This window comes from Dermacentor albipictus, chromosome 3 (genome assembly GCF_038994185.2).
Source record: "Dermacentor albipictus isolate Rhodes 1998 colony chromosome 3, USDA_Dalb.pri_finalv2, whole genome shotgun sequence".
Taxonomy (NCBI): domain Eukaryota; kingdom Metazoa; phylum Arthropoda; class Arachnida; order Ixodida; family Ixodidae; genus Dermacentor; species Dermacentor albipictus.
Window position 1 is genome coordinate 175,283,510 of NC_091823.1, and position 123,556 is coordinate 175,407,065.

At 46.9% G+C, this 123,556-nt stretch overlaps 1 protein-coding gene across 2 annotated transcripts; it reads right to left on the reverse strand.

The window, feature by feature from the left end:
- Nucleotides 1-17,595: 17,595 nt before the first annotated feature.
- Nucleotides 17,596-98,672, reverse strand: LOC135902107 (cytochrome P450 4c3-like). Of its 2 annotated transcripts, XM_065432016.1 has the most exons (11): nt 98,280-98,672; nt 97,844-97,956; nt 97,678-97,763; nt 91,439-91,629; nt 73,422-73,491; nt 73,171-73,297; nt 70,185-70,391; nt 62,911-63,084; nt 28,573-28,639; nt 19,778-19,957; nt 17,596-17,958 (listed from the first exon to the last, which is right to left on the reverse strand). In XM_065432016.1, exons 1-11 carry the CDS (start codon nt 98,536-98,538, stop codon nt 17,783-17,785), a joined length of 1,650 nt encoding a protein of 549 aa, XP_065288088.1. In that variant the 5' UTR covers nt 98,539-98,672; the 3' UTR covers nt 17,596-17,782. The 2 variants fall into 2 exon arrangements, with proteins under 2 accessions (XP_065288088.1, XP_065288089.1); XM_065432017.1 differs by lacking the exon at nt 62,911-63,084.
- Nucleotides 98,673-123,556: the final 24,884 nt, after the last annotated feature.

Consider the following 123,556-nt stretch of genomic DNA (forward strand, 5'->3'; position numbering starts at 1 on the left):
GTTGGTTCAGGAAGTCCATGCCGAGAATGACGTCTCGTGAACACTGTTGCAGGATAACGAAGGTGGCAGGGTAAGTCCGGTCATGAATGGTAATTCTTGCCGTGCAGATTCCAGTCGGCGTAATGAGGTGCCCTCCAGCGGTCCGAATTTGGGGGCTCTCCCATGCAGTCTTAACCTTCTTCAACTGGGCGGCGATGCGTCCACTCATTACGGAGTAATCGGCCCCTGTGTCGACTAAGGCAGTGACTGCGTGGCCGTCGAGAAGTACGTCAAGGTCGGTGGTTCTTTGTCTGGAGTTGCAGTTAGGTCGTGGCGTCGGATCACGGCTGCGTCGTGTTGAACTGAAGCTGGAACGTCGCTTCGTCAAGTCGTCTTTCGTCGGTGTAGTCTTGGCTTCCTGACTTCGTCGGGACGGCGGCGTGTCGTCATTAGGTCGTCGAGACGGTTTCTTCGTCGTCTTCGTCGGCGGCGGAGGATCTTCGTCAATTCGACGAACAGCAACCGCACCTCCATCGGTTGCTGCTTTTAGTTTTCCGGATATGGGCTCGCAGAGCGGCCCCGGGCTGGGCCGGTGTATGGTCGGTGCTGCGGCGACAGGTAGCGGCCTGGTGACGGCGAACGGGACGGTCGTCGAGGGCTCCACTGAGTAGCGGCGAGGTAATCGGCGATGTCACGAGGGCGTTCACCTTCCCTCGGGCGCTGTGCGTTCACGGCGAAGCCTCGCAATCCCAGGTCGCGGTATGGGCATCGGCGGTACACGTGCCCGGCTTCGCCGCAGTGGTAGCAGAGCGGGCGGTGGTCGGGGGCGCGCCAAATGTCCGTCTTCCTCGCGTAGGCGCGCTGGGCGACGGGTGGGCGTGCTGGCGGCGGCGGCGATGGACGACGGAATTGCGGCGTTACAGGGACCTGGCGTTGTCGCGGAGGGGGAGCTTGACGGCGTGCGATGGCGGCGTAAGTCATCGCTTCTGGCTGGGGCTGCGGTAATTGTGGTTGCACCTCAGGAACTCCTAGCGATCGGTGCACCTCTTTATTTATTTATTTACAAATACTGCTGTCTCAGTTTCTGAGACATAGCAGGAGTGAGTACAGAGTAACAATAAAAAAAATACAATTTCAGGTACGTTTAACAAAATTCACCAGAATACTAGAAAACATTACCAGAATGCATAATTACGCAATTCTTTTTCAAAATCCTCAGTACCGAGTCTGCGCATATATATCTGCGCATATATATCTTCTTTCACGACGTCGGCGATCGAGGCCACTTGAGGCTGCGATGATGGCAAGACCTTGCGCAGTTCTTCGCGCACGATGGCCCTGATGGTCTCGCATAAATCGTCCGTGGCCAGTGATTGAATTCCGGAGTAGCTTGTTGGCTTGGTGCGTCGGTCAAATTGCCGGTTCCGCAATTCCAGAGTCTTCTCGATGCTCGTCGCCTCACGAAGAAACTCGTCGACGGTCTTCGGTGGACTTCTTACCATACCGGCGAAAAGTTCCTCCTTTACGCCACGCATCAGTAGACGTACTTTCTTCTCCTCGGACATTTCTGGGTTGGCGTGGCGGAACAGACGGCTCATTTCCTCAGTGAAAATCGCGATCGTCTCATTCGGCAGCTGCGCTCTTGTCTCCAGTACAGCTTGGGCTCGTTGTTTTCGCACGACGCTTTGAAATGTTTTCAGGAAGCCGCTTCGGAAGAGGTCCCACGTCGTCAAGGTGGCTTCTCGATTCTCGAACCACGTCTTGGCGGCGTCCTCCAATGCGAAATAGACATGTCGTAGCTTGTCGTCGCTTGCCCAGTTGTTAAACGTAGCGACCCTCTCATACGTTTCCAGGCAGGTTTCCGGGTCCTCAAATGTGGAACGCGGAACGTCGGTGGTTCCCTGGGCTGCTGCAGGACGATGGGGGACGCTGGGGCTGCCATTGCGGTTGCCTTGGCCACAATCTTCTTGGTCTTCTCAGGTAGAAGTCCGTGCTCCGGGGGCAGCTGTTGAAGACGGCGGCTTGCTCGGTGGTCCGGGATTACGTTGGTGTTCTGTTCGCGGTCTGGGCTGGGATCACGGCTTGTCGGGGGCGTCCTGTACATGGACGAAAAGCACCTCCACCAGATGTCACGTGGTAGTGACGGTGAAGAAAGAAGCAATAACACAGTAGCAATACTGTGAACGAGAAAACTAACTTTTATTGGGCGAACCTGTGCCCACAAAAACAGGCTACACTTATAGCACAACGATAGCGGCGAACACGGTCGGCGATCGTCGGAAAAACTGATCAGCGGGTCAAGCGCGTCGGCTTTTATAGATCAGTCGTCGAATGTTCCAGATTACCTGATGGGACCCGCGTGTCTTCCACAAAGTTCTACACCATTCACCTCCACCAGATGTCACGTGGTAGTGACGGTGAAGAAAGAAGCAATAACACAGTAGCAATACTGTGAACGAGAAAACTAACTTTTATTGGGCGAACCTGTGCCCACAATATATATATATATATATATATATATATATATATATATATATATATATATATATATATATATATATATATATATATTGTGGGCACAGGTTCGCCCAATAATATATATATATATATATACATATATATATATTGACGCGTTAGTTCTATACAGAAGACGACAACAACGACGCACTCCGTCTAGTGGGTGGCTGATATTGGGCGATGACGAAGAAGACGTGCCTCTGTTCCGTTTGTTTTTGAGCAGGTTGTCCTGTTGTTCTTGAAGAACGTCTCTCTGTCCGCGTTGTACCGCGACAGTGATGGACGCGCTGGGTACTGAGCTCGCCTGATGCTCCGGAGTCGTTCTGGTAGTCGTTCATCTAGCCCGAACGCATGGTCACCAGTTACGACAACCACGTAGTGCTTTAGTCGTCGACTGCTAGGTCTTGGCCTGGAATTCTCCCCTCTTCATCCACCTCTCTCCGGGATCTGCACACATCTCGCAATGGCCGAAACTAGCCCAGCGCAAGCACCCCAAAGTAGGCGGTTTCCCAGTCCACAACAGGTAACCGTTCTGCATCAGCTGGTGCCCGATCGCTATCGCGGTGCAGTCTTCGAAGACATTGAAGACTGGCTTGACAAGTATGAACGCGTCGCACAGATTAACCAGTGGTCTGAGCAACAAAACTCTCCCACGTCTATTTCGCTTTTGACGACAGTGGCGGTACTTGGTACAAGTACCGTGAAGCTAGCCTAACGACATGGAATGACTTTCGGCAGAAGATCACGGATGCATTTGCAAGTGCCAACCGACGCGACCGCGCCCAGCAGATGATGGAGCTACGGGTGCAGTAACCTAATGGGTCGGTCACAATGTTCGCCGAGGACATGGCCCACCTCTTTCGTAAAGCCGACCCGAACATGACCGAATATAGCAAGTTACGCTATCTCATGCGAGGTATAAAAGAGCAGTTGTTCACGGGGTTTCTGCGGAATCCACCAGTCACCGTCCCTGATTTTATCAAAGAGGCTACGGCTATTGAGCGGGCCCTTCATGAACGGTGCAGGCAGTACGATCGACTGTCCACCAGCAGTACAATCCATGCCGCCGCAGAGACTGCCGAATATCAGAATTCCTTGCGTGAATTGGCCAGAGAGCTTGTCAGAGAGGAAGTGCAAAAGACTCTGACGCCGACATTCGATAGACCGGTAGCATCAATCGCCGAAGAAGTGCGCGACGAAATCTGGCAGGCGTTTTAGGCAGCCGATCTTCAAGATCGCCAGCGTCCCATGACTTACGCCGCCGCTGTCCGATCTCCACCACCCGTCACAACCACACCGCTGTACCACCAGCCTGCGACAGCAGCTCCTTGGTCACCGCCGCGAGAGGAGGCTTCGAGGCAGGCACCCGTTATGCCACTGCAATCACACCACCAGCCGTTGTTCGCCGCGTCTTGGTCAAAGCCGCAAAACGACGCTATGGGACGGCCGCAATTTCGGAGAACCGACGTATGGCGCACCGTCGATAGGCGACCAGTTTGTTTTCACTGCGGAGGCGCCGGTCATATTTCGCGTAGTGGCTGCCATCGCGACACATCATTTCGACCTCATCATCCGTGGTCCTATAGTCGACTTGCAAATAACCATTGTATGGTACGCAGCGACGACGTTGCTTTTCGGGACCTCCAATAGCGCACCCGAATGACGAGTCCATGCCCAATGATAGGTATTTCAGCGGTCGGTCGCGCTCTCCAACCCCTCCACGTCAGATGGCTCTACCTACTGGACGTACTTTTGCTCACCTCCGAGGACGAATGTCACTCAGCCCACGCCGGAGAACCTGAAGGCGGCGACCTCTGGGGGTAAGGTTGCAGGACCGCCGCAAGACAATAAAAAGCCCCCAACACTGCCGCTGCAGAACGCTGTGAAACCGAAAAACACCGAAGAAATTGTGAGCGTCGAAATTGATGTTTTCGTGGACCGGCAGCCGGTGACAACGTTAGTCTATACTGGTGCCGACTTCTCTATGATGAGTCAGGAACTCGTCCGCCGCCTGAAGAAAGCAAAGACGCCACTGACGGGACATCACATAAGGACGGCAGGCACCCAATTTCTGATGCCTCCTGGAAGATGCACTTATAGAAATAATATCGCGGATTCTTCTTTCATGGCCGCTTTCATCGTTCTTCCCGTGTGCTGTAAAAATTTGATTATTGGAATGGGTTTTGTGAAAGAATATGGCGCCGTAATTAACATCCCGGATCGCATGGTGACCTTGTATAAGCGTTCTTGTTTAGTCCATTGCTTATCGCCGCAACACCACTTCTTTCATCAAACAGAAGACGACGTTGCCATCCCACCTCAATCTTGTACCCTTCTTTCGGTAACATGTGACGTACCGTTTCATTGCGAAGGCTTTGCCGACCAAATAACCACGTTGTTTTTCACTCATGGTATTTTGGTTGCACGAGGAATCGTAAATGTCACCGAAGGGCGCACGAACCTGTTGCTGACAAATTTTAACACAGAGTGACGGCACCTTCTAAAGGGCAGGCTGTGGCTTATTTTGATGATGTTGCGGATGTCCGCGACTGCTGTTCACTACTCGAAGAAGCGCCTACGCAAGTCCCAGCTCCTGTACTTGACGTCAGCACTGCTTTGTCGCCGCAAGAAAGAGAGCGGCTTCTTACGCTACTGGCCAAATTCAGCAACTACTTTGCGTCGACGTCCAGCTTCTGTCGGACACCTCTAACAAAGCACCAAATAATTACATAGGATACGGGAAGACCAACTCACCAAAACCCTTATCCTGTTGCTCCCAGAGAACGTGAAGCCATACAACAAGTGGCAAACATGCTTGAAGACGACGTGACCTAACCATCAATGAGTCCCTGGGCATCTCCTGTAGTTATAATCAACGAAAAAGACCGCAGCTTGCGTTTCTGTGAGGACTACCGAAAACTAAATCAGGTGACAAAGTCGTGTAGCCGCTTCCTCGTAAAGACGATCCACTCGACAGGCTTTGACACGCACGTTGCTTCTCTTCAATGGATTTAAAAAGCGGATATTGGCAAATCGAGGTAGACCCGAGAGACCGTGAAAAAACTGCTTTTGTGACACCAGACGGCCTATATGTAATTAAGGTCTTGCCTTTCGGCTTGTGTTCTGCCCTTGCTACGTTCCGACGCCTTATGGACACTGTGCTTTCAGATCTGAAGTGAAAAACCTACTTAGTGTACCTCGACGACGTCATCGCGTTCTCCGCGACATTTGAAGAACACCTTGAACGGCTTGAAGCGGTTCTGCAGTCCATCCGGTCCACCGGCCTTGCCTTGAAACCGGAGAAGTGCCACTTTGGCATTGAGGAACTACATTTTCTTGGTCGCAGTCGTCAGCCATGCAGGTGCCCCCTGGATCCTGAAAAAATTGCCGCCGTCGCACAGTTTCCCATACCATCCGATAAAAAAGGCAGTTAGGCGCGTCCTCCGCCTCTGTGCCTATTAGTGGCGGTTTATTGCAGACTTTGCTCACATTGCGTCGCCGTTAACTCGCCTCAGACGTGTCGTTGCTTTTGCATGGGGCGGCGAAGAGCAAGGTGCATACAACGACTTCTGGCAACGTCTCCAGCCACCTCAAGTGCTTACTCACGTTAATGAGACCGCTCCTACATTGCTCCACACTGATGCCAGCAATGTTGGCTTAGGAGCTGTTCTTGTGCAGCGGCGGGACGACACAGAAAGAGTGCTTGCATATGAAAGCAAAACACTCTCACGCACAGAGCTTATTACTCCACAACCGAGAAAGAATGACTCGCCGGAGTATGGGGGGTTATAAAATTTCGCCCATATTTGTATGGTCGGCTCTTCACTGTTTACAGGGACCACCATTGACTATGTGGTTGACAAACCTTAAAGGGACACTAGAAGTTACTATGAAGTCAAGTTAAAGTGATAAATCAATCCTCCGGAACGTCTAAGGCGTCAATATAATCGAGAACAGAACTTTAGTAACCGAGAAATTGACGAAAATGCATGACACAATTTGAGACTCCCCAGCGATATTCCGGCCCGATGACGAAGCCACTGCTCATCATAATTTATGCCACTAGTACTCAACTACTCGTATTAAAAAGACAATTTCATTAGATTATAAGACGGAAGAAAATGCTGCTTGTCTACTTCGATTCTAAGAAAAACTAGAATTTTTTACGTTACCCTTGAGTAGTATGGGTGGCCGAAAGGTTTCGTTTTCGCTCGACTCTGCGCCGCGTGCGCTTTGTAGTTTCAGTTGTTTCGTTATCGCGTCGTGCTGCGCTGGTTCTGTTGGCTCGTGAAACTTGCATCTGGAAGAAGCAGTGAGAATGCCACGTCCGTGTGATGTTGGGATGCACGAAAGGTCCGCGGAACGTGGCCAATGGCATTTGCAGCGGCGAATCCAACGTTACTTATCACTGTGTGCCCACGAGTGAACCTCTCCGTTCGAAGTGGTGAAGCGCCGTACCTCTGCCATAGCTCGTTGGCAAAGAGCCGAAAAATCGCATAGTGTTCTCACTGCACTTTCGTCCAGAGGATTACGAGTTCAACGCCGACTTACTGAAGTCGTGTGGAGTGCCTTTCACTTTCCCGTAGCGCAGTTCCGCCGGTCTTGCCTGCATCCTCCGAAGCGCAAGAACAATTGCAGCTCGAAGACGGGGTGGTGAGTGCGGCATTTGGTTTTCCCGAAGGAAAAGCTGCAAATATGCAAATATGTACAGCCATGACATACAGTTGCCGTCGTGGTACGCAACGACGCCGGCAGCGCGAGCCCTCAGTAGCAGGTCACGTTGCTTGAATCGCTGAAGTCGAGCCCAGCATCGCGAGCCAATGTATCGTTGTCAGGGTCGTCCATTGCAACGAGCGTCGAAGTTGGCGTCATAAAATAAAGAACCAGCTTATCGTCGTGCGCTTTCCCTTTCGCGCTGCGGTCGGCTGTGTCTCTGCATACGCGTTTGCGTTTTGCGCAGTAAAGCCGTAGCGCCGTCTGCGGGCGCCGTTTTACTCACCGACGGCGCAACGTCGCTATGAGACCATGGCGTCACCACTCATAAATCGGAGGGCGAACGATTTTAACTGCGCTAGAGGTACGCGGACGCTTTAGAACGCATTTTCTCCTAATATAAGTCTCTTCTTCGCACGAAACAAGCGTTTCGAGGTTTTTGGGATGGTATTTCAACAGTACACGTTGACTTAATATTAACCGTTAGTGTCCCTTTAATTATCCTTCTGGGCGACTGGCGCGTTGGAGCCTAAGGCTGCAAGCGTTTGACATGACTGTCATGTAGAAGTCGGGGAAACGGCATACGGATGCTGACTGCCTATCTTGATCGCCGATAGACTCACCTGCTCCACCCAAAGAAAAATACTTGGCATTTCTTTGCCTTCTGGACACATCCGCCATCGCGCAATAACAACGGGACGACCCTAAGTTGCTTGAACTCATCAATTACTTAGAGGGTAGATCTGCCAAACCCCCTGGAGTTTTCACAAGAGCACTGGTGCTATTTTGTTTGCGAGCCGAAGTCTTTTACAAAAGAAAGTTTTATTCGACTGGGTCCCCCTATCTGCTTGTCATTCCTACAGCTCTTCGCACGGAAGTACTTCAAGCCTGTCCAAATGAGGTGACTTCTGGTCACTTAGGCTACACAAGAACGTTGGCCAGAGCGCAGCAAAGGTAGTACTGGCCGAGACGTACCACCACGGTGAAATATAACGCTCCCACTTGCCTCGACTGTCAGAGGCGCAGGTCACCTCCGTCGAAACCAGCCGGCCTCCTACAGCCCGTCCAGGCTCCTCGAAGACGATTTGATCAAATCGGAATGGATATTTTGGGCCCACTTCCTACTTCTACTGCAGGCAATCGCATTGTTATCATCGCACCCGCTATATCACACGTTACTCTGAAACAAAGGAATCCAGAGAAGCACAGCAGCCGAGGTGGCCCGCTTTTTCATTGAGCATGTCGTGTTGCGACACGGCGCACCAACCGTCGTCATAACAGGCCGAGGAACCGCATTCACGGCTGCACTTTTAGATCACGTCTTGCTGCTAAGTGCAACGGCTCATCGGAAGTCAACCGCCTACCATCCACAAACCAATGGATTAAGAGAGCACCTAAGCAATTGAAGACATGCTTTCAATGTACGTGGATGTCGAGCGAAAAAATTGGGATGACATCTTACCTTATACCACCTTTGCGTTTAACACGGCTAAACAAGAGGCGACGTGCATGACTCCGTTCACCATTGTTCACGGACGGGATGTACGAACGATGTTGGACGCGATGCTTCCACACGACTTTGACGACACTGACCCGGACGCCGATGGGTTTACCTAACGCGTAGAAGAAGCTCGGCAACTCGTGCGCTTGCAGGTCTGCCAGCAGCAAGACTACGACCCGGGCCCATGATATTTATTGTAGAATAGTAAGCTATAAAGTCGGCGACAGAGTGTGTTTTTGGACACTCATACGAAAACGAGGCCTCTCCGAGCAACTGTTAAGAGGATATTAACGCGATAGCGTTAAGGAGCTCGTGTCGCAGAAAAGCCGGTGTCGTCGGCGTCGGGTGTCGGCGGCCGCGGCGTTGACCGTGAGCGATAAATAACGGCAGGTACTTCATAAATAAAAAGCAACTTCCAAGATGGGCTGGGTGGGAATCGAACCAGGGTCTCCGGAGTGTGAGACGGAGACGCTACCACTCAGCCACGAATTTGATGCTTCCAAGCGGTACAAACGCGCCTGTAGTGAATGCGGTGTTGCCTTCGAAACGAGCCGTGGAAAGTTATACTGCAGTGTATACAGGTAATTATGAACATGTAACTTACAGAAGTCGCAATTACAAGAGTAGCGAAGTGCGTTTCCGCTGCATTTCTTCTGCGCTTTCCGCACACGTAGAGCCATCTTGCGGCAAACACAGAAGACCCCCTCCTCTCCATGTAGGGCGCTGCCTCGACAGATGGCGCGCCACGCCCGCATTGGAGCTGTGGAAGGACCGGTGCGAGGGAGGTCGTTGCCCGGACTCTCTCTCCCCTGACAACGCTTCGCCTTGCTCCCTCGGCAGAATCCAGCGTCCTTCCTTTCTTTAGATCGCTATCTGTCTATCTCTCTGCCCGTGCCGATCACGACGTTTGGCTGGCGTGCATCATTCATTTCCCCCTACGAGATACCGAGTTCTTCGGTTCGTTCCGCTTGCTCAGGCGCACGTTTCGTTGCTGCGCCGAACGCCGCGTTGCTCGACCATATGGCTCGACGCTCACCGCGTCCGATGCGGGGCGCCTTGTAAGTGATGGCTGTCCTGTAGCCCATTGTCTTACACCCCTTGGCGGGTCGACGGGAACGCTGTCGCGTTCCACTCTTGAAGGCGAAGCTTAAGCGTCCTCCAATTTTTTTGTACCTTATCGAGTACTGAGCGGGCTTGGCGGCACCGTTCGGCGCACGATGTTAAACTTCGTGCTCTTCTTTGTCAAGGTGCTCGTGTATGTACGCTGGCCAAGCAATGGCACCTTGCAGTTGCTCTTGGATTACCACAGTTCGACAAGCAGCTATCAACCGGTGATGCCTCACCCGATAGTCAACCTGATGCCTCTACGGACACCATCGCATCACGAGGAAGCGCTGCAGATAACTTCCCGACTGGACCCGCCCTTTGGATTACCAGCGGCATCGATAACATCGTGGGAAACGCTTAAAAACCTAGAACAGTGGCACGGACAGGCCAGTGGGCTTGGCGGCACCGTTCGGCGCACGATGTTAAACTTCATGCTCTTCTTTGTCCAGGTTAGTGACTAATGGTATTTCTCCAATTGCATAAAAAGCAACTGCGTACGCATTATTGTGCCCACAGTGCCTGCTATCTTATTGCTACGAGTCGTTCTGTGCTGTCCAATTGCTTTTACAACTTAGAGGTGATGTCGAGAAGAATCCTGGTCCAGATAAGCTGGACCAAATTCTTGCCATGGTCACTTCAATTAAGACTTCACAGGCTACTCTAGAAAGTTGACTCGAGAGTGTACGTCAAAGGTTAACGCAAGTAGAAACTGCATTGTCTACATTAAGACAATACCACGAAAAAGTCGATGAGTGCGTAGCAACAGTCAAAGCGATGCGCGCAGATGTGAACCAAATTAACAACAAAATCTGTGATTTAGAAAATCACAGTCGAAGAAATAAAATCGTGGTATACGGCTTGAAAGAAACCGTACGGGAAGATTACGCAACACTTGAACAAAAAGTTGTGAAGGGCATTATCAGGGATATATTGGGCGTTGAGGTACGTTCACTGGAGCGTATTCACAGACTTGGCTCTAATAAACAAAATCGAGCGCGTCCTGTAATCTTGCGCTTTTACGATTTCAAAGAAAAACTTTCAATCTTGCGCAATGCTTTCAAGCTGAAAGGTAGTTCGCTATCATTATCGGAAGATTACTCTGCCGATGTTCGCGAGAGGCGTAGAAAGCTATGGCAGTCAGCCAAAGCTAATCGTGCAAATGGTCATAAAGTTACGCTTGTATTTGACAAACTTAAGGTAAGCGACGAGCTATACGTGTGGAATGATCGCGAAAGTAAGCGAGTCCAAGTTGGGCGGGCAAATCCAGACATTGACACGGGGCGTAGTGGTACGACCGCCTGACGGAATGAAAATCATGCCTCGTTTTCGTTGCTTTGTTTCAATACCCGTAGTATCGTTAATAAAGTTGATAAATGTGAAGAATTATTACTACTGTACTGTCCAGACGTTATCATCATCACAGAAAACTGGCTCCGTCCTGAAATTCATGATTCAGAAGTAGTCCCCTCCTCGTATACATTGTTACGCACAGATCGTGACGGGCGAGGAGGCGTGGAGGTGGAGTGGCTATTGCAATAAAAAAGTACCTACCCTTCCAAAGAGAAATAGGCATAGCAAATCAGGAGAGTACATGGTGTAGGGTTAAACTTAATGAAAACTCGCTCTTAATAGGCGCTATTTATAGATGTCCAGGCGCGCCAGATGAATATCTAGCACAAGTGCATGACTACCTACAGAGCGTGACAAACTCACGAACTAAGATAATGCTAACAGGGGATTTCAACTTACCGGACATAAATTGAGAAGACCTAATGGTGGGCACGAAAGGAAAGCAGAGTTCTGAGCAACTTTTGGATATAATGTTCAGTTTTTGTTTATCTCAAATTGTCAAAGAACCCACACGTGTGCAGGGAGACACGTCGTCACTGCTAGACTTGGCTCTCGTGTCAGGATCATTATCAACAAGTATTAGCATAGCTGATGGTATCTCGGATCATAAGATTTTAGTGTCGACAGTAAGCAACACAAATATGGGCCCAAACGGTTATACTAACCCCTGGCGTATTGAAATTAAAGACTACAACCAGACTGCCGATGAAAGCGTAATAGATTACTTAGAGCAGGCACTAGATAATTTTTCAGTTGAGTCTTTCGGCACTGTTAATGAGCTGTGGGTGAAATTAAATGAAGCTATCGTGCACTGTGAAAAAAACCCTCATACCTACAAAACTAAAGAGAATAGGGAATAGGTCTCCTTGGATAACACGCCACATAATCAACCTTAAACGGAAATTAAAAACAAGGAATAAGAGGAATACCTACGCAGACATACGTGAACTTTCGCAGACGCTACAATCGGAGATCAGAACTGCGAGAAATAAATTCTTTTCAAATACCCTAGTGAACTTCATGCAGAACCAACCACAAAAGTTCTGGAGGTATCTATCGAAGCCAGAGGATCGTGCTAGTAACTTGGAAATCAATGGCTCTCTTGTAACAAATGAAAGCACTGTAGCAAATACATTTAATAATTATTTTAAATCGGTATTCACTCGTTCACATGTAATAAGCACATCCTTGGCTAAACCTGCCGTCGTTATGCCAGAGCTTCTGATAAGAGAGTCAGTCGTGTTGAACTTGCTTTCACAAATTGATACCAAGAAAGCGCCCGGTCCTGATGACATATCTAACACGTTTCCGAGACGATATGCACAACAGTTAACACCCTTCTTACACACCATATTCACCGAGTCGACTGGTACAGCCACGTTACCTGCGGACTGGTTATGCGCGAAGGTTGCTCCTATTCACAAAGAAGAAAAAAAAACACTGGTAGAAAAATATTGGCGGATATCACTTACAAGTTACTGTTACAAATTACTCGAGCATATAGATAACAAAGTAATCATAACACACTTAGAACAAAATAATTTATTATGCCCAATGCAACATGGTTTTAGAAAAAGGTTATCTACAGTAACACAACTTTTAGAGATTACAAAAAACTTCGCTTCAGCAGTTAATGATAGGTCACAAATCGATGCTATATTCATTGATTTTTCAAAAGCATTTGATCGCGTTATACATCCTAAATTAATTGAGAAACTTAGGTGTGTTGGAATAGAACCAAAAGTATTAGTCTGGATCATTGCGTATCTGTCGAATCGTACACAATATGTGACCATTAATAATAGTAAGTCTGATTTACTTGAGGTATACTCCGGAGTACCAGAGGGATCAGTGTTAGGGCCACTATTATTTCTTATTTATATCAATGGCGTTGCTAATTGTGTTGAAGCAGGCGTGAAAGTTCGGTTATTAGCTGATGACCTGTGTGCGTGATGCTGAGGAACAGAAGCTCCTAAATGCCTCAGATAAAATTACTCAATGGTGTGTAGCCTGGGGCATGGAAATTAACGTCAGAAAAACTTTTTGCTTTATCAAGATTGCATAAAAATAGATAAACACGTCCACTTGAAGCCACTACATCGTCATTCCTGTAGCAAGTGCCATGATAAACATATCAGGCAATACGTCACACGCTGCAACACGTTCAAATTTTCATTTTTTTCCTGCTACCATTGAAATATGGAACGCTTTGCCCCGGGAAATTACCGGTATGAATAGCGTAGGGAAATTTGTGGAAAGGGTAGAAGGATACCTTCTTATGCTATAACATGGACGTGTTATACTTGGTTATATTATGTCTACTTATGTTTTATGCTTACTTATGAGGCTTACGATTTGTTTGTTATCGGTTGTATCGGATTTTGTATCGATTGCGGTTGTATCGGTTATGATTACTGATGTATAGTTGATAAATTGTACTCCTACGTGTACCGACCCGTCCACTCCCTGTAATGGCCTGTATAAGGCTGACAGTAATTTTCAAATAAATAAATAAATAAATAAATAAATAAATAAATAAATAAATAAATAAATAAATAAATAAATAGCATTGCGGCGACTCAGTGATGCCACGTAGGAGGTCGTTCCCGACAGTCTCAATTGTACGCAGCGCCGCACACACTGTTCTGAACTCCTGCACGTTGTCCGCATGAAGCCGTATGTGCGCGAATAACTATGCCAGAGACCCTTACTTCCACCAGCGACATTTCTGGTTTAGCATCGGGGCGATGCTCTTTTAGGGGGGGGGACAGATGACGCGTGTATTCTATGCAGAAGACAACGACGATGGGGGCATTAACTGACTCCGTCTAGTGGGTGGCTGAGATTGGGCGAGGACGGAGAAGACGTGCCTCTGTTCTGTTTGTTTTTGAATAGGTTCTCCTGTTGTTCTTGAGCAGCGTCTCCCTGGCTCCTGTCCGCGTTGTACCGCGACAATATATATATATATATATATATATATATATATATATATATATATATATATATATATATATATATATATATATATATATATATATATATATATATCTTTGTAGCGAAGAAGAGGAACACTATACAAGGCGCTCTCCAGCGCTGTTCCCAGTAAACGCCGCGCGTGCTGACTGTCCGTGCCCTGCTCTAATGGTCGGTCCCAAACACGTGACTAATAAACGCCTTTACAGGTGGTGGAGGTTGCTTCGGCCGACAACTTCAACTTTGAATTTAGATCCCGCACCCTACGCTCAAGAGTGCCTCAAGACGCATCCCAGCAAATGCTTTGGAAAGCACCCATGGCAGACGCCGTTCGGGCGAAGACAGCTTTTGCCACCCCCGACGGCTCATACGATTTTAACTTAATACCTTTTTGGGTTTTGTAATGCACCCTCGAAATTTGAGCGCATGATGGACACACGTCTGCGCGACTTCAAGTGGCACACGGGCTTGTGCTATCTTGACGGCGTTGCTGTTTTTTGCTCCACACTTCACCACGAATCTCCAGCGGCTCCGGTCTGTTTTAACATGTTTCACAAACGCAGGGCTACAACTGAACCTCAAGAAGGGTCGATTTCTTGCTAGGCAGCTGCTAATTCTAGGTTACGTCGTATCCAAGAATGGAATTCTCCCCGATCCAGCGAAACTACGGGTCGTCGCCGAATTCCTTAAGCCAACGTCCGTCAAAGAAATGCGCTCTTTCATCAGTCTGTGTTCCTACTTCTGACGCTTCATTCGTAATTTCACTGCCATCGCATCGCCGCTGATGAACCTACATAGGAGCAACATGGAAAGCCTCGTCTGACTTCGTGTGATGAGGCTATTACAAAGCTCCATCGTTTGATAATGTCTTCGCCAATTTTGCGCCATTACGACCCGATAGCCCCTACCGAGATCCATACAGATACCAAGCGGTGTTGGCCTTGGCGCTGTTCTTGGGCAGCGCTAAGAGGCGTTTCTTGAATATATCGTGGCTTATGCAAGTCGTACGCTTACGAAATCTGAGACCAATTACACTATGACGGAAAATGAATGCTTGGCCTTCTTCTGGACTGTCATTAAGTTCAGGCTTTATTTTTATGGCCGCCCATTTAATGTGGTCACGGACCGCTATGCATTATTTTGGCGTCGTCCTTGAAGATCCCTCAGGCCATTTTGCCCGATGGACACCTTGCCTGCAGGATTACGATATCTGCGTGCTGTGCCGCCGCGGGAGCGAGCATTCTGACGCCGACGTCCTCTCCCGCTCTCCCTTGCCTGACAATAATGCGTGCTGCTCACTACCCCACTTTACAGTTTCTTCGCTCGACCGTACCAACATCGTGCCTGAGTAGCACAAGGACCATTGGATTACATCATTTATAGACTTGCTTTCTTGTTCATCAGCACCACCAAACAGTCGCACGCTGCGTCGTCCAGCTCACCACTTCGTATTCGCGACAAGGTGCATCACCGACGCAATTATAAGCCCAACGGGCACCACTGGTTATTAGTCGTACCTCGCGTCCACCGTTCCGACATATGCGCAGGTTGCCACACCAAACCACAGTGCGCAAACTCGGAAGATTTCGAAACTTATCAGCGCCTTCGACAGTGGCGAGGGATGTACAGCTACATTCAGAAAATCGTTCGCCCTTACCCCGATTGTCAGCGCCCAGAAGTCTCCACCCCTCCTCTCACTAGGCGGTCTGCAATCTCTACCTTACCCTACTCGGCCGTTGGGGCGCGTCGACATTGATGTGTATGGACCCCTTCCCCTGACATCTGCTGGAAACCGCTGGGTCGTTGGGGTGGTTGATCACCTCACGGGATACTAAAAAATTGCTGCCCACCCGGAAGCGCGATGTTGCCTCCTTCCTGCTTCATCGATTCATCCTGCGTCATGAACCATCCGAGGAACTGCTCAGTGATCGCGGACGTGTCTTTCTATCTGAAGTACTGGAAGCCATTCTTAAAAAGTGTCACGTTTTCAAGCACAACAGCGGCGTGCCATCCTCAAACCAATGGCCTTACAAAACGCAACAACCGTCCGCTCGGCAACATGCTTGCAATGGATGTCGCCTCCGACCATACAAATCAGGACGTCATTCTTCCCTTGGTAGCCTATGCGTACAACATCGCTTCTCAGAGCGCAACCGGCTTTTCACCCCTTTTCTTACTGTACGATAGGCACCCGTCGCACACCATCGGCACAATTCTACCATACCGACCAGACGCATATGAATGTACGCTCATTTCGGCCACGGCAAGACGTGCTGCAGTGCGTCGCGATCTCACGTGGGAATGTACCTCCAACGACGAAGAGCACCAGAAGTGCACTCGCGGAGACAGCACCTCTGCACCCACCTTCCTTCCTGGAGCGCTTCTGTGGCCTCTATCTATCTTTATTAGTTAGAAGTGCCATCGAAAGGTTCCCGCTCTGAGGCGACAGTATTGTGCCGCCTGTGGCTCAGGTTGGCATTTACCAAGGCCTACTCGTTCCGCATTGGAATGGGGAACACACCCATGTGCGACTCTTGTGCAACTATAGAAACGATTGAACATATCTTATGTCTCTGTCCTCAGTCCTACGTCGAGCGTGAAGCTCACAGCACAGCAATGAACCAGCTGGACTCTAGACCATTTACAGAAATGAAAATCCTTGGACCATGACCGCACGCGTCGATGGCTAAGAAAGACATGAAAGCGTTGTTGAAGTACATCAAGTCGACAGGTCTTCGCAACCATGTGTAGTCTTTTGCGAACCTTCGAATGTGTGCAGTGTGCTCTCTCTATCTCCTCTTCCTCTCTTTCCATCCCTATACTCGTTTCCCAGTGCAGGGCAGCAAACCGGACATGCGTCTGGTTAACCTCCCTGCCTTCCCTCCCTATTATTTCGCTCTCGCTCTTCCCCTGAAAAGGAATACAAGATGGCTACCCACGCATCATTATGGCACTGGCTGCTCGGCGCGGCCGAGGAGAATGGATTTCTCTGCGTATAATAAACAAGTTTGCGTAGCAGTATGACGCTATCGAGACCTTTCGGCACGTATCCGGCATCGCTCTGCCCCCTCTTGTTCACGGAGGATCTGTTTTAGCTACATCTTTACCGTTCCCTTGCGCGATGCCGCGACTTTCGACCGGCCACCGCGGACTTAGCAAAGGGAAGCGGACCAATCGCAGACGCCTGCACGACCCTCATAAGCCGGTTATCTACCTTCACTGCACTAGCTCTGACGCATCGAAATCCTCTCCACTTCTGCGTAGTCCTCGGCTCTTGTCAGCCAAATAGACAAGACAAACCTGTCTAGGGAGACACTGCTAATTGCACTCAAAACAAACAAAGGTGACCTCTTATAAACAAGGAAAGCGTTTGATTGGGCTGTTCAAACAACACAGCGGGTCATCATCTGATGCTTGCGCAGACGGTTAGTAAGTTTGATGTGAGGAGACTGGAATAAAATCAGAATGCAATAGTTTTATTTTATACTGCCTTTGAGCTTATTATTTATAGAAATGACAGAAATCTGCAGATATAAGCGAGGTGACCGTCGCTGTCATATGTTTCATTTATTCAGTCCGTTTGCAGACGTGCTTTAGTCAACGCGTGAAAGCTTCGGAGGAAAGAATTGTCGCTGAATGCTTTCATTTCAATTTTGTAGGCTCCCTCGGGATAAATTTCACATGCAGACCACTCTTGGGTCTCAAAACGAGCTCCGCCATGACACGGATCTTGTCTCGATGATGCAGTGAAACCAGCTTGTAGTTTCGAAGGATGTTGGCAATGACGACTTTTTCTTCCATCATGGCAAAACGTTGACCTAAAGGAAAGTAGTACACAACCATTGTAAGGCAAACGCTTCGAATCGATGCTGTAAGCATCGATATGGTTGCAATAAGAGGAGAAAAAGAAGTCCAATAAGAAGACGCGGCAATCCACGGCCGTCCCCATAACATGCTTTCTCGTGCAAGATTGCAGGCACTTATTGATTTGCTTGGGAGGCATTACCGGAATTCATTGGTTTCACACACAAACGTCCTAGACACTTCGGGTAAATCCTTAAATGTTAGTGCAAGCTACACCGGCAGCCGCAATGCAATGTTGTTCACAGCCACATCGCGGAAGTCTGAGTATTTTTTACATTATGTATTTTACTCATCCTTGTGAGCCCGTGCCAGCGTCAGCCTACATTCCAGTCAACATTCTGTTCGGTGAACTTGCGGTACACCATTCCTGGAAATTATGCACAATATAGCCTGATTAAGCATGTATTCAATTTTAGACCCATGGCAGCATGGCCCTTATTACCTAGCAGGAGAAATGCAATACATTCAAACTTTGTGGCGTTCACAAAATTGAAACTGAGGGCGTTTATGTCAGTATACCCGTTCCTTCAATCGAATGTTATCAACTACAGCTATTTTTACAAAGCTAATGCCACAATATCATTTGAAACAGCAAAATGTAGTAGCTACAGGGACGAACATTTTGGGAGAACAAACAAGAAGGTGTGCAATACCGTAGAAAACTTCATTTATGACTCCCGCTGACTGAAATGTTGATGTTTCTGTTCTTTCTTTATATAATCATATATAAATTATATAGCCTGCGTCTGACTCTTCAATAGCATTGCATATTTTCTGCCCTGGCAAGTACGCTGTTTTTGGGCACAGCAATAAACAAATCAAATCTTCGTTTCATTTATATTCCTTTTAAACAAATCGACAATTAGAGCATTTTTGCCCGCGCTACTCGATTCTTCGCCTATCCCCCTTGGTTGCTGTGCGCCATGGTTTTAGATTATCGTAATCGTCATCGTCCTCATCGTCACAATGCGGATGAAAAGAACTGTTAATCAATCGATGTTGTATTCAATAGATTGTGCAAGCACGAAGTGCTCGTTTCTTTAGCACACCATGTGGGTACGTTGTTTATTTCATCACGCTCTCCTACATGATGTGCCCAACAACATTGTGCATCATTGACTTGGCTCAGGATTGTGGTACAATGGCGCATCTAATCAATGGGGTTGTCCTTAAGGTGAATTTGTCACTGAAGAGCAAAATTGCAGAAAAGCTCACATTTTGCATTGACACCTCCCCAATGGTGTCGTTATACTTATCTGTTAGTTTCTTTGCCTTTCCTTACCTGCATGTCAGTCATCAGGCCAAAATTAAATGACTTTGGCCTCCCACTCGGGTTCTTCTCTCTCTCGTTTCGCTACAGCGAATCAAGGTTCTATGAAACGACACACCCTTCAGTTGTAACCATGCGTTCTTCACTAGCGAAGGACCTTTATATTTATTTATGTAACGACGCACGTAAATAGTTCATGCGATTATTTCATTTTTATCACTCGGTATATGTTCAAGCCAGTACGCGCGGTAAATCATATTTCGGTGCTCAAACGTTTAAAAAAATGACCCAGCCAGGCAAAATTTAAAGTATAGTTCCCCTCCTTCCAGTACAGTAGCACAATTTAATTTCATCTGCATCTACACCTTCACCTACAGCACGCTCGGTACGTCATATTTAAGTGCTTAAATGTAAAAAAAATTCAAATGCACAAAAGTTAAAAATGTTCTAGTGCAGTAGCAAGATTGAATTCAATCGAAGCACATAATAAAGTACGGACTCACCAATGCAGTTTCTTGGGCCAGCAGAGAAAGGAACGAAAGCAAAAGGGTGTCTCCCTTTCACGTTTTCAGGAAGAAACCTGTCTGGAATGAATTCTTCGGGCTTGGGGAATACTTCTGGGTCACGATGCAGGTTGTAAATGCCAACTTGGATGTCCGCGCCTTTCGGTACCTTTCGGCCAGCTGGCAAAGAAGGTGGGACTACGTCAGGCAGCGAATTCTTGTCATATAACTTCATGCAAAATTATTAAAATGATCCGACGTCAATGGCTATGATGTTGCGCTGCTCAGTTCGAGGTGACGGGTTCTATCCAGGCCACGGCGGCTACATTTCAAGGGGAGAGGAACGCAATGACAGTTCCTTAACGTACACGTTAAGGAACCACAGGTGCTCAAACTTAATCCGAAGTCTCCCGCTATGCGGCGCGTCTGATAATCAGATCGTGGTTTTCGCACGTAAAAATCCATAATTATATTATTTATTGAAATGTGTCAGCATCGCGTTATCCGTCCCCCACAGTTACATGAGCGCACATGCAGCTTCCGCTGCACATTATTATTATTATTATTATTATTATTATTATTATTATTATTATTATTAAGTTTGCATACATAGGACAATTACAGAGAGGAGAAAGAGAGCTAGCTGGCCACAGCCATGAGGAGGGGCACAACACCTGCCAGCTGTAAAAGCGAAAAGGCAGACAGAAAAAGAACAGTGAGTGAATACGAGGGAGTAAGCCGTAGGCGCGTGGAAAGTGAAGAAAAAAGGAAGATAAACAAGGTTGGATACAAACATAAGAATAAAACATGCTTATTTGTCACCCACTCATCGGGCGGCGCGTGGCTTCTTCTAAATGGTCCACAATTTAGCACAAAATTAGCCCAATATTTCAAGCTATTATTAGAACTATAGATTTTTCCCCTTCAAGGTCGATGGAAGAGCTCTGTGTGCTTGGTCACGTTCGGATGCGACGAGCGTAAAATGTCATGTCATTGATTGTAGCACCCGTTAAGCCAAGTCGATGGTAGTCTCTTTAATGGGCAGCCTGCTGCGTAGTATAGGAGAGAGAGATCAATACTAAATGACCAAGTGTTTCTGTTGCACCTCAGGAAGCAGAGGATGCACGAGTGTCAGCCCAATTGTTGGTGCAATCCCTCAGCCACAATGACATCTCATAATCGAAACTCCAGTAACATACCTCCAAGGCGGCGAGGTAAACCACGCAACGAACGCGTGGAGGGAATGGTCACCCCTATGAAAATGGTTGTTGCCTTTATGTTTCCTTTATGTTTCCTTCTTGTGCCCTATGTGACCTTTATGATTCCTTGTCCTTTGTGTGACCTCCGGGACGCCAACTTTGTGTGTACCACATGTTTACTCATCCTAACATCTACCTCGAGGAAGTGACCTTTATTATGCCTCTAGGATGTGTCCTTTATGTTTACGGCAGGATGTTAACTGGGTGTGTACTATGTGTTACCTGAGTGTACACTTGAGTGCACATGTAGGTGACATAGAGTGCACATAAGAACTGTCTGTACATTTAATACAGGCAGATATATCTGTACTGTGTGACAGCCATTGATACACTCTGCAGAGTCATTGTTAGTACTAAATCTTGCCTTATCCTTTCCTTTGCCTGAAGAAAACAACCCTTATTATAATTATTGTAGGATGTGCCCTTTGTGTTTACGGCGGGATGTTACCTAGGTGTGCACTTCAGTGCGCACGTAGGTAACATAGAGCATCAATCTATATATGGTGCATGCACTCTTTATATGTTACCTGCATGTGCACTCAAGTGCACATGTAGGTAACACACACACACATATATATGAGCACTATGTTACCTGTGTGGGCACTCTATGTTACCTGGCTGTGTACTCCCTCGAGTGCACATCCAGGTAACATAGAGTGCGCCCAGTGATTATCTTTTTACACATGCTACAGATAGGTCGTCTGCCTGAAATGTGTACTAACTTTAACTACTGGCGTATCAAAGTAAAAAAAAAAAACATGGGGGGGGGGTGCGCCTGCCTCCCACTCCCTATATATCTTGGCCGTATTGATCACCACGTGCCATCAACAGTACATACGTACATCAAAGCCTCATGCAGCGAATAATCCCTCACGAGAAATAACAATTGCGCGGCGCCTAGAGACGCGGTGGCACGACGCGCTGTGTTCGATGGCTACATGAACCGCAAAAGAGGCGGATGCTTCCGCGGCCAATCCGCCGCTTTGCTGTGAGCGTATATGATTATACAACCATTTAAGTAGCTGTTCGCGGTGTTATATTGGTTTCATGATAGCCTCATTACACATAAATATCTAATACGTACATTACGATTGTCTCCATATTACGCTCGTAAGATTTGTTTGCAGCCATCAGCGGGAAATGCAAGCGCTGCCACCTCCAAAGCTCTACTGGAGCTGCCGCTAACTTTCAGAACGCCTAGTTCGAAAGAACGTAGTGAAATTGAATATCTATAACGTTTCTGATGCTCTAAGCTGAAAAAAAAAGCTCGAACATTGGGAGACGCTGCCACTGCTCCACCTCAAACCGTGGTCTTCGAAGCACTTTTTGACATGTTGCTTTTTCTACGCTATCTTTTTTTCAGCCCTCGGCCTTGTGATGATGCCTTTTCTCTACTACTCACACAGATTATACACAAAAGTTCGGTCACTAACCAATGCAGAACCGGCGGTTGATGCTAAAAGTGCCTTTCTTTTCAAAACTGCGTGTGATTGCTGTAGCGAGATAGCAAAGTGGGCGAGTTGGTTACGATTCATCGTACCTTTAGCAACAGCGCAAAGCAACGCGTAAACAAGGAACGAACACTCCGAAGAAACAGCGCCGTGTTGTTGTGTTTCTTCCTTTTGTCCGTGTCGCTTTCGCGCTGACCACAGGTACGAGTAACTGCTGTAACGATATTAGCACGCGTAGGAGTAGGGCAGCGCGGATCCCGTAAATGCTTGCTTGGGCGTATAACTGAACAATTTATAATTGTGAGTTGGCTGAGTATGAAAGTTGTGTGCGGAGTATGGCCGTATTTGATTACGCGAGCATGCAAGCAGTACGCCTGTTTCACTTTGGCCGAAGTTCCGCTGCCGCTGCAAGCCAGCCATCGCCACCCCAAGCGATGGAACTGCACATGATGCGCGCTCATTGGCTCGTGTCCGCCGGCAAAAGATTGCGCATAGTTCCTCTAAAATATCTCCATATACTTTAAAAAAACAAGGCAGCGCACCAAGACACTTAGTAATTTGTGTTTAAATACCAGCGTTCCTTCCAGCAACGACTTTTTTAAATCTCGAAGGCCGTGCTTTTCCATGATGCACGCCCTAAAAGGAAATGTAGATCTCGGAGGCTAAATTCACTTTTTAACCGCAGCGCGGCACTGCCGTAGTGTGGCGGTTGACGGTGAGCTGGGCCACGTTGCGTACGTATGAGCGCTGAGAGTGCTCGTTGCAGTTACACGGTAATTGAATCATATTTTCGAAGTGCCTAAACGAACTGTGATCAGTATCGTGTGCATTAACCATCAGGAAACCTCCAGATTTGTGTAACGCCATTAGTTCGCCTTATGTTTCCTGTGATACACCAGTGTCTTGTGTACTACAGCGCCCGTCCGAGCTTCCTTTGTTCTCGTCTGTCCGCGTTCGCCCGTGGAATACCTGATACTGTGGCTTCGAATTGTGGTGCGTGGAAGAATGTGTTGAAAGTTGTGCTTTCGTGCGCTGGTGTTCATCGGCAATTCGACAGTGTTCGCGCCGGAAAGAGCGTCGTCGCGTGGCGCCTGCGAGACGAAGAAGCCGTTTGCTGACCACATTGAAGGTAAGCAGGTCTGACGCTTGCGCGCATTCTCGCAGCTTTTGGTTCATGTAGTAAGCTTTGTGGAACGACAACAAAACACTTTCTGAGCGTACGTTGACCATGTTGCTGTGCACATTTAGCCAAGCGTTTCACGAGGGGAGTTTCCGTGAAATGTATTATTTCTTACCACTTACTTGCTTTATGGAGTGATGTGCTACCACCCCTGATTGTTGGGACTTAATGGGCAAATATTTACGTAAACGCTGAAAGTTACTGTTTTCTCCGTAGTTTCCCGGCAGGAAATTCTTCCGTAGATATGAATTTCCGCAAGTTACGTGTGTAATGCATGTCGATGTGTCACGGGCATCGCGAGTTGGCACGCGACTGCGATGTTTGACACTTGAACAGATATTAGCTTGTGTGAAGATTACTTTATTGATAGTGTTCAGATTGAAGTCCAGCTTCGCGAGAACTTGTCTGCATTGTTTGTGTTCTTCGACGTGCTCGTGTATTTGTCTTTTATATTGTAGGGCAAATATAGACCGACATTACAACAGCGAAATTTCTTTTTAATCGAGGCATGTCAATCAGACGCTCGTTTTCATTAATATTTTCAACCGAAGAACAGGATGTGAGTTCCTGCGATTGTTAAAGACAGTGGCTTGTAGCACTGCCTTATAAGGGATGCGATTTTCTTGCGATGCTTTGCGCTCGATGTTTGCCACTGTTATAACCCACCTTCCACGGCTGGCTGTTATAGTTAATAACGATAGCGGAATGTCGGTCAGATCAATGAGCAAAAGGAGTAGCATCGAAAAAGGGATCGCTACAAAATCGCGGTCTAGGTTTTAGACCCTTCGTAATCGATTGTTCATTTGATTTACTAGATATTTAAGTTTTGGTGATAATTTCCCAGGTAGTCTGATGTTTGCGGCTGGTTTTATTCCCGCCTGAATTTTACCATATAACAGTGTAACGACTTGAGATATAACTACGAGACATCTGTACAAGCAGGCACACAAAGATTTGTTGGCCAGTTGCCTACTCCTATAGGTCATGTACTACTTAGCAGCTGCTGCAGAAATGTTTAAAAGAATTTGTGAGCAATTTAATACCTGAGTGGACTGGCAGCTCAGTCTCTTTCAAACAACAATTAGTTAAAAGCTTCTGTGTTGCCCTGATGTTATTATGATCTGTTTTTGACTGCTCCACATTTCTTAGCTGTGTGCATACAGGCCAGGCTGTTCTTGCTTATATGAATATTTTTGAATAAGTGAAAAAGATTGGCTTTTGTTTTGTTTTTCAGGTGCCTTGTGAGCTCTCACCCAAGCACCACATTCCAGAGGTCTGCTGTGAGCAGACCTGGCAAATTGAAGTAACATCCAGATAGTCCAATAAACTGTTCGTAGTTTCAGACAAACCTTTGCAAAATATAGTCAAAACTTTCTTTTAAAGGTGCAAGCACTGATCCAAACATTACATTTTATATTAATCACAAAGACATAACTACAACAGCAGCACTGCAGTGAGGAATGTACAGTGGTACTCCAAGTATTATACTAAAATAATCTATGAAGTCTAATTAGTTTGTAATTTTAGAACAAATTGGCGTAAATTTCTGTGCCATAGCAGAGTTTCAATCCGTGCGCTGCATCATGTAGGGAACAGTAACCTGACAATGAAAACCAATGCAAAACTTTTTAACTCAGGAAAAATTTATAAATATAAGATGTGTACACGGAACTCTTCATCTATGCATGTCTACGTAAAATACAGGATTATTCACTGCGGCCACATAAAGGATGCATAAAGGTAGGATACACGAAGGAAACATAAAAGCAGTGGCCAAATTTCAACATGGAGGAAACCTAAAGTACGGTAACATAAGGGATACATAAAGGGAGGACACACGAAGGAAACATAAAAGCAGTGGCCAAATTTCAACATGGAGGAAACATAAAGGACATTTCCTCATGTGAACTGCGGGAAACATACAGTAAACATAAAGGACATAACCATTTTCATAAGGGCATGCTGAAGCCCGCTCATTAAGGCAAGTGGTGCCGGATCCACATGCACCATGACATCTCATAATCTAAGCTCCAGTATACCATAGCTGCAAGGCGGCGAGGTAAACCACGCCAACGAACACGTAGAGGAAATGATCATGCTGAAGCCCCCTTATTAAGGCAGGTGGTGGCGGATCAGCCAATACGTTTGTACTCGAGACCCCGCATTCAGGGGCGGCATCGCGCCTCGCAAGTATGCTAAGCTCTCTATTGCCACACCAGTTAATGGACAATAGAGGCGAGATGACACCGTCAGTGACGCCACTGCCGTGATATCCCGGGTGTGACAGCGCATGCGCGGACAGGGTGGCCCAGGACACCGAGTGCGCTTGGCCAACGTCACGTAGATTAATGGAGGTGTACTTTTAGCTGCTGTTGTTCGGGCCCGCGCGGCCGACAGTACACGCGCCCAGTACCAACCGTGCGTTGCAGGTCACGTGATCTGCTGCCAGTGCCGGGGCCCCATTTCCGCCGCTTAACCTTGCTCTGCATCTGTCAGCCCCCCCCCCTTCCCTCCGGCAAGCTCAGTTGGCAGAGGGAACGAGAAGGAAAGCGCTTAGTCAAGGGTTAAATCCGCGGACCTGGGTGCTGCCGCTCGCCAGGACACGAGGCTTTCTTGCTGAGAGACCAGTGTCCTAGCTTTATTCTACCCTCTGGCAGATGACAACTTGAGTTCTCATGACACTTTCTTCACTTTTCGGCATTCCACATTACTGGTTGGCCATGTCAAATAAGTGTACTTGCTCAAGATTAGCTTTAAAACACAGTGCAAGCATTGTAGATAGAAACGTCCTGAACAACGTTTATGGAACCTTGGTTTTACAAACGTTGAAACAGACGCCGACAAATAGCATGTGCCTCAAAGAATGGTAATTGTACTTGTGTATTTCTGGACATACGGCCCTCAGCGTGCTTCCGCACTTGAAATTTACTGTTTTTGTTCAGTAATAATGCTTCTTTGTACTTCTTTGTGCTTCTTTGTATATATACGATAGTACTGTATTACTAAAGCTTGCTGCTACACTCTCAAAGAAGCTTGCACCCTTTGGGGGTTATCCTGTCCCACAACCATAATCGCCATCTGTCTTGCCCGCAGTTTTTATTTTGAACGCTTCGAGCCCTGTACTTCCAAATGACGAACCGCTTGCGCGTTATCAGCGTGACACAGCATTCTCGATAGGAAAGAGAGTGCCGAGCTTCCAAGAAAAAAAAAAAACGCAAGTGAGGCAGTCGACGATTATTGTTGTGGGTGAAATATACACCCCATCGGGTACAACCGTTTTAAGAGTGTAGCACTTACATCTATTTTACAGTGAAAGCGCGCGATGAGTAGCCGAAGCTATCTGATACTGACATTCCTGTAATATATTAAAGAAAGAACATAGTCTGATAGGCTACTTTAGCAAAAGTACGCTGCAGCAAAGATTTAAAAAACTGCTAGAATGCAGTGACTGATTTCCCTTTCACTGTTAGTGCAAACAAACGAACAGCGGGTGAGAAAGGGAAACTGCCAGCGAGAGTCATAGTTTCAAAAAGGAGACCTGTTTTCGTCATGACCACTGGCGAAATCGCCAATATCTCCTAAATATCAAGTGTTAAAAAAGAAAACATCTATCTTCCTGTGAACCCTTTCAGATACATTTTCAAAATCCCGCGTGATCTTGAAAAACGAAAAAGATCGAGCACTCCGGTAAACACTGACATGACTTTATTGTCACCTGAAGAACTTCTGACAACTCCTGAAAAACACTAAGAGGCTCCCTCCCAATCTGAAGAACCACATAGTGCTTGCAAGCAGCAGCAGGCAGATGCGTCCTGTCCTCTGCGACGTTCATTTCCATGTAGGACATGCAAGACACCCGCCGTAAGCAAGTCCTCCGCGAGGTGCCCTTTCGTCAGTTTGCCTTTGCAAGCTGAGGAAAGGGCTCTTGAAATACTTTTCAAGTGGATACGTCTTGCAAGCTCATCGGCTACAATTCGTAAATTGCAATATGTGCCATAGAGTAATTAACTAAGCAGTTAATCAGTGATTTTTAATTAGTCGAATATGTGTTGTGATTTCTTGGGCTAGTAATGTCCGTCTCTACGAATAATCCAGCTCTATGACAATAATTAAGCCCTATCTGCACCAGGCGATCTTTCAAAATTCCATAAAATTTAAACTTGATAACCCTGTCTAATTCACATGTATTGAAACGTAGCGCTACATCAGTATAAAAGCTCAGGTATTTGAACGAAGAGTTGCCTAGTATATACTACAAACATTTCCTGATTATAACTCGAATATGTCTTTTTTTACACTCGACGAAGTGAGCAAAGGCTTTCGAGGTTGCATGGACAACCATAGCGCAGCACGCAGGGGCTGATGCAGCAACGACAAAGTTATGCCTAGATTTACTTCGCTCTTTTAAAACATTAAGTCGTCATTTGGTGTGTGTTCTGATTTTCATGAGGGAAGAGGCGTCACGGCCACTCATTGCTTCATGTCACGTCATCTTATGTAGGGTTGTGTCTTATGTTATTTTTGTGCTTTCCTCATCCCTTTATTTACCAATCTGTAAATTCTTTTCCCTGAAGTAAACTGGCTTCGTTGACATTGATATCTTTAATGACTGTATGTTTGATGGAACATAAATGTAACTTTCTTGTTCGTTTCAGCAAGAGAACGGTTGGATTTCTATTTGCGACATTAGCTGTATATTTATTGTTTTTCACAATGCTCATCGCAATGCCGGTGCTTCCTACAAGGCCAGCCTGGCCTCTACACTAACAGAGCACTCACTCACACTCGCACGCTTAAATTCTATCCTTAAGAAAAGGCACATCATAGCATAGTTCTATGGGCACACAGTGACCTGCAATGGGCGTCTAAAAATTCTGCTTTGAGAAAAATAGGGAAAAACTTTACCGATCATGACGTCTTGCTCGCACGTTCTGGTGATGAATGGAACTGATGGATACAATCGTTGGGACTCCTGTAAGTGAAAACAAAACACTTGCAAAACAAAGTGCGCATAGCTTTATACACATAAAATTTCATATCAATTGACCCGATCGAACATAGGCCAACATCGGAAGCGAAGCAAAGTATAAAGCATTTGCAGACACTCAAACTGTCTGTAATGATGCAAATATTATCCAAATGTAAAAATTAAAAAATACGCGAATGTACACGTTCTGGACGTGTTGCACCAATGCGCAGCCATACTTTCTTTTCGGCTGATAAGACTGGCTTTACTCTTTATGTTTTGCCCCTTTACTGAACCCCCGTAGACTCAAGGCTGCAGGCGAGAGCGAATGACCGCTCCCTCCGTTCCGTCCCTGTAAGTGGGACAGCGACGTCACTTAGACGTGTCAAGTGATGTGTTTCAGACCACCAAGAAGACATCGGATTCTGGAATCTCAGGACGAAACACGCGAAATGGCCAGTGTCTCCCCGCTGCGCCTAGAGACAACACCACTTTTTGGCTGGGTGAAGCACTGAACGTTTTGAGTGGTAACTTTCTTTTAATCTACTCAGTGCAATCGTTGTTCGTTTTAAATGTTCAGTTGCGCTCGACCTTTATCTAGTAGTATAAGGAACGCTTAAATCCCGTCAAATGCGAAGGCTAGGCCAGCATTGTAAAGAAACGTCGAGGCGGCGATTTCAAACGTGATGTAAAGGTTGGAGCTACCAGGGAAGCACCGTCTCTCAGCAAGCGGGAGTTTAAAGATAGTGCTGGCTTTCTTTTTTATTTTAGCACCTGAAGCTTGACCTAAATAACTTTATTCGTTTATTAGACAGTCAAGGGGCTGAACTGATGCACTGTGCGCGTAGTCTGTGAATATATTCTGCTTCAAATAACTCACGCGCGCCCAATTTTATTTCTGCTGGTGATTTCCAATTTTCATATGCAATAAAGAACTAAATTCTGTTAGGTGAAGCATCAGCTCCTCATAGCGAATAGTTGTGCACAAGCGCAATGCACATTTTGTCATTGTGAAACATCGTTCCAGAACACAATTGAACTCGGACGAGAAGAGAAGGACAACACGAACGCCGGACTTCAGCTGAATTTTATTCACGCAGAACAGGGCTTTATGAACACTGGGGGAGGGGGAGAGGAGGGGGGGGCGCCGTTAGTGCACCGGACCACCCAAAAATATTTTCTTGGTACAGGCGATAATCATCAGAGGCGTCGAAACTGTTACGACTTTGAGGTGGTCCCGTAGCGCTCGTCACACGTTTCGTCACAGAGCGTTGGTAGCGAAGACTCCGAGTCAGGCGTTGGTGAGAATAACGAAAGGGAATTTATACACTATATACAGGTCATTATACAGGACAAGATCGGATCGGCACGGGGGCCGAGAGCTCACAGCAAACGCGACTGTTCCCGCACGGCGACGTCCGGCGAGACTGCAACGCGTGACACATCTCACTCCATTCGAGAGCGGCACTGGGCTCACGGTGGATCGGTGGATCCGGTTCTCCCGGCGGCGGCGTCAGGGCTTATAAACCCCGAGAAACGATTGTCACTCAAACGGCCCAATACAAAGCCAGCACTCGACGGTCGTCCGAGTGGTCCAACCAGCGACCGCGCTGGCCACCCGGTTCAAAGTTGCCGCGCGCGGTGATCTCCAGGCAAAAGGAAATACGGCGCCAGGCTGTCTAGCACTTTGTTGCACGTTTGGACATGTCGCTTGCCGATGCTTCTCCTCAGGACGCCGCTGCCTGACGGCTCAGCATCTTGACTTGTCAAGGGAGAATTAGGGCGCTGTGCCTTTCGGCGCAGCCCCGGGTTTGTCCAAAGGGCGTTGCAGGATAAATTCTGCATCTTGTAGATTCGGAATCCCGGCTGGTGGTAATGGCACAACAGCATCCCCGCCATCAGATAAGGCGCCGGGAAGTAGAGCTGCCTCCACGTGGCTCGGATGCCAGGCGCGCACGTTCGTCAGGCTCGTCCAAGTTCACGTCCAGTGTCTGGACGCGAGGTAACTTCACGTGCCCAGGTTCCGCTCGCCAGGACAGGAGCTCTGCTCACCGCGTTGTCGCCAAGGCACCTCGACCAGCTCCGCTCAGGTCGTTCCGAAGCTCTTGCTTCTCGCCACTGGTCCCGGTTGGTCGTTCTGCAGCTTGCAAAACCGACCGGCAAAAGGCAACACCCAACACGAACAAGTGCCCTCTGTCTCCTGTCGAACACCAGACAAGGCCGTAATCCAAATCAACCTAACTAAATTGCTATCCCCCTTTTTGCTCCCGCTGCAACAAGAGGCATGTGTACGATCTGGTACGCAAAGCTCAAACAACCATTTTTCAAAGTAACAACACACCAAAATATCAGGAACAACTAATAATCCACAATAATAATGACAAATATAATGGTCCCCTTGAAATCACTTGGACCAAAAACATACTACTGAGGAAGCAAGTGAGGTCATTCATTTTTTTCGGTGATATTTTCGAGGAGTGAGAAGCTGCTTATATTTGCGACCCTGCTTATCCGTGTAGCGGCGGTACAATAAGGCAGATTCCTCGTAAAATGGGACCCTCTTTTTTTCACTCCCCGTTTGACGCTCTTCCTCAGATCGGCTATTGAACAGTCTTCATGTTGCTCGTGAATCAGAGTTTCCCTTTCAACTGCAGCCTGGTCCTGCCAGCTGGCGGAAACCGGAGCGAGTGTGGAGCCCGCGTCGCCTAACTGCGGTGTCGCGTCGCTATAGCGGCTAGCCCTGCACGTGTCACTCCCACTCATTTCCAGGACACGCTCGCCCAGGCCAGCCTCCGAGCTCTGCCTCTCCCGCGCCTGCTCGCCGCTCAAGTTACCTTGATCGGTCCGTGTGCCGCACCGCTGTTCGCTCACCGACGCAAAGTCAAGTTCCCTCGACAGCGGGCGCGCTTTGGATCGCGTGAGGGCCATGTAGGCCACGTCGGCAAAGAATGATTTGCTCTGCTCCTTCAGCAGCTGCTCCGAGCTATTTGAGAAGAGGTAGGGAAAGTGCTCCGGGAGGGCGGCAGACACAGCGGCTTCTGTGTTAAGTTTCCCAAACTCTCCTTCAATGATAACCGTTGCGATCGGTAAACAGACACTCTCAACCTCGGCCACTTGCCGTATCCTAGTGCACTCTCCCGTAAAATCACTCGAGGAGACGAAAGACGGGCGTTTAACGTCCATAGTTGCTGCAGAGTCCCGAAGTGCTCGGCACTTCTTACCGTTTACCTTAATTTCCTGCATATACGGCTCCAATAGTCGTATGTTTTTGTGAGTTTCCTGTATTGTTGCAAAAGCAATTTTCTCTTGGCAGCTCGCAGCGATGTGCCCTTGCTTTTTGCAATTGTAGCAGGTTAACGGTTTCCATTTTTCAAAAGAACGCGTCGTATCGTCTCGCTGTTTTGTTGCAAAAGCAATTTTCTCTGGGCAGTTCGCAGCGATGTGCCCTTGCTTTTTGCAATTGCAGCAAGTTAATGGCTTCCGTTTTTCGGGCTTCCCGGAAAACCCATCTCTCCTTCTGCTTTTTCTACGCACACTGCCTTGCTGTGCAAGCTGCGGCGTGTGTAATACTCTTTCGCTAACTCTGCTGCCTTGTGTAGCTTAACCTCCTTTAGCCTATCTTGCAGCCAGAGCCTGACATCCTCATCGATGCAACGGTAGAGCTGCTCCAACGCGATGCATTTGACGATTTTGTCGGGGTCGTCGTAAACCTCTTCGCCCTTCAGCCATTCCACCAGGTCGGCTTTTAGACGAAACGCGAAGTCAACATTCGACTCCCTGCCCTTTTTTGCATACCGGAACCTCTGCGGGAAAGCTTCGGGCGACAATTTGTACTTCCGCAGTAGCGCTTCCTTCACATCCCTGTAGCTCTCAAACGCCTCTTTCGATAAGCAAGTTATTACGTCTGATGCCTCCCCAGGAAGCAAGGCTAACAGATTCTGTGCCCAGAGGGATCGCTCAATGCTATTCCGTTCGCACACGTGCTCAAATTTCACGAGGTATTTGGCCATATCCTCTCCGATGACAAAGGGTGGAAGTTGATCGCGTATTATTGGAACGTTAGAAGTGAGACTAGGCGCCGGCGCGCTATTTCGGGTCTCCAACTCTTTCATTTTCAGCTCGTGCTCACGACTCTCCTTCTCTCTCCTTTCCTCGCGACGTTCCTTTTCTCTCCTTTCCTCCTTTTCCTCCTCGCGACGTTCCTTTTCTGCCTGCCACTAACGACGTTCCTTTTCTGCCTGCCGCTCCCGATGTACATTGACATCCGCCCAGGCCTCTTCGGCTTCCTCAGCCGTTACGTCCCCAGTCCTCATGACCTCAAGGATCGCATTCATTCTTTTGGTTGAGCCCAACTCAATGCCCAACTCCTCACAAATTTGGAGAAATTCCTTGACCTTGTACTTCTCCATCGTTCACACTGTCCTCCTGCTGTTTACCCTTTCTGAATATAGCTTCCATACGCTACTATAACGCTACTAGTAAGACATCCGCAAGTATTTCACACACTGCCCTGTTTACCCCCTCAGCATCCCCTGGTTTTCAAAACACTCTCACTAGGCTTGAAACACACAAGGTTAACACAATGCAACATCAAATCCTTCCCTAAGCTACTATAACCTGTGTCAGAGAAAGTCTGGTGTTTGAGGTAAACTTCAGGCACTCACCACGCCGAGGTAGCCGATGCCGGTCAATCCCGTAGCTGCCATCCACTGTTACAGCTTTGAGGTGGTCCCGTAGCGCTCGTCACCCGTTTCGTGACAGAGCGTTGGTAGCGAAGACTCCGAGTCAGGCGTCAGTGAGAATAACGAAAGGGAATTTATACACTATATACAGGTCTTTATACCGGACAAGATCGGATCGGCACGGGGGCCGAGAGCGACAGCAAACGCGACTGTTCCCGCACGGCGACGTCCGGCGAGACTGCAACGTGTGACACGTCTCACTCCACTCGAGAGCGGCACTGGGCTCCCGGTGGATCGGTGGATCCGGTTCTCCCGGCGGCGGCGTCGGGGCTCATAAAGCCCCGAGAAACGATTGTCACTCAAACGGCCCCATACAAAGCCAGCACTCGACGGTCGTCCGAGAGGTCCAACCAGCGACTGCGCTGGCCACCCGGTTCAGTGATGCCGCGCGCGGGGATCGCCAGGCAAAAGGAAATACGGCGCCGGGCTGTCTAGCACTGTGTGGCACGTTTGGACATGTCGCTTGCCGATGCTTATCCTCAGGACGCCGCTGCCTGACGGCTCAGCATCTTGACTTGTCAAGGGAGAATTAGGGCGCTGTGCCTTTCGGCGCAGCCCCGGGTTTGTCCAAAGGGCGTTGCAGGATAAATTCTGCATCTTGTAGATTCGGAATCCGGGCTGGTGGTAATGGCACAACAAAACCAAAAGAAAAAATGAAAAGAATAAAAAATGAAAGTAAGAAAGTGAAAAAGCAACTCTTTTCCACATCACACAAGTACAATCTTGCTCATCTCCCGCCCTACCTAGCTGATTCGACACAGACGTTTGCCCTGAGATAATCAAGTTTTTTTCCCCGAGCACAACAGGAGCACTGACGCAGTATTCGTTTTCATTAGAGATACAAATGGCTTCAAAAATTTTCCGGCTTTCTGAGTGCTAAATTCGCGCAGCACACGTGTTCGTTCAAAAAACGCCTTGCATGCTGGCTTGTGCGAGTAATGGCAAATGTCGTCGGCTAAATGACAGGCGCCACCTAGTGACGTATCATTCCTGCGATGCTCTAGCAGGCGTTCATTCAGACAGCGCCCGGTTTAGCCAATATACCCTTTCCCACCGGCGAGGGGAATACTATACACAACACCAACTTCACATTTAAGAAAAGCTTTGATGTGCTTTATTTTGCAGGCTGGCTTCTTGTTGGATTAGTTCACTAGGCGACACATTCGTCCCAGCTTTTCCGGTGCTGAGAACACTACACGTACCCCGCACCTGTCTCCAACCTTCTTGAGGCGGTGAGAAACCTGCTGCCAATAGGGCAATAGACAGGGCGCTGTGGCGGGCGTGCGTCTTTTTTCAGCCTGCGCCTCCCACCAACCTTTACCTCAAGAATCTGGCTCTCTACAACCAAGGCCATGATTTAGACGCCTTAAGGCTGTTTCACATGCTGCGACTGCAACGACTAAAATCGGTGCTGTCGCACGCGTCGCAATGAGATTTTTAGAGGGTTCATTTGACATGATTGCGATTTCAACAATGCGACTGGTGCGACGCCCAGGGTTGCTTACTGCCAGGTTTCGTGGCACACGCTGCATAATTCTTTTATTGTAATGAATAAAATGTTTACACTATAATATTACTGACTTCTCTAGATTAGAAGCAAATAATATGTACGTTTACTAATTTAAAAACGTTAGTCTTGGAGTGCGCGACGGCGGTTTCTGTAGTTCAGTGCGACATCGCGCACGTAAACAGCTGTTCGCAGGTGGTTCAGCGGTTCTTTATTCTACGGTTCAGCGCTGTGTGTTGTCTTATTTACCTTATATGACCGTTTCGTTCTGCCTGCGCTACAACAATCTACAAGACGACCTATCGACAAGTTCATATAGCTACCCTCACCATATATGCAGCATTCGGAATTCGGCTGCCACGAAGTCGCGTCAGCCCAACAAGATCCTCGCGCTACCCGTGCTTGGCGTCAGCTTCTGGAGAAATGATGCGTGTATATTGCCTGTGATTGCGCATATGTGGTGCCTGCTCCTAGCCACATTCTTGCGCCAAACTCAACAAGGAGCACCAACCCGAACGCCCGCGTGTGCCCCTGAACGAAGCCTCAAATGATCTGTGTGATTACGACGTGGAATGAAAATCGTGTGGTGAAATTCAACCTTAGCGCTAGCCTGGTTCGTCCATCGCCGTGCTTGCGCTGCGAATATATATATCGGAGCCCTCTCTAAATATTTCTAAAGGCGCAAAAGCCGACGCATCAAATGTTTCGAGCAGTTACCGTCACTTTTGTAGAAACATGTACGCTGTAACACAGCATTCTAAAAGACACGCTTCTCATCCACTTTGTTGTCCTGTGTCTTGCGCTGGTAGTATACTCGGAACTTCTAACAAGAAGACCACGTCACTACGCGCTGTCCATAAAGCAGGATCGTGGGCCCACGGTACGCGCACTTGCCGTAGGGTTTTTCAGCTTTCTGTTCAGCCTCGCACGCCTCTCACGGTTAGCCTGTTTTGTGGAAATAATAATTATTATTATATTAATAATGTTATTAGATAATATAGTTTCTTCTCTGTAATTTATAGCAATCATCCAGATTTCTTAAGCTAGTCATGCATATAACCTGTATTAGATCAACATTGTTACGACATGCTTATGCGAGTCATTTCAAACTAGATTGCTCAGCCAGAGAAAGTACAAATGAAAGTCTTAAGTTTTATTCCAATTTGTTATTCCTAAACAGATTATATTGGCAGAATTTTTTGCCTGCTTGCATTTTCTGCAATTCAAAGTTCAGAGCTGGAAAAACTGATTCCTTTTCTTGCTATCGAAAGGCTGCTTCAATGTCATTGCAAGCTATAATTATTCATTTCGAAAGTGTTAAGCAATGACTATATGTCTAAGCTTATCAATGCGTTTTTGTTCCACGAACCAATTAAGTTTTTCTCTCCATCTCATTGACAGCCATGGAATGAAACCGTTCACTTTCATAAGTATCAGGATGCAAACATTCTGGAGTTTGTCCTGAGCATTTGTCTGCATCCTATATGTGCATGTTTAAGTTCTGGTGTACAATCGCAGGGATCTACACATATTGTTATATTGCAACGAACAAATTTATTAAACTTTGTTTTCAAATCTATAATGTGGCCAAGCAGTAACGACTACATTATTAAGCAAAAAAAAACTGCAGATTCAGTGTACGTATTGGAATATATGTGAAGTGAAGTTTTTGTCAAGTGGTCAAATAAATGCTGTTAAAGTAACTGCGATGTATACAATTTGTCTTATTTTCAACAATCCAATATGTCATCTTTTCCAAGGTTTGCTTATGCACCGCATAGATCGCAACCTTAATGTCATGTAACCTTTATGCATTACACTGTTTACAAACCATACTGAAAGGTAAACGGCAGTTAATGTAGATGCACGCTGCGAGACATCAGCACAGTGACGTTGAGCAAGGAATGGTGCGAGGTGTATGCAGATGAATGAATGACGTGCTTATATACTTATTTATTTATATACCTCGCAGGCTGCAAGGTTGAAGTATTATTGAAGGGGGAATAAAAAAGTTGTTACAAAAGGAAGAAGGGCACAACGTTAAGAAAAAAAAATCAAGCAAGAAAAGCAGTACCAATACATTGCACCAACTAGCCCAACATGTTTTACTGGCACAACATTATGCAATACTTAACAAATAACAAAAAATTACTCCCCATGCACCTTGTACAGACGGTAAACCAGCGAAGCTGTAATGTGCGTTATGAAACATCGTTCCAGCGCACAATTGAACACGGACGAGGAGAGAAAGACAACACGAACGCCGGACTTCAACTAGTTGAAGTCTGGCGTTCGTGTTGTCTTTCTCTCCTCGTCCGTGTTCAATTGTGCGCTGGAACGATGTTTCATAATGCTAATCATAACCAACTAGCCCAGCTGTCCATACTTATTGAAATGTGCGGCCCTGGTGTTTATCACTGGGTTAATTGCAATGGTTTATTCAGGTCTTTCTATATTATTGGTTATGTCTGTGTTTCTTAATGAGGTTATGCACATGTTTGGCTTGGGTTTATGAGATTGTTTATTTGGAATGCCACACATCGCACTCTGCAAGATTGCCATCATGGAAAGTGCAATGAGTGATTCATTGTGTTAATCCAGCGGGTCCATCAAAGTCTTTCTGAATTATGTTACGCATTTGTGTTTTGTAATGCGTTAATCACAATGGTTATGGCTCAGTTATGCACTGTAGTTACCAAGTGACACACCGGGGCTGCACATTTCTTTTAATTAAATACAGGGACACATTTTTGAACTTATTGGGAAGTCGGAGAGAGACTGCTACATGCGTGCTCTGCTGCTAGAGAGAAACGATGTCACTATCGGTCTAGCCAATGGCCCACCACACCTTTGCTGCCCGATAAGAATGACATCATGACCTTGTCTTAACCCCGTTCCCCTCTGTGTCCCTTCCCTGCAATAATACGTAGATAAATGTATGTTTCAAATACACAAGCATTTCTATGTCTACCCAACAAGAAATTTATCTGTCCATCATGCAAGACGAATGCAATCGCTCACACCCCCTTAAACAATGGCTCATGCCCCTGCATTAGGGTTTTTGGGATCGGACCATGAGCGTTTTGCCTAGGCATATACAGCTTCACTGTAAAAAGAATGAACACCTTTCTGCTAGGGACCAAGGCGTACTAACAAGTGAAAGTTTATTGAACATGCCGAGTAAATGCTGGTTGAAAAGCAATAAACTGAAGTTACACAAAAAGCAGAAGCAAAAACTGATTTGTGTTCATACAGATCCCAACAGGAAAGGCATCTATCTCGGAAAGTGTATGAAAGTGTAACAGAGGCCATGCTGACAAGATTCTCCTAGGGTATTTGCATCTACAGCGCCCATAATTTCTCTAGGCAGCCGATCTCCACAGAATGCTAGTTTCTTCCTCTACAATGCACCCTCGACATCTGAGCGTGCATTGTAGAGGAAGAAGCTAGCATTCTGTGCAGATCGGCTGCCTAGAGAAATTATGGAAGCTGTAGATCTAAAAATGCTGGGAGAATCTTGTCAGCACGGTCTCCGTTAGAAATGGATGCATTTCCTGCCAGGAAACGCACATGAATTTTTGCTTCTTCTTTTTGTGTATGTTCGGTCTATTGCTTGTCAGCAAGCGTTTACTCGGTGTGTACATTAAACTGTTGGTTGTTAGATCATCTCGGTTTTCTTGTTCGTCCTATGTGTTCTCTGGTGCCACTTGCAGCCAGATTATTCATTATTTTTTTAGGCTGCAACAAGTCACTTTAATAGCCTTGTGATGCTTCTATGTACCTTATAAAACCTTTTCTTGGCCAATGTAGCAAGGATGTATAGTGTGAAGTAGTAAGAATAGGATACGCTAACTTCTAATTAAATGTTTTATTGTGAAGATGCAGTGATCTATAAAGGTTACCAGAAAGTAGTACAGCAATAAAACCTGATAAAACTCGTGCTTGATGAAACCAAATATAAAAGCTGGAAAGGGAGAAAATACATGTAGATATACAAGTCCAGGAAAAAAAAAACTGTGATCACCAAGTGTGCATATGGCTACATTCCAGGAAACTCATTTTTTTTCCAATGGCATGGAACTGGAAGAATGTGCTTGCATAAGCAAGCTGTCAGTCTGTCTACTGGAATAACAACAGTTGTTCTTGAAAGGTGGTGGCATGAAGAATTGGCAATTGTAATGATTGTTTTCCTGCACTTGGAATTTTTCTGTATTTTCTTTCTGTAGCATTTTTATTTATGTTTGGCAGCATCAAGCACCAATTTTTATCTATCCTTCAAAGAGGTCTTTCTTTTTCTGGGGAAAACACGGGGAAGGCGGAAGATGGAAATTCAAGACGATGAGCAACACGAGAACAAGGTGAAAGTAGGAGCCAACGTATCCGCAAGTGGATCTTGAAGAAGACAAGTCCACTTGTCGAAACGTTGGCTCCTGCTTGCACCTTGTTCTCGTTTTGCTAATAATCTATTTTTTTCTGGTAATTTGTATAACTCGCCACATTTTTAGAATGAACCTCAGTTGAAAGTTAGTCCTCATCCTGTCGATACTGGTTCATGCTATGCACTCTTGCAACATTTGTGTGTGCGTGTGCGTGCGTGCGTGCGTGCGTGCGTGTGTGTGTGTGTGTGTGTGTGTGTGTGTGTGTGTGTGTGTGCACGCGTGGATTTGGATGTGAGATCGGGCCCTTGGGCAGAGGTATCATTCTTCTCCTTTGCAGCCTTATGAATTCATTAACTACAGTGCAACAGAAATGCGATGGACAAGAACAAAGTGAACACACAGAGCGCTTCCTTCTTGTCCGTTGTCTATCTGTTGTACTTTGGTTAATAATGAATACACACAAACTCATCCAGTTTTCAGTTATTATGTCGGGCTTATAAGCCCGCTTGTGTCCTGGAATATCCGCATGGCTATGTATCCTGTAATTTAATTTCTGGCCATTTGCTTACAAGTCGCGTGTCGATCTCCTGATTTTCCTGACAATCTTGTGATGCGCAGCCCCAGACAGTTTCTGGTGAATCCATGCAGGATGTTGTGCAGGGTGCTGCTTTGATTGCTTTCAGTTCATCTTTTCTAGCTGTAGGGTGACCTGGAATGGTACTCACTTATATGGGGTTTAGTTTTATGTAGTGTCATACTACTGTTAAACTGCTATTGCCGCATCAGTGTGCTATTGCCGTGTGTGTGATGTTTGCTTGCATATTCATGATTAGCAACCTCCTCTCTGTGTCTGGCAGTTGCATATAGTCTGCTGGCCTAACTGTTTGCCCCATATTTCGCGGTATGGGCCTGTTGTGTTTCAAGTTCAGGTGCTCCCGACGTTGTTTCTAAAGGGAGGGGTAGTCATCCTTGCATCTCATATGCTAGCTGGCACAGTATCTTGGGACCAGGTTCTGAGCTCTTGAGGCGAAGAATTTGTGCTGCAGGCTGCAACTCTACTCTGTCTAGGTGCTTGTTCGTTTGCTCTTTCTCATAGAGGTCTTCAAGCATGGTAAAGCCTGAAATACCTGATACCCGATGCCTGTATTCGATGAGTTGTCTTTTTTGTGTGCTGCTGGTAATTCATACCGTACCATACCTTGGACACAAGCACAGCATCTGCGATTTTCCACAGTATCCACTCGTCCAGTCCCCACGATTTCAAGATTCTTTTCACCAGGTGTAGAATTTGCATCCACGCACGGCATAATTGTTTCACCCACATGCTGGGTCTGCTGTCATGGTCTTACACTAGCTGAGGATTTGTGGATGTTGACTTGCAGGTACGTTTCTCCAGCTATTGGGAGCACAATGTGCATTCTGGAGCAGTTCTTGATTCTAGTCTTTTTTCCGACGTCGATGTAAGCCGACTTATCAGAAAGCGAGAGGCCAGACTGGCCAAGAAAGATTGCAATGTTGTCGAGGGCTTGTTGCATCATTCTCGATTTCTGTATAAGATAGCTTTCCCATAGACTGTATTACACCATAGTCTGTAGTGTTTCTTGTAGTATGCCTGTGTTGTTGGTGTGGGTTGGCCAAGTGTACCTCCAACTCTCACCTGGAATTTTCTGTTGTTAGAAAGTAACTGTTTAAGTGCTCTACCAGAATTGTTTTTTCTCATCGTACCTCTTATTAGAGTAGCATGAGGTACTGCTGTTAAAAGCCTCTTCACTCTCTTCATTCTTTCATAAGCGGGATTACACAATGTCCTCCAATAATGTTTCTGCTGCTTATGGCCCGCTCATATCTGCCAGAAGGGACAACTCTTGAAAAAGGTTTTCTTTGTGCTATGTGTGTGATGTAGTATGAGCATTCATGCCTTGTCATTTATACATCTGTAGAACCAGCTTCCTGACAGAGTACTTGCTATACCTGATTATGCTTATTTGTGCAGTGCTGTTGAACAATACATTTTGATGCAATGAATATTTATTCACTCGCATTATCACGAAAGATGGTTGTTTTACAATTCTGCCCTTTGCTTTCTATTGATGTTAGATTTGGCATAAGCATGCCCCCTATGCAATAGTATGTTGAAATTTAAGGGTTCAATAAAAGGTGATGAACTAAATCGAAGTGCAAGAGCTTTTTTTACCTATGACTCCCATCGAAACGCGACTTCCATGGGTGGCAAATCAGCCCCTCTCCTTGTGTTAGCAGCAGAATGCTATAGCCACAGTGGCAAGTGAATAAAGTGAAGAACAATATGTTTGTCTATAAATTTTTTTTCTTGCCTGCATGTAAGTAAAATTTGGAATAAGTTTGTCATTGCAAAAGAGCCCAGTTCGTGGTCCTTTATTGAATAAAACACATATTGTGTATAGTTGAAATGCAGAAACTTGTTCTAAAATCTTCGGGTGACATGTTCTTGCAAGTAGCATGGTATTTCATTCCTTATAAAGAGTAATCACAGCAGATATCGTTGTATGGGTTTACACACTAATATATGTGATCACGAACTTATTAGAAACATGTAAGGCATAAATGCTTCTGCATACTTGATCAGCTGTGAACGTGCAAGAACTGCTTGTACTGGCTGACTTCACCGCACAGTTTTGATTTCCTTTTCTTCAGCGAATCGTTTTATACTGTTTTATATCCACAAGAACAGGCCGTTTGCCTGCTTTTCGCATTGTCGCACAAGTTTTACATGACGGTGCAGGAGGGTACGTTGTCACGGTGCCACTATAGCAAGCAAGTAATTTACTTAATCTACTAGCTGTAGAGTTAATTACCTTTCAAAGCAAGTGTTATTACAGATGCAGTAAGGATACAAAGTCTGCAACATAGTTAATGTTTATTGGTTTCTGTGCAAGAAAAGAAAATAAGAGGTGCAACTTAACATGCATGTAATATTTATTCAAGCCACGGATTTAATGCTATTGTAGCAAATTCATTACCATAGCCTACACTTTTGCTCTGTCAAATTTAATAATAAATAGGCTTTCAAGATGCATCGGGAAATTCACGGTTGAAAACCGACAAGAAAATGCAGCTGAATGGTACCGCATTCAGCACAACGTTGAAACTTCGGGTACTTTGCTGTCTTATCATTCGCCCTTATCGAGGTTGAAATAATTCAAGCTGCTCCGTAAGCGCGATTTTCGCATGCTACTGAACAAAAGAAAATTGTGACGATCTCGTCGTCTGGTGGGGATCGAACACCTCCTAGTACTGACAACTCGCAAAGGCGTACGAAGCAAACGTGAAAATGCACTTCATTTGCTGCGTAGCGTGTCAACAAACGCATAGAAACGGGAGAATGGAATCTGCAGGACCAGTTTTTTATTCTCCCTTCCCCTACGTACCGAATTCGGCAATCCACGTCTCCGGCAGTGCGCTTGTGCGAGACGCCATTTTTCAAAGCAAACCGACGAAATAGCTCCGCGATGGCTCTCCGCGCAATTTCGACGGAAAATCGCAGCGATCGCTGCGACGGTGCGGCTGTGCGACTAACCGGTTGGTCGCAGCCGAAAATCAGCGGGTCGGCACTGCGACTGCGATTTTCATCGCAAATGACGGAAATCGCACTTCCGGTGCGACGAAAATCGCATCATGTGAAACAGGCATCAGCTGGGCGTCGACGCTCTCACGAACTTGATGTTCGCAGGACTTCTCTAGAGCAGAGCGGATGCAGTTTTTTGCTATAGCTCTTTTTACGAGCTTGGAGTGGGCCGATTGATAATTAGGAATTTGTTTTTTCGACCGTGGCTTGTACTGACAGCACACGCGCGCTCCTTGAAAAATGTGACACACATCGAGGTGCTGGATGCGACCATCCTGCGGCAGTTCGTGCGTGAACTTGATTCCAAAAGCATTGCTGGCAAAACTATCGAGAATGTTGATTATACTATAGCCTCTATCCTGAGCACCAGTTCCCTTCATTAGCACGAGGTAATCGTCGACATATCTAAAAACCTTCAGCACGCCTGTGTTGTAAAGGGACGCTTGAATGCGCTTGTCAATACTGGATAAGAAAATATCGCTTAAAAGTGGTGCTAGACAAGAGCCGATGCACACTCCTTCTTTTTGGATAATACAGCTATCATTAAAAGTGATAATGGTGGATGAGAGATAAAAGAATATTAGCTCTAAAGAATTGTAGGTTGATAACCCAGTCGTGTTTTGGAAGGCCACTGGTCTCGTGTCTTCAGCGCGACTTCTAACCACGCGGAAAATGTCAGGATGAGGCAATGAGTAGAACAAGTCTTCTACATCGATAGAAAAAGCGAACCTCGTTTGACACGAGGTTTCACAGCCAGAAAAATATTCCATAACCTCGGTAGAATTTTTAACCAGAAAACGGTCTTCTAACGGAATGGTACTAAGGTGTTTCTGCAGATACCTTGACAAGATGCCCTGCCAGGAGCGCTTCTCAGTGACCATAGCCATGTACAGAACATATTCCCTGTGGGTTTTTACAGTAAAGAAAGCACTCGAATACACTACCTCGGCTGCGTTGATGATCTTTCTTATTTTTTATAGGTCAACTCTTCACACAAAACAATAGCTTTCTTCTACACCTTAGCTAACGACACATTCACAGGGGCAAAGTTTTTGTGATAGCCTCATTTACTTTCTGTAGGAACAGAGCTTTTGGCATCACAACAAAGCCGCCCTCTTTGTCCCCAACTAATAAGGCAAGATCCTTGCTCTTCAAGTAGATAACAGTGAATCTGACGGGTAATTTTTGAGCAAAAGGCGCACCTCTAAGTTGCAAGGACTCTACGCCTTCAGCTATACATCGCTCGTGTTTATCTGAACTGGCTGCCGCTGTCACATTTCTGACTATCGACAGCATTCGTACCGGTTCTTCTTTAGGCTCGATACAAAACTTAGGATCACGGCTTAGCACTGCTACAACCCTTTCAGGCAAGTGACACTCACCGATGCGGGTAACTTGGTTTGGTGCAACTTGCTGTCGCACTTGCGCTTTCTTCAACGCACACAGATTTGTAAGATACATGCTCCACGAAAGTTCGAAAGTTTTTGTAGCCTTACGGGTCAGCGTTCGGAAAAGTTGGTCACCATTCTGTCCATAGGCACTAACGAAGGGGAGTATGTGCGCAAGTAGTTCTGCACGTGTCTGATCTGTCGCCACAGTTCGGAGCGCATATTCCTAATTATCCTTCTTGAATGTCGGACAGGCGGGTAGCACGGCGCTAACAGGGCATGAACACCAGGTAGATCAAGGCGGTGATCGAGAGAAAATGTGAGTTCTCTTGCACAGCATGAGGTCACTGCTAAAAGGTTCACATATTTTTTCCTAGCTAGACATGATTATATACATATGTTGTGAGACAAAGTTCAGGCAGCCAGTCTCTTGTTTATTCTCCCGAGTGGGAGCCCCACCACCAGACCCCAAAAAGAAAGCGGCGTCTATGGTGAATGTCGGCGAACGGCTGTAAACTAGGTATAAGGGTGAGTACCCCGTAGTTCGTTGGATAGCTGTGTTGTGAGCAAAGGTCACAGAAGGTAAACCTTTGTCCCAGTTGTCATCGCTTGGCCCAATATCCATTGATATCATATCTGTTAGTGTGCGAAGAAATCGCTCTGTTAAGCCACTTGTTTGAGAGTGATATCCGGATGTCGTCTTACGAACTGCACCGCAAGCTCTGAGTACTTCGTCGATCATTGTTGACATGAATGTCTTGCCGCGGTCACTTGATAGTACACGAGGTGCACCATAACGCAGCGCAATGGCATCTAGAAAGAAGGTTGCAACATTGGAGGCCGAACTAGAGCCTAGAGGAGCGGTCTCTGTGTAATGTGGGAGCTGGTCAACAGCTGTCACGATCCATCGATGACCTGCCGGCGTTATGGGCAGAGGGCCGACTAGATCTATCCCAACGATGTCAAATGGTGTTTGGGACATGGGATGGGCTGTAAAAGCCCAGCAGGAGGCCAAGTCGGTCGTTTCCGCCGTTGACACTAGACGCAAGAAGCGACGTACTTGGCCACAAAGGCAGACAAGCCAGGCCAAACGAAACGGCTCCTAACCCGGTGGTATGTTTTGTGGAAACCCAAATGGCCAGCAGATGGGTCGTCGCGGAAGGCTTCAAGGACTTGTGCGCACAGCCAACGTGGAAGAACAGGTACCCAGCATTGTCCGGCGGAGTTGTAAATGTAGTGGTGCAGTACATCGTTGTCGAGCTTAAATAAGACTGCGAGTCGGCCTAGTTGGAACAAATTCATCTTGAAACTTATTGTGCGCAACAAACAGGGACGAAGAAGAGAAGAAACACAAGGACGAGCGCTTTCTAACAACTGGTTTTACTTTTGAAGAACCACCTGCTTATATACCCACAGATCTGCGCGATCTAGTCAAACAGAGCACACCTATAGCGCATATAATACACACAGATCTGCGCGATCAAGTCAAGAGAGCACATTTACAGTGCATATACCACTTGTGATAAAAAACAAAGACGTGGACCAAAGCCACCCGGTCAACATATGTTGCCACCCGGACATATATGTTGACCGGGTGGCTTTGGTCCACGTCTTTGTTTTTTATCACAAGTGATATATGCACTGTAAATGTGCTCTCTTGACTTGATCGCGCAGATCTGTGTGTATTATATGCGCTATAGGTGTGCTCTGTTTGACTAGATCGCGCAGATCTGTGGGTATATAAGCAGGTGGTTCTTCAAAAATAAAACCAGTTGTTAGAAAGCGCTCGTCCTTGTGTTTCTTCTCTTCTTCGTCCCTGTTTGTTGCGCACAATAAGTTTCAAGATGAGCTTAAATAGTCGCAGTTGTCGACGTAATCTGGCATTTGGTGCTGAAGTAGTTCCGCACAGGCGTTGGATAATGCTGTTGCAGTAGGGGCCACAACGTTGACACGAGGCGAGCTGAGCGACGCGATTGGAAGATAACGTGCCAATAAGCACTAGAGCTAATAACGGGAGTGGGGACTTAGCGTCATCATCAAGTGGCGAGCAATGGAGAGATTTACTCAAAGACAATAGTGGCACCGGGCAGCGAGAAAGAGCGTCCGCATCTTGATGTTTTTTCCCTGACTTGTAGACAACGTCAAAATTGTACTCTTGTAAGCGCACCACCCAGTGACCAAGGTGCCCAGACAACCAGCATAAAGCATGGTGGTCGTTACAACCGTGAAGTGGCGTCCATAAAGATATGGTCGAAATTTTTGTATCATCCAAACTACTGCGGGACATGCCTGCTCTGTGATCGAGTAGTTCTTTTCGGCAGCCTTTAATGCCTGGGTGGGATATGCAACAACTCTCTCTCGTGATGTGGTATCACGGTGTAGAAGGGCAGCACTGATCCCATGGCCACTAGCGTCGGTGTGCAAACACGTTGGCGCGTTCTCATCGAAGTGACAGAGGACAGAGTCGGTGGTTAATGCTTGCTTGAGGGCTTGGAAAAAAAGTTCGCAGTCGTTTGTCCAAGGGAAAACAGTGCCCGACGTGAGCAACTTGTGCAGCGCTGACGCCATGGCAGCAAATCGACTGATGAAGCGGCGGAAGTAGGATGCCAGGCCCAAGAAACTTTTAGCTGTTTTTTATTTTTAGGGCGAGGGAAGCGAAGCACGGCACTAACCTTGTCGGGATCTGGTTGAACGTCATGTTTGATGATAAGGTAGCCCGACACTTTGATGTTCTTTCTGGCAAAATGACATTTCTTTGTGTTGAGTTGGAGTGCAGTGTTGGAAATGCATGTGACAACTTCGTCCGAATGCTCAAGGTTCTGGCGAAAAGTTGTGGAAAAAATAACGATGCCATCTAAATAGCACAGACAGGCCTTCCACTTAAGCCCACGTAAAACTGTGTCGATTCGATCATGCGTTGAAATATTGCAGGAGCATTACATAAACCGAAGGGCATGACGTTGAACTCGTAAAGTCCGTCTGGTGTTGCAAAGGCTGTCTTGTCCTTGTCCGCTTCGTGCATGGGGATTTGCCAGTACCCAAATCGGAGGCCGAGACTTGAGAAATATTCTGCACCCCGGAAGAAGTAAATGGCATCGTCGATCTTGGCATCGGATATACGTGTTTGCGCGTCGTCTTATTAAGGGCCCGATAATCGACGCAAAATCGTACAGAGCCGTCTTTCTTGTGAACTAACACAACAGGAGACGACGAAGAACTGGTCGATGGCCGAATGGTGTCTCTTGTTTGAGCATATAATCAACGCTATCCGCAATGATTTTCCGTTCTGCGGAAGATACGCGATATGGGCGGCGGCGTACAATCGAACTGCCTTCGGTTTCGATGCTATGTACTGCGACGAAAGTGCGCCCCAGAAGCTTAAAGTGAATGTCGAATAAGGTGCTGTGTTTTTGCAGTAGTACCAGAAGGTCTTCTTCCTGTGCAGCAGTCAGATCGGGATTTATCGCGGCCGTTAAAGCAGCGGCAGCAGTATGACCATCAGTTGTGATAGACAAAGGCGGTGGTTCGGTGTGAAGCGGTACCAGCGAAAGAGGTTCGGTGTCAGTAAAGCAAGTGACAGTAGTGCCCTAGGAGAGCCCAACTGGCGAAGAAGTAAGGTTACGAGCAGCGACGAACGCTCCACCGTCCTGAAACCACACCAGGCTAGGAGTAAGGCCAAGCCCGCCAGAAATGCGGTGACTGCTCGGTGCAAGGAACAACAGAAAGCTGAGTTAGTTGGTAAGGATTAATTATGCACTGGCGCCAAGTTACGTTCTACCAGGAGTGTTTAAAGGTCCGCTGCGAGGCCCTGGGAGACGGTCGTCGTTGGAACCGCCTTTACGCCGATTGGAACAGGTTAACCGAGCAACGCGCGGACTTCCTGTAGAGGATGAAACTTCCTGCGCATCAACAAAGTAAGAGTAAACACCTTTCTAATAATTCACCGTCAAATATCGTACTGGTTCTTCGAGACGCTGTCGTAAGTGCTACCCATAGGAAAACTCTTGCTGTAGATCCCAATCACTGTTTTAAGCTTAACATAAAACTAGTTGACGTTTTAAGATACCGCGCTGCATAACCAGGTTCGTCCCGGAAGAACGCTCACGTTATATTTCAGATTGCACTGCAAGCATTAAACAGACAAATTCTCATTTTAAGACGTCTGACCCAGTCCCACCGTTAGTTAATTACCTTGTGGAGCATAAACTTAGATAAGTCATATCTGACAAGGAAGGTTATTTCGTAATTATGCAAGATGACGTTTTGAGAAAAAGCGATTTCAGCCACAGAAAAGAATTTACAGGCAGCAAAACTCAACCCTCGGCAGTTAAGCAACTTGCGGTTCACCTCCTGTCAAGAGATAATCTTGATAGGGTTGCCTCTAATGTTAAGAAAGCAAAATTCCTCGCCTTAGAACTGTTTTTATGGGCGAAGACCCATAAGCAAAAAACTCCTTTTTGTGCTATAGTGTCAGAGAAAGGAAGGTGGCAGGTCTGTGTCTCTAATTACCTACATAACTGCTTAGCTTCACTAGTTTTTTCAGACCCCTTTTGCTTGCGTAATTCTCAGGCACTAGTTCAGTATTTGAGAGAGGAAAATTCTGGTCATTTTACAGCTTTTAGTATGAATATCGAAAACCTGTATTACTCCTTGCCGCATGACGAGTTGCTAAATTCCGTAAATGAGTTCATTAAAGAACAAGTGCAAGAGTCGGTTTTTATTGACAGGTGCAGTGTTTCCACAGGAGCTTTTCTACAAATTCTTTCAATGTACTTAATGTCGACGCTGACTGGGTGGAGAGATGGTGTGTTTCTGCAGAAATCAGGCATTTGTATTGGCTCCAATGTGGCACCGATTCTTAGCGATATTTACCTAAGGTTGACAGCTGCTTAGAGACAGCCTTAGGCGATTGCGTTATCAATATATTTCGTTACGTTGATGATTACCTGATTTTCTGCAATAGGGAAGAATTAAATTCCGCTGTTACCTTAGTAAGTGCACAATTTAAACTTTATGGAGGAGGATTAAAGTTTACGAAGGACTTTCCTCAGCGACGCGTAATTCAGTTTCTTGACATCTTCTTGGTCTTTGAACAAGATCACGTTTGTTGGCAGTACTCCTCAAGACATTCGAAGCCATTGCTAAACTTTCAATCCAACCATTCCAAAGTAGTAAAAAACGGAGTTGCCATGTCGTGTCTTAAGTCTTCTCTCACCAGATCCAGCAAGCACAAAATGAGTGCCAGTTTTAATGCACAGGTCCGCCGCCTATTAGAAGCAGATTATCCTAGCGTAACAGTGGCCACTGTGGCTGAACCCCTAAAGAAGTCGGTTTCGAGGGGGATGGACGTGATTACAGAAAGCAGTAATAGCAAAAAAAAGTGTAGTGGCTATTCCGTACATTCATTCTGTACCGCACAGGCTTAAAAAAGTGGCAAGTAGATATGATGGTAATGTTGCTTTCACTGCTCCCAATAAGTTAGGTAGGATATGCGCTGCCGTGCAGAGGAAAAAGGAGCTGATAAAAGGTAGAAAAAGAACAGATATTGGTCCAGTGAAGCACAATAAGAACAACAGTTTTACTGATTGTCGTATGGGTGTGGTTTATAAAATTCCCTTTAGCTTTGGCCAGTTGTGCGTAGGGCAACGGGGTGGTTTATCAATCAGAGGCTAATGGAACATAAAAGGTTGTTAACCGGTAGATCACCTAATCTTTCCCTACATTGCCAAGATTGTAACTGCACGTCAGGGTTAGATGAATGCGTGATATTAATAATAATATATGGGGTTTTACGTGCCAAAACCACTTTCTGATTATGAGGCATGCCGTAGTGGGGGACTCCGGAAATTTCGACCACCTGGGGTTTTTTAACGTGCACCTAAATCTAAGTACACGGGTGTTTTCGCATTTCGCCTCCATCGAAATGCGGCCGCCGTGGCCGGGATTCGATCCCGCGACCTCGTGCTCAGCAGCCTAACACCATAGCCACTGAGAATGCGTGATATTGTACAGGGACAAGAATGAAGATACGCGTCTTATGATAGAGGCATGGCACATCTATAAGGGTGGAATTGCGTGCGTGAGTCCACCTTCGATTACATTACATAAGGAAGAGACGAAGTGCCTTAACAGCTATCCCTAACGTAAACCGGCACATGTACCCGACTGACACGTGGTGATACCATTACTGAGCTTGCGCAAATGGGTTTTGTGTCTTCTTTCTTTTTTCGCCTCAGTGCTCCCTTCAGTTGATAGTCGTGGTTCGTGTTGTCCACTTCTCTTGTGTCCTGTCTGCACGCCTCACCTTTTTTGCTTAATGCAAGGAACAAATCAGCATTAACAATAGTGTCGGAAGTCAGTGGAAGAATATGCTCATTGCCCTCGAGAATGAAACAGTCGGTAGACGTAGACGTATGAATAGTTCGCTGACGGCAAGAGATGAAAGCTGAAGCAGAGGACAGGAAGTCCCATCACAAAATCATCGCGTAGGTACATGAGGACAGCACGACAAACTGAATGTGGTGCTGGATGCCCTCAATGGAAACACGCGCAGTGCAAACACCGGAGGGATAAAAATAACTGCATTAGCACAACGAATGGGAGGACCATTATGCGGTGTCTTCAGTTTTCTCAAACTTGAACACAAGTCAGCACCAATAACGGAATGCGATGCACCTGTATCAATAAAGGCTTCCGTTCGGACACCTTCAACACATATCAAAAGTACATTTGAGGGGCGCTCCCGAGGAGTTTTACATTGTCCACAGGATGCAGCTATTCCTCCTGAAGCTGCAACATTTAGTTTTCCGGTCGGTGATCGAAAGACGAAGTAGCCGGTCGAAGAGGGGAAGATGAGCGCCGCAGCGGTGATGGAGAGAGACGACGCGGGATACGCAATGAACCGGCAGCGTTGAAGTCCTGTGGAGATGGAGAACATCGTGAATAATAATCGTAGTACGAACGCCGATGTTGTGGTACAGGGCCAGGAAACTCATCCCTTTCAAACCCGTCATAGCCACCTCTTTAAACGTGCTTACGACGTCGGCAAAGCCTTGCAATGTGGACACGGATCCCGCACTAGTAGCAAACCGGTCGAGGTGGGCTCCATGCATTGTAAGACGGAAGAGGTGGTGCTCTTGTAGTGATAGGATCCAGGGACACGTGCGGTGCAGCTACCTGTTGTGGTGGCTGCTGGGAGGGTGGCACTATAGAAGCAACCTGAGCGTAAGTTGGCGCAGGGAAAGGGTGTGGGCTCGGGATTTGTGGGCAGGTCGTTGCAGCTATCTCTTCCCTCACGATATGGCGTAGGGCGCCACCAGGAGGCGTCATATGGACCTCAGGAGGGCTTGACGAAGCTTGGGCATGCAGTTCCTCACGGATGATGGAGCGAATCAAGGCACGTAGCTCACTGTTGTTGGATGCCTTAAAATCAGATGTGTCAAGGTGTAAGGGGAGCATATGAAGCTCATCGAGACGCTGACACGTACTGATGATGTCTGCGACGGTAGTGCAGTTCAGCACTACAAGAGAATTGAATGCCACAGTCCCAATACCCTTGAGCAGGTGGCGCACACGGTAACTCTCTGCCATCGAGGTGTTCACGCGGCGGCAGAGGGCGAGCACGTCTTCTATGTACGAAGTGTAAGACTCGCCCTAGTGCTGAACACGCTCAGCAAGCTTCTTCTTGGCGATATCGGAGCGCGAAGACGAGTTCGCGAAAATCTGGCGTAGTTGGTGTTTCAAGGTGCTCCAGTTGACGAAGTGCAGCTCATGCTTGTAAAACCAAGTTTACACTACGCCGGTTAGGTAGAAGGCGACGTTAGCAAGTTTTGCTGATTCGTTCCAGTGGTTAAAGTCACTTACGCGCTCGTGTAGCTCCAACCAGTCTTCAAAGTCGTCACCTGGAATTCCAGAAAACACCGGTGGGTCCTTCTGAGGGGTGGTGACCGTCCAAGAAGGGGTTCCCGCAGGAATAGGCATGGTGGATGTCGTGGTATTGGTCTGCTGGTCTTGAAACATGGTCGAATGCAGTTGGTAGAGGCGGTGACGCGAGCGGAGCTCCAGGGATGTAGCGTATGTGAAGCTGGAGAGAGACCGGAAGCGAGAGGACGAAGAAACCAGATAGCACACTTCCCCACTTGTGAGACAAGTTTTAGGCATCCATCATCATCATCATCATCATCATCATCATCAGCCTGGTTACGCCCACTGCAGGGCAAAGGCCTCTCCCATATTTCTCCAACAACCCCGGTCATGTACTAATTGTGGCCATGCCGTCCCTGCAAACTTCTTAATCTCATCCGCCCACCTAACTTTCTGCCGCCCCCTGCTACGCTTCCCTTCCCTTGGAATCCAGTCCGTAACCCTTAATGACCATCGGTTATCTTCCCTCCTCATTACATGTCCTGCCCATGCCCATTTCTTTTTCTTGATTTCAACTAAGATGTCATTAACTCGCGTTTGTTCCCTCACCCAATCTGCTCTTTTCTTATCCCTTAACGTTACACCTATCATTCTTCTTTCCATAGCTCGTTGCGTCGTCCTCAATTTCAGTAGAACCCTTTTCGTAAGCCTCCAGGTTTCTGCCCCGTAGGTGAGTACTGGTAAGACACAGCTATTATACACTTTTCTCTTGAGGGATAATGACAACCTGCTGTTCATGATCTGAGAATGCCTGCCAAACGCACCCCAGCCCATTCTTATTCTTCTGGTTATTTCCGTCTCATGATCCGGATCCGCAGTCACTACCTGCCCTAAGTAGATGTATTCCCTTACGACTTCCAGTGCCTCGCTGCCTATTGTAAATTGCTGTTCTCTTCCGAGGCTGTTAAACATTACTTTAGTTTTCTGCAGATTAATTTTTAGACCCACTCTTCCGCTTTGTTTCTCGAGGTCAGTGAGCATGCATTGCAGTTGGTCCCCTGAATTACTAAGCAAGGCAATATCATCAGCGAATCGCAAGTTACTAAGGTATTCTCCATTAACTTTTATCCCCATTTCTTCCCAATCCAGGTCTCTGAATACCTACTGTAAACACGCTGTGAATAGCATTGGAGAGATCATATCTCCCTGCCTGACGCCTTTCTTTATTGGGATTTTGTTGCTTTCTTTATGGAGGACTACAGTGGCTGTGGAGCCGCTATAGATATCTTTCAGTATTTTTACATACGGCTCGTCTACACCCTGATTCCGTAATGCCTGCATGACTGCTGAGGTTTCGACAGAATCAAATGCTTTCTCGTAATCAATGAAAGCTATATATAAGGGTTGGTTATATTCCGCACATTTCTCTATAACCTGATTGATAGTGTGAATATGGTCTATTGTTGAGTAGCCTTTACGGAATCCTGCCTGGTCCTTTGGTTGACAGAAGTCTAAGGTGTTCCTGATTCTATTTGCGATTACCTTAGTAAATACTTTGTAGGCAACAGACAGCAAGCTTATCGGTCTATAATTTTTCAAGTCTTTGGCGTCCCCTTTCTTATGGATTAGGATTATGTTAGCGTTTTTCCAAGATTCCGGTACACTCGACGTTATGAGGCATTGTGTATACAGGGTGGCCAGTTTCTGTAGAACAATCTGCCCACCATCCTTCAACAAATCTGCTGTTACCTGATCCTCCCCAGCTGCCTTCCCCCTTTGCATATCTCCCAAGGCTTTCTTTACTTCTTCTGGCGTTACCTGTGGGATTTCGAATTCGTCTAGACTATTCTCTCTTCCACGATCGTCGTGGGTGCCACTGGTACTGTATAAATCTCTATAGAACTCCTCAGCCACTTGAACTATCTCATCCATATTAGTAATGATATTGCCGGCTTTGTCTCTTAACGCATACATCTGATTCTTGCCAATTCCCAGTTTCTTCTTCACTGTTTTTAGGCTTCCTCCGTTCCTGAGAGCATGTTCAATTCTATCCATATTATACTTCCTTATGTCAGCTGTCTTACGCTTGTTGATTAACTTCGAAAGTTCTGCCAGTTCTATTCTAGCTGTAGGGTTAGAGGCTTTCATACATTGGCGTTTCTTGATCAGATCTTTCGTCTCCTGCGATAGTTTACTGGTATCCTGCCTAACGGAGCTACCACCGACTTCCATTGCACACTCCTTAATGATGCCCACAAGATTGTCGTTCATTGCTTCAACACTACGGTCCTCTTCTTGAGTTAAAGCCGAATACCTGTTCTGTAGCTTGATCTGGAATTTCTCTATTTTCCCTCTTACCGCTAACTCATTGATCGGCTTCTTATGTACCAGTTTCTTCCGTTCCCTTCTCAGGTCTAGGCTAATTCGAGTTCATCCAGCCTCTTCTTTATTCTCCCGAGTGAGAGCCCTACCACCAGACCCCAAAACGGTGATGATGAGTATGTACAGGTGAGAATATGAAGCATATGAATAATGCTCACAATATATATATATATATATATATATATATATATATATATATATATATATATATATATATATATATATATATATATATATATATATATATATATATATACACTACGTTCTTTCCCAGTAATGGTGTAAGTTAAGCTCTGCCACGCCTCTACGCGTTACAGGAAAAAATAATTTTAATTATGGGGTTGTATTGTACATGCTCAAACCACAATCTGAGTATGAAACTTCCGTAGTGGGGGACTCAAGAAATCCGGACCACCTGGGATGCACACCAATCTAAATACACGGGTATTCTCGCATTTTGCCCTTGTTGAAATGCGGCGGCCATGGCCAGGATGCAATCCCGCGACCTCATGCTCAGCCGCCCAACAGCATAGCCAGTAAGCAGCCACGGCGGATTCAGTAAAAATGTAACCAATTACAAGTGTAATTAGTTGACGTAATAACGTACGCAATGCTGCTAAGCCCGAGGGCACGGGATCAAAACTCGAACGCGGCGGTTGCATTTCCATGGGACGAAATGCAAGAACACACACTTATCACGAATCGGGTGGGCGTTAAAGAACCACGGGTGGTCAAAATTATTCCGGTGGCCCCCACTACAGCATGCATCATAATCATATTGTCGTTCTGGCGCGTAAAACCTCGATATGTAATAGTTAATTACAAAACTACCCATAAATCTAATTGATTACACTTACATGTAATTCGGTACGTACAAGTCTGGCGCTTTGGTGCCGCTGTTGCCTCAATAACCACCAATTTCGTTCTTTGTGTATGCTTGTGCTGTTTTCCTTTCTTCAAAGTGAATAAGGACGCAAAATTTTGTGGCTGGTCGCGCTACCATGCACCGAGAAAGCGAACTCAGGCCGATATCAGCACCGGCAAAAGAAACGCACTTATCAAGCGTCCCTACTACGGTCAACAACTTGCGCACTCCTACGCCACCTTGTTGGCACGAGATCGCTATTTCAGCCAAGCAGCAGCAGCCAACCGTTGCTTGCGAGGTACATACATAGATACGCACAGAACACTCCAGCGCGATGCCGCGCTCTGCGGAGCGCCAGTGCAGATTCGTGTCGTCTACTGCGTTGCTCGGTTGCATCAAAGCTGCATGCGCTGAATCCAACTGCACTCGCAGTAGTGTTGCACTTGCACGAGCAGACTCGCAGCGACGAAACCAGCCTTGTGTTTGCGACCCGCAAGCAAACGGCTCGCTGTATCCCTCGGAAGCAAATGAACCGCATTGCCTTCAAGAAAATTGTTCTCTCTTGAGAGAAATGCATTTTTTTTTAGAATTACTGCCAGCCTTCACACAAGGCCTTCAGCAGGAGTGGGACGTACATAGCAAATAAGCAGAAATGCATAACAGGAAAAAGAACGAGCTTAGCAATATGTGAATCAAGTAAAAGAATACGCAATCTAACAAGACGTGAATATAAAAAAAATCAGACCATCAGCCCGCTCGATGAGCTGGCCTGTGGCGAAAAAAGTTGGTCGAATGTACTGCACATCGGTACACTGTTCGTACAGTAGATGTGAGAAAAAGTAAAGAAAAATAAATTTCGTTCCTTTCTTGAACAGCTGGAGCTAGCAAGAGGAACAAATTGCTTTTCCGCGATCAAAAACTTTAATGGCGTCTGTTTACTCTATTAAGGCCCAATCTGGTGAAACCGCCGGCCTTTTATATGCTGCACACAAACACAAGGCTGAGTTCTCCGTGACAGCGACGCACTACTGAAGCGACATACTTTTGATTGCAACACTGGTTTGCCGAACACTAACAGACGATCCAAGGCCACGTTATCCAGCGTCAATGTGCATGCGCAGGCTTGATTCGATGCGTGGCCACGGTGGTTACAATGTCACTTCATGGAGCTTGGCCGCCTGGCCGCGCGCCCACGTGTTCGCCCGAACTCTTCTCATCGCTGTACATACGAGGCGAAGGGCCTCGATGCCAGTGCCGAAGCGGAAAAAGCTCATGTGCTCTGCGCAGCAGGGAACGGACCTTTACTTATCAGCGATGGCTGCATTTTCATTTAGCAAATGTTTTAATACCGAGAACTGCACCCTCGAGCTCAAAAACAAAAATTTTTTAGAACATTTCACCTTTAAAAGCAGAATGTGTTTCTAAAGCGACCATAAATAAGTAACGTCACCAAGAACCTTGCAACACAAGTGACAAGGTTCCACTGGCCATCTTAGTTACCGAGTGTTTCTTTTCATTTTATAGACTATACATCTTTTTTTACAGATCCCCTGTGGCAGATAGCGCAATTATAGTTTTTGAGCTTGATTACTCGAAGAGGTGGTTAGAAAAAACAAAACAAGCCTGTTGTTCTTGATGCCCACAACATCAGTTGTTTTTACAACGTAGGATGTCCAGATGACTCTCTTTTCTTGTTCTTTGACTCAGTGCGTACCTCCATATGTGCGCGAAACTGTGCTCTCTCTCTCTCTCTTTTTGTCCCTATACCCCCTTCTCCCAGGGCACGGTAGCAAACCGGACGTGCGTCTGGTTAACCTCGCTGTCCTCCCGTACTTCTCTCTCTCTCTCGCATATTTTTTTCTCGTGCCCTTAACCCAAAGCGGAATCACAGAAAATGATCCTATTCTGCCACCAGACCTCTTCATCTCTCTTCTTAACATTAGGTCCAAACACTAAGTCCTCCCGCTATCATAGACGAGTTTGCATTACAGGCAATAACGGCAGTCTTATTGTTAAATCCTACCTTCAGTGCTTTCACTTTCGTGGAATGAACTTGAACAGATTCGTGAACTAAGCCACTTAAGTGGACAGTAGTATAGATAATTCAAGCCTCCCAGGATGCTGTACTTTCAGCATCACTGCGGTGCTTTTCAATTCAAGGCTGCATCGACCGTTGCCTGCACAACCCTGCGTGGAATGCATCTATTTATTGTCGTTTAGTTTGATCTTGTGGAAACCCTGAAAGCTTGCAATCAAGGTCAATTAATCGAAGTCTCAGCCTACATTTCTTAAATGATTCACTGAACCAGGCCGTGGACGCATACGTACAGCATACGTCTTCGACGGACCACGGCACTGAGGAGCGCTGCATTCTGGGCAGCAGAATGACTGCTTGTCATGCACTATCAATCATACGCAAGCCATGTCGAGCATGCACTGATAATTGAACGTATGATATTGTTACGGTGAAGTGAAGGAAGACGTTGAGTTGGACTAGAGAAAGACGAAGTCTGGCGGTTGCCTGAACGCCATATCCATCATTTGTAAATATAAGTTATTTTACACTCGTGGGCCTGCTTTCTTCCCGCAACATTTTGGTGGAGGTGCGGGGTACCACCACGGAACTTCGCAGCGGACGTCATCTACGTGCTGCCACAATGGCAAATCAACCGACACAAGCGACAACGCCTCGGCAGCCCGTGCCCACGGTCATCCTCACTCACCCACGGGACCCGGGAACATTTTGTGGCACGGACAACGTCGACGTCGAGGACTGGCTTACGATGTACGAGCGAGTGTGCGACAACAACAGGTGGGATCCTACAATGATGCTTGCAAACGTAATATTTTATCTGAAGGGAACTGCGAAGCAATGGTATGACACACATGAAGCTGACCTAACGAGCTGGGATGTTTGCAAAGAAAAAATGCGAGACCTGTTCGGCAGACCTGTCGGTCGTCAGCTGGCAGCTAAAAAAGAACTTGCGTGCCGCGCTCAGACGTCCACAGAATCCTATGTCGTGTACATACAGGATGTGCTGGCCCTCTGTCGCAAGGCTGATGACAACATGACCGAGGCAGACAAGATTGGCCATATATTGAAAGGTATTGCAGACGATGCCTTCAATCTCTTGATGTGTAAGGATTGTGCCACTGTGGATGCAATTCTTAAGGAGTGCCGGCGCTTCGAACAAGCGAAGGGCCGCCGCGTCACTCAAACTTTCGACCGGTTGCCCAATACCGCCGCGACATCTTCTTGCGAAGACCCGCCGAGGTTCGTTCAGCCCGCAGGACCGGAAGAAATAACGCGCATCGTTCGCCGTGAGCTTGAGGCCATGGCCCCGGCTCCCGTTCGTTCAGACTGTCGGGAAAGCGTACCCGCTATCTCCCTTATACAAGCGGTCGTTCGGGAGGAAATAGCAAGTTTGGGCATTCCATCTCTCTGCTCAGTCCGCCATACCAACACCTACCAAATTTCTCCGACCGCTCGCTCCCGGACGCAAAGCTTTCCACCACTCCGTCGCAACCCAGCTGAATGGCGCACAGCGGATGATAAACCCATCTGTTTTAATTGTTCCGGTATTGGACACATCGCCCGTCATTGCCGCAACCACTGGTCGTCGCCTCCTCGGTGGTCGTCTCCGAGTCACTACAGCCAAGTACCCGACAATCGCACTTTCTCGCCCTATACGCCGACTAGGAACATCAACGCCGACAGTGCTCCACCAAGATCCAGCCGATCCCCGTCTCCGCAAGGTCGTAGGTCCCGTTCGCCTCTCGTTCACCGCTCTTCGTCCCCTTCTGCAACCGGTCGCTTCGCTTCGGGAAACTAGGCGGTGCAGCTCCCGGAGGTGAAGCTGCAACTCCGACCCGGCCCACAAATCCTCTATTGACCCTGCCTACATGTGGAAACCTGCTGGACATTGAAGTCGATGGCGTTCCTGTTAGATCTCTCGTTGATACAGGAGCGCAGCTTTCAGTTATGAGCGCTGCTCTCCGCCGCCGGCTCAAAAAGGTTCTGACCCCCGCCGTACCGTGCACCGTGCGAGTCGCCGATGGGAGTACGTCACCTGTCCTTGGAATGTGCACAGCACGTGTGACCATTGGGGGCCATTATACCGTTGTTCTATTTATCGTCCTTGAACACTGCCCACACGACCTAATTCTCGGCCTCGACTTCCTTTCGAAACACTCTGCCCAAATTGACTGCTCCGCAGGTGTTGTACAGTTGGACCTGCCGCTTCCTGCCGACGCAACCACTTGTGCTCCACACCGCTTATGTGCTGCTGAATTTGCAAGGCTGTCTCCACAGGCTGCTACAAATGTCCTGCTGACGCCCTGTCCTCCCGTACCTGATGGCGAGTACGTCCTGTCGCCGCTTACTGACGTGGTTTTGTCGCGTAATATTGCCCTACCGAGCACCTTAATTCGGATCCGCGAAAACTGCGCTCGCGTGCCCATCCTCAATTTTGGGTTCTCGTCACATGTTTTGCCACACGGTATCGCCATAGGGCATATCACTCCTTTGGAAGAATTTCAGATTTCTTTTTTGACCTCTGAATCCTTCCTCAGCACGAACGGACCTTTGTCATCCACTCCTTCGTACTCGACGCCTGCGGACGATGTTTCTAAGATGATCGCCCCCGACCTTCCTTCCGAGCAAACAACAGCTCTTCGTCATCTCCTGTCATCTTATCGGGACATCTTTGATTTGGACGACCGTCCACTTGGCCAGACATCTGTTGTCACGCATCGCATCAACACCGGTGACGCCAGCCCCATTCATAGGCGGCCATATCGTGTCTCGGCAACAGAAAGGGCCATCATACAGAAAGAAGTAGACAGGATGATGGACAAGGACATCATTGAACCCTCCAGTAGCCCGTGGGCATCACCGGTTGTCTTAGTAAAGAAAAAAGATAACTCGTGGCGCTTCTGCGTTGACTACCGTCACCTCAACCGGATAACAAAGAAGGATGTTTATCCCTTGCCTCGCATTGATGACGCTCTTGACTGCCTTCACGGATCCCAATACTTTTCATCAATTGACCTCCGCTCCGGCTATTGGCAGATTAGCGTCGATGAGATGGACCGCGAGAAAACCGCCTTTGTCACACCGGACGGTCTGTACCAATTTAAAGTCATGCCCTTTGGATTATGCAATGCGCCAGCTACATTCGAGCGCATGATGGACTCTCTCTTGCGCGGCTTGAAGTGGTCTACATGCCTGTGTTACCTCGACGATGTGATTGTGTTTTCGCCGAACTTTGAGAGCCACCTGCGGCGCCTCACAACCATACTCTCCGTGTTTCGCAGGGCTGGCCTTCAGCTAAACTCCTCCAAGTGCCATTTCGGTCGCCGTGAAATTAACATGCTTGGTCATCTCGTCAACGCCGCCGGAATCCAACCTGATCCACAGAAAGTTCACGCCGTGCGAAATTTTCCTGTACCTTGTTCAACGAACGATGTCCGTAGTTTTCTGGGCTTATGCTCTTATTTTCGGCGATTTGTGAAAAATTTTGCGGACATCGCTCACCCTCTCACTGACCTTCTTAAGAAAGACGCCTCTTTCTCTTGGGGACCGCTACAGGAGAAAGCCTTCTCTACCCTGATTGAGCGGCTTACCACTTCCCCGATTCTCTCCCACTTTGATCCTTCTGCGCCCACTGAAGTACGAACTGACGCGAGTGGTCATGGCATCGGCGCTGTCCTCGCTCAGCGTCAACAGGGCCAAGACCGTGTCATCGCTTACGCTAGCCGCCGCCTTTCCACGCCCGAGCGAAATTACTCCATTACTGAGAGAGAATGTCTCGCGCTCGTATGGGCGGTCGCGAAATTTCGCCCGTACCTTTTCGGTCGGAGCTTCTGCGTTGTCACCGACCATCACGCCCTCTGCTGGCTCTCCTCTTTGAAGGACCCAACTGGACGACTTGCACGTTGGGCATTGCGCCTACAAGAATATACATTTTCTATTATATATAAGTCAGGACGCCTGCATAAAGACGCTGACTGCCTGTCCCGCAATCCCGTGGATCAACCGGACGATACCGATGCAGACTCGGACATCAGTATTCTGTCCCTCTCCGGCTTCCTCCACATTGGCAACGAGCAGCGCAAGGATCCTGTTCTTCGAACACTTATGGACCGCCTAAGCTCCTCGCCCAATGACCCGTCCCTTCGGATGTTCACCTTGCGCGATGGAACTTTATACCGTCGTAGCGTTCGTCCTGACGGCCCGGAGCTCCTCCTAGTCGTCCCCAAGCACCTTCGACTCACCGTGCTCCAGCAACTTCATGACGCTCCTACTGCTGGACATCTGGGCGTCACTCGTACTTACGACCACTTGCGGCGCCGCTTCTTCTGGCCTGGCATTTATCGCTCTGTGCGCCGTTATGTCGCTTCTTGCGACCTGTGTCAGCGCCGGAAGACGCCTGCTATGCCTCCCGCTGGTTTGCTTCAACCCATTGATATACCTACAGAGCCCTTCTTCCGTGTGGGCCTCGACCTCCTTGGTCCGTTTCCAATTTCCATCAAAGGAAACAAATGGATTGCTGTAGCAACCGATTATGCCACTAGATATGCCATCGCACGAGCCCTGCCAACCAGCTGCGCTACAGATGTCGCCGACTTCTTACTAAAAGACGTCATCCTGCACCACGGCGCCCCTCGCCAGTTGCTGACGGATCGCGGCCGCTACTTTCTATCGAAGGTCGTTGATGATCTGCTCCGCTCCTGTTCTACAGAACATCGGATTGCTACCGCGTACCACCCTCAAACGAACGGCCTCACAGAGCGACTCAACCGCACACTCACTGAAATGCTCGCCATGTACGTCTCCAACGATCACCGCGACTGGGACGTCGCTTTACCATACGTCACTTTCGCATACAACTCGTCCCGTCACGACACTGCCGGATTTTCACCATTTTTCCTTTTGTACGGCCGCGACCCCACCTTGCCTTTTGACACGTTGCTACCTTCCGCAGTACAGTCACCCAGCACTGCTTACGCTCGCGAGGCTATTGACTTAGCCGCCCAGGCCCGAGATGTCGCCCGTCATCGCCTCACAGTCTCGCAAGCTTCTCAAAAGCGACGCTACGACCTTCGGCACCGAGACCACCATTTTTCACCTGGTTCCCTTGTCCTTCTCTGGACGCCTTCACGTCGTGTCGGCTTGTCGGAAAAATTACTGTCCCGTTTTTCTGGTCCGTACCAGATCTTACGCCAACTGTCCGACGTGACCTACGAGATCGCCCCACTCGGTCAGCCTTCCGTGCCTCCCAACTTAACCAGTGATGTTGTTCACGTCACCAGGCTCAAGCCCTATGTCCCCCCAATAAGTGAGGCTGTTTAACTTGCACCGGGACGGAGCTCCCCCACCGGGAGGGTGATGTTACGGTGAAGTGAAGGAAGACGTTGAGTTGGACTAGAGAAAGACGAAGTCTGGCGGTTGCCTGAACGCCATATCCATCATTTGTAAATATAAGTTATTTTACACTCGTGGGCCTGCTTTCTTCCCGCAACAATATTTTCACAACGCTCCTCACCTTTAGGCAGCATTCCATGTATTTCATTTGCTTCAAGTCTTCCGAAGTGATAGGTCGGGTCTGGTTGTCGCCAAATATGGTGTCCAGTTCTTGGTGCATGAGTTCCTGGTGCTCGGAGTACAAACCAATAAGATACAGAGCCCAGCTCATTCCCATGGCTGTCGTGTCATGACCCTTTAAATTCGTTGTACACAACATTTTGCATAACACAAACAAAAGATAACACAGCGCTGTAGCAAATATTACAAGTGGTATCAAAGGGTTTGTTTAATTAGAGAACTGCTTTTTCATCTCCACAGAACATAAAGCGGCGACATTAATTTCTCTTGGCAATCCCAGAAACAGTCGACGAATGACACAAGCCACCATACAGAGCTGAATTTCTTTTGTTACATCCTAAGCTACTCACCTTTGAGCGTCTTCCACCTCCCCCCCCCCCCCATCATTGTAGAGCATGTCAACTTTCCGCTCAGCTTCGTCAAGAGGAAGATATAGCTAGCGGCCAACTCCGTTCCTTCAAGTCAACGACATGCTAAAGCGCAGAAATGCTCTCATGCGATCAACGATGGAACGATTTCAATTAATTTTGTTGTATATGAGATAGGTGGAGTCTACCAAGTATATGTAACATAATTTTGATTTAGAATTTATTACATGATATCTCTTTTCTGAAACATTGCCGCAAATAAATGAGTTTCAAAATAAATGAACCATGAAATTTACAAATCCGTAACTCTGCACCAAACACAGATATCGTAGTTCTCTCAAGTGCATCTGTTAGAGCACCTAAAGTGGGCAGGTTGGACGTACGAGCTTAGAGCTTACGTGATGTTATTAGTAATATGTGCAAACGTTTCGAAAAAGTCCTTCTACCAAATTAGTCATATATTTGGGAGCGGTGTATGATGCATCAATTCCATTCTCTTTATATGTCCCAATTGGTACAGTTTACGAAATTGTGATATATTCATGTATCGCTGAGTTTCATAGTTAAAAATAAAGCGCTTGGGTATTGCTCACATATCACAATTTTGAAAAATGTTTTAAATAGGTAATTTAGATAACAAATCTGCTTGTTACAGTAAGTAGATTGCAATTTTTCTTTTAAATGCAAGAAACCTAATTTAATTTGGTGGAATTGTTGCCGAGGAAAACGCTTTCTTCGTTCCCATGTATTCAGACAGAAGACCCCGAGATAAAGCTTCCCCTTAATTGCTTGTTCATAGAAAAACATGACTAGCAGGAGTCGAGGCCAAATTAACGGTGTCGCTCATAACAGCGCACTCACGCTTTTTCCAACCCACCCCAAAAAGAGAAAAAAAAATTTCCAGGCCAAAGCTTCAATGTCCAGCCAAAATAAAATGACAGCAAAAGTTGTAAAATCAGCGCCACACTCTCCGCGCAATATGATGGCACAAGCTTGACTACATATTTCAGGACAACATTCATTTAGGCTAGATGGTGCAACGGTGCCAGCTAAGACGATCACAAGTGGGGAGAACGACACAGGACAAGCGCCAACTTCATCTATCTTTATTCACCGAAAAATCAGCAAATATAAGGAAAATTACAGAGATGCGCACAATGACCATAATGCATCATCTGCCAAACCGTTCTACATAGGACATTTCGCTTTTGAAGAGGGTCACGGAAGTATCACTAAAACAGTGAGGAAAAAAAAAACTGTGCTAGTGATACTTCCGTGACCCTCTTCAAAAGCGAACTGTCCTATCTAGAACGGTTTGGCAGATGATGCATTATAATCATTGTGCGCATGTCTGTGATTTTCCTTATATTTGCCGATTTTTCGGTGAATAGAGACAGATGAAGTTGGCGCTTGCCCTTTGTCGTTCCCCTTCTTGTGATCGTCTCAGTTGGCGCCGTTCCTTCCTAATTCGACTACATATATCGCCATATTGGACATTTACGTCGATATGGGCTTCTTGGACGCTTTGATACCATGTACAGTGATCTCATGCTTGTACACGATGCCGTGAACAAAGAACTCTCATGTTTGTGCTTCTGCACAAACATGAGAGTTCTGGGCTACCGGATGCGAGGGACGGCAATAATTTGCTCGCGGCACTCCTTTCTTACCGCCGCAAGTTGTCTTATCAAGGTCAAAGATAACCTTTGCTGCTGCTGCCGCACGGATTTTCAAGCCACTCAGAAGAGTGCAGAATGGTGCTGCAACCAAACAAAAGTATAAAATAACAGTTGACCTTCGGTATGCTTGTTCAAGGCAAAAAATCTATGGGCTCTTAGCTGAGCTAAACTGCGATATTCGAAAGCCTATCTATGAGTGCCTCTTAGGCACGTACCCAGGATTTCTTTCTGCGGGGGGGGGACAACCCAAGATAACTTGTCTATGCAAATGAGGGCGGTATCTTTACTAGCACAAATATCAATAATGCCTACCATTCGCCTTAAAATCGCGTAAACCCGCAAAAGAGAAATGAAATAAGGTGTATCTTACAGGTACGCCTGTGCGGTACATCTCTCCTTTACTTGGCAAACAAAGAACTACGTCAAATGGACTAGCGCAGGGAAGAAGCACAGGAAGAACACTGCCAAGAACAAGTAAAGAAGCGAAAGTGTAAAACAAAGATTGCTTTAGTAGAATAGAACTAAAAAAAACAGCAGTTGGCAACAAAGGCACAGAGACCGCGTCGAGTTCTGTTACTACGCCAGGCAATCGCATAAGCACACAAAATCGTCGTCATGCGGCCTTTTCAAAATGGCGTTGTACTTGATACCTCCGGATCATCTGCTATTCTTAAAGAGTCTTTTCATCGGCGAAAGCAAGGATGTGTGCAACAGACATGGCCAAAATCTATGGAGTCTAAGCATTTTACTCTTCAAAAGTCTGCGGTGAAGTTCACTTCACTGGTGAACTCCTTTTACTCATGAAACATCACTGCCAACTGAAGAGAAACTTCCCTAGAAATAGTTGTAGCGAAGCGAGCATGTTTTTTCGGTTCAGTAAAGAATTAGGCATTCGCCATTCCACTATAATAGGCGAGAGGAAAGGCATGAAATTACGTGCTAATAATTTTATTTTTGTAGTTAGCCCCTTATTTGGGTAACAGAAAAAGTTTGAAGTACGAATTGTTTGCACCGTCGCGGAGGAACAGTCCCTCGCGGTTATGAGGGCGTGGGCGGGGCTTCATTGCAGTCTTAAGTTGTATGGGATTATAGTAGCGTTTTTTAAATTAGCTCTGGAAGAATTATTTTAATTCTGGCTCTTACAAGTTAAGTGCCACAACCGACTCGTATTGTTATTTGAGAAGTTACGTAAAGATGCGTGGACGCCAGTCGCATACAATCGCGTATGGCGCAAGAAGCTACGATTCTACACGTAGTGCGCCCACCGCAGAAGGTTGAAAAAACACCTCGAAGGCGACTCGAATGATAACTGTAGAGGCGTCATTCAGGGGTCGAATCTTCTAACGGTTCGGTTGGGGAACCGTTCATTCGGCCTCACCTGATTGGCCTAAAGTTTGGTTACGTCACAGGTTGTCAGATGCAGCGGGGCGGTATCGCAATTAATAAATACATGACGCATCTGTCAATCATGTTCAAAGCGAACGGGGTGCAAGCGGCGAAGGGGTAGTCCGCTTTGGGTTCCGTTGCTGTAGCTTGGCTGTTGGCTTGCAACCCTGGCCGCGCGCGCCAGTCGCGCGACCACGGAGACACGCGGCGTCGCACGCGCGCGCGTTGGTTGCTTTGGAAGATATATTACATGCTTTCGTTGTCTGCTTGGCGTTGCTCTTTCGGTGTCGACCACGGCTGGAAGTGTGATACGCGTTCGAATAACTCACGGATAATGAGTTGCACCGCCCTTGCCGGCTTTCTAAGTAGACCTTTTGCAGGCTACGCTATCAAATGGAGGAGACTCGGGTGTAAGCGTACCAGTGGTCATTCCGCGCAGAGGAAGGAATATTGCGCGCTGCTGTTCATCGCCACGGCCTGCAGCTCCCAGAGGTCGGTCGGACGCGAAGTATTAATCGAAATGGCCTAGATCTCCGCGGTCGACATTGTCCGCAAAGTCGCTCTCGCAATTACTGTGTTGGCAGGTAGAAGGGCTGGGTCAGCTTTCCCGTGACCTCCGCTTCAAAGTCAATGCCAAGGAGATACTTGCATGATGAGATCGAATTCCCAGTGCTATCGCCAGCGTGAATATCTAGCAGATCGCCGTTCAGCAATCAGAAGGGTTCAACCTAGGCTGGTTCATCGCTTCCTTCGTTCGGCGGATAAAACAATACAGTCAGGATGGGAAGATATTCTGGAGATCTCTTATTTGGCTACCATTTTTTCTTCAGTTCGGGAGCGCCACACTTCGTTCCTGAATTTCACGGCACAGCGAGCACCGTCAACACCGCACTCTTCGATTTTACCTCGCGCAGGAAACGCAGGGCCCGTATATCGTATAGTTCTATTTAAAGTTCCACTGCTTCTATCACGCGACGCGCCGTGGTGCAGATCGCCGGGATAGCGGCAGCGCGGCGGCGAGCGAGTCATGTCCGAGCCGATGACGAAGGGCGAAAAAAGAAGGAAAATTGATATAGTCAGCTAGTAAAGGTGTCGCTAAGAACCAGTTCACGGTTTTGTCGTGCTCGCTACTTAAGAAGTGCTGGCAGTGCGTTCCTGTTGCGTGCATCGTGTGAGCTCCTGGTAGCAGACGACATAGCGCAGCGCTCTGCCAACTCATTTACGCTTGCAATACCACCTGTCGGCTGAGAATGAAAAAGAATGACATTAATAAATTATTTGTGCATTGCGTAAACGCCCGGCACCACACGTTTATACTTCAGAACTAGGCGTATATTATTTAATTTATATTTTACCTTTATTTAGCAAGCAGAAACATTCTGCAATTCCTCGATTAGCTCGTGATATGACGTACACTTCAGAGGTGGCACCATTTCATCTATCGGTCGCGTCCTCCCCTTCTTGCACCACCGGCTTTGGAAGGAAGGAAGGAAATCAACTTTATTCAGGTCCTGCAGGCCACGAGAGTGTTGGGCTCTCATGGAGTGGGCGTCTCCCACGACGGAACCGGGAGGTTGGGAGTGGCACATCTAGTGGCGTAAGCGGCGAAGCAAACGGTTCGTAGTCCGAACCATTATAAGATTCCGCTCCAGAACACACGGAAATTTCCTCCACTTCCGGCGGCGTTTTCTCTACTTCTTTTTTTAAAATAAAAAGATGTTGATCCATAAATATTTTCATAAACAACGGTTAAATGTGTTAATTTTCGGTTTTACATCCTGTTTGGCTGTTGCCTTGTCTCTCTGCCTTAGTAGATCGCTTAATTTCTCGAATCCTTGCGACTCCTGTTTCCAGTTAGCAATTTTGCACGGAAAGAGCTGTACAGTTAGGGAAAAACCGGAGGAGTTAGCGGGTGGCAGTGACATTGCCTATGAGTTTAAGGGTTATTGCAGGGTTTGATGCTGGACGCTGTCTCGCATCATTTTTTTCCCACCTTATCTAACCCTCTTCGCGGGTATATGGTTCCGAGGATCTGTCAGCGTCGCGGCGAGCCGTCACTCGAGGAAATAATTAAACAAAAAGAAGTGTTAAACGCAATTGGCATTTTCTCTGGCCGGAACTCGTTCCACGTGCATACAGACCAGCTCACCACGAATTGAATCGCTTTCCTAGTACATGGATCAGTCCAAACGAAGAAGATTGAAGTAACGAAGCAACAACGATGCGCGTGACCGTTGAATAGACGGTGACAACTGAATGCATCTCGAGTTAATCGCGCGGGCGCCGAATTAATGACGAAACTGGCCTTCACATGCCAGGAGACTCCAATAACTGCCTCCATCCAAAAGGAACGAAAAAGGCAGCAAAATGTTGACCACCGAATAGCTGTCACCTCAACATTGATTTGGCGGCGCTTCAGGAATGTGTGTGAGAATTGGTGGCGTGGGCGAGAAGGGGGGGTATGCGTCTTGATTTCGGGGGGGGGGGGGGGGGCAACCTGTGACCCTCCCTTGTGGACGTGCCAGCTGCCTCTGTTGCTTCTGTCTGAACTGTTCTGCGAACGGACGCCGCCATGGCAGCTTGCATGGGATGCAATCACAGCCATATAGCTGGAAGATTTGTCGCCAATGTGCGCGCACCCCCCCGCACATGTCCGCGCTTTCCCACACGCCCACTCGCACAGCGCTACTTGCATGGCGCCTCCACTTTGCTCCCGTGGCCGGTGGCGCCTCCTCTCCTTGCTCCCCTCGCCAGTGATCACCGCTTTCTTGCGTCCACCACGGACTGCTCCCCGGACACTTATGAGGCACTAAAGGCTTACGCATTAAAACAAAGCCGCACTAAGATGTCAAAAATTATGTAACGCTTACTTGACCGATCATAATTTGCTCCTAACGTCCAGAGGTGAGAACCGTTAGAGTAGAACCCGAGAGCGCCAGACTGACAGCGCTGTCTGCGCCGACTGCTGATAACCAGCATTGCTATCGGTGAGGGCACAGAGTTCTCGGCATTAGGCCTGCTGCCCACAGCACGCGTGAGAACCACGACTTCTATCGTTCACATTACGGACGCAGCCCGCTTGCTCATTTATATATATATATATATATATATATATATATATATATATATATATATATATATATATATATATATATATACATACATTGCGTGCTTGCTTAATTTTGGAGGGGTAACTGCACGTCTGGTGTGCAGGCTACAAAACATATTAAACAAGCTTCCATCTATGTCTTACGCCCGTAATGTAATATCGCGGTTTTGGCATGCGCTGGTATGATCACAGCTCTAAACCCCATCAGCGACAAGTACAGCAGACAGTGCGCAATACTACATTCCTGGACGTGCAGTCCCGTCATGAAAATGCTTTGCGCTCTATGCCTTTATACCAGGGCAGAGAATATAATGCAATTATCCCCCCCCCCCCTCCACCCTATCCTCCCAACCCTCCATAAGAAGGAAAAGAAGCAGCCCTGAACTGGCCACACACCACCCTTCCCTTCAATAAATATGTATTGTAATTTTTTTTCCAGCGCATGATGTCGCCATCGACCGGTGTATATAAATAAGTACAAGCCGCGAATGGTTGTGCAAGCCGTGCATTACGAGCTGCTAGTAAAATGTATCAGCTGTACCGTGCTGCGTTCAGTAATATGGCTAAAATTTTGAAGACCTTTCTGAATGGCACAGAAGATGGCAGCGAGCTCATGATGGTACTAATTCGAAATCGCCTTGCGAATTACGATGTATGAGGATATGTACTGTACCTCAAACATAAAAGTATCCACTTCTTCTCGAACATCTTCTTCGGTAAAATTTTCAGGGTCCTTGATGTGTTCTCGGAGGAGGATGTCGAGGAATGGTTTCCTGGTCTTTCCTTTCACGCCGTAGATGTCACTTTCCAGAGATGTTTCCTCGAGAGACTCTTGTAGCTCGGGACACGACAAAAGCTCTTCCTTTCGCTCACGGATAACCTGCAAAATTACACCGGGCGGATGTGGTACTACAAACTCATTGCATAACTAAAGCCATTCGGATGACAGGCAATAGAAACAGAGGGCTACATAACAAGTAATAAGGACAAATTAAAGTTGGACAAGAAGAATAGTAATAAGGACAAGTTAGTCTATGTTTAAGGTGAAAATGCTGCTTCGCATGCATGCCTTCATGCTCCTTTTTAATAATGATCTTCAACGAGCTCTTTGAAGCTCTCATGAGCAGCAGCTTTCTACGTTATGTCACTACGCGACAAAGGAACAATGGAACGAAGGCCTTTCTACCATCAATTACCACAGTTTCGAACCAGCCGATTGCATCCTATTTCCGTAAAGTTCCTAATCTCATCATACCACCTAATTTCATGTCATCTTCGACTGTATTACCCAACCCATTGGGACGCTTTGCATTGCTATAAAACATCGTAGCTACCAGTAAAGTAGTCAGCCTTTGTGTGCTCTCTTTTGCATTACTTTCTGCTCGATACACTTCGTGCTTTCGCGCAGAATCTTACCTACGAAGACAAGTTACATCTACCAGAAATTAATATTTCTTTGGGAATTGTAAGCTTCATAGCTGCAACACGTTTGTAGCGGTAGACAGTACGTGTTGAGCCTGTGCGCATGAACCTATGATGTGTGTTCTGTTAATGAGCTTGTGTGTGTGTGCAACTAATGTTTAGTAAAAAAAAATGAAGACCCATGAATGAATAAGAAAGCACTCCCATGTCTGATCGTTCATGTAAGTAGGCCAAATTCTCTTATCGCCATGACTTTGTAGCTTTATGTATGGCTGATCACATATCGAATACTTGTGCCGCACGAGTGCAAAGATCACCGCTATAAAGAAGTTGAAATGTTCTATTAGAAATAATAAAATCCCCTCAACTGTCACATTCTCTTTACCGAAGGCTTCCCATATATGAAATACACGCTACTGGTCTGAATTTTGCAGCGCAGATGTTTAATTATTTCGCATATGGCACTTGGCCACTTTTTGGGTATTCAACGCCACCAACTATAATCAGCAATGTGACCACGAAAGAACGGCGCCGCGTTAGACATTGTCAAAAAGCACAGACGCCCGCGGAAGAGATGAAGGAACTGGAGCAGTCGCCTACAATGAAGTGCCGTAATGGGATTTGTGCATTCATTGTGGACTAAGACTTTTTTTATATTTTTAGTGCTTAGTCCCAGTGAAATACTTGGCAGAGGAAGTTGCAGTTTACGCCTCAGCAAGCGATGGCGTATGCAGATGCGCAACGTGAGAGGCCATTCAATATTGAAATGCCGCTACGAGACACCTATGAAGTTTCTTGTGTTGCCACGTGTTGCTTCTTGAGCAGTCCTGTTCCTGGCACGAACACACATCAGGCATTCCTTTTTAAAATTTTTTTGTCAGATAGGGCAGCAAGTAATTACGAAAGAGCGTTGCATAACTTCAGAAGAAAGTCACTTATATTTAATAAGTGAGATTGCGAGCTCCAGCATAGCTGAACTGCAACCGCATGCAAATGTGTATCCACGATAGTGAATTGATATTTACAGTGCGTATTGACAGAAAAGATAGTGCGTGTGGAAACGTAGTAATACCCCCTCTAGGTGGCAATTAATTCGGCCCATTGAAAATTATTGTCAGCCCACTTCTTACACATTCAGAATCACCAAAGCGCGCAACTGCGAAGGGATTAAGCATTTTCAATTCTTCAGTGAGTTTTATCAAGTTTCCGGAATGTGTACCCCATGCGAGGACCTTTGCAGCACTTTCCAATATGAGAGCGTCAACATGTAATTTCAGTATACTTGTTAGTCGCCTACGTAGCTTTTTCGAGAATATGTTTGACTTAAAACCGAACGAAAAACAATGAAAGAAGTGAACCGGTTACACGGATACATACTAACACGGTGAGCAGACGCTAGGCCAAATACCTCACTAGCTTTACTTTGGTCATATTGTTTTAAGTTGTACCGCTTTTAATTATAAATATATTAGGCAATGCTTTCGTTCTTGAAGAACTATCAATTGGCGTGCACAACTGTGCACACAGCACCTGAAGAGGATATGAATGCGCGTTGAACCCCTTATTATTATTATTATTATTATTATTACTATTATTGATTTGAACACGTATATACATATATACAAAGAGGGAAAAAAGGAAAAAAGCTGCCACTGAAAGAGACGGTACTCTTCACGACGGAAGGAAGAGAAACATATAAATTGCAAATAAGAAGGAAAGAGAAAATAATGGAGCAGCACGAGCAACACAGATCATGCAAGGGCACCATACACAGACGCTCGATGAAAACTACGCGCATCCACAACAAAGAACCAGCCTTGCCAGCAGTGGGAAAAAGGAGCCAAAGTTCCAAACGGAAGGCGTGGGCTCTTACGTATTTGCACAGGGCGATCTGCAGTGACCTACCGTCGTCACCGAATGAACGGCGATAATGCGAGCACCTGACCTTTCTCATGCATTGCGACCTCATGGGACAAGTGTACTTGCAGTTGCAGTGAAACGAATGAGAATCACAAATTCAGCCTCGAAATTATCGCGTTCATTTCACCAAGAGTGAAATATTTGGCTTGAATCAATTATGTGCCAGGAAAGTATTCAACGCCTGGCTCTGCGGATATGGCGTTTCATTCGATGAGCAGCGAAGGTGTTAGCAGGACAACAGTCTTAATGGAAACGATGTTACGTCAACACACATTCAAACGCATTAACAAGAGCGACAATATCACGCGGATTGTTACCTTGAGAGTAAATTGATGAAGGTCTCCAATTTTCTGATGGAACAGCCTACCAGGCTTTGAAAGACGGAATATCGCGTCTATCCAGTATAACGGTGACTCTATGCGCCGTGTGAAGCTGTGACCAAGCCTGTGCACGTGAAAGAAATACAGAGCTTTGTAAAGTCCACATGTATTTTTTTTTCGGAAGTTCAGCATGAGAGCGTAACTAAAATGTACACGACACAGTTTGATTAGCGATTCAAAACACTTACACTTGGATGGCTTGAACATAATCCGAATGCTGGTTGCTTTGAGCATTGATCGTGTAGCCCATTATAGTATCTGAAAATGAAAATTTTCATTTTCATAGCCATATAAAAAATGCCTGATGTCATGACTACTGTGAAACGTGAGAGCATGTGGCGTGTATAGATGCACTCATACGCATCAGCCTTGCACCAAAATAACCTTCGCTGTCAATAGGACGCACGACAACAACACTGTGGTATTATCGTGCACTTAATCTAGCACCTCTCGGCGTCAGATAATTAGGTAAGTAATGTGTATATCAGCAAATGCTAATCGTGGCTTTCTACTTGTCGCATTTATGTTAAGTACTGGTCAACTGTACAATTTACTTTCCCGAAAATATTGATGCGGATAAATTCTCCCTGACTCATTTCATTCGTGGGAGCATAGTGCATCGAGTGGCCAGTCGCGCGCCATTTTCCGTGTATTCGTGGTCTTTAGTTCTCGAGTTTAACAACTTCGAATTTAATAATTCTCATTATGTACAAATTAGTGGAACATCGATGGGAACTAAAATAGGCCCTAACATATGCAAACGTCTTCATGGGAATGCTAGAAGACGCGTTCCTAAATAGTGTACGACTAAAACCTATCTACTTTAAACGCTATATCGACGATATATTTTGTATTTGGACGCATAGTGAAACAGAACTCCTAAACTTCATTGCGGGATTCAACCAGGCACACCCCGCTATCAAATTCACACATCATTACTCACCGTCATCTGTAGACTTCCTTGACGTCATGATTACTATTGTCGATGGACGCCTAATCACAAAACTCTACAAAAAGCCAACTGATAATCATCAATTTCTTCATTTTGAAAGCAGCCATGTGCGTCATTGCAAGACAGCGATTCCATATAGCCAGGCACAGCGCTTTAAGCGCAAATGTTCCGAAGAAGACGATTTTAATTCTTGTTGCCAGGAGCTCAAAAAGAAACTTCTCAACCGTAAATATCCAGAGAAGATGATCGATGACGCGATACACCGAGCGGCACGATATGACCGGGTGGACTTTCTTAAAGGCAGAAACAAGCCCAGTGGCTCCCAGTCGGCTAATTTGACACTCACACATTCCGCATCTAACCCTAAGGTCTCAGGAGTACTCCGCAAACACTATAACATTATCACCCAAAGCGACAGGTTAAAAGCCATTTTTCCTGAGCCACCTCGGGTCGTGTATAGACGTTCGAAAAACATAGGTGACATACTAACGTCTTCAAAGATCGCCACTTCTAACCCGACCGGTTGCAGCCGTTGCAATTAATCACGTTGCAAAGTCTGCGCTCAAATAACGCCTACATTGACTGCCACCAGCAGAGCCAGCCAATTTATGTTCACTATTAAAGGCAGTTTCAACTGTGATTCATATAACGTAGTGTACTTGCTCGAGTGCGGCACTTGCCGCATGCAATACATAGGCCAGACTGAAACATCTTTCAGGATCCGTTTTAACAACCACAGGTCGCATGCCAAATCGCAACGAAATCTACCACTCTCTAAACATGTAAACATGCCGGGCCACTCATTTAATCATCTCAAAGTAACAATACTCGAATCTGGATTCCGCACCAACCATGACCGCGAGCTTCGCGAATCTTACCTGATTCACAAATTTAACGCTGTCTCGTCCGGAATAAATGAAAACAAAGGAAAACTAACCTGTCTAACTTTAGACTGAGCACAAATATATACCTCCCACACAGTGCACACACATGATTTCAGCGCTTTTTTCTGTCTTTTTTACATGTGGCTTTTTTGACATATTTCGCTGTTGCTCAAAGTTGTACGCTTAACATCTCAATTTTTAGATAATTCGAGGTTGCATTTAAGATGCCATGTGCTAAACATCATGCCTTTGTATCTGCATGTATAAGTCATTTTGCTTTCACTACACATAATCATGGTAACCGCTGGCACTTACTTTAGAGTCATGTTTGTATGTATTGTATCGTGAACACATCTGCATTTCATTTTTCGTATATTCCAAAATGCGTGTCATTGATAATCATTTATAATGCGCTATGATAATGATTTATGATGCGCAGTGTATGGTCTGGTCAGTGCAGATAGCGCGCCCTCTGCTCGTGATACGGTGCCTTTAAAGCTGTGTGTGTGTTGTACATGCGTTACTGTACTCTGACGAATGTTGGTCCAGCAGCCGAAAACGGTAAGTAAAAGAAGTCTTCCAAGAAGTTCGTCGTCTCTTTCCTGCGTATGTTACGTCGGGTCCTGCGTGCTGAACTTGGAAGAAAACCCCTATATATATATATATATATATATATATATATATATATATATATATATATATATATATATATATATATATATATATACCAGAAAAATAGCAGTTCTGGGTCCGGGTAAATATTCACAGTGAAGTAGACGCGCGTATGAAGCGGTTTATTGACGTTTCGGCCGGGGTCCGGCCTTCATCAGAATGATGGAATTTCAGAATGAATCAGAATGAATGAATTTCATTCATTCTCAGTCTGATGAATGAATTTCATTCATTCTCAGTCATTCTCAGTCTGATTCTCAGTCTGATTCTCAGTCTGATTCTGATGAATGAAATTCATTCATCAGAATGAATGAATTTCGGCCGGGGTCCGGCCTTCTGATGAAGGCCGGACCCCGGCCGAAACGTCAATAAACCGCTTCATACGCGCGTCTACTTCACTGTATATATATATATATATATATATATATATATATATATATATATACATATATATATATATATATATATATATATATATATATATATATATATATATATATATATATATATATATATATATATATATATATATATATATGACATGCGCATGCAAGTGACGCTGTTTCCATTTCTAGTGAATGTACATTATTAGAAGCCGTTTTTTTATTCGTCGTTATCGCTGACTACTGGAAATTGAAACAAAATTAACTGACTGAGACACACATCATTCGCGGGCATTTCAGACGCCGTTGGTAAGGACTCTGCCGAAGGCGTCACTGAAGTTTGCAGATTTATTTTTAGGATGCAAAAAAAAGCAGGCAAAGCAATTGGAAGCGAGGTGACCACACATCAACATATTGTGACGCTCTTACGTGCATAGTGGGTTCACGCCTCAACAAACAGTATGCGGGGGCACTCAAGAGTGGTGAACGAAGATGACGACGTGTGGCTGGCTAGCTGAATCTCGGCAGGCGCTCAGCTGATCAAGGCCATCGCATCTAACTCTACCCGGCTTCAAAGTAACGCCTTTTGTGGGCGTAACAGAGTGGTGGAGGTGCAGGGTACGGCAGAAGGTACCACGGAGTCGCAACATCTAGAACTTCGCCGTAGCCGTCGTCTTGCCGGTCTCCTGCCAACGACCTTCCCTATGGCTCAGGATGGAGGTGGACAAATGCCAGATCTAGTTTCACCTTCTCAAAGGTCAGCGCCAGTTGGAGCTTTGCAGCACTACATGGAACCACGCTAGTTCGCGGGAAAAGTGGGCGAAGACGTCGACGAGTGGCTGACGCACTACGCAAGGGTGAGCCGCTGTAACCGATGGGATTCTATCACTCAGCTTGAATATGTCGCACTCTTTCTGAGTGAGACAGCGCTGATGTGGTATGAAAACCACGATGACTCCCTAACAACGTGGGAGCGCTTTGTCGAGGAAATTAAGAAGTGTTTTGGCGACACCCACACCAAACAGAAACGCGCCGAGAGAACACTTGTTCAAAGAGCTCAAGCTCCTGGAGAAACATGCACTATATATATAGAGGAAATCCTCAAGCTGTGCAAAATCGTGAATTCGCAGATGTCCGAGGAAGACCGAGTCGGACATCTTCTCAAAGGAATTGCAGAAGCTGTATACATTTTGCTCATAAGCTGGGAACACGTTCATTCCGTCTCAGATGTCGTGCGTCATTGCCGTACGTTTGAGACGTTGAAAACACGTCGCATTGTGCCAAAATTTGGACGCCTGGCGAATGTGACAACCGTTGCCAGCGTCGATGAGAGCCCCTCCGCTGATATTTCGTCTACTATACGGCAGATCGTGCGTGAGGAACTGCTGCGGCACCAGGAACTTGCGCGCGACTTCATACGACAACCTGATGCTTATTACCCGCAACACATGGCGCCTGCCGCACCCTGCGCTTCCTGGCAACCGGCGGTGTCACAGACGTCAACCACAGAGGAGCGCCATGGCCACGTGAAGACACATTTACGCCCTGTTGGAACCTCAGTGCTGACACCCGTTATTGCAGCCGCACCGCTGGCACGAGTTGTTGCAAATGGGTCGCAAGCCCCAAGGGTAGCGTTGGCCTGGCGGCCTGGGGCACAACTGGAAGCATCCGAAGGTCCTGGCAAAGCATGAGTCGACTGCTAACAGAACAACTTGTTTATTCTAGCATCGCAAAAGAGCGGCCGGTCAGGTCGACCGAAGTGGAGAGACGGGAGAGCGCACTACTCAACAGAAGAAATCGGAGCCTCTCTCTTGGCGTCCGGGGGCAGCTGCTTTTATACTCTTGGCGTCGCGGACAAGAAGGAAGGTCACGGGATGACACCACGTGACAGTGAGGCATGGACGAGCTGAGAGACATGTAGAGACGAGTGTAGTGACGCATCAGCCGGGCCGGCGCCGGTCACACCTCCTCGCTTGACACTTGGGGAGCTCCTCTCCCCGGCTGCCGCGCTTTGACAAGCGTGGGCACACACGCACACACGCACACACAAAGACACGTGGCACTGAACATGCCGGGACGCGCTCGGCGGGGATGCGTCGCGGCCGCTCCGAACGGGCCGAAATGTCCGCCGCTTGGAACGAAGCCCCGGCGTCCGTTGCATCCGCGCCGGCTACACCGCGCGTCGTAGGCGAAACGTAACAGACCGCCCCGCCGGGGGAAGGAGATCCCGATGGTCAGGGGACTGCATCCGCTGTCAGGAGGGATGTCGCTCGATGATGCTCATAACCGAAGTCGGTCGTCCCTCGGCATTTCTTGAGCGCAGCGCACCGAGAAAGCCTCGTTCTCACGTTCAAGTTCACACAGGACACTGCAAAGTGGCTTCGGGAGAGTTGTCATTTTTCTCTCGTTCCCAGCAAGCGTTAGAACTACGCCGAAACTCAGCCGCTCAGTCAGCAAGCACGGCACAACCCTCACTAAGCCATGCCAGGCTCTTTCCCCTTTTATACTACTGCCTAGTTCTTTACAGTAGTCTAGCAGCACTCAGAACGCGGCCACAAATCGGAAAATTGCACTAGAAAGCACATCATCACTTTGAAACACTACACAAAAGCAATATGTTAAAAATCCTGCCTCAGGAAGAAAAACATCAATAACAAACAATTTTGAGGCTGATTTCTACGTTAGGGGCTTCGACTTAAGCCATCGGCGTTACCGTTGAGACTCCCCTTTTTGTAACGCACCTCAAAGGAATATTGTTGCAAAGCGAGGCTCCAGCGCAGGAGGCGGCCATTTTTGGGAGAGATGGTCTGCAGCCATTGGAGAGGGCAGTGATCCGTCTCAATGATAAACCTCGAGCCGGCTAGGTAGCATGACAATTTTTGAACGGCCCACACGAGACACGCACACTCTTTCTCGGTGGCGCTGTACGCCTGCTCACGACTGTTCAGCTTACGACTAGCATACAGGACGGGGTGTTCTACTTCTCCATTTTCCCGTTGGCACAGTAGAACGCCCATGCCTCGCTCACTAGCATCGCACTGAACAACGAACCCTTTTGTGTAGTTGGGCGATCGTAGCACAGGCTGGCTTGTTAGGGCGCTCTTTAGGGCGCTAAAAGCTCTTTCCTTTGTCTCGTCCCAGACGACTGTTTGCGGCTCTGTCTTTCTTAGAGCATCCGTCAGGGGAGCCGCGATATCAGAGTACCTGGGGATGTACCTCTGATAGTAGCCGGCGACACCTAAGAACGACCGAATATCGGTCTTCGTGCGCGGTTGCGGGAAGTCTCGCACAGCGGCCACCTTTATTTCAGAGGGGCGGCGACGACCCCGTCCAATCACGTGACCGAGGTAGACAACCTCGGCCTGTGCTAACTGGCACTTGGGAGCCTTGACTGTCAAGCCCGCTTCGCGCAGGCGGGTTAGCACTGCCCGCAAGTGTACCATATGCTCAGACCAGGATGCGGATAATATCGCTACGTCGTCTAAATAAGGTAAAACGAATTCTTGCTGTCCCCGCAACACTTTATCCATGAGGCTTGAAAAACAGTATGGCGCGTTCTTCAAACCAAAACTCAACACTTTAGGACGGAATGTTCCCATTGGTGAAATGAACGCCGCATACCTACTAGCCTCTTCTGTAAGTGGAACCTGCCAATAACCCCTGACAAGATCTAGGGTGGAAATAAACTGAGCGCTACTAACTTTCTCAAGGCGCTCCTCGATGTTAGGGATCGGATAAATTTGATCCTTAGTTATGGAATTTAGCCTGCGGTAGTCGACGCAAGGACGAGGTTCCTTGCCCGGTACCTCAACTAAAATCAAAGGGGAGGTATAATCACTCTCACCTGCCTCAATAACACCGAGCTGTAGCATCTTCTTTACCTCAGCCTCCATAATATCGTGCTGGCGGGGTGACACCCGGTACGCCTTGGATCGTACTGGCTCTGGGGAGGTAAGTTCTATATTATGAGTAAGGACAGAAGTCCTACCAGGCCTCTCAGAGAACTGACCTTGAAACTCTTGTAAGAGCTGGTGTAGTTCGGTTTTCTGCTCAGGCGACAGCGGTGCTTTACTGATTAAGTCACTAATGACTTGATCGGTTTCTCCCCTGTTCGTCACTGAGCCTAGTCCCGGAAGCTCGACCGGAAGCTCTTCGGGAACGTTTACCAACATACATACAACTGCTTCCCGTTGCTTATAGGGTTTGAGCAGATTACAGTGGTAAACTTGCTGTGCTTTCCGTTTTCCTGGCAGACTCACCGCGTAGTTAACGTCCGACAGTTTTTGAACAATCCGTGCTGGGCCCTCCCACTGCACGTCGAGTTTGTTTTTTAGCGATGTGCGCAATATCAGTACCTCATCGCCCACCTCAAAACGGCGGGCCTTGGCTGTCCGATCATAATAAACCTTGGTCCTCTGCTGGGCCTTTGCCATTGCTTCACCTGAAAACTCCTGTGCCCTTCTTAAGCGTTCGAGGAGCTTGAGCACGTACTCCACCACGACTGGGTCGTCGCCCCTGCCTTCCCACGATTCTCGAAGCATGCGAAGCGGAGACCGCAGCGAGCGACCGTACACCAGCTCAGCTGGCGAAAACCCCGTAGCCGCATGCGGCGCGGTCCGTAATGCAAACATCACCCCAGGCAGACACAGCTCCCAGTCAGTTTGATGTTCATAACACAATGCTCTCAACACGCGCTTCATGACGGAGTGGAGCTTCTCAACGGAATTCGACTGGGGGTGGTGCACTGAGCTGTGTAACAGCTTTACCCCGCACCTTTCGAGAAAGGCTGTCGTCAAAGCGCTAGTAAACACTGTGCCCTGATCTGATTGAATTTCCGCAGGAAAACCAACTCGCGCAAATATGGACAGTAGTGCATTGACTATCTCAACTGAGCTGAGTTCTTTAAGCGGCACTGCTTCAGGGAACTTTGTCGCTGGGCAGATCACAGTCAAAATGTGTCTGTACCCCGTGGCTGTTACCGGCAGAGGACCCACTGTATCAATAACGAGCCGTCGAAAAGGCTCCGTAATGATAGGTACCAACTTCAACGGCGCCCTCGATTTGTCCCCTGGTTTGCCCACCCGCTGACAGGTGTCGCACGTCTTCACAAAGTGATCTGCGTCCCGAAAACACCCTGGCCAATAGTACTCTTGCAAGAGACGGTCCTTAGTTTTCTTAACTCCTAGGTGTCCGGACCACGAAACCCCATGCGACAAGCGCAACAGATCCTGACGATAGCATTTAGGCACGATCAGCTGATCGAACTCCACTCCCCTGCGGTCTAGATATTTCCGGTACAGGACCCCACCTCTTTCCACAAAGCGAGCATTTTTCTTGGCGATGCCTTCCTTGACAATGCAGCGTATGTTTTCTAGGCTGCCATCCTTCTTTTGCTCGGCTATCAAAGCCGACCGGCTGACTTTTAGCAACCTATTAAGTCCGTCTGACGTAGGCACGATGAGCAAATCTTCAGATAGCTCTTCTAACTTTCCCGTTTCGGGCATTTCCTCTCCAGTATCTGGTGCCTTCAACGCTACAGGCTCAATTTTATTCAGTTCGGGCGTGCTCTGAATATCAGCTTGCTGCGCCTCTGACCCTTTTTCATTGTTCGAGAACGTCGGCCCCGCAACTACCGCCTTTGCAGCGAGCTCCCGAACCTTCGATCTGGTTAAGGCCTGAACGCTAGCCTCACCAAACAAAAGCCCCTTCTCGCGCAGGAGGTGATCGGACCTGTTCGAAAATAGGTACGGGTACTGGGGGGGGGGGGGGCAGCATAGATGACACTGCGGCCTCCGTCTCAAGTGCTCCGAAAAGTACTTCAATAAGCACTTTTGCTACGGGCAGACACACGCTATGAGCTTCCACGGCTTGCTTGATCCATGCGCACTCGCCCGTGAACATATCGGGTTCTACGTAAGAGGGGTGAACTACATCCATTGCAGCTGCGAAATCGCGAAGCACTCGGCACTCTTTCCCGTTCACGAGGAGGTCTCGCATGTAAGGCTCGAGAAGCTTCATGTTCTCGTCAGTGCTGCATAATGACAAAAACACGACTTTTGTTTTTGTTTCTGGACACTGCGCCGAAAAGTGACCCGGCTTCTGACAGGTATAACAAACGCGCGCTTGCCTCGTCTCGAACCGCATTCTGCGTTCGGCTTCGGTTGCCGCCGTCTCCTTACGTTCGGTCGGACTGCTTTCACTCGCATCCGCACTACGTGTGTCCCCCTTTGCTCTCATGGGCGTGAACTTCGGCCTCTCAAACTTGGAGCCATATTCACCCTTTTGACCGTCCTTAGCTCCGCGAGCCCGACGCGTCACAAACTCTTCGGCTAGCTCAGCGGCTCTAGCCACCGTACTAACGTCTGGCCTATCCAGGACCCAGTACCGCACGTTCTCAGGTAACCGACTATAAAACTGTTCTAGCCCGAAACACTGCAGAACTTTCTCGTGGTCACCAAACGCTTTCTCTTCTTTGAGCCACTCCTGCATGTTTGACATAAGCCTGTAGGCAAACTCTGTATATGATTCACTTTTACCTTTCTCATTTTCCCGAAACTTCCGACGGAACGCCTCCGCTGACAGCCTGTACTTCTTTAGCAGACTCGATTTCACTTTGTCGAAATCCTCTGCCTCCTCTCTATTCAAGCGACCGACTACGTCGGCCGCCTCGCCGGGTAACAAAGTGAGCAAGCGCTGTGGCCACGTTTCCCGAGAGAACCCCTGCTTCTCGCACGTTCGCTCAAAGTTAACCACGAACAAACCAATGTCCTCTCCAAGCTTAAACGGCCGCATCAGGTCAGTCATTTTGAACAATACTCGTTCTCCTGCACCGTGTGCCTGACTTCCATTACGAGCGCGTTCCATCTCCACCTCGAGACGCTTCATTTCCAAAGCGTGTTGACGGTCACGCTCTTTTTCTTTCTCATGTTGCTCTCGCTCTTTCTCGCGCTTGGAACAAAGCCCCGGCGTTCGTTGCATCCGCGCCGGCTACACCGCGCGTCGTAGGCGAAACGTAACAGCCCGAACACCGACCTGCAGAACACCCTCGCCCCAGCAGGTTTGCACGCCAACCGACCATTCCTCCTGTGCAGCAGGCTCAGCCGCTTCGCTCTGCTACACGACCCCCACGGCTGAGCGCTTCGAAGGGCAGTTCATCGATCGTCGTTTACCTATGTGTTAGAGCTGTGGCGACTTGGGTCACATTGCCAGGTACTGCAATCGCCGCCAACCACCGCGGTTCGACCGATAGACGATGTCTATAGGTGGTACCGCGCTCCTCCGGGCGAAACATATTCGCCCTCGCACGCATACTTAGGAAGCTTGCCTCACCAGCACCTGGAGCCGCTGCGGAACCGTTCTCCAGCATCCGATCGCAGCTTGACACCACCACCCGCTTCTCGTGTAAGCCGATCGCCCACTCCGCGCCGTCGATACCCGTCGCCACCTCCGGAAAACTAGCCAGCGCGGCCGTTGGAGGTGAGGTCGCTGGACAATCTTCGATGTCGACAGAGATACCTCCAACCATTTGTATGTTTAAGAATAAGGTGTTTGCATTAATTGACGGGGTTTCATCCATGGCCTCAGTGGACACGGGAGCAACCGTTTCAGTGATGAGTCTTGCTTTCAAAAGCCTCCTTGGACGAAAGGTGATGTTTCGCTGGGACCATGCCGATACGTTTCGCGGAGTGAGTGGGGAGTTGTTGTATCCTGTTGGTGTGTGTAATGTAGACGTTACCTTGGGTGGTCAAATATTTAACACGGAGTTCACTGTTCTACCTCATTCTACGCATGACGTAATCCTCGGCCTTGATTTGGTGCCACCGTCGACTACAAAACGGATGAAATCAGTGTTTGGTACGAGCTTTTCTGATACGTTTATGGAAGGCCCACCGTATCGTGAAAGTGTGCTTTGTGTATCCCGTGATATAGTTGTGCCTCCGTTATCCGCAACGTTTGTTTCAGTCGCCTGTTTCCCTACCACCAACGGAACGTTTGATGCTACCGTGGAGCCCGTTCATCTGAGTTGCATCAAGACGTATGTACTGATATCGTATTGCACGCTGTCAGTTATTCATGGACGCACCAACTTATGGGCCGTAAACTGTTCGAGCGAACCTGCAATACTACCAAAGGGTCTGAAACTTGCCGCCTACCATGAAGATCAAGTGCTCTCGCTCGCCATTCTTACAGAGGCCCTTGATTCTGCGGATGAGCGCCATTTCGCTAATGTCTGCCCTGCGGCGCACTCCTCATTTCTGACTATGGTAAACGAGTCACTCAGCACTGAGCAGCGTCACGAAGTGGCGAATAGTCTGCTAAAACATGCCCGACGATTTGACTTTTTCCAGCAAGAGGGGCCACCATTGTTTCCTCCTTCTCGTATACACTATCGCATAGATACGGGTTCTGCCCAACCGTTGTGACAGAAACCACACAGAGTCTCACCATCGGAACGTAAGCTGATCAATGTCGAAGTCCACGGAATGCTAAATAAGAATGTAATCCAAGAGTCCTGTAGTCCGTGGGCAGCACCAGTGATTCTGGTTAAAAAGAAAGATTGTACATGGCGATTTTGTGTTAACTACCGCCGCCTCAACACCATCACTAAAAAGGACGTATATCCTCTTCCGCCTATTGATAATGCTATCGACTGCCTCTTATCAGCGTCTTACTTTTCGTCTGTTGACTTGAGGTCGGGGTACTGGCAGATTCTGATGCACAAGGCAGACAAGGAGAAAACGGCATTTGTAACACCAGATGGACTTTTTGAATTTAATGTCACGCCGTTCGGGCTCCGTAATGCGCCTGCAACTTTCGAGCGCTTCGTGGACAACATCCTGCGTGGTTTGAAGTGGCAAGTATGCATGTGCTATCTAGATGATGTGATTTTCGGGTGCACGTTCAGTGAGCACAACGCACGTCTCGATCTTGCGCTAGACTGCTTGGACAAAGCGGGTTTGGTGCTCAACTCGAAGAAGTGCCATTTTGGAGAGCGCTAAACACTCGTTCTGGGACACCTAGTGGATAAGGACGGTATACGACCTGATCCAGCGAAGACTGCTACGGTGGAAGCCTTCAAGCAACCTCGCCATGTGAAAGAGCTACGCAGTTTCCTAGGGCTTTGCTCGCACTTCCGCCTGTTTATTCGTGGATTTGCCAACATCGCGTATCCACTGACATGCCTCCTGCAGAAGGGCGTTCCCTTTGAATGGACTCCTGAATGTGAAGCTAGTTTTCGTTAGCTGAAGTCTCGTATGACGTCTCATCCCATTCTCCGACACTTCGACCATGCGGCTCCCATAGAAGTTCATATGGACGCTAGCGGTATTGGCATCGGCGCTATCCTTATTCAACGCGTCGACACCAAAGAACACGTCGTCGCCTATGCGAGTCGTTCTTTAAGTAAGTCCGAGCGTAACTACACTGTTACAGAGCAAGAATGTCTTGCAGTTATTTTCGCAGAACAGCGCTTCAGGTCGTACCTGTACGGGAGCCCCTTCACTGTGGTGACAGATCATCATTCTCTCTGCTGGCTGGTTAATCTCCGTGATCCGTGGGGCCGGCTTGCGCGTTGGACACTCCGTTTACAGGAATATAACTTTACCGTTTCTTATAAAAGCGGCCGCCGACACGCCGACGCTGACTGCGTCTCGCGCATGCCGCTTCCAACGACGGACTGTGACGCGGACAACTTCGACTGCTATATCGCATCACTGGAGCCGGGATTTCCTGACATAAATACCTTCAAGGTCGAGCTACAAAAAGACAGAACATTGGAACCACTGCTCATTACTGCAAGGCAATCAGCACCATCCACTCGTTTCTGCGTTCGTGATGGGGTTCTTTACAAACAGAGCTATTCTACTACAGGTCCATGATATCTTCTGGTGGTCCCGGAGAGTCTCCGTGTCTCCGTCTTGCGCGCTATGCATGACGATCCAACATCTGGTCATTTGGGTTCTGCGCAAACTCTCTACCGCCTTCAAGAAAGGCTCTACTGGCCTAAAATGCGCCAGACGACCGCCCAGTATGTGTCCAGCTGCAGCGAGTGTCAACGTTACAAGCGTCCGACGAGTGCTCCTCCTGGTCAACTCCATCCAGAGCCACCCCCCAGCATTGCCTTTGAGCAAGTTGGCATCGACCTCCTCGGTCCTTTACCGCGTTCATCCGATGGGAATCGCTGGATTATCGTGTGTGCCGATCACTTGACACGCTACTGTGAGTGAGACAGCTGCAATACCATCAGCTACTGCCACCGAAGTGCGTATTTTTCTGCAGCGCTTTGTCATTCTCCGACATGGACCTCCCACAGTCATCATCAGCGATCGTGGGCGGCAGTTCACTGCAGACGTGGTCGAAGAGATGCTTCGTCTATGTGCTTCAAGGTTTCGACATTCCACCACGTATGATCCCCAAACAAATGGCCTTACGGAACGCACGAACAGAACTCTTACTAACATGCTGTCCATGTATGTCGCGTCAGATCATAAGAACTGGGACAGCGTGCAACCCTTTATTACGTGCGCATTTAACACCTCAAAGCTTGAAGTTACGGGCTACAGTCCCTTCTTTCTTCTTTACGCTCGTCCGCCTCGTTATGCACTAGACACAATCTTCCCGTTTTCCAGCCACGATAATCTTTGTATATCAGAGACAGTCTGTCTTGCTGAAGAAGCCCGACGACTTGCTTCTTTCCGCACTCTTGTTTCACAAGACCGCTCGAAGGCACGCTGCGACCGCCGACGCCGACACGTGATATACGACCCTGGTGATCTAGTGTTGCTCTGGAAACCAACCAGGGAACGTGGATTATGTGAAGAACTGCTGGCCCACTATGTTGGAACCTATGTTATTACGAAGCGTATCAGAGAATTAACCTACCGCATAGCACGTGTCACACCAAATGGCCGACGGTCAGCAAAGACTGAACTTTCGCATGTCGCCCGTTTAAAACCCTTTATTTCTCGACAGCCTGTTTGACTTGCCCGGCGGGCTTCGTCTGCGCGGTGGGAAATGTGACGCTCTTACGTGCATAGTGGGTTCACGCCTCAACAAACAGTATGCGGGGGCACCGAAGAGTGGTGAACGAAGACGACGTGTGGCTGGCTAGCTGAATCTCGACAGGCGCTCAGCTGATCAAGGCCATCGCATCTAAATGTACCCGGCTTCAAAGTAACGCCTTTTGTGGGCGTAACAATATTCATTCCCTAGGCATAGTCAATCCAATACCATTTAAAATAATTGTTAGTTGGCTACCTGCTTCTCTTTAAAAAGTATCGGAAACTTCGTCCTGTGTATGTATTTAACTGTATTGTGTCTGTGCATGGTGTTCACAGCAGAAATTAGAAAGAAAGGTGCTGAAATGAAAAAAAAAATGCGGATGAGGTAGCCTGCCACTGGTGCTTCTAATGTGCTTGTCCTCCAAATGCCAGGATTAGCAGAAATAAAGCGAAAGTATGAATCAAAAGCCGCGCACGTCTGCGAGAACAATGATGCAGGAAGTTTTTGAGCCACAATAGAATTTTAGTGAAAAGCTAGTGGCAACTGAAAAGAAACCTTGAATGATGTGGGTAACAGAACTCTGGTAATGACAGCACCCCCCTCCTTCCCCCCCACCCCCACCCGGGAAACTTCAAAGGTAGTTCGATACCCGGAGCATCCCCGTAGTCGGCGCATATGGAGTAGATTAGTGCCAACGCTCCATTCTTAACACTCCATCTAGAGGCACCTGAATTTTCAGTGTGGCTTGTTAGATGACAGCTAGGAGCCCACATTTTAATCAGCAGTGACCTAGTGCACACGAGACGCACCGCACCCGCAACTCGCCCATTGCTCTCGACAACCACGCATGAGAGAATGCGGCCGTCATGAACCGCCTATCCACCCGCGGAAATGTACCATAACTGCGAATCCAGTATTCAAATCGGCATGGCGGACGACTCCTGACGACTGTGGCGACTTTGTGTGGATCTGATGTTCTCGACACATTGAAAGCCATCTCTCAAGAGGCAGCAAGTAGCACTGCGACCAATCACTACAATTAACAAGTCCTCGTTTGTAGGTCATGCCATTGTCGAGATGCGCGCCACGTCGGATCACATGGCTTGAAGCCTTTCATTAACTAGATGTGGCCTCTGGTGCCACGAAAGAAAGAAAAAAGCAGAAGGCAGAAAGGAAAACATCAGAACGCTGCCAGGAATATTGCAGAATATTGCAGTGAATACGGCAAGTGATTCGTCCTACGATTGTATCGCTAAATACAAAAGCAGGTTCTTGCAATCGGTAATCCTAGTTGCAAGATGTTCTCACAATCTCTACGCTGAGCAATCCATCCTAGATATTTTTACTCTGAAGCTGCAATGGTACTAAGAGATGAGAATTTGGTAATCGCAGACGGGCCGTACAAAGCACATTGATTTCAAGCTAAAAACAGCAGGAAGTGATCGTAATCACCATAGCATGCGCTCAGAATAGTTGTTTCAAGGTAGAGAGAGAGACAATAAACATTTTTATTAGGTGAATGCAGCTTTGGAGAGGCGTCCTCATTCCAGAATGCCTTGAGCTGAGGCCGCGTCCTGGGTCTTCGCAATCAACCGTTGCTCATCCTCGAGGTCGGAGCTGGCCAAGGGTCTCCACCAAGGCTCGTTGGTGTGGTAAGGGTTCGGAGGATTTAATGGTGCCACTCTGCAACCCCCCACTATGTGCCTGAGGGACCCGGGCTCTGCGCAGAAGCGGCATTGCGTAGAGAATTGTGTAGGGGCTATGAGGTTTTTTCTGGTTAGGTTGAGGAATGAACATTAACCTGTAGAGCTCGGAGGAATCGCTCCTGCTCTCCAGGTAGTGACTTGTGTGGGGGTGCATATGTTCTGCTGGTTAGCTTGTAGTATTGTGTCTTGGTACGAGACTAGAGGGTTCATGCGCTCGGGTCCAGATTCTTTGGCGTCGGCTCGGTGGGTCAAATCGCGAGCCACGTGGTTGCCGAGCTCGTTGCCAGGAATGCCGTGGTGATTTGGCGCCCAGATGACCATGACTGATCTCGTTGACGGCTTTTTGTTGATCTGGAGCGTAGTGGTATGAATTATGCCGCTAGCAAAGTTGCGGCACGCCTGTTGGGAGTCGGTCACTATAGCTTAAACCTCTGTTCGGGAGAGCGCGAGAGCTATGGCCGCTTCCTCGACTTGGAGGGGATTGTTTCGTGTGAGCGTAATGCTGCGATGTTCTTTGTTGACGACTAGGGTGGCTGTTGTGGCTGCGCGTCCGGGGTAAGACCCCGCGTCCGTGTAGGCTGTAGAGGACAAAGTCCCGTATCGCTTGTGTATGGCCAGGGCCTGGGCCTCCCTTCGCTCTGCGAGGTGGACTGGGTGCATGTTGCGAGATAAAGGACGTACGGTGATGTTGCTTCGGATGGCATGGGGTAAGCTCACAGTCTGAGGCGGCGAATGGCTGAGAGAGGCAGAGAGACCCAGGCGTAAGAGGATGGATCTCTCCGCTTCCGTAACCACCAGTCTTGTTCGCTGACAGGATAAGTGTGCCTCGATCAGCTCCTCGGCCGTGTTGTGCACACTTAGTCATAGTAGGCGTTCTGTGGACGCACTGATCAGCAGGCCCATCGCCTGCCTTGCTCTGCGTTTCACCCTGAAAGTCTGCCACGATATAAAGCCAACTGCAAGGCTTTGCAACGTAGCAGCGCGCAAGGTGAGGAGGGCGAAAAGCAAAAAAAGAAAAGATGTTCTATTATGGAAGGTGAGATGACGACAAATAACAAGCCTGTATGCAAGCAGGCGTTTGTTGTTTTCTTGGCGTTACGGGGGGGGGGGGGGTAGGTGAGCGCGACGCAGGCGACACAGAAGGAGCGAACCTTTAGAGGTCATTCCTAGATCATCTGATAGAACAACGCTCGCGTACGATACAGAACGGTTGGCCAGCCGATCTGCGATTGCTTTTCTGTCTCGAGACTACAGTTCCTTCAGTCGAAGGACGAATTTCGTAACGCATGACGCCCGTAGATACCTTGCAAAGCACTAAGCACTATTGCCAGGGAAGATGAAACAGAATGTATACATGTCGCGCGTGCTTTATTTCAGGGCTTGCATACAGAATGCCTTAAGAGTTGCTATGGTCCATAGAAAAATGACAAGGACCGTCTTCCGATGGACGATCGCTGTTTGTTATATATATATAGTTTAAAGAATAGACCCACGTAGGCAAATGACATGAACTTTGTACAAACGTGCGCGCACACATGGTGGTATATACATATATAAATACATATATATATATATATATATATATATATATATATATATATATATATATATATATATATATATATATATATATATATATATATATATATAGTGTATGACCACAAGCAACGCGTACATTCAGTGGCGTCGTGAACACAAACACGTGCATTGACTCAAGTCAAAGTCAACGAACACTACCGTGAATAGTAACTTGCGCGCACATACAGTGGCATTAAGGAGAAACACACGAATGAACGGAAACAAGGTATAATCGACACGTCAGTAGGTATATATATTTACTACGGTAAACACAACACACATTCATGCGTGGCACGTTTAGGATTTCAGAGCACTGCCATCGCGGCGCGGAGGCATGTTTTTAACTATTTCTTTGTTTATTTGTCAAACTTTGTGAGTCGCACAAGAAAAAATATTCCGCATTTAGGTACGAAGTCAGAAAGCGCTGAACCGCGCGTTTCCATGGAACGCTCCGCAGCTTTCTTATTGGATGTATTTACTTGCATTTACGACTTGTGAAGCTGAAAAATTAACCTTGACTATTTATGCTTATTGACAGAATATAAAAAAATTATGTGACATGCTATACTGAGTGGCTAACATGCTTTAATCTCGTTCCACTACAGCAGACCAACACACATGAAAAATACATTTGCTAGAATTGGCTGAAATGCCCTGCATATTATATTACACCGTGGCAGCAAAAATGTAGAAGGGGTCTCTTTCCACCTGTGTTTTACTGAAAAGCTACAAGAAATAATGGGTGCCACTCTTTTTGTATCGTGTAACAAGTGAAAGGACGATGAAATTGCGCTACCTCATAGTACGAACTCATATAGCATAATTCTGTAACGCCAGCCTTTATATCAAGTGCCAGTGAAATCCAAGTACTATAGAAGTTGAACATGCGCAAATTGTATTGCTACCAAACCTTAAAGGATGAAATCTCGCTCTTTATTTTCGTGAAATATGATATGGTTACGTGAAGTTTTGGCACTCGTCCGGAACTTAGGGGCTAACATGGAGCGTACAATAATTATAAGAACTCACCGCATATAATATCTAAAGCACAAAGGGTTACTAGAGGAACGATGTCGCAGGAACGTTCTTTTCCAAGCTGGCCAAGTTTGTGTACCAAGACTTTGGACTGTTCATTGACGGCAGGCAGAAAGTCCTCCAGGATTCGAAAATGGAACGCAGGTGTCAGAAGTTTCCGCCGAGAGCGCCACTTTGAGCCTGAACTGTAAAAAATAAGGCTTCCATTACAAATATCAGGTGACCACTAAAATACTTGCTTTCTACTGCGGAGCGTTGCATTCGCCTGAAATAACAACGGTACCCTACGCAGCTACAGCGCTCCTGCTGAAACAGCATGACACCATGTGATTCGACATGAATGATTTGGTTCACAGTTCGGAAAAGATGGTGTTATAGGAGAACGTAGGTTCACTTCCCTCAAGTTACTTTGTTCGGATCAAGTGCTGCTTGTTTACCTTTTGCTTCGACATAAGCGCGCTAACCCATATTTCTTTCCTGTCTTTGCTTTTTTTCGACGAATATTTTAGCTTTCTCTGCTGAGAGTCTCGTTTTGTCATCCGTGCTTGCATTTCTTAAAGAAAAAGAACAAAAGCAGTGATGCGGATGTAGTAGACGCACAAATGTCATTCATGCGGTGATACTGGGATATATATTACTGCGACATGGAACCAAACAGTAATGTGGAGGTGTTTATAGTGCTGCAAAAGGACTGCACGAGGCGGGACAAAAAATCAGCCCTCAGGAGTGAGCCAGCTTGACGAATGCGACAAAGACGACAATGCCCCGCCGCGCGCATGCGCAGAATACCCCACAGGCGGTGCAGATTGACGGCTAGCGAGCTCTGTGAAAACTGTGGAAACCACTTGGGCAATGGTGGGTTATGGTGTGTACGGGGTCGGTCGGCTCCAACGAGAAAGATAGCATTAGTACACAAGCCGAAACAACTCAAATGTTTCTTCTACTTCACAGACGCCTTCTATTTAGATGCGACGCCTTCTGTGGGTGTCTAACAATAAAAGATTACTATACTGCCTTACATACCCCATTTAAGCTATTATAAGCGGTTGAATACAAATGAGCTGTTTCTAAAATGCGGCGCCATATAAAAAAAGTCAAATCTTTTGCAAATAAGTTTTCTTATTTTCAAAACTCAACATGGAACTTAATCTTTTGATGTTAGCAGGCGACATTGAGTTAAACCCGGGACCAACTGATACTAATCCAAATGCCGATGTGCTAGCTGCTATTGCTGCCCTGTCTGAAAAATCGGATGCCCGTCACAGTGAGTTGATGGATACTTCAACACAGCTTAAGGCGAACCATGTTGAGCTAGAGCAGAAAGGATGCGACCCTACTAACAGGCTTGCAACTGTCGAATCCCAGGTACTGTCGTTAGACAGTGAACGTGTTCCTGCGCTCAACGATGCCATATCCGAAGCAGTTCGTGCGGAGTCAGGTGCAATAAATACACGGCTAGACGATCTCGAGGATCGCTCCCGTCGAGATAACCTGATTTTTTTTCGGTATCCCGGACACTAGCTCTGAAACATGGGCAGAGTCTGAAGAACACATTCGAAAAATTCTTTCGGAAAAGCTGGATCTATCTTTTCCCGACGACGGTATTCATCGTGCTCACAGACTGGGCTCGTACGTCTCGGATAAATGTCGACCCATTATAGGTAAATTCCGTTCTCCCAAATTAAGAGGCAAGATTATATCGCAACGTACAAAGTTCGAAAATTTCAAAGTATCATTCAGTGAAGACTTCTCTCGCGCCACACGCCAGTTCCGCAAAATGTTGGCTGATTTCGGTAAGGCTTCGGGAGAGAGGTAACTCTTGCGGTTGAACCGATTGTTCATCAAGAAAAAGTGCTACGTCTATTGTTCATCCACCGATCGTGTTTGTGAAGTAGATATTGCCGAAAGTCGTTCCAACGAGAACAGAGGCACATCTGTTTTGCCTTCCACGAATACTATCGGGATTGCCTCGTTCGCCGCTAGTAGTTCATCGCTGTAGCTATCTGCTCGCCCAGTGGCTAAACCAATTTTCTTCCTTTTCTCCAATGTGCGCAGTGTGCGTAATAAACGTGATGACCTGTCTTCAGCCATTGACTCGTGTTCAGCTGACGTTGTTATCGTGACTGAAACTTGGCTCTCGAGTGATATTGCATGACTATGAAATCTTTGAATGTGAAAGAGTTTTCAAATTTTTTTGCTGTGACCGTATCTCGCGTACTGGTGGCGGAGTGTTGATCGCCGTACGTGACGGCTTGAGTTGTTGTGTTATAGATATTGCTACTCGTTTGGAAATCGTGTGTACGCGTGTCACTCTCGGATATCGTGATTTTATTTTTTGTGTGTGCTATCGGCCGCCCAGTTCGCCCTTAACATTTAATTCAGATTTGCATGACGTATTAATTGAGTTAACTGTCCGGTTCCGCTCATGTCCACTCTTCCTTCTTGGTGATTTCAACTTTCCAGCAATTAACTGGCATGACTCTCCTCCCTTATTTGACTGCTCATCTGAGTGATCTCTCTTCATCAACCTCTGCATGGATTTTAATTTTAAACAACTTGTCCTTCAGCCTACACGATCTACTGACCAATCTGCTAACATTCTTGACCTCCTTCTCACTACTACACCGCAGCTTGTTTCACGTTCAAGATATTTACCTGGTTTGAGTGATCATTGCTTCATTTATTTTGAACTGCGCATATCTGTTGCCGCTACCAAAACGCCAAAAGTTATCCGAAACTATAAAAACGCTGACATTGAATCTATAAACCGCGAACTAATGGATTTTGTCACTGACTTCATTCCAAGTGTCCACACGCGCAACATTGATGAAAATGTGACCTTATTCAAAGATAAAGTCGATTTTTTAATTAATAAATTCATCCCCCAGAAACGCATTATATCCAACTCACATGCCCCGTGGTTTAACGCGCGTCTGCGGCGCCTACTGAACAAGAAAAGAAGACTATTCCAGCGGGCCAAGGCAACTCAAACGGCCGAACGCTGGTACGCTTACGCCACCGCTAAGACGGATTATAAACAAACTTCGTATGAAGCAAAACAAAATTTCTACCAGCACACGCTCCCGCTCTTTCTTAGAGATAATCCGAGGAAATTTTGGAATGCGGATAGCGGGAATAAGTCGAATACAATAGATCTTTGCGATGATCACAACACTCCAATACACCACAGCGATTGCTGCAAAGTGTTAAATGATTTTTTTGCCTCGTGTTTTTCTTCTACGTGGCCGAATGTTTTCCCTCATCCTCGTACATCTGACGTTTTATCCATGGATTCAATACTCATTGATTCGGTTGGTTTCACATGTTTAATTGAAAAACAGAAGATTTCATCTTGTACAGGCGTCAACGGCATTACAACGAAGTTCTTGAAAAGCACATCTACCTGCTCATCATTGATTGTTTGTGCAATCTTTGAACAGTCATTACAGAGTTGTACCATCCCTCCTGATTGGAAGGTGGGGAACGTGGTTCCATTGCATAAATCAGGTAGTAAAGCTTCAATACTAAACTATCTGCCCATTTCATTAACCAGCGTTCCCTGTAAACTTCTTGAGCACATTATTTATTCTCATCTTATTACCTTCATTGAATCTAACAACTTTTTCAATTCATGTCGACATGGCTTCAGAAAATTTTTTTCGTGTGAGGCACAGCTCCTATCTTTGACAAATGATTTATTTCGCGCTATGGATGCAAACGTTATTGTGGATTGCGTTTTTTTAGACTTTGCTAAGGCGTTTGACACTGTTTCTCATGATCTATTATTAATTAAACTCAGTGCTCTTAATATTAACGATCAGGTATTAGGCTGGAATAAATGTTTTCTTTTTAACCGTAGTCAGTATGTATCAGTTAATGATTATGACTCGCCTCTTGTTTCCGTAACTTCTGGAGTACCTCAAGGTTCTGTGTTAGGTCCTCTACTGTTTTTAATTTACATTAATGATCTTCCTAATAACCTTATCTCCCATATACATCTTTTCGCAGATGACTGTGTGCTTTATCGTTCAATTACTAATCCCTCTGATGAAGCATGTTTGCAATCAGACTTGAACGCAATTTCTTCATGGTGCAGCGAATGGCTCATGACACTTAACACCCACTAAGTGCAAACACCTGCATATCTCCAGCCGTCCTCCTGAATACTCCCCTCGCTATCTTCTTAATAAGACTCCGTTATCATCTGTCTCATCGTACAAATACCTGGGTATTCACTTAACACACAATCTGTCCTGGAAAATGCACGTCAACTACATATCTAACCAGGCTAACCGCGCGCTCGGATTCCTACGGCACCATTTCATAGCTTCCAACAGCACCGTTAAACTTCATCTATATAGGACGTTAATCAGACCTAAAGTAGAATATGCTTGCTCCATTTGGGATCCTAATCAGATAACCTTAATTAACGCATTACAGTCTGATCAAAACTGTGCCGCCCGTTTTATTGTTTAAAATTATTCCCGAACAGCGAGCGTATCTGCAATGAAATCTGCACTTGGTCTTCCCGTTCTTTCTCTGCGCCGTAAATATTTTCGCTTATGTCTTTTTCATAGAATTTATTATACCAACCCTATTCTCAAAGATAAGTTACTCCTCTCTCCATCTTATATATCTTTACGCACTGACCACAACTTCAAGGTAGGAATACCGCAATGCCGAAGTAGCCATTGTATAAATTAATTTATTCCTCGAACTGGAAATGGCTGGAACCACCTCCCTGCCTTCATGGCAGCCATCACCGACGTCAACAAATTGAAGAAAACTGCCGCCGATTTTGTATGCCCCTCCGCTCTGTAATGCCTGTGGCCCTGAGAGTACTGAAATAAATAAATAAATAAATAAATAAATAAATAAATAAATAAATAAATAAATAAATAAATAAATAAATAAATCTGTTGACGAATCTCCAATAATATGTGGCTGATAAGGCATTTCTCGTAACGCCCTCAACAACGGCAAACCTTTCGTTTTATTTTAACAAGACTCAATTTGCTGCCTTAATGAAACGTAATAAGCGCTGCATATGTGTTCTGGATCGATAATAAATTTCAAACGTAAAGTAACTAAGGTTCAGCTGAGGGATGAATGCTCCAACACATTGAGTTTTCTGATTTCCTTTTCTTTTCTTTTTTTACCGTAGCTGGTAGTGTCATTTTGCTGTCACTGAGTGTAGGTTGATTACGCAGTCAGGAGAGAGAAGTGGCGAACATTTACAATATCAACTAAATAAATCACCCATTCAACTGAGTGCCATATTCGCCGTGGTGGCTTAGTGATTGTGACGTGGTGCTGCTAAGTTCGAGGTCATGGGTTCGGTGCCGGCCGTGGTGGCCGTATTGCAATGGGAAATAAATGAAAGAACGCTCACGTACTTATATTTGGGTGCACGTTAAAGAATCTCAGGTGGTCACGATAATCCGAAGATCCCTAGCGTTGAGTAAGTCATTATCAGATCGCAGTTTCGCACGGGAAAGCACCAGTATTGCAAGGGCTACTTGCGCGTGCGGTCTATGTGCCCGAGCAAGTGTAAATTATGAGCATGGACTATTTTTAATTTTTCAGCGTTTTCACCACTGCCCAGTGTTGTAAACTGTTGAAGCGAAGGTGAAAAGCCGAATGTTACAGATTTTGCGACAAGGTTTCTAAACAAGTGCAGCTGCTTGCACGCACTGTTGTGATGCATTCACCCTCCGTTAAACTACGGGAAATTTCATCGATATACTAAGGAGTGCAAGAAAACCACGCGCCACAAAGTACATACACTTACAATATAAAAAAGAAAAAAAAAGAATGGGAAGGAAACGAAACCACTTAAGCGCGCGTGAATACCGAAGGAGTTGTTAGGTAGTGGACACCTGATAAGTAATGCATTAATTTTATTGAGTACTGATTCGTTAATTTAACCTTCCCTGATAAGCCTGGCAACGAAGTTTGACATTGCGGGAATGTTAATCACAAAGCATGCATATAATGCAAGACGTAGGACGGTGCGGCTATACAGGTATCCCCCATGCATAATAATTTCACTAGATGAAATATCTTTACATAGCAGTAAACTGAAATAGTTTCACGCCAAATTTCATCTGTTTAGTAGCAGTGTGCTGCTATAACGTCGTTTTAATCTCCTCCCATCATCTCTTTCTCTTTTTAGCAACGAAAGTTAGTATAAAACGCAATAAAGAGTACGAAACGATAGAAGAAGCATTTACCTTGTAAGAAGACCAGTTCCAAGCCATGGCCCTAATAGGTCGTATTCATGACCTTTCTTAAGTATTGTATTACTTGTCAAAAGTTCCTGAAAAATAAAAGTAGAGCCTTCAGACTTATATCACTCACAGTGATTTCGGTCACAATATATACTGATATTATGATTACCTCAATATGATCAGCTTTGAACACTGCTAGAATGGGATGAGTAGCGTCATAAAATCGAAGCATGCCATGTTTCTGGTACACCCGAGAAAATCCGGTGGACAGCTGGAACAAATCTGTTAGCAAAAACAAAAGACAGCTCATAGAGGCGCACACGTACAGAATCAATATTGGTGCCTCGTTGGCTTACGCAACGCGACACGGCTGAATGCGAGTAACGCTGAAGCTATGCAGTGTGATCAAATCAGCCGGCGTAGACAGAAGATCCAAGGTTAACGGATGTTAAGGTTTCAGCTAGACGATGCACGACTGCCACCAGGGTAAGATGGGGGACTGCGCCAGCTGATTAAACGATAATAGATGGAAACCGAGGCAAATTGCCAGAAGCAGGACGTGCCACTACTGCTCGAGGAAACGTGCGAGTAGTGTGAGAGCTTACGCGTTCCGACGTCCAAACGATGCGCCTCTTTGGAAAGGGTCCGATGTATCGACCATGTGGTCAGCATGGGGATGGGCTCCGTTCGCCCGGGAAACTTCTCCATGTAGACCATCGTCTCGCGTTGCTTGTGTTTAATGTAGTACAAGAGGGTGACCAAGCAGGCAAACGCACCGACAACGATGGCCCCGCAATACAGCGCGAATGAAGCGAGTAATGTGGGTAGAACATCGCCAAGCCCGTGGAGGAAGACTGCACCCATAGCGCTGCTTGCCGCCTCGCAGCTGGAACGCGACAGCGAGGCGGTGAAAGGAGCCTGCTTCACATCGTCATTGTTGCTGCGCTCAAGTGAAGTTCCGATAATGCATCCGTCAACAGGGCGGGCCACGGCGCCGTTCGCGGGGGCCCTCGGCTAATACGTTGACGCTGCGCGACGTAAGATTGCGAAAGATGGGGGTCGGGCGCGTGGGCGCGAGGCTCCCTCCTGATTCGGTCGGTCGAACTACGGAGCCCGAAGCGCCATGCGATCGACAGTAGGTGGTGCTCGAGTTAGCACAGATTCGTAGGATAGGGGACGGGCCAGCGAGACTTCAGCCCCAGCCAGAATTACTGATGATTTGTGATCGAGCAGTTCATTACGCAGTGTAGCTGGAATAGACGTTTTAACGAAATGGTACGAAAAGGCATCTAAACGTGAAAAGCATCCTAAAGCGAAGCTGTCGCATCGTAGTTATTGGTTGATTCGTGTGGTAACCGTCGCGGTACGAGCGAAAACTGCAAACGCTCAGAAAAAAAAGAGAGAAAAAGAATGAAAATCAGCAAGAAAATATAAAGAGTAGAAAACAATGAAAACAGCCTGGACGAGCCAGCCGGTTAGTTGAACATGGAGAGTACTCTCGACAACTGTTTTTTCCTCTTCTTTCTTCTTTTTTTAGACCTGTTCATGCCGATCTCATCACAATGCTATGCGTTTACTTCCGACATGGAATGGAACGCCTCCCCAAACCTAAGTATGCCGAAAAAAGCGCCAGTTCTCGCACTGCCGTTTTATCTTATATGTACGAGAAACATGTGTGAAGGTTTAGACGGTCAAATTCCGCGACATCACTTTTGGAAATGCGAGCGTGCGTAACTGTTAGGTTAGCTGCTTCTAAAAAAATGTCGGTGGGAAATGTTTTTCAGATTATGCTTTTAAGTTTAGAAATACGACGTGCTTCTTTTCTTAACATCGGAATCAAATTTTTTGAAAATCGGCTAGCAAGAAGCATACCCACGAAACACGCAAGCGGCTATTTGATGTCTAAAAGATATCTTGAACAGCTAATTGAAAAGCCTAGTAGCTTTCTTGATCAAGACATTTTGTAGCCATAGACGTCTAGAAGTACTTCAGTAAGCCCTGCTAGCGTTACGCTAAATGTTGGCTAATGGGCAGCTTGACAAGAACAACTGAAGACTTCTATTAGACATTCCCTCAAATTTTTGTGGCAGCTGTTACAGTACCACGATGTGTGCCTACAGTTACAATTTATTTTAAGCGAGGCTTGGACATCAGATAAAAAAGTTTATATTGTCGGATAGATAGATGCACAGGTAGCTTTTCCAGATTTGAACCATGGAAATAGTGTAGTACAGCCTCATTGGTCAATTAGTGTTTTTTAATTACACGAATAAATTGAATGCCACTGTCAGAATTATTTTCCAAATAAAATAAGATCTGTGTTGTATGCTGATATCATTCCGATGTTCGCCCATTGACCTAAACAAGAACATCTCTCCATGAAACACGTGACTATTGACAAAACTTCGCCCTGCTGGGTCTCCACCAAATTGAAATAGTTTCCAGCGAAGGAACATTTTGTCAGTGATGCTGCAGTTCAGACAAAAATTACAACCTGGTTAATTACAGCCTTACACAAGTATACGAAACAGAACGCTGTGATGCAAATAAAGGATAATACACATCTGAAAAAACACTCTGTGAACCACTCTAACCGGCAATACGAATATATTTTTTCTGATGTCCATGCTTCATTTAAAAGTAAATTGTAACTTTGTGGGCGCCTCTTTAAGGTAACGCCACAAGCTTGCACAGCATCAAGCAGAAATAATGGCCAGTTCTTCGGCATACCATCCATTAGTGAATTCCTTGTACGTTGCATGTTACCAGAACTGAAAGATAAATCATAATATGCTGTTATTTTTTTTTCATAAACTGTACGATGAGCTTTTCATGCATAAAAAGATTATTGCAAGTGAAAATGCAGCAAGACATCTACTTCGCACCATGTCACATACTCATACTTTATTACCTAATAAATGAGAAAAGATGCAGAAAGTGTAATTGACAAGAGTGACAAATGGCAGCAAAGGTGATCATGTATAAATCTTGAAGATGATTGCCGCCGCTACCAGAGCAGGCCAGCCTTCGTAGTAGAGCACTTGCTGCCCACAAACGCTTGCTGCCACAGGCCACGCGTCAAGGTTCTTGTGTCTCAACACAACTGTTTTTGTAGACATAGGCAAGCAATACCTGCACAGAAGAGGGAAAAAAAGGCAAGGGAGGAAATGGGAATATTGAAACTGAAACTTCAATTAGCACTATGTACTAAGTAAAATGTTTGGCTCACATTAAAATAAATTTAAGCCCACTCCTTTTTCTTAAATTACGGGTATCTTAAGGCATGCATGTGATGATGTTTAAAATGACTAGTGTATTTCCTGGCATGTAGTAATTAAATTGCATCGCAGAGTCAAAGTTAGCCATTAAATCAATATATTGTGGCTAAAAAGCCAATTATCAACCTGTCAAACAAGTCTGAGAAGCTTCCTGCAAAATATAATCAGTTTAAAACAGTAATCCACTCTGCAGCTAAATGGTGCACTAATTTAATTAAAAAGCTAAATAGAGTTTTATATTGTTGAGCTAAAAGCAACTTTGGCATTTTGCACTGCCTAGCTGTTGCCTTTCTTTCAAACTTAAACCCGACACAGTACAGCGTAAGCAGGTAGCATGCAAAGGAGGACTGATGATAAAGTTGGAGTGTTCCAAAGCAACACTCCTAGCTGGATCAATCACTTTAGTTGACATATTTTCATGTGACCCTAATTGGCTTAGGGCAATGCCTCACACAAATGATGCAACACTTGGATGATGCGTAACACAAAATTGAAAGTATCTAATGATTTGATCAAACGATAACATTGCCCACTGTTTTGGGAAGTGTTAACATGCTATTTGCACGAGAAAGTGCAAAGTGATTCGTATAGAAGCAAATTCATCAGTGCATCTATAGCCTCAGGTAATTCTGAGCATCCATGTTGACTCGCAATTGAGAAGCCACTGTACACAAAAAAATGTATTCAAGTAATGGTCCATGCTGAATAATTGCCCACCTAGTGAAAAGTCAAATGTGTCAGGCTAATGGGCCAGGGAAAATAAATTGCTAAATTCTGATAACACCTCCAACGATATTATTGAAATAGGTCACAAGAAACAGCACAGGTAAAATTATAGTTATGACAAAATATTAAAAGCACCTCTTTGAACTACTGGAACTCTCAGCATCATGCCTGTTCTGCACGCACATATGTTGCAGCGCAATCTTTATCTTAGACGCAGGTGCCTCCACACATCAATTTGTGATCTCCTCACAATAAGGTTAAAAAACAGTCCGGTACAAGCTACCTGATGTGATTCATTTTGCAAAAGCGCCTGACAAGTGCTGACGGTGGTAGAGCGAAATTGAAGTTTGTCTCTGTATGGAAGCCTCGGCCCATGTCTTATCAATACTAGCGGCAAAGCACACCTTTTACAGCACACATAAATCTTAAATTAGACTGTTTGCTGATGCTGTACAGTAAATTCCTGCAAAGAAACTGCATCACACAGAAAACATTTAGAGTACCAAACTAATCAAATACTGGCTTGAATACATTTGTGCATTACGGAAGCAAGCTGTAATCTACACTGTTGTAACAAATTTTTACTCACGTATGGAATACTTGTACGACACAACAGAGTTAATGTTTGAGTTCTTACATAGCAATAACTATCTACAGGTAAGTTTTGTAAGGCTTAGGGAAACTAATTAGTAGTAGAACTGTGTATGTACACTGGCACTGAGAAATTGGTTATAATAGTGGCAGCTTATAATGGACCAGTGCAAAAAAATGCCCGTTTGTGAGACACCAACTAGCTATTTTAGCACGAAGCGCTCCCTGGCCTTAACCCACATAAAAAGCACAGGGAGGACCAGAGAGCGTACAGTACATTGGCTTACACTGATCATGATGAGGTGCCGTCATCCAGCTAGCGCCAAGGTACAAGGATGTCCAGCCGTCTATAGAGTGAGAGAAACAAAATAAAAGAGCATCAATTCAGTTGAAAGGCAGATTTGCAATTACAAATACGGTTACCCAGTCACAGCCATTCATTAATAAATGCCAAGCTGTCGTGATTTCACTCCCAGATGAAGCACCTACTGGGCTAAAGGTTTTGCTGCTTATTAAGAACAAAACACAAGTGAAATTTGTACATCAACAGACGATTTAGTTGGGAATTGCATGGATGAAGTAAACATTGCAGTTATATTTTTGTTTTCCTATAAAGTGGAAACGCTACAAACTGCATAGTCACCGACACACACGCGCGCACACGCAAGAACAGAAGGACACAAAATAGGGCCACTTCAGTCTGGTTCTGCATTACAGCCAGCGCGTAGTCTTCGAATGCACTCCCTTCGGTTGGTTCGTGCTACGTTAACCACAAAGACTAAGTAGCAGGGCAAAGTTCTGACTGGTGTTGCTGAAGTCGTGGAGCGCGGTAGTGCTGAACGGCTGAACACAAGCAGAACCCTCGTATAATAGTAAATAAGAAAACTCGCAGGGCAGAAGAGCCCATCCATCAAGAATTGTAGCGGGTAACACCTAAAAATATTCACATTGTTGACGAAAAACGAAGCGCAATGTATTTCACTTACCTGAAAAAGTGTTATCCGAACCTGCGACGTACAAAGACGCACCGAGACATGAAGGCGGCGAACGCAGATCCCGCCATTGTGGTAGTAAGCCTTCGGCGAAAACACGCAATACAGCCGATGTCACGAATCACTGATGCAAAACGCACGGCAAACAGCATCAGCAGAGCTAAATGACTCCAGTTAATATCCAGTATAAATGTACAAAACGGCTTAGAATGACGCACAACTGGCATAACGAACCCACGACCGTGACATTGCGGGCGGCAATGACCGTTTCTGAAACTTCCTGCCTTCCAGTGTTTCCAGCACGGAATAAGATGTCCGACAAATTTGGAGCGTGCCGCCGAAGTGATCGCAGCGCGGTAGCTCTGTGACACCGCTGGGCAGCGCCGGCGTTTCGCTCCTGCTGCAGTCAGTATGCCTGCTACGCGAGCATAGAATGGTTTCCAGGCGTCGTGTGTGCGTCCCGTATGGAAAACTATAACACGCCCTTGATTGGTGAAGTTCTGGTGTGAAATTATTTAACATTAAAGCCAATTAACTTATGTTTCTTCAAACGAGTTCGATTTGTCTGTGGCGTCTTTTATTGGCTAACGCCGACGGCCGACGGTAACCGCACTTTTAACACGTTGTTTGTCACTTAATGCACTTTTAGACAAAAAGATCTTTTAGACAAAAAAAGTTAGGTATTCTGGATGTGTTTACCAAAATAGACTCTAGTGACACCAGTAGTGGGTTTTGCCGCAGATAGAATATATACTAGCATATTGCGAGTGCTGAGGTTATGTTTAGAAGAAATTCTATTTTCAGTCTTATCATGGACCAACACGTCTATAGCCGTTTGTAGCCGTTTCAAGAAGCTTTTAAGAGGTTCTGTGGTTCGTGGGTAATTCTACTGTCTGAGTTGTGTTACCACAGGAGGCGGACATTAATTGTTAGAACAATCGCTGTATATATCTGTAGATAAAAATTCACAAATTTAACACAATTTATTATACCACAGTCGTGGCCGCAGTCATGGCCAAGTGTGTAGGACGCCGGGCTCGGCTGCGGGATGTGCGTGGTTCCATCCCTACCACCGGACGCGCAGAATTCTCCACTTCATGATTAGCCCCAACCAGCGTGCGGCTTTGCACGATGCGTTGCTTGGGAGAGGTTCGTACAGACCGCAATGCTTGCTATGCAAGAACCGGGACAAATAAAACACCACGCAAATCGAAAAGAAGTCTGGCGGTCACATGCCGCCAACTTCCCGATAGGTGGGTTGATTGTTTAAATGGTATTAAATAAATTTTAAAATTAATGCTTCAGGGTAAACCTCACAAGTGAGGAAATGAAGCCGGTGCAGCAGTTCTCAGCGCACGTCCAATTGGAACGCATTTTAAAACGCACACCAATCTTGGGATGAACACCCTCAAACTTGTGGCGAAATGCACTGCTCTTCCGCTCCTTCTTTTAACAGACGTCTTTTTAAACAGTGATGGACAAGCTTACCTAGAACACCGATGCATTTGGTAGCACATTTTGGCATCGGATATGTAAAGATTGGTGCCATTTTCGCAAATACGCACATATAAGTGAGTAGGCATGGCGAACTCATCAGCTGTAATTCGGGAATCGCAACAGGCACCTTAATGTTGTTTCGGGAAGCTATATTTATTAGTGCTTCTTTTTTTCTTGTAGTTATTCATTACTGATTATCACTTTCAATTTATCGTGCAAATTAACGGCCACCATTGCGAGTAATGAAACTCAAGGAGCACCATTGCGCTAGCGGCCATACACATATAAAAAAAAGAAAAAATCTGTTCGAACTCAAAATTAAAGAAAACTGGCATATCAGGGGAGTTTGGCACGTATGCGTGCTCTCTGTGTTCACTTAGAGCTGTGGCCCCGGAATCATGGCTTGCCATGAGCAAACCCTTTCTGCTTCGCACATTCGAGCGAGTAGCACACATGCACGACACATCGTCTTGTGCACAAGGAGAAAGTACATTCTTGCGTATGTTACTCGCCAAGATACCGAACATAACGTTGATTCACTAGTTAAGTTCGACGTGACCGAAAACAAAACAAAAACAAAAATTTCAAGGAAGGGTTGTGCGAGATAGGTGCAGCGACGTATACATATACCGAACATAGAGCCAGCGAGCACAGCAAGCGACTCGGCTACCTCGACCGAACGGGCTGTAGCGAATGTATCCGCAGAAAATTATGGCGTCGGATCTAAAAGATGCAACAAAATATCGGCCTCCGGCTCCTTGTATAGTTACCGCTCGAACGACGTTGTGTGGAACGGCGTGGTACTGAAAAACCACGAACGACGCTTCGCTCTCTTTCGCTCCCAAATGGTCACTCGCAGAGCATTCGCACCGCAAGTGCGCGCTGCTTTGACTGATGGACCTTGAGTCAGTACACGACACGACATCGCAAACGAATATTCCGCGGCCTCCAAGTTTTCTTGCTGTCCATGACCCGTGAGGCGCTAGCACTTTGCACGCCATCCATTGGCAGGAGCAAGCGGCGGTCGGCAAGGCGAGGCCACGTAGCTTCAATTCACCTTCGTTTCATCTTCTCTCATTCTTTTAAATCAACCTAGATAATGACAAGATGTTAGGTGTGCTCAGGAGCAGGAAGGTCAGCGTTAGTTGTTCTCTAAATACTAATAGACAGTATTTGTTACAGCTTCTTGCTATTAAGTGGGCCCTGCAACGACTCTTACCGACACAGCTAGCTGTTTCTTAGAATCACTACTGCTCTCTCGCACCTCTCTTCTCGCGACGAATGCGATGTATCGGTCCTGGTGGCATCATGTAATGCCCGCTACTCTCCTCCACCTACATGTTCTCCTAGGGAGCGCTTATGTTGCGCTAACATTTTAAACATGCCTTGCTATTTCACTCAACAAAATAACATGTCAATGCTTTTGCTAACGCTTCCTGCGCGGCAAAACTGAGTAGGCACGCCTGAGTAAAAAAAAAAAGAAATGTGGTCTAATTTCAATTCATTTCATTTAATTAAAAAAGTGGACTGATTTTGCGTGCTAGTCTTTCAGTTGCAATTGTACTTCCCGCAGCTCGTTAGCGCTCAGGCCACCTTGAAATCAATGATTGCTTTTGATTTTATTTCGCAAACCGGTTGCGGCCATGCATTGTCAACGCGGTGTGAGGCAAAGAATTTGGACTGTGACAAGAGCTGCGAACGCACACGTAACTGTAGTCGGCCCAGGAAGAGGCGTGTAAACAGGAAGCCTAAAGCCGGACTCGACGCTGTTGCCGACGCTTACGTGGTCACTGCTGCGTCCGCTTTACAAGGAGATGCACAGGTTCAGTCGGACTAGCTGTCGTTCGAAAGCATCCTATTTTTCCGTTGGATGGTGTGGAAGGAGAAAAAGTCAGGGTCAGTATCTTGTTAGATGATAACGGCCGGCGTGCAAACGCCGGCAAATTGAGAAACGCTCTCACGTGCAACGTGGGGTGCGATCGGAGGTGGTTGTTCGGCGCGTTCGTTCAGTTACCGGCGCGCGCGATTGGCCTACTCCGCGCCGACGTCGCCAGCCGCGGTGCGCGGCCACGTTTTTGGTAACGTCAAAATGACGACACGCTCCTGTCAATCATCCTCCCAGCGAGATTTCGTCTGCTAGGCGCCGAACCCGACGGGAGCTGGGAAGTTTGGCGCGATCATACGGCTTTGCATGGCGCGTCTGCTGCATTGGATTTGATCGAGCCGGCGGCTGCGGCATGGCACGTTTGGATCCAATCCATAGTTTAATCCGAGAAAATGGCGCTTCCGTTGGGAACTTATGTTGTTGTGCTGGCGTTTACAGAGGAAGGAGGAGAGCGGGTGGCGGGTCGAAACGCGTTTTCATTGGTTGTACAGAGAAATCTACAGCATTATCGGTGCCAGTGAACCGCTGGAATGTTGTCGCTGCCTCTTGAAAAGTGCGCCATTCTTCCCGTCTTTTTTTTTTCTTTTTTCTTCTCGCTGTGCGCGACAACATCTAGGGACGACGCAAAGAAACTAATAGTTATAAATTGCAGTAGTCACACGTACTACTATCTGAAAACGTATTTGGGCTTGAGAAGAAAAAATACATTTTTTTAGATAAAGATCTCATTCATATGGAAGACGAGAAACATTTAGTTTTGTAGTAGATACTGTCTGCAAGCAGACGACAAACGACGGAAGTACACTTCCGGCGAAGTCACCGCTTCCTGATTGGCTGCTCTCTTCGCCTCGCTGTCACAAATTTTGTATACTGCAACTTTGTGACATTGCAGCAACCGAACCGAACGTGTATTGAACAAAATATCTCCGATCGCGCCCATGTTTTGTGAATACAGGCAGAATGGGGTCATACTTACAGAGATATTCGATTTTAAAGGGCCCTTCGCCAGGTTCGGTCATTTTAAACAGAAAAGCACAGCGTATACATCTCGCGCTGACGACCGTGTCGGCAGAGTATTATAACGCTGCGTGCCCACGACGAAAACAGCTGAAATTTCAAACCAAACGCCGCGCGCTCTCCCTCCCGAAGAATTTGCGCTGCCATCCAGAATGTCAAATCCGCCTCGGTTGCGCAGTAGGCAGCGCGTCAGTCTCATAATCCAGAATGTCAAGGTCACACGCATGTGTAGCGAAGTGACGCAGTCGTTAGATATCAGACGCATCAGCTCACCAGGGAGACGGAAGATGACGGGGGATGAGCTCTGGCAGGGGCAAGTCCAAATCCGCAGGTACGACGACGAGAGTAGCATTTGAACAATTAGGTTTGTTCACTTGGCATCTGCCGTAAGTTTAAACTGTGCAAAAATCTACAAACAAAACGATGTCATGCCCGTCGTCGTCGGCCTGCCTGACCGGCCTGGTCTCCCGTGGTGAAGTTACGCCGCCCGCTGCTGTCTACTTGCTCACTCCCAAAAACTACTCGAACTATCCCTTAAATAAGTTTGCACAGGGTCCAAGAGACACTTTTCTCCACCAATGTGCTACTTCGTTACTCCGACCAATCAGCCAAGCCGACATCATCCAATGAGCGTCAGAGTTCAAGGGGTCAAGAAATGGTCGCGTCAACACTCCGTACACAAAAGTACTCTGACCATAACTAATCAGCTTTTGACAGCCGAGCGTGGGACGAAGACGCGTCAGGTGCACGTGTGACCTCAGGCACGGCGGCCGGGCGGTAGTACATGTCCGGCGCCGCCGCGGTAATTTGGAGTACAAAGGTTTGCCCCCGCGTCGAGGAGCTCACAAAATTCCCGGAAAGCAAGCAAAGAGGCCCGCACTATACTTACTCTTTTCGCGACACCCCCCCCCTACGAAAAAGAGTGCCCCACTCGTTACAAATCATTACTACAAAACCAAATTAACCAATTAAACAGGTACATTTAGGGATTCATATAAAAAACTGAAGTAAAACAAAACAAACAAGTTTTAACAAAATGAAAACAAAATGGAAAAGACAAGAAACATCAAAGTTCATTCGCGCGCGCTACACAATAAAATTAACGATGAAGATTATTCGCTTGCGCTGCGATACACATCAGTGTCCGTGTCGTACGCAGTGATAGTTCTCGGATCGGCCTCGTTGGGGAATGTCTTCCACTCGGAGTAAAGTTTAGTCCCGGCGTCCGAGTCTTCTACGACGCGCACTCTTTCACAAGTCTCTGTCTCGCACACACGATCACTACGCGAACCGCACTCGCGCACACCACCATTCAAATCGCACTCGCGCACAGCATCACTTGAATCATACACTCCCTCTCGATGTAGGTCAACAGACTCGTCCTCAGCGTCGTCATTATCCGAGCACTGTCTGACGTGGCATGGTTTTAAGCGCGCAACAATAACAACGTCACGTCTTTTGCCAGTTCTATCCACTACCTCCCAGTTGTTCTCGCCGATTCACCTAACAAGACGGAAAGGCCCGTGGTACCGGTGAAGGAGTTTTGTTGTCTTTCCCCGAGCTCTGAAGGGAGTCCACAAATACACCAAGTCCCCCGCATGGTAGACGGCACTACGTCGTTTAGCGTCGTAACTACGTTTGTTCTTTACTTGCTGACGCCTCTCCCGTTCGGTCACTAGCTCGCGAGCACGCTGCAGCCGGAGGGCTACTTTCCTGGCGTCCAGTGTGCAGTCCAAACCACGTTCCGCGCCCAGCGCTACATCTATAGGAAGTGTGGGCTCATGTCCGTGAAGAAGAAAGAACGGGGTGAACCCGGTGTTCTCATGGGTAGAAGAATTGTATGCAAAGAGCACGTACGGAAGAAATTCGTCCCTGTCGCGATAGTGCGAAGAAACGTACATGCTGAGCATATCGGCCAACGTGCGGTTGAAGCGCTCGCACAAGCCGTTCGCTTGAGGATGGTACGCTGTAGTAGTGGCATGCTCGCTACCTATAAGTCGGAAAATTTCTTCAGTCAGGTTGGCGACAAAATGCTGCCCTCGATCTGTTATCACTTTTTCTTGTGCCCCATGGCGTAAGACAATTTGCTCGACGAAGGCTCGACGAAGGCGACAGCTTCGAGCCATTTCGTGTGGTAGTCAGTAACCACGAGGATGTAGTGGTTTCCTGCTTTGCTTTTAGTGAAAGGGCCAAGAAAATCCATGCCCACTTGTTGGAAAGGGCGACCTGCAGGTGGTATCGGCTCGAGAAAACCGGTCGGCTTTCCGGGGGGTAACTTTCGCGTCTGACAGTCAGGGCAGGAGAGGACATACTTGCTGACGTGGCTAAAGAACTTTGGCCAGAAATAGCGGCTGCGAATTTTCTCCTATGTGCGCTTGACACCGAGGTGGCCTACCGTGATGTCGTCATGGCAGTGCCTTAGAACCTCCGATCTCAAACACTTGGGGACAACGAGTGCTGCGCGATCTTCTTGAAAGCCTTTCGCTCTTCTATACAATACACCGTCGACCAACCGAAAGCTCCATGCCGTTCTTTTCGTTTTTCTGACGACGGGCGCACTCGGCTGCTCTAGGTGCTGTATTTTTTCTTGTTTCCAGGAATCCTCTCTCTGCCTTTCCCCGATGTCCACATGATGCAGCACGAGCAACGGTAATGGGTTTTCTTCGCTTGCTGGTGCGGGATCATGAGGAATGCGGGAAAGCGTGTCCGCATTTCCATTCTTCAGGCCAGGGCGATGTCGCAACGTTATGTCGAACTCCTGAAGCAACAGAGACCATCTCATAAGGCAACCATTCGGATTTCTCACTTTCATTAGCCAGGCCAGGCTAGCTTGGTCGGTCACGACTGTGAACTTAGACCCAAAAATGTACGAACGAAACTGTCCGCACGCGTACACGACAACGAGACATTCTTTCTCAGTTGTGCTGTAGTTCATCTCAACCTTATTAAGGCGTCGGCTAGCATAGGCAATTACTCTCTCTTCGGATCCGATTTTCTGAACTAGTACAGCACCAATTCCGTAATCACAGGCATCAGTGTGCACCTCTATCGGCTTCCCCGGCTCAAGCTGACGCATAACGGACGCCGTGATCAGCATCTCTTTGAGGGATTGCATAGCCGCTTCGCAAGCCGCATCCCAGACGAAAGGGACATCCTTTCTAGTGAGGTTAGTGAGTGGCCGAGAAATACGAGAAAAATCCTTGATAAATCGCCGATAGTAGTTGCAGATTCCGAGAAAGCTCTGTACACCTTTCTTGTTTTTTGGTGGGGAAAACTTTTCAATCGCGGCCACTTTGTCTGCGTCCGGTCGGATGTTCTCGCCAGTGAGAATGTGACCGAGGTACTTAATCTCCAGTCGAGCAAAGCTGCACTTTTCGGGCTTCAGCCGCAAGTTCGCCGCGTCCAAGGCCGAGAATACACTTTTCAAATCTTGCAAATGAGCAGTCATGTCCTTAGAGAAAATTACAATGTCGTCCAAGTAAGCCAAGCATACCTTCCAAAGCAGACCACTGAGTACTTTGTTAATCATTCTCTGAAACGTGGCCGGGGCGTTACACAGACCAAAGGGAACAACATTGAACTCATACAAGCCGGGCCTATAAGCAAACGCGGTCTTCAGCTTATCTTCCGCCTTGATTTTCACTTGCCAATAGCCCGATGTAAGATCAAGTGTTGTGAAGTATTTTGAGCCCTGTAGCACGTCTAGAATGTCATCGATTCGCGGCAGTGGATGTACATCTTCGTAACTTCATTCACCCTTCGAAAGTTGACACAAAAACGCCATGACCCGTTCGGCTTTTTTACGAGGACAGCAGGTGATGACCAGGGACTGCGAGATTCCCTTATTATCCCATCGCGCAGCATTTCCTCTACTTGTTCTCAGTCAGGTTCCTTTCAAAAGGAGAGTGACGGTAGGGCTGCTGATGAATTGGTCGAGAATCGCCTGTGTCGATAACGTGTTCTGCCATAGGCGTCTGCTGAATGGGATTGTTATCGCCAGTGAATAGATGACGGAAGTTGTAAATGAGCGAAAGCAACTCAGCCCTTTCACCTGGACGTAAGTGGTCCCCAGTATCCACGTCAAAATCCCTAGAGTCTTGTGTGTCTTCGGGTGCGATGACTGCCAGTTGTGCTTTGTGAATAGAAGTAGCCCATCCAAGCTTTGTTCCGGTGAGCAAATTTACTGGCGACCTGGTGGGATTAGCGATCCGAATCACACCTGTCCCATGCACGACCTTGGTCACGGTACGAGCAACGTGAAGTCTGTTTTTGAGCGTGCTGTTCGGTTCGATGAGATGGACTCCATCCCTTGCGATTTTTACTTGGACAGCGATTTCAGTGCGAGGTTCAATGCGAATATGCTCGTGGCACCGCGCACTAAGTACATCATTGTGTGTCAGGGTGTTCGAATTTACATGCAACCGAAAAGTTTCACCATTGAGTTGGAGCTCACTCTTGGAGAAACCTATTAGAAGACGCACTGCTCGACAAAAAGGGATACCACCTAATAGCTCGTAGGGACAGTACTTCACAATCAAAAACTTCTCACGAACAGTTGTGGAGTCGAAATCAAGAGCTATTTCAGTTTCACCTTGGGGGGAGAGCAAGCTTCCGCCGATTCCTCTGATGAAGACATCTTTTCTTGCTTTTGATGAAGCACCTATTTTTTTCAGCGAAATGCGACGAGATGACATTTACCGAGGAGCCAGCATCAATTACGAGTTTTCTGTCGGTACCATTTGCTCGTATCGGTACTGTTAGAAGTTGACTATCTGACATAGTGCATGCGGGACGGCCGGACTGGCTCCCTAGGCCCGGCCGTTCTCGTTTCCCGAAGGGTTGGGTTGCCGACCCTGAGTATTATTGGACTCTCTCTGTTGGTTTCTGTCATCTCGAAACCGCGTCCAGCATTGGTGCGCGACATGACCGATGCGACGGCATAGCTGGCATCGTGGACGCCCGTCGTCGGCACGGGAATTTCTTGCCGGCCGAGGCAGCGGAGGACGGCGTACGTCTTCTTCAATAGCCTTCAGGCGGTCTGATAATGTGGCTATAGAATCCGCGATCGCCCTTAAGTCCCTATCGCGGTCGGTGGCCTCTCGCGGGCACTGATGTTCTGCGGCAGCGCAGGTAGCGAGACGTGCCGGAGACGGCTGCATTGCTACTACAGCGGGTGTTATTCCAGCGGCAGGTGCCAAGGCGTGTGGGTACCACGACTGCTGGCTGGCAGGGAGGTGGGTGCCGATCGCTTCTGGTTGGTATGCCCGCGTCATCAAAGCCGCCTGATTAATCCGCTGCAGAATTTGCAGGAAAGTTGAGCAATTGTCCGGATTAGCCATGATTATCTTCTCTTGCACGTCTGGACACAGGCCGCGCATGAGGTGCCGTAGCCGTTCCTCTTCTGTCATAGAGGGATTAATTTTGGCGCACAGCTGCACAACATCGTAGTAGTATTGTTCAGGGGACTCTGATGGCAGCTGCGTTCGGTTTTGGAGTCGCAAATATGCGATCTCCACTGAGTGACGACTTGTGAAGGACGTTTTTAAGAGCATCGCCCACTCTTCCCATGTATTAGGGGCACCCGTTAAAATTTGCGTGGTGTGCCAGTTTTTCGCATTGCCATATAATGCCAAATATAAAAATTTTACTTTTGTCCCTTCATCCCAGTTGTTGAGGGAGGCTACGTGTTCGTAGCAAAGCAGCCATTCGAATAATGACTCTTCTGGCGTGACTCTAAAGACTGGCGGTCCGACGAAAGGTTTAGCTTGAGGTGTGGACGTCGTAGCGAAAACAGTAGGGAGTTCGGTTATAGTCGAGCTGTTAGAGCTAGGTTCCTGAGGTTTGTTGCCACGACCCATGATATTAGAGCGTGGACTTCGGTACCCAGCACACTCCACCACATTGTAGCGAAGTGACGCAGCCGTTAGATATCAGACGCATCAGCTCACCAGGGAGACGGCAGATGACGGTGGATGAGCTCTGGCAGGGGCAAGTCCAAATCCGCAGGTACGACGACGAAAATAGCATTTGAACAACTAGGTTTATTCACTTGGCATCTGTCGTAAGTTTAAACTGTGGAAAAATCTACAAACAAAACGATGTAATACCCGTCGTCGTCGGCCTGCCTGACCGGCCTGGTCTCCCGTGGTGAAGTTACGCCGTCCGCTGCTGTCTGCTTGCTCACTCCCGAAAACTCCTCGAACTATCCCTTAAATAAGTTTACACAGCATCCAAGAGACACTTTTCTCCACCAATGGACTACTTCGTTACTCCGACTAATCAGGCAAGCCGACATCATCCAATGAGCGTCAGAGTTCAAGGGGTCAAGAAATGATCGCGTCAACACTCCGTACACAAAGTACTCTGACCATAACTAATCAGTTTTTGACAGCCGTGCGTGGGACGAAGACGCGTCAGGTGCACGTGTGACGTCAGGTGCGGCGGCCGGGCGGCAGTACATGCCCGGCGCCGCCCTGGTAATTTGGAGTACAAAGGTTTGCCTCCGCGTCGAGGAGCCCACAAAATTCCCGGAAAGCAAGCAAAGAGGCCCGCGCTATACTCTTTTCGCGACACATGAATGCCTTGACGTACAGCGCATGGGTAGCTACGTCACTCACCATGACACGCGACTTCGGTTAATCGTCTAATGCGGAAGGCGCAACGCCGCCGCGCTGCCGATGCACCGGGCAGCAATGTATATATATATATATATATATATAAAAGACAAAACGAAGAGGTGCGGTTAAACGTGTGAACATGGGTGCTATGCAGGATGCGGCGAGTTTGTCGTTCACCCGCGTTTTACCCGAGTTTTCTCGCCGGCAGCCATTGAACGGAGATAGCGTGGAACGCGCGAAAGCTGCCGACAAAAATAAAGTTCACAAGAAGCCGTGTATGACAACATGAGCGCATCCGGCGTGGCACACTGCTTCCACGTTCAAGCATGGAGAAACGCGGCAGCGCCGCGTATTGATATCAACGGATTATTGCAACTTAGCAATACCGTAACTGTCCCGCTGTCTGTCTGCACATTTGTCGTGAGCAGCATTCCACGCCTTTTCCGGGCGCGTCAAGGGTGTGCCTCATCTTTCGGGCACTATCTTTCTATCCTCCATCGAATGCGAACAGGGTACATGCGGCGCATTCTTGCACCTACCCTTTCGCTCAAACGAATACGTTAAAACACAATTAATAAAATAACAAACATTTTTATTTCTTTAAGTATCTGTTTTTCGCTTAAAATGCAAGAAATTTCTGATGACAAACGGAGATCGAGCAAATTATTAAATTTTGCACTTGCTGCGTGTGGCGAGAGTGAGGCGAAAGATTAGAAGCGGATACGTTAAAGAGGGTCGCATGCACGAGGGAGTTCATACGGTGAGAAGTCGCCTAGTGGCGCTGCAGTGCTATTCTCAATAAAGTCAGTCATCACCACTCTTTTTCTATTAGGGGAATGGAAACTCAGCACCGCGGTATGGCTGTTCATCGCAGGCACTTCCCTAGGCTATTAAGGCGCCCGCTTTACCAACTAAAAACGACGCACTAGTCATAGATATGGGAGCAACAGCTGACGCTGCAAAATGGCGGTACGTTATTGTAGAGTCCGTAGCAGTCCATAGTGACGCAGTTCAGTGAAAATGTACCAGTTTATCTTTGTGCGCGAAGCCTCTGCGATCCATTGCGAAGAAGTGAGTGCTTCCCAGCGACACAATTTATCGCTTGTCATCGCTTGCCCAGTGAAAGTGCCTCTCAGCGCATGTACGCAGTATTTGAGTGTTTTGTGGACTCCAAGGTGCTCGCGGATTACCTCTGCTGGAGCCAGCAGCGATCGCTGATGGATATCGTAACGACACCGCAGCAATCGCATTTTGGCAGGTGAGGGCTCTTTCGTGCAGTTATGAAATGAGACTTCGAACGAAGGAAGGGGTTGGAATTGTTGAGTGCGCAGTGCTTGTGATGAAACAATGCCATTGCACTGGGTCTAGAAAGCGAGCGATTCTCGGACGCAGATCGTGTTTACGACGCCGTGTTTACGACGCTGTGTCTCCGATACATCACCAATGACAGAGCAGCCATCTCAAACTACTGCTGCGACACGCAGTCCTCGGCATCGTCGTCCCCCTCAGCGCATTAACGCCTTGCAAGCAGCTACAGTGACGTGCCGATAATTATTTAATGTGTGCTGCGTCGCCACCGTCCCGGCAATGAAACCGTGCTGTGGGGCCATCTCAGCCCGAGAAGATATATGCATAAACCAGCGACAGTCAACGCTTTGTGTTTCATAGTGGTGCTCAGTACATCACCGATGACAGTGCGTTGTTCGTCTTTTATGTCGGCGGTGAAGAATGTTGATGCCTCTCAGCTCGGCACCGCGTCACTGTTGCCGAAAAAATAAGTTGGGCGTGGCCCAACCGTGGTGGGTGTGCGCACAAGAGTTACATGCCTTGCGCGGAGCGTGACCTCTGGCTTTGATTGACAGGTGAACTCGTGCTAAACTCGTACATCGCAAAACCCCCTCCGAGTTCAACTCGGGAACATGGCGGCGGCAGCAGCAGCCTTGTGATTGCATCCAGCGGCAGCAAGCGTCACTATGACCGTCTGGACCCGTTCAGGTACATGACCGCCGTGGAGTTTCAGCGTCATTTTCACCTGTCGAAGACATCAGTGAGCTGGCTGTGTGTCGAGCTAGGCGAAGACTCTCGTCTGTGGAGACGGCGTGGCGGGCTTCATTCGCTCACCGTCGAAGAGCAATTCCTCTGCGCCCTCCGTTTCTACGGGACTGGGAGTTTTCAGTTAAGCGTCGGCGCCGAGCGTCATCAAACTACTGTGAGCCGCTGTGTGAGAAATTTGTCTGACGCGCTTATCGATGCGACAAAGCGTAAGCGGTGGCTAGCTTTCCCGAAGACTGCGGCTGAGCGGGCATATATAAAAGAACGCTTCCTATTTCGCGGGAACATTACAAACGTAGTCGGGTGTGTCGACGGAACGTACGTAGGAATTAAGGCGCCTTCAATGTCAGCGTTACTGTGATCAGCATTGAAGCAATGTCTAGACACACCATATTTCCAAATGTGTCACTTCTGTGTAGCTGACTTAAATTTTGTGCTACCGACATCTCACATGCGGCAGCCTATGATACTGACTTTCTCACTGGTTGCTGACTTTTTGCCGATTGTTCTACTTGTTTGTCAGGGTGCCTTCCAAATGGCTCACTTTTTTTGGGAAATAGGTCAATTAGGTATAAATAGCTAATTGGACATCATAAATTGTGTAAGGTACCCTGTGAATGCTAATCTTATAAAGAACTTGGGTTCTTCATTGGTGAAGTTACTTGGTATGCATAATGCTGAATTTTGGTCACGAGTCGTTTATCGGCCACACTATGAGGCAGCGAGGCATTGCACCATTCGTTGCAGCGCCAGATGCGGATGTTGCGCCAAGCCGGTTGTGCCTGTGCATTTGTGGCGAACTGAAAATGCATTGAGAATCTTACTGTGCTGGCTTGCATGAAGACAATACTTCGGAGTGTTTGCTCTGTTCACTGTTAATGCATGTGCCAGAGGTTCAGTGTATGCTTTTATTTGGGGGGGGGCAGCGTTATTTTGGATGGACAAATTATATATTTTCATCTCATAATGGGGCTCTAATTCTTAAGCAGTAGAACAATGAAGTTCCAATGCTCTGCAGAACTCGGTGTGCGTGAAGATGTCATGAACCACCAAGGCAAACTTACATATCGGGAGAAATGTGGTGCAGATGCCAATGAACAGTGGGTCTTTAACCCGCCATGATAAAAATAAAGATTGCAGAGCGAATAGACCTTTTGTACAGCTTTAGAGCAATGGTTACACAAAACGTGATATGCTCAAACGTGTAAAAGCTTGCTGCAATGCCAAAGTAGGATGAGCGACATGCAGCACATTTTGGCATTGAACATGCCTGGTAACTGCTATTTTTATAGTAAGCCTCGCAGTCACACCTTTCCCTCCAGCATTCCCTTTACTGAAACATGGCACTGTCTTTCCATTGGTGTCATGATGATGATGATGGTAATGGCAGCAGTAAGGCTGGTTAAAGTTTGCCCCTTTGATTCTTGCGCGTTTAGTGGTAAAGAATATGTCACGTGCATACACTTGTGCAGACACGGTAGGGCCTCTTCCAAAAACAAAATCAGGCTACAGGTACTTGTTTACCATGCTGTGTCCGGCTACCAAGTTTCCAGAAGCAATCCCTTTGAAAGAGCTCAGCTCCACTGAAGTAGTAGACGCGCTTTTGACAGTGTTTGCACGAGTTGGGTTTCCAGCCGAAATTCAGGCAGATCAAGGGTCAGTATTCACGAGCGCACTGACTTCCACATTCTTGCAAAAGTGCGGGGTAAAGTTAATACACAGTTCTGTCTATCACCCTCAGTCAAACAGTGTAGAGAGGTGGCATTCGGTGCTTAAGCGAGTTTTGCGTGCGCTCTGTTACGAGCACAAGGAGGACTGGGAGAACTGTCTGCCGGCAACTTTGTTTGCTTTGCGAACGGTTCCACATGAAGCGACAGGGTTCTCACCAGCAGAACTAGTGTATGGGAGGACACTCCGTTCTCCACTGAGAATGTTAAGAGAGATGTGGGAGGAAAGAGGGGAGAGCCCAACCGTGGTTGAATACGTGCTGAATTTATTGGAACGGCTAAGCGCAACCCGAGAACTAGTCGGAAAGAACATGGAAATAGCTCAAAGGAACACCAAATTCTATTACGACAAGAATGCGAGGCTTCGTACGTTTAAAGTTGACTTAACGACGAAAGCGGAAAAGTGTAGGTTTGGATGTTCGCAGGTTACTTATCTGGGCCATGTTGTCGGTCAGGACATGAGACGGCCGGCTGAGCTGAAAATAGCTACGATTGGAGATTTTTCTCAGCCGCGCACGAAAACGGACGTTCGTTCATTTTTGGGACTTGTGGAGTACTATCAACGGTACATTCCGAATTACTCACAATTGGCAAGTCCATTAACAGACGCCCTCCGAAAGGGAGCACCGAGTAACGTACACTGGGATAAGGACAAAGAGAACGCTTTTCAAAGTTTGAAAACGCTATTGGTTTCTCGCCCTGTGCTTCGCGCGCCAGACTACACAAAGGAATTCATAGTTCAATGCGACGCAAGCGACAGAGGTATGGGCGTGGTACTTAGTCAAGTCGGCGACGATAACGAGGAGCATCCTATCCTCTACGCCAGCCGTAAACTAAATGTAAGAGAGGAAGCCTACAGCGCTTCAGAGAAGGAATGCGCTTGTTTGGTTTGGGCCGCCCAGAAGTTGTCGTGTTATTTGTACGGAGCGAAGTTCATCTTCGAGACCGACCACTGTCCTCTGACGTGGCTCAACCAAATGTCACACAAAAACGGCCGCTTGCTCCGATGGAGCCTCACTCTCCAAGAGTACAACTTCTCCGTTAGATATAAGAAGGGAAAGTTGCATAGCAATGCGGATGGTTTGAGCAGGCTAATTTGAATTCTGCGTTTGAGGGTCCCGCCTAAATTTTAGGGTTACTAGTGTTAAATTTATTAAGCGAAGAAGATCCCCTCTCATTTAGCAGGATTCCCTCCATGATTGCTGAATTTGTCAGCAGGAATTTGCTTCAGAAATTGGCATAGTGAAATGCAGCATTTTTTTTGTTTCTGCACTTATGTTGTTGTTGTTTTTTTTGAAGCCTAGCGAGTCTAAAGTGAGAGCCAATGCACGTCATCTCGGCGCAGAGCCGTGTTGTGGGGTTCATTTTGCAGTTGCCTGTCCTTGTTGGATGTTTTGGGGCGGTGACATCAATGCACAAGTGGTCGCTGCGAGCCAAGACATCAATCCCCCCCTGACCAGCAGCCGTTCTCTTCCTGCCTAGCGGTTGTCAGCGCTAGACAGTCGAGACTTTTGGGGCCATGGAGGCGCTGTAAAGAACGGCGGGTTGCACAACAAGATTGTCACCTTGCCACCCGATTACGACAAGGGGTGCAAGACGCGCACCTCCCGCTCTCCGCCGCTGCAGCTGCGAGGCGTTCAAAGAAGCGACCTTTGCGCTGGAATCCGCCGCCTTCCTCCAGCCCGCTTCGACATTGTGACAAGACGAGTTTGGTGTGTGGACAATGATTCCAGAGTTCCTCAACGCGGCGCTGATCTGACACGCCTGAAGAAGCTACCGCGGGAACGTCTTATTTTTGCGCTCTCACGGTTCAGCATGTTGCAAAACAACGAGCGTCCCTCGAGCGGCGTCGATTTTCCGGAACGGCACCACCTTCAACGCCGTCGCTTGGGCTTCGGAATGTGTGTGCCTTTGTGTCTGAAAACTGGTCTTCAGAGCAGCTGCGAGTTGGTGGTGTGTAAACGAACAGCCGCCGCGTCGTAGGACCAGCGGATCGAGTGTATAAAAACTGTGGTTGTGCGATTGTTGGACGCACTTCTCTTGAGCAGTCATGTTAGACTGGTTCACTTCTCTTGAGCAGTCATGTTAGACTGGTTCACTTCTCTCATGCAGTCCTGTTGGACTAATACTATTTTTCTCAAACAGTCATGTTAGACTGAGTTAATTTTCTGTAAATAAACCCCCTTTTTCCTCGTTCTCGATGAGAAGCAGTTCTTCACTTCATCAACGATCTCAGCGTAAATAAGTTGGACGACGGCATGGGCCAGCTACCTTCGAATTCATGCCGTACTCCAATCTTGGCAAAGGACCACGGACGAAGGGATTGAGCCCCCAATCCTGACAACGCACTAATACCCGCTCGTTCGAGAGGGACTATTTCTCTAGGCGTGGAGGCAATCGGCTGGTGCGCTTTGGTCATCTGGGCGGGACCTCTCCTGTCTTCTGAAGTTGTATCCGACTGTATAGGATGCCGCTTTTCATACAACACAAAAGGACACAGTGTACAATTATTTGGCCTATGAAATGGATACATCAGAAGTGAGCTATGCAAATGCTTAAGCTGTGTGAATATTAGTACATGAAAATATATGACATTGTTAAAGGGTATGTGGTATCGAACATGCATGTAATGGCACGTTTGAATCGGGGAGTGTTGCATTCATATGCACAGTCTATAGGCGATAGCATTATTAAGCTCCTGCTCTTTCCTGTCTTTTCATTGTGAATGACACACATCGTTCATCTTGTGGCTAATCAACACGCACTGTATTCTTGAACATAGAAACAACAAACAGCACAATGACGTGTATGCTGCATTAGTGTATTTTTCATTTACATGGTCCAAGAGTGGCACTGGTTATCTTACGCTTTTGCCCATTTTGAAGAGACACCAAGTGCATGTTACAAGTGTCTTAATATGCAGAGCACAATGCTTACTGCAATAATTTTATTCATGCTTTTTAATAATAAACAAAATAATAAACTGAAATCTCCTTTATAAGGTGTCTTCTGGGGGCTCGACTGGCGAGCAGTGAGGGCACCGATACTACTGTTGCAGAGCAGCCCTCTGGACCTTGCCACACTCTCAAGAGCACGTGCGTGGTGCTCGCCTACTGCCACCAGGTGGTTGAGTGCCTCCAGCAGCAGAATGTTTTGCTGCAAACAAAAGTGGATTGTTAGAATGAATCAAGTGCATATCAACCATTATTTACAAAGAAGAATGCTCGTTGCACTGTTGGTGCTAAGTGTCCGTAACTCTGGAAGCCTTTAGTGTATGCGTAATAAAAAAAAAATGTGTCGGAACAACGTTGCTTTATTTTTCATTACTGGGGTCGTCTTTTTCAGAGCCAATTAATTGTCATATTGATTAGTGTGCCAGCAGCTGAGATGTCCTCACACCTTCACGAGTCTCTACTGTCAGCACCACAAACCTATTTTTGTTCACTGCAAAACCAATGCCGCTCCCTACAATCCCGTCTTATGCGAGCTGATTCCATCCTATGCCTACAAACATATTTTTGTCCCATTACGCAATTTTCTGCCATCCTCGGCTGCAGTTCTCTCTCCTTGACATCCATTCTGTCGCGTTTATGTAATCACCTGTTTTGAATTGGCAACAAGTGATTGAAGACATGCATGGCCTGCCTGCCGATTCCATTTTTTTTTCTTAATCTCAACTAGCATATCAGTTGCCATGGTTTACTACACGACTGTCTTCCTGCCTTAATGCTATCTCCAACAATTTTTGTTACTTCGCTTTCTGCACAGTCCTCGACTTCTCAAGTTTCTTTAACCTCCAGGTTTATGTCCCATATTGCATAACCGGTAGAATGCAATGATTTTAAACATTTTTCAAGGATATCGGTAACGTGGCGATCATGATTCGGTATGTCTGTTCAACCCATGAAATTTTTGTATAAGTTTCCTGCTTTATATCAGCACCTGCTATTGATATTTCACCTGGATAAACCCACATTTCCATAGATTCTGCGGGCGGAATGTTACTCATGAATTTCTGCTATCTCACCGAGTTAGTGAAGGTCACCTTTATCTTTTCCATATTTTCGCGGGCCCACGTACATGTAAAAGCACTAACACTCATTGTTCTCAATGCCTTTTTTAGATTGCTGGACATTCAGTTCGTTACTACGAAAGTGACTTAATCCATGCACTATTCTTATGCTAAATATGAAACAGTAGACATATACTTATCTGTAGTTTGTCGATGTCTCCTTCACTGTGTTGGTTGTGAGATCCATCATCGGAGCCACCTCCTTGTCGCATCGTAGCTATATTGGCTGTCTTCCTTTTGCACACGCTATGTAATATTCGTGACGCTCGCAGTCACGCAGAGTGGATGAACTCTGCGCACTCACAGAAACAGCACCGGACAAGTTGTTTCTTCAGCATTGCGCCGTGAAAAGTAGGAGTGCTTTGCGCTATGTAAAATCGCCGAAGCTATTGACAGTCTTACGGAGTGAACGGAAAGATTGCTCACGGAGGAACAGAACTATTCAAGAAATAGTGGTCATCATCGGGCCTGATCACTAAGTCGCGCACTGCAAGCTCGTTGTACGAGTTTGTTTACATTGGGCCTCTTCGATGTTTAGCCGCCATGCTCGCCCGGTGAATGAACGTGATGACGCCACCACAGCGTTCCATCGTGGTATCATGCGAAGCGTACTAAATTACGAATTAGTCTAACACTAATTCAGTGTACGCATTCTCGTAAGCTTTAAAATGCTTCTAAACCACTTTAATGTAGCTAATATTATTGTTATAAATGCATTTGTTTTATAACTTGCTTCTGCATGTAATGCACTCGGTGGAACGACAAACAAGTGAAAGAAGGCACGACTATGCACCGACGGTATGTTCACGTGAGCCCAGTTTGTTGATCAACCAGAAGGCAACGCCCAAGGAATGATAGCCACCCAGAGTGAGTCTAGATAAACTAATCAAACAGGAGGATGTCGAAAGATAAACTGTGTCTCGGTACCATTTTTGCTTTCATCTTGGGGTGTCGTCAGAGCTCGTGAAGATCCCGAGTTTCGCCAAACTCGGCGCATCCTGCATAGCACCCCATGACACAGTCCCTCGGCTTTGGTATGTAAGAAGGCAGAGAAGGTACACCACTTGCGGACGCTAGTTGAGACAAAGGGAGAGAGTGTCCCCGTTGGCAGTGACACTCACCTTCTGGCCCGATATGGTAACGGGACAGCTGAATCGTTCTACTTCCTGCAATGCTGAATCAATTGGAAAAATTTTCCTAGTAAAATGCTCCAGAAAAAAAAGACGTTTTACAACTTTCCAGCGCGTAACCAAAATTTGCAATAGGACCTGGTGAGGGGAGATAAATTCTGGAGATTTACTTGCCAAAACCATGATTTGATTATGAGGAACGCCGTATTGGAGGACCATGGAATAATTTTCACCCCTAGGGGATCTTTAACGTGCCCCCAATACACGGGATATGGACGTTTTTATTTTTTTATTTTAT

Excerpts from the sequence above, each read along its gene's own strand:
- LOC135902107 (XM_065432016.1), bottom strand. The coding sequence starts at position 98,538 with ATGGGTGCAGTCTTCCTCCACGGGCTTGGCGATGTTCTACCCACATTA. Across the intron at positions 73,492-91,438 it reads TGCTTTAGATATTATATGCG|ATACTATAATGGGCTACACG; the intron begins GTGAGTTCTTAT and ends TTTCATTTTCAG. Across the intron at positions 17,959-19,777 it reads TGGCCCAAGAAACTGCATTG|GTCAACGTTTTGCCATGATG; the intron begins GTGAGTCCGTAC and ends ACTTTCCTTTAG.